This window comes from Brienomyrus brachyistius, chromosome 16, assembly GCF_023856365.1.
Source record: "Brienomyrus brachyistius isolate T26 chromosome 16, BBRACH_0.4, whole genome shotgun sequence".
NCBI lineage: Eukaryota > Metazoa > Chordata > Actinopteri > Osteoglossiformes > Mormyridae > Brienomyrus > Brienomyrus brachyistius.
In genome coordinates this window covers 18,856,615-19,000,793 of record NC_064548.1, presented here as the reverse complement: position 1 = coordinate 19,000,793, position 144,179 = coordinate 18,856,615, and the positions used below count along the sequence as shown (strand labels likewise).

General features: G+C 42.2%; 1 protein-coding gene and 1 long non-coding RNA gene across 8 annotated transcripts; one reads left to right on the top strand and one right to left on the bottom strand.

Moving 5' to 3' along the window:
- Positions 1-27,403: 27,403 nt before the first annotated feature.
- On the bottom strand, positions 27,404-136,047 carry LOC125709692 (fibroblast growth factor 14-like). Of its 7 annotated transcripts, none has more exons than XM_048978372.1 (5): positions 135,263-136,047; positions 51,701-51,811; positions 50,324-50,427; positions 31,649-31,847; positions 27,404-30,791 (listed from the first exon to the last, which is right to left on the bottom strand). In XM_048978372.1, the coding sequence occupies exons 1-5, from the start codon at positions 135,471-135,473 to the stop codon at positions 30,652-30,654; spliced, it is 765 nt and encodes a 254-aa protein (XP_048834329.1). In that variant the 5' UTR covers positions 135,474-136,047; the 3' UTR covers positions 27,404-30,651. The 7 variants fall into 7 exon arrangements, with proteins under 7 accessions (XP_048834329.1, XP_048834333.1, XP_048834332.1 ...); XM_048978376.1 differs by lacking the exon at positions 135,263-136,047 and adding an exon at positions 114,573-114,696; XM_048978375.1 differs by lacking the exon at positions 135,263-136,047 and adding an exon at positions 112,376-114,566.
- Positions 136,048-136,221: 174 nt separating this feature from the next.
- On the top strand, positions 136,222-138,775 carry LOC125709694 (uncharacterized). The gene is made up of 4 exons (XR_007382812.1): positions 136,222-136,375; positions 136,615-136,672; positions 136,897-136,982; positions 137,082-138,775. It is a non-coding gene; the product is annotated as an uncharacterized LOC125709694 (long non-coding RNA).
- Positions 138,776-144,179: the final 5,404 nt, after the last annotated feature.

Sequence of the window (144,179 nt, the reverse complement as noted above, 5' to 3'; positions counted from 1 at the left end):
CAAGATGTAAGATACGATTTCTAATTCCTCAAGCCAAAAAATAGTCCTCTTTGATGTTTCAGTAAGACCAAAGTGATAAATGGGTATTACAGCACCAGTAGCGCAGTGTTCACTGAAGTGTGGAGGTCTCAGATCGATGGGCGATGGCAGGACTGATACATGTTTTTGTTTAATTACATTTGATTTAGCAATTTGCTTTTTACCAGAAGTCTGCAGTTTCATTATGCCTGATCGTAAAATATGGTTTGAATATATACTGAACAAAAATATAAACGCAACACTCTTGTTTCTGCTCCCATTTTTCATGAGATGGACTTAAAGACCTACAATTCATTCCAGATACACAATATTACCATTTCTCTCAAACATTTCTCACAAATCAGTCTAAATGTGTGATAGTGAGCACTTCTGCTTTGCTGAGATAATCCATCCCACCTCACAGGTGTGCCACATCAAGATGCTGATCTGACATCATGGGTAGTGCACAGGTGTACCTTATACTGCCCACAATAAAAGGCCACCCTGGAATGTGCAGTTTTTTGCTTTATTGGGGGTCTGGGGACTCAGAACCGGTCAGTATCTGGTGTGACCACCATTTGCCTCATGCAATGCAACACATCTTCTTCGCATAGAGTTTATCAGATTGTCAATTGTGGCCTGTGGAATGTTGGTCCACTCCTCTTCAATGGCTGTGCGAAGTTGTTGGATATTAGTGGGAACTGGTACACGCTGTCGTATACGCCGGTCAAGCACATCCCAAACATGCTCAACGGGTGACATGTCCGGTGAGTATGCTGGCCATGCAAGAACTGGGACATTTTCAGCTTCCAAGAACTGTGTACAGATCCTTGCAACATGGGGCCGTGCATTATCTGTCTGAGTGGCTGGTCTCAGACGATCTTGGAGGTGAACCTGCTGGATGTGGAGGTCCTGGGCTGGTGTGGTTACACGTGGTCTGCGGTTGTGAGGCCGGTTGGATGTACTGCCATATTCTCTGAAACGCCTTTGGAGACGGCTTATGGTTGAGAAATGAACATTCAATGCACGAGCAACAGATCTGGTTGACATTCCTGCTGTCAGCATGCCAATTGCACGCTCCCTCAATGCTTGTGGCATCTGTGGCATTTTGCTGTGAGACAAAACTGCACATTCCAGGGTGGCCTTTTATTGTGGGCAGTATAAGGTACACCTGTGCACTACCCATGATGTCAGATCAGCATCTTGATGTGGCACACCTGTGAGGTGGGATGGATTATCTCAGCAAAGCAGAAGTGCTCACTATCACACATTTAGACTGATTTGTGAGAAATGTTTGAGAGAAATGGTAATATTGTGTATCTGGAATGAATTGTAGATCTTTAAGTCCATCTCATGAAAAATGGGAGCAAAAACAAAAGTGTTGCGTTTATATTTTTGTTCAGTGTATGATGAAATAGCAGGGTGAAAATCTGTTTCTGTTGAAAACCATTTTTTGTCATATTTAGAAATTAAGTGCAATACAACAAATGCATAGAATTTGCAGAAATATTGATTGGAAAGAAATGTATGTGATTTGAAAATAGTTTCTATTATCTTTTTGGAGCCACTCAGGAATGACTCTGAGCCTTAATAGTTTTGAGCAGGCAGTTTAATTTATACACAAGAATTGATCCTAAACTGTACAATAATCAATGCCAACAACTCAACTGTACCCAATCTGGATTTTCTGGCAACGGTTACATGGTTGATGGAAATCCCTGGACTCAGACAGCTCGTTGGCATTATATGTTTTGCCTCAGTGGAGGGATATACATCTACTCTCGCAGGGCTCTAGAGGTTATCATGAAATACCAGCACTGCAGTATTTATTGTACTGTATGCTGGGCCCACAGTATAGAACTTGGCAGAGTTTTTAAAATATATTGTAGTGGGTTTTCTAAAACAATGCACTCCCCCACCGAGCTTCTTTGGATTTTTGCTGTGAATCTCACTATATAATTTAAACGACAATGCAAAACAGTTCTACAGAAAATATGATCTTCTTCCTGTTTTCCTGTTATATAAAGTTTACATGTATAGTCCTGCGAGTTTCTGGACAAACCTGATTTCTATCAATCCTGGGTCTTTATTCAGGATGAGAGATACAACCACTTACTAGGAAGCTGCAGGACCCAAAACCAAGATAAGAAAATACTAAGATGAATAGCAAATCCTGGCAATGACTGGACTGTGGAGCTGGACCGAAGCACAGGACTAAACAAACAATGAAATAAAGTAGTGTGCATGGCAGACAAAATCAGACAAATGGTCACTGTAGGTGAATGACACAGAGCTATTGAAATGTTAAGAAAGATTTGGGGTCATCATTGACTGTTATAGACTTCATGAACATGAAAAGGCAGCGTGTGTCAGGTCTTGGGAAGGGCTGTAAGGGGGTCTGGGCAGATGGGGCATCTGAGCGGCCAGGGTCATACCTGAATTTAATCATATATGATCAGTAGCGTGGCACAGGTGAGATAAACAAATAAGCCAATACACCCCTTCCCCCACAAATAATCATATTGCCATGATGAATGGGTGGGGGCTTCAACCACCCCCAAAAATCCATACAAAGTTACACCCTTAGGTGCATCAATTAGTTTCAGTAAAGGAAATGATTCAACATTCAACCGCTAAGTCATAAATCCTGCAAAATATTACGAAATGTTCAACCTGCTAATATTCCAGTTTCATTGCCAATAAATTAAGCTGGACTCATACAGTGTTATAAAGTTACGGGACAAATGATGTGAAGTTTTCAACTGGGATGTGAGCCATCTGTCAATCAGATCCTCTAATGGCTTATCATGGTCTGGGTGACGGGAACTGGAGTACCGCAGGGTATAAAGCAGAGTCTGTCTGTAGGATCTTTCAGGGCTTCAGCTTCACAGGCTACCAAGAGATCAAAAAACACGGTAAACCATTCAGAGTAGTAGGAGAGAACATTCAACACACGCGGGGGGGGGGGGGGGGGGGGGGGCATGTGATCGTGGATCAAAGAGAAGCCCTGTAATCTGTAAACAAATTAAAGGGGAGAGGTAGTAGCACAGCCTGACCTAATGAGAGCTTTTCTTTGCAGCATAAAGGGAAATTTTTTTAACATACTGGTAAACAAAGACAGATTGATACTCAGTGAACCGTAAAGCTCCTCATTTAGTGTGCCAGCAGTATGACAATTACTCCATAACCCCAAACCCCACAACAATATATAAGCGGATGAGAGTGCCGAAGTCCTGTTTGCATGAAAGCATTAGGTATTTCCCCGAGCTGTTCAGTGGGGACTGAATACACGGCACTTCAATACGAGAGGAGAGCAACCCATTTTCTCAGATCCCACATTCTGCTAAAATAAAACTAAGATTCATAACTTTCAGAGAAAGAACAGCAAAGCGCTGGGGTAGAACTCTGTGTCCCACTGTGTCGCGTGGCAATAATAGAACCTAATACTGGGTGGAAAAAAGGAATAAAAATTATTTGCATGTCATCTTTTTCAATAGTTGCTGGCACTGCTATTGTAGTCACTGCAGATTCTGTGGGGACGATTCACTATAGCGAAAGCTGGGAGACACGTCGAAATCAGTTAGGCATCTCAGGATTGGCCTACATCCGTCTCAGGACTGAAAGGCAGGTGCCAGAGGTGCTGCTACCGATAACTTGCATAGGGGATGCATTTTGTGTTTTATTGTTTTATTTTTTTTTCACTTTGGCCCCAACCTTGACAACCTAAGAATGCCGACTGGTTTATTCATCCCAGCGCACTTTACATTAACTGCACCTCCATAATGCCTTTATAATGCATCCGTAGAACATTCAGTGCACCTACATAATGCATTCATAGAACATTCATACTTATGTGCTGCTTATGAATGTTGCATGAATGTCTAATGAACGCATTATGAAGGTGTAGGTAATGTAAAGCGTTACCCACTTTTCTTTTTTTATCTTCCATTGTGTTGTTTGGACTCCTTACCTTTCTCATGACCATTATTTTTGAGAAGGAACCTACAATATCCCTTTACTCCCCTGGCCATTAGCCGTGTCTGGAGGTACCTTTCGCCGTCCCCTACAGAGTGCACCTCAAGCCCTTAAAGAGTGCCATGAAAATGAGGAAATCTCACTGTGTTTACGCCAGAGTGCCCTTGCAAACAGTAGCAGACAGATCGGACTGCTGAGACGATCACTGCTGCAGCACAGATCCTATTAGCACTGTGTTTCAGGCTGGCTTCCAAAACATATGTCTAGGCGACTTCCTTAAAATGACTGGTATCAAAACAAGCAACTTGCATGGCGTTACAGCATCTCTAGTGACAAGGCCACCACACTGGACCACTGACATTATCAATTTGCACAAGAAACAGTGACAAATTGTCCATTGTTATACAAACATTATGTGTAAAAAAAAAAAAAAAGGTGATGTCTGTATTTTTTCATGGTGGTAGGCGGAACTCTATGCAAAGCTTTATGTTCCATTGCGATGTAAATTTAGTCTGCTCCGAAGTCTTCTTACTTCAGCATTTTTAGGGATAGCAGTCCCCAAGTCTGTAGTCAAGCCGTTGGTCATCGTTTGGTATGGAAGCTATCAGACCTTAGCTCTGTTAGCAAGTGACGGCCAATACACTGTCAAGGATTATAACAGCTGTGTGGAGGAATCCATATAGCAGCTGACAGCTGCTGCAGCACCCAGGACAGAATGACGGGGTACATGAGCTACACTAAGTAAGAGTGGTCCTTGTGGTTTTTTTGTGCTCCAGACTTAACCAAGGCTTTCCAAAACTCAGTGGGAGTGTTTAAACACTGGAAGCAGCTCTTTGACCTGGAGATGATGCCCACATCAGAAATATCTGTAACAGAGGCAATTCATGAGAATACTGGCAGAAGAAAACTTAAAAGCATACAGTAATAACTAAATCAGGGGTCTCTAACTCCGGTGCTGGAAAGCTACTATCCAGTAGGTTTTCTATCTTACCTGGCTCCTGATGACCCACATCTATTTCTGGTATTTACCTGAGAACAGGTGTGGCTCATCTGAAGCCGGGTAGGATAGAAAATCTACTGGACAGTAGCTCTCCAGGACCGGAGCTGGAGACCCTCTGGACTAAAAAAAAATATTAATCCAGTGGGAACAAGGAGAAAAAAACCATACAGGATGGGAGACATTGCATATAGATAAGATTCAATGAGGATTATGTCCAGTTATAGGAGGACAGACTGCTGATGCACCAGCAAGAAAACTGTGAGACTTAGAGCAGTAAAAATGATGCCATGGATCATGGACACAATAGCATGTCCACAAAGAAGATAACAGTATGGAACAGAAATGGAAGATAAATACCCCACAGAAGATCAGTAACAATTTAACCATCAGATTCCAGTATGCAACTGAGGTAAACACTTAATAAATATCTCCTTTATTTACGCAAAATTGTTTGTGCGTGTGTGTGTTTTCACGCATTATACACTGCAATGCATGTTACATTTTTTTGCTGGACATTATTCAGTGTTTTTGTTATGATGATATGAGAAGATACATTTGCAGTACCCAGGTTTAAGGCCATTTGTAAAGAAGGAATGAGTGATGTACATGAAATCTGAATCTACAATCCAAACTCAGGCAGAAGGTCAAGACAATAAGAGAGACACAGGGTATTATCAAATACAAAGCAAAGAATGCGGCACAATAAAGCTAAATGAACAAATAGAAATCATAAAGACACTCAACTCAGAATGTCACTTAAAACAATGGGCAGAGAGAGACCTGACTAGCAATGGCCCACTGGTCTGTTGGTGTGATGTGAGCATGGAACTTTCCCCTTCACTGGTGACTCTAAACTGGCCATATACAGTACTTCAAATGACATCCAGACAAAACAAAATTGAACATGCTGGCAAGAATAATCTGTCACATACGTAAAACAATGCCACCATCACCTTGTTCTTTCTATGTCACAACCATAGTGGCTGCAGAATGTTCATGCATTGTGGCAAGTGTGTGAGTCATTTTAATAAAGCAAACGACAGGTCATTTAAAATGGAAGTTGTACTTTTTTTACTGGCCACTATTGGTTTAAAACTAGAAGCGGCGCAGACAAGGAAACCCAACAATTTAAATAACACTGTTACACACTAATGAAACACACATGATTTTGACGTTTACTGTTAATAGAAAGATGCGAATACACATGGTAATGTACTCTATTTAAAGTGCAGTGCGGTGCAAAGCATGCTGGTAACTGCATAATTAGTCCTGCTGACCAATCCCCTGTGATCACATTTATGCCAGCCAATTGTGGCCAGTGGGTGGGATCAGGGGACTCTGCACAGGTGGTGCATGGAAATGGTGATCACTGCGATGATTATGCGTCATGTAATGTCATTGCAAAATGACATCGATTCCATCGATTTTGCCTGAAGTATACAGCCAGCTTCAGACCACCTACCAGGCAGGCAACCTTGGGGGCACAGAGTGGGACAATCAGAGTGAAAGAGGTGGAACTCCTCAATTAGTTAGGGGCCCATGGGAGTGGACCCATAATTGCTCCTCAAGGCCACAGCCCTCCCGGTCTTCTAGGTCTTTCAAATGGCCCCCCAGTGCCTGGTGCCCAACAGGACCTGGATGCAGATGTATCTGGAACACTGATTCCCCACCAACATCTAAAGGAGGGGAGTGTATCAGGCACAGACGGCAGGTTCATCATGCTGTAGAAAGCTCACTTTAACAACGAGACACAGAGCATAGGAGAAATCTGATAGTGGGGTATTAACTGTAAAAGATGGGTAACAGGATTAATATGATCTTGTAAGGACCAATATACTGGGGGCTCAGCTTCTTCATGGGGATATGCAGTTCAATATCCTGAGGAGACACCAAACCCATTGTCGAGGGTGGAACCAGAGAGTTGGGTGGCGGTCAGTGAATCACTTCTGTGTTTAAAAGCCTTCCGGAGCTGCACATGGGACTTCCTAAAATTGGCGACTCCTGGTAAACCATTCATCAATAGCTGGAACATCACTGACCTCCATCTCTCATGGGAATAGAGGGGGCTGGTATCCTAGAACACATTGAAAAGAGGTTAGGTGTACAAAAGTATGAACCAATGAATTGTGAACATATTCTGCCCAAGAGAGATACCAGCTCCAACTCATATGGATGGAGGAGTACCGTTGCCGTTGATTCAGTCGGCTGTTTGTCAGTAATACCTGGAAGATTAATGTTGACCACAAATGGGCACAGAATGCTTTTCACGCCCAAGATGTAAATTGTGGGGTTTGTTTGGGGACAGTGTTCTCTGCTATTCTGAAAGTCATAAAAATATGGTGAATAAATTCAGTTAAATAAATTCAGTCTTAGGTAGACTAGGGGAAGGTATCAACTTATCAAATGGCACATTCAAAAAAATAATCTATCTATAGCAATCAGGATAGTAGTAATTCCATGTGAGAAGGGAAGATCCCTGATAAAGTCTATCGCCATATGCAACCACGGTCTTTGGGGAATAGATAGAGCCTCGAGCAAATATGTGTAATGAACGTGGAGTTTTGGTTTAGGCACAGAAGAGAGATGAGAGTACAAAAATCACCGAGATCAGTATGAGAGGACTACAACAACGTATGAGTTAGCAGCTCTGTGGTTCATGATATTCCAGCTTGCCAGAGCCTCAGCAACGTGTGCTCCTGTTAAAGCTGGAGGATGAGGTTCAGGATGGTTTCAGTGATGGCAGTTTCAAACCGACAAGAGAGAGCTTCAACCTTGGTGTTCCTTGTTCCCCAGTGACATGGAACTGTAAAATTGAACCAAGTGAAGAACAGGGAATACTAAGTCTAACAGGGGTACAATCTTTCAGCATCTCAGATGTATTCCAGGTTCTGCTGGTCTAATAACCACAGAATGATGAGCTTCCCCTACCAAATAGTGCCTCAAATCCTTCAGTAACAACTTCACACCCAACAGTTCACCATACCCAACAGAAAGCTTATATAAATAGAAAGCACAGAGGAAGAGCGTAGAGGGGGTACGATAGCATAGCAAAGAATCATCCCAACACTTCTAAGGAATCCACCTGATTGGCAAGTGGAAGAGTTGGATCAGGTTGCATAAGCACAGGTCTGGAGCTGATAAGTTTCATGAAAATGTTTATACATGAGGAACTGAGGAAGCACTGCAGATTGTTGGCAGTTTTGGTGTCAGGCCAGTGGAACACTGCAGAAACCTTATTGTCCTCCATGTGACCTCCATCTGGTCCTGATCTATAGCCCTAGAAGGACACGGTGGCTCTGTAAAAGCCACAGTTCCCAGTCCTAAAATATCAGTAATGTTCATGTAGTCTTCAAAATGTTCTTAGTCTTCTAAGAACATAGCTTATGAAGTCCCAGTGGATGGCCATACTGGGAGAGTACTGTAAGTGAACTGGTCATCGATCTACACAATCTGAAATTTACCACACCTCATTTTTTAAAGACTGCAAAACAAAAGGGGGCATTAACTAACCCATATAGCATAATCAGGATTAGCAGTGCCTTCTAGTAGTAATAAACATTTTCTATTAATCTCCCTGTCATAATTGATATTTTTGATTTTGATATATGCACTATGATGGCAGACGCACATGCAGAAATGAAGAGACTGGTGGGGGAGGGGGGGGGGGGGTCAGGAATAACACACACGGAGGAGGGGAATCAAGCACTCAGGGTAATGCTCAGTAACTGGACACAAGTCAACAATCCCTCAAACTTAGGAAACCTGTTACATGGCCAGAGCGATTAGCAATTAGTCAAACCAAAAATGAGATACAAGAGCTTAGAGAGGGTACCAGAGCTGTGGGAATTCAAGTGAGAAATCAGGTGGAAAGATGTGGCTGTAGCAAAGAGGTCGGGATCCATCCTTACAGGACGAGCCTCATCTTTGGTCTTGCTGAAGATGTATTTCTGTTCTTGGTATTCTGGACGAATTGGTCACATTTGTTAATGTAGCAGGTTACAGTCAAGCTCCCTTCATGGCATCTGGATCCCCATGCTAGTAGCTCCCCTAGCCTCCTGGATACCCTTCCCTACTCCCAGTATTATCGGTCCACCCATATTCTAAGACTGAGAATTATGATCTTTCAAAATCATAGTAACTGGATCTACAGTACTCACCCAGTTTCTTTTTCCTGAAGCCTCTATCTCCCCTGGTTCCATAATATTGCAGAGTATTCTGTAAAGACGAAACAAAAGAGCACCACCCCTTTGCCAAAACCATTGTCCAAAACATACAGAAGGTCAGGAGGCGAATCCAGGTAACCAAAGTGAACCAAATCTGCCATCCAAGCTCATGTCAAAGATCACAAAGTCAATATGAGCAATGAAGGAAAATCACCCAATACAAACAATGAAATGAACAGCAAGAAATCCAGAAGAACAAACAGAAGTCATATGCATAAACAGGGTGCTGGCAGTAACAAACAAACAAACAAACAAACAAACAAACAAACAAACAAACAAACAAACAAACAAACAAATGCTCAGTATGATGAAACACTCAATACTTGACAAGGAAGTAACTGAAGACCAGGTGGTTTTATACCCTGCTAATTAAATCAGGCTGATAATTTACAGGTGTGCCTTATGTTCGGGCAGAGCAGGAAGTGACTGGGCGTATATGGCTGGTCTCTTGGTGTGATATGCATGTGACAGTATTAAATAATAAGTAGAGATAACTCACATCTGCTGTACGGTACGTGCATAGACATCAATGTTTGCCAAAAATAGCAGTATTTCCAGCAGCAATATTTAACAGATTGTTGCAGCATAAATTTATGTTATTAAGAATTGTTTGCGCAAAGGAACCATTACATTTCCTGGAGCAAGTGCAAATTTAATGCATTTTTATAATTTAAAGTTGCAAACAAACAAAACAAAAAGTTTTTAATATTTCTCTGTATGACATTACTCTGGCTATTAGGGAAGGATGCACACTTCTCTGAGCTGTGCAGTTCAGACGACCACTCACTTAACTACTGGTAAAAAAATATATATATGGATTAATATAATTTGTATTTACATAACCTGATGTATGATAAAAATCTTTAGTTCAAGCAAATGTACATTTTAACACAAACATATTATAATACATATACAATGCCAGCCTATGAAGTCATTATTTCCTGTTACTTACTGTAGATATTCTGTTATTTACACTTGTGTGCCTCCTAAATGCTGCTTTACATTCGTACTTCACGTTCTGTCATTTTGATGCATCCCTTAATAAGTGGGATAATGAAATGCTTTCCTGCCAAACTTGTTTCAACCCAGAAGAAAGACCTCTGTCCAATATAATTCCTGCCTAGATGTGTGCTACTTGGCTCAAGACACTCAGCTGCTCTCGTTGCTCTCCTAGCCAGGAAGTGCGAGAATCCGCGCTAATTGACACCTGGAGCTGAAATCCACACAGAATATCCTCTGGGAAGCAGCGACATGCTCGCCGTGGTGATAAGACAAGTTTTGATTTAAAATCAATAATATGCAATGTGTGAATTTAAGACCGTATTGGAATCATTTTCATTCTTATGTATATATAGAGTAAAAGACAACTGTGTGATAACATATGAAGTCAGAAACATTTGGCAAAGCTGGGAAATTCTCAACTGGAATGGCATCAGTAGAGAATTATTTAAAGCAAGAACACCTGACTGGAAAAATGTTCATGCGTATTTACGTTCAGTGACACTTTATGTCACGGTTGCATGAAGGCACAGACCACGGAAGCAGAGGCAGGACTCAGGGAATAGGGGAAAACGCAGGATTTAATTCCAGGCAAACACAGAACAACGTTAATGACAGAACTGGGGAAACATACTCAAACTCAGACTTAAATACATCGGACTAATTAACAACGAGAAACAGCTAACACAGGTAACACAGGGATTACACACGAGGAAGCGAGGGGGGAGTGGCACATGGGAGGATCGGACGAGCAGGTCATGACACTTTATTAGATACACCTAGCCAGTACCAGTACCAGTACCAGGACCCACTACTGCCTCCAAAATACATCAAGGGTAGATGCACTGTGTACTCAGAGGAGCCTTTCTGCACACCTCAGTCGTACTGAGATATTTTTTCCTTGTGGCTTTAGTAAGTCTGGTCATTGTCCTCTTACCATTAACATTAATACTTTCTTTCCAGCCACAGCAATGTCATGCACTGGATGTTTTTTCCTCTTCACACTATTCTCTATAACTGTATAGGACTGATGACCAACCTTATTTAATTTTACAAAGAAAATAATCTGGCGAGCAATACCAGGTCCCAAAAGTTGAAGCGGGAACTACTATTCTGGCCACTGAGTGTAGGTGCAGTTTAAAAAATTTGATTTAATTTAGTAATGGTTTTGTTATAAAAGATTAATTAGGACTATATATTATTTTAGTAATTTATCAACAAGGCACAATACCCAGAAAATGTTTATTAATTAGTCTGAGCACCCATCCTTAGGAATAAATCAGCTTTTGAGGCATCTGAGAAAAGGACAAACTGGCCCCAATTTGCCTTGCAGATGCAGACAGGCATATTAAACATCGCCATTGTCGCCTAGGGTGATAAGAGATGCATTAAAATATATTACTGCTGATTTCAGCTTATGTACTCACATGGCCCCTTCCCACAAAGGGTACACTCACTGATAACCAACCGAATGCTGCACATGCTCAACAAAGCCTGTTCATGTCAATCGACTGCCATTTATGTTGCCAATGGAAACAACAGCAATAAAGCCAATTTATTAATCGGATACATTCCCGAGAAGCTCTGTTGAGCAGGCTTTTCTGTTTTCTTTCATTTTCTTTTTTTTTCCCCCTGTTTTCTGTCGTTAACATCCCACGCTCTAGGGCGACTTACAAGTGGAAGTGTCCTAAACTGCTATCTCAACAAACATGACTCATTTCCCACTGCTGACCTTTCATCTCCGGCGATGATTGAAGGGTTGAGCTGTACGCTGTGGTTCAGAAAGGCCACAACCAAAACGACGGCATTTCTAAGTCAGTCTTCTGGGCTGGGAAAATCAGGAAAGCTGTCTGCCTGTCAATAGCAGCTGGCACAATGAACAGAGAAAGCCTATTATTTTGCCCATGAAAGCCAGATGAACAAGATAGACAGGAATTAATATGCAGACTATGATGAATCGCGGGTGATGCAATGGTTAGCACTTTCGCTTCACACCTCTGGGATCAGGGTTCAAATCGCTGGCATGTTCTCCCTGTGTTTCTGTGGGCTTTCTTCTGGGTACTCTGGTTTTCTCCCCTAAATTGTCCATATGACAAATATGACTCATATGGGTCGGTGCCCCATCCGAGGTTATACCTTTCCTTGTGCCCGTAGCTTCTGGGATAGGCTCCAGACCGTCCCGACACAGCAAAGGACAAGCTGGTATAGAAAACGAATGGATTGAATATGATGAATTATGCTTTATAGGCGAGAACAGAAATTCAGCAATTATCAGTAAGGACTGCAGTTTAGCTCAGAAGGTTGGGAACCTATGCCCATGTATGGAAGGTTGTGGGCTCCAACCTTATCACCAGTGGACCTTTGAGTATTGCACTGAACTCCAGCTACTCTGAGATCACTGGCTGCCCCCTCTTTCTGCTTCTCAGCTTTCTTTATACATCATTTTGGGCAAAGAGCACGCACTGATTACAGCACCCACCACTCAACAAACCACCTCAGGGATGAGAACCTGAGTGCAGCCATTTGGCGGGTGATACCTCAACACCACACTAGTCCAAATGGACCAATGTGAGTTTTCTTCCTGCCACCAACCCCCAAGCTGTTCCCTGGAAGTTGGAGGACCTCCTTATAGGGCTGGATGCCCAGGATGAAGCAAATGTTAAAGGCCTTGCTCAAGGGCCCCAAGAGTAGGATCACTCTGGGCATTCGGGATTTGAACCAGCAACCTTCCGATTACTGGCACAGATCCCTAGCCTCAGAGCCACCACTCCGTCTTCAGGCAAATGTGTCGGCTAAATAAGTAAATGTTTTCCTAAATGTAATGCAGCCTGCTCAAAGGAACTAGAAATCAGGGTTTAAATATAATCACACTTCAGTGTCGGAATGAAACAGCCCTGCTCTCATGTGTCAGCTATTCCCATTAATGGAAAATACTGATCATTTATGGCATGAACAGGAAGCTCTAGAGTTTAGATAGGAATGTTGAATGCTATGAGATTAAGAACCTCAGTTTGTAAACAGGACATGTATTTCAGTACAGGGGCAAATAACTGAAACTAATCAGGTTTTATAATGCAATTTGCCAACTGAGTGGCTAAAGATTATAGTGGTTTTTGGTCACATGTCACTTAAGGTGATTGTTAATATCTAACGTGGCTTTCTTTTATTACCTTGGAGCACCATCTAGGGAATTTCGCTGTAATGGTAAGAGAACAATCCGGGGAACTGATTAGTTAACTATAATTAATTATATTGACTGGAGGAAGCTGTCATTTGAGTCATCTGAGGAAATTAAAATTTCATTAGATCAATTACTTTCTACAGCCTTTATTTATCAACACAAGGAAGGCATGGTTACAATAAAATGGGTTATTTAGATACAAAATAATTCAAGAGCAATGCCAACCTCCACTGAATACCCCTAATGAACTATCAGTTACCATTCATGGTGAGTTCTATAAAGGAATAAGGTATGATGCTACAACAAGAATAATTTAGCAGGAAAAGGGTAAGTGAATGCAGCAAAATGAAATGAATAAAATCAATACAGGGACAGATAAACTCACAAGCCACATTCACACTTTACGTATTCAGCTAATGCTTGTCCAAAGTGACATGCAAGTGAGGCAAATAGCACATTGATAACATACGCAAATAATAGCTAACAGGAGTGTTGCAAAGATAAGACCCAGGGGTGGTGCTAGGTAGTGGATGTATTAATTGCAGGGTTCCCTTTAATTCTAGGGGGAAACAAAGATTGGCATCTCTTTTGAACAAGAACAGCTAAAGAGCTTTTAAATAATGTAAAAAATAATGGAAATGAATAGTGTCTAAAAGGTTCAACCTGTTCATTCTATGCTGGGAAAACCCCCTTCGAAATAACCCTGAATTATCCTGAGTCCAAACATGCAAATTGGCCTACATAAATAGTTGAGGGCAATCAATAATAAATAAGCATGCATATGTGTCTTCATCTGCGATGTGTTAGTGCCCCATCCTGGGTTGTTCCCTACCTTGTGCCGATAGCCTCCAGGTTAGGTTCCAGACCCCCCCCCCATAAAGATGAAGTAACTATGTTATGATTTTATGTCCATTATGAGGAGAATGTAATATGTCCTTGAAGTTTGCTTTCCCATGGTTTCCTCTTTGTGGAGCTCAGGTTTGCCATATGGCTGGGAAGACCATTTGTCCCACTGATGGGTACGAAAGACTCCTAGGGAGCTGTGGTCTCCAGTTGAGGGATGGCATGGTCAGTAGGGCAAGGGGGGGTTGAGTGATTGGGATCAGTGCCCGTAGACTAAGGAAAACATTCCCTGCCAAATGAGGTCAAGTGTCAGTGTTTCAATTGCCAGCTTTCATGGAGGCCTCTGACTTTGCTTCATCATCCTTATCTGATGGTAGTGGACATCTGCATGTGCTGGTCCATGAAAACTCCAATCTAACTGTAATGAACTCCACCGAATTGCAATACATCCCCCTCAGGGGGCTCTGCCACTGAGAGGTTGCCTATTAAAATTATGATTGCTAAACCCACAATTATAATTATTCATATCAGAGATTAAAATGCAGTGGTGATTTCTTAACTGAGTCCCCCAAAAAAAACAACAGGTATAAAATGAAATCCAAGAAACATAGTTAAGGGACAGGCACAGGTCAGCGATGATCCAGTGTGATGCACATACCAAAAACCAAACTGAAATCCGTGAAGATCTGAAAACAGGCAAGAAAGCCAGTAATCATCATTCAGAGATACAAAGATGATACCCAGAGGAGACTTTGATGGTGCCCCCCCAGTCCCTCGTAGAATGCCTTTGACAACACCAAGGTGAACTGTGGTCCACAGTCCAAGACAAGTCCCCTGTTATTATGAGAAATCTAAAAACATGGTTGAAGAGACACAGTTCCATGGCCTTAGGGAAACCTGGCAGGGGAGTCAAGCAGCACATCTTGGAAAACAATAATCATAAGTATGATGAAACAGGCTTTGGAGCTGATCCAGGTAGGTCAAAATCCTTAGACAGAACGTCAGTCTTTCTGTTCTTTGGGTTTAGACGGTACATAACCATAAACCTGCTTACGCGTAAGCAGTTAACCCTCATGGAGGTATTGCATATTTCAGTTGTTAGTGAGAACCACAGACTTTAAACCCGTGCCTTCACTCTTCCGATGTTCGTTTTATTGAGAGACGTTTATGGTTGTCTACATCATACTAAGGTGGAGATAACTTGTTGAAAAGAAATCTTCAGGGGATGAGTTATGAGGTAGTCTGTGCCATTGGGGAAGATTCATCATGCCTCCACTACAAAAATGGATGTACGAAATGGATCTGGTTGCCTCAATATTGATTTCGGAATCACCTGTAGAAATCAGAAAAGTCTAGAAAATGGTATCACTACTTAGAGACCTTGGGTTCATGAATTATAGAGATTTGGAAGAATCCCTGTATTCATCCTACAATTCAGGGATAATGACCTACAATTCAGGGATAGATGTGCAAATTAATTAAAACATATATGCAGACAGACTGACCACAGTTCAGACAGACATCACAGTCATATTAATTAATACTTATCGCCATTGGTCCAGATTAAAAACCTAGAGGATTAATAAAAATTGTACAGGAATAACCCAAGATGGGGCGCCAATCCATGGCAGGGCACACATACCATTCATGCCTACGGGCACTTTGGCAACTCCAATTGATCTTAGCATGGTTTTGCACTGTGGGGGGAAACCAGAGGACCTGGAGGAAACCCCACGACAACACGGGCAGGCACCCTAACCCCAGGGTATTCACTTGAAAATTACATGAATGGCTGAAGCACAGTCATACCACCCAGCCCTAACCCCACCCGAGCAGGCCTGCCAGTCTGTGGGTTAAAGAGCCTCCTCCCTCCATCCACCCAGCCCTAACCTCACCCGAGCAGGCCTGCCAGTCTGTGGGTTAAAGAGCCTCCTCCCTCCATCCACCCAGCCCTAACCCCACCCGAGCAGGCCTGCCAGTCTGTGGGTTAAAGAGCCTCCTCCCTCCATCCACCCAGCCCTAACCCCACCCGAGCAGGCCTGCCAGTCTTTGGGTTAAAGAGCCTCCTCCCTCCATCCACCCAGCCCTAACCCCACCCGAGCAGGCCTGCCAGTCTGTGGGTTAAAGAGCCTCCTCCCTCCATCCACCCAGCCCTAACCCCACCCGAGCAGGCCTGCCAGTCTTTGGGTTAAAGAGCCTCCTCCCTCCATCCACCCAGCCCTAACCCCACCCGAGCAGGCCTGCCAGTCTGTGGGTTAAAGAGCCTCCTCTCTCCATCCACTCAGCGAACTCTCTCTCCTGTTGGCTGCGCTAACCAGCAGGTCCCAGGCCACTGCATGCATGTCTGTGTGCCAACATATTTCAACTAATATGCACAAGCATCTATGTTTCTGTGGTCCCTAGCAGCAAGTCGATGATCCCAGTTACAATGCAGTGGCAGTGTGGTGGCCTCGATCTTCTGAATACTTCCAGGAGATCCCAGTATTCCACGAGCATAATTGCTGTGGTGTTTTCCTGAGAACTCTTTATAGAAGTGGAACAACAAGGCAGAGTCACACATTTAAAAAGACAAGATTTCTTTGCAGGAAATATTCCTTCTGTCCATGATACTATAGGATCATGCTGTTGTAGCCAGGGGTGACCTAACACCAAAGGATCTTAATACAAGAATCAATATGTTTTCAAAATGCTAGTCTAGGGATTCAGTATGTTGAGTAATACAACCTTCTCCCATGGGATACCAATCAGAGGCCTCACATGAATAGAGCGGTTGATGGCTTAACATGACACTCTTAATTGGTGCACAGACTTGTTGTCAATGAGGTTCCCCTCCACACGACCAACTATCAGAAGCCACGAGTGACCTGGTAACGAGTCCATAGGGGATCAAGACAGGAATGGTAAACTGCCTTTGGGTTATACTAACTAGGGCTGATATTCCCACCTGCCTCTTGGCTGGTCCTCTCATCTCATAGAGTAGACAACTTCCCCACACATGTCCGGCTTCTCCAAAATACAGACACAGGTGGGGGTATATTAAACAGTAACAGTCCTCTAGAGACATAGGGGGTCAGAGAATATGTGGGGTGAGGAATCAAGAGAAGAAACTGCCATGTAATGGAACCCACCCAAGAGCAAACTCTGACTATTTTTTCTTTGCTCTTGGACCATCTTAGATTACACATAGATGGACATCTGGTCATACTGGTCTGGAGTGGAGATATCTCCCCAAGATGCCAGGATATTTTGTGGAATTTCCTGTGACTCAGTACTGGTCAAACCATTAGGCAACACAGGTGGGTGCCAACTTAATAATCTAACAGGGCTCTGAGATCTCAAGAGCACTCTGAGAACGTGCACGACCAATGGCACTTTGCACTTACGTCCTGTGCAAGCTCACAAGTAAAACTGGCCAGTAAAGCTTGCCTTGGATGCCACTTTGGCTTTGATGCCCATTGCTGTAGCCTAAATGAATGCGTGGTGAATAAAGCAGGCTCATTCCAACCACTCCCTGCCACTATAGTTTGGAATTCCAGGGTGTAATTTGCTCCTTCCCGATCTCCCTGTTGGAATTTACATAAGCGATTACCCATATCTCTTCCCACAGCTAGATGGTTAAAGACCTGTTAGAAAAATACATGGAAATCCTTTGCTGTGACCCACTTTAGGACTCAGGCAAGCAGAGAGAAAATATTGTGAATCTGGTCCATATTAGACTGAAATCGCTCTGGGTGGCGGGTCATATACAATGAGCATTTCACCACAAAACACTCGCACATTTCTGAGTGCCTGTCATACTTCCCAAGCATTGCAACTAAGATCAGAGTGGTTGAAATGGCAGGAGTGGAAGATTGCAATGAACATTTAACATTCATTCCTTCCAATACCACATCTTATCTGGATGAGAAGTACAGAAGTTTATCCAATTTCACACTGTAGTTCTGTCGTAAATGGTCTGTCAACAACTTCTCTTCCAATGTCAGGGGCCAATGTCCTCTCATGCCCAGGGACCTGTGTGTTTTATTAAAAGAAACCTCTATTTCAGGACAGATCAAAGTGCTGGCAAAATCAATGTAAAGGGCAGAGCGGAGACTAGGCAGCACATGCTCTCCCGACCAGGCTGCATGGAGGTGAGAGCTGATCAATAAGCCAAGCATGATGTGTCATCGTCCATTGCCATGGCCGTCAGGCCAAAATGCTGGCCGGCGACCTGCATGCGGCCCCTAGAGCAGGACGGATGGCCCAACTTCAGACAACATGTCCCCCTGTGGTTGACTCCTCGGGGAACATGAGTCAGGTCACGCGGTAGTTATTCACTGTTAATCATGCAACATTAAGATTGGTGAAAAGCACATATGCATATATTTAACATTTCTGTTGCTAAATCTGTCATGCAGCTGACATTTCAATGAATGAATGATGTGAATCAGCAGTTTGGTGAAAAAAAATGTACCCAGTGTCACCATCAGGATATGTAACCACCAAATACTGAGAAGACTCCTATGTCGCCCTGATAATGAAACCAGATGAGAAACATTCTAGTACGATTTTAATACCTCCAACTTATTATGTCAGAACCTTTGATGCTGGCATTGTAGCGAGAGTTCACACAAACACATAAGGAACATTAAGATTGAATAATTTTCAGTGTTAATAATTAATGTTAGAGTGAATCTGAATCAGCTCTTTCATAAATATCCCATCCCTGAATTGTGAGTTTACCATTACGGTGATAGCAGTCAAGCATGCTATTCTGATATATTCATTCCTTCTCTGTGAGTACAAGCCTCGAAACCCCAGCGGCATCACAATGATGTGTAGGTAATCCCCTACCATGGATCTTACTATAGCTCTTGTCATTAGTGTTAAAGTTGTTCTTCTCAATAAGCAAAGGCTGAGGCAGCAAAAGTTACTATGGTGACCACGGTGGGCAAGAAAGCGATTTGGGCATAGCTGTGGAATTTCTCCTTGACTCCTGTAAAGAGCTTCATTACCATCAGAAGTGCTATACTGCTCTGCCACTGAGAGGCTGAGCACTTTGAATATAAGGAACTGAGGAGTCTCACAACTACCGGCTCAGTGTTGCCTCATCAGTGAACAATGACACTCAGACTGACTGAATTATTTAAGGAAAAAAAGATCTTATGTGACAGAACATTGCTTTGGGTTTTTGAAGTAACTACTAATGATTTTCAAATGAACACATGAAATCAGCAACCTATGAGAATTAATAATATGACGCAAAATTATTTTAGATTAGATTCTTTGTAACAGGCTGGTTTCTGGCAAGTCACACATTTGCAGCATAATGCAATTTCAGGCTTGGAAGATGCTTTTAATATAATCGCAAGTGTGGCCTCTTTCATACACCTGGAATTATAAAATGCTCTGAGCCATTAAGATCTTTGCATAGCTTTTTAAATGCTGGTTTTGATGCTATAGCATCTGACTCACTGAGTTACCTGTGTCATGTTGCAATCAAGCAATTGAACAAGATCTATATGTTATGTTGCGGTATGTTAGACGTAGCTCTCTCTGAATCTTATTTAAAGTGAGCAGCGAGGGTTGCTCAGGAATCAGTCATCGTTGCTCTAGCTGCTAGATTTGTGGGTCTGAGTTAGTTTGCTTGTGTTTTATTTTTGGGTTTTGGTTCGGGTTGTCAGAATTGTCACCGGCTTGTGATTCAATGTGCTGTTGTGTTGTTTACAGAATTGTGGTTCTGGGTTGGCCGGCATCATATTTCAAAGTTCCTGGTTCTGATTAGCCGCCATCTTGTTTCTGCATCTGTGGTGTTGATTAGCCGCAGTTCCGCAGCTGGTGAGCCAAGAAAATCACATCTTGTTTTTAGGCTCGAGGTGGCCATCCTGTTTTTCTGCTTCAGCCCAGTGGTTTCAGGTACTATTGGCCAGAAAACCTGACATTGTGCATGAGTGGGCTGGTTCAGGATGCCCTGGTTCTGATAAAGACATTTACCAAGCGTTCTGATTCCATGTCGTGACACTAACACCAATGGATACTGTGCTAGTTCTGTTTTTACTAACAAAATCATGGACCATCTGCAGGTCCCTGAGGGCTGGACTGGGAAACACTGCCTTAAACAGTCTAAATATCAGTAATGTTGCATTGTGGGAGATATGTATGTGGCCCTGCAAAGTACAAAGACAATACTGCAGATTACCATGGCTATTTATAAATTACTTAAAATTACCATTAAATGGAAAACCATCTGTTCTATGCATGAGGAATATTACATATATCTTAAATTTGAATTAATGTTGTAGAATCTGGGTTTTAAAATAAAACTAAACAATCGTATTTTTAAATAAATATCTTTCTTTCAGTAGTAACTCACTGTTCATTAGCATACACTTGCAATATCTCTTAGACAGGCTTTTTCAGCAGGGTAGTTACTAGTTCATGCAGGTCAGTGAGTGAGTGCCAGCGACTGTGTTTGGGGCACCTCCAGCAAGCAGCATCAGTGCATGTCGGAACTGCATCCCGGGCTCATGCTGCCTGTATAATGGAACCCGCAGGTGCAGTTTAATTGCGACGTCGCTCTCCTAAAGCAATCTGAATGCTGTGAGATTCTGGCTGATTGAGTCAGCCGTGCATATGGCTCTTTAGGCTGCATCACCCATCTGCAAAACCCAGGACGCAACGATGTCCGCCTGCATGCTAAACACCGCCGGCTAGCCTCGTGCTACTGACCGGGGCGTAGCATGCTATCTGTAGCACTGTTGGTCCTTTCCATTATCTACCCACTGTGCAGGAGTACACTGATATCCAGATGGCTTTACCTTAAAGGCATTCATCAGGTTTGCATCCTCCCACAACTCAGAATACACTTTCACATGACAAATGTCACCACATGTAGCACATAATTACCAACAGAGCACAGAAAAAAAAAACTGAAATCAACTAGCTGACACCTAAATGATGCAAAAGGGAGAGAATGAAGTAGAAGGTTACCAGAGAAAGGCAGCTCATGTTGAGACCTTTTTAAGGGCAATGGATTTTGAAAAGCTTAATTAGTGCATAGCTTCAAGTTACCCTTTAGCACTGCGTGGTAACCTTTGTTTGCAATGCAAACCTCCTGCTGTTAAATCAAGAGTAAAAAAACATCACACTGAAAATTCCTTCTTTCTTGCTGCTGTCTAATGACAAAAAGCCTCCGTCTGGATTAATACGGCCCATCTCATCATCATATTTTCTGTATTAGCCAAAGATAATAATTAATTTGTATTTTTAAAAGAAATTGGATTTTTTTTTTCTTTTTAGATTTCATTCCTCAAATTAACTTGCAAGAATATTAATCCCGACCAAATGAAAATTATCTGCTATAATTTGTATATCAATATTTCATGGGACCTTATTTCCACCACCAGACCTGTCTAAATAGAAAAGGATGCCACATCTAAAATTAATAAGCCACCCTGTTGAACAGACATATTCAAGGTGTTTTCAACTGTCAATTTCTGTTTGTCCCATTAAACCTGCTGCTTTATGATGCAGAAAAGGGCTTCCATGGATCTTATTGTTTGCTACCAAATATGCAAGATTAATATTCTGATGCAATTGCAAGGGACACAAACATTATCGGTTTCTGTAAGTGCTGGCACAATACTTATTTACAACCTAAAACCCTCACACTCCCTTTCATTTCCCCTTTTCTACAGTAACGTATTATCGTATATTTTTTATTGTACATGATGTTCCTCCCCTCCCCCGAAAAAAAATAGAAATAGCAGTTATAAATATTTTTGTAATAAATATCACCGAAAAAGTAAGTAAAACGAATACAATTTGTCTGTAAATGAGCTGTTATGTGCAAATGAGCTGTTAAAAATACTGAGAATTTATGGTACATCCGATCGGCGTTATGTACTGTTAAAATATGAATTCAGTGAAATGGTACATTCCATTAAACTGCAGTGAGCAGTTGGCCAAGGCAGAAGGAGAGGGGCAGGGTCTTCGTTTATGAGAGCGATGGCCTGAGGAGAGAAACTGCACAGGTAGCAATTGGACCCAGTCTTTGGGGCTTTTCTTCTCAGCCTAGTAATTTGAAAGACCCTGCCCTGTTATTTGTGTGTGTGTGTGTGTGTGTCTTCCTTGTGATGTATACTGTTTGAGGTAGGATCCAGGTGCACGATGGATAGATGATGGATGGATGGATGGATGGATAATATATGCGTGTGTCTACATTTTGATTGCGGATCGGAGGATTGGTAATATTACAGTCTTTTCCAAGGGCCATAAACTCATCTCCAAGTATGTCCACGTGTTTGCCCGTCTAAAATTATGATTCCTCACTTAAAGGTTTCGATTCAAGTAGAATGTTTAAAAGAGAGAACTGTATCCACAATTTTGTAGTTTCTCCATGGAACAACACTCAGGGTATCTGAGTACTTCGACACGGCCGACGCATGTACAGCATACGATCAGTAACGAGGGTTAACATAAGCTTTGCTAGAGGAATCACAGGTTGCCGCCGCATCCTTCCCAGCATTTAGTGATTCAGGCAAATGCCATCAGGAAGAATCAACATATGGCACATTTGCCAAGATTTAAATTCCAATGAACCTTGAATGCCTTTAATTAGGCAGGATTGAAAGGACGCCGTCAGTGATAAAGGGATCGTCAACATGGCACTGATGACGGTATCACAGGGCCGCTCTTCCTGTGTGTCAAAGCTTGCTCATCTACCGTACTTGTTTTTTTTCCCACCACACCTTTTGAAAAGCTCGCGAAAATGATCCGGATGCTGATTCCAGAGCAATCTGCCTAAATCAGCCTCCATTTTCTTTGTGTCTTCTTTATGAATGCAGTCTCCTAACCTCTCCTTTTCTACCGGACATCTCCCGAGTTCCTGAGCTTGCCGAGTGTGTCGTGATGGACGTTTCGCAAACTCTGCCAGTGTCCATCTTTAGTCATTCTCATAATGCGATGTACATTCAGAAAGAGATATCGTTTGTTGACAACAGAAATGTATAGTTCTAAAGGAAGCCATTTGTCAGAAATAAAGTTGCTCAAAGTGCCAGCATCACATAATTATTTTTGCACTGCAAAAGGCAATACGAAATGCATTTTGACAAAGGCTCCATGTAGCTCCCATCACTACAGGATTCGCGTTTGTGGCCAGGGGAGTGCTGTGTGTACAAATAGTGTTGAAAATTCATTTCAACACACACACACAGACGCACACAAACGCACGTTTCAAACACCTGGCATTCAGCAATTTACCACGCTTGGCCTCAAGATGAAAACCGCTTCCTTTATTACCTGCTAAATCAGATCTAAGTGTTACAATCCATGGAAGAAACTAAAGTCTAAACAAAGAAAATCACTAACCAGTCTTAGGTTTCCTACATTGTGGAGGGAGAATGATAAAGCACTCAACGGGCGAAGGTACTTTGTCAGACACTTGGGGCTCCCTTGTTTAACAGCCTAGCTGAGTGTCAAAATGTGGACGGACAGCACCTCCATAGAAAGGGAGGGTTTCACAGTATACCCTCGAACCCCAGCCAGAATTTCCAAAACTGATTCAATATTTTGACAAGTTTTACAGTTGTTTTGTTTTACCTTTATGGATGTTAGCTTTCATATAACATTTGTATCTTTAAATTAAAAATGACTAAAAACTTTAAATTATATATCACTGATTACCATATTAATAATCTGACAAAATAACCACACACATGGATGTCATTAAAATTGCGTTTCAGATGCATGACAGGCAGCACAGCTGTGGCTAAAGACTCCAACCTGCAAATGGAATAACACAAACTCATCCAAGCCAAATTGCCAGTAATGGTCGAAATACAGTATGTTACTCCTCTATATCATTTTTTGTTTTTTTTTTCTCTGCAATCAAAATATTTGTCAGTCGAGTTGCAATGTAAATATTTTGCACTTGGGAATTTCACTGGTTTGCCAAAGCATGCAGTTCCCATTACATGTCCCACTGATGAGTGATGTGGATAATTGAATGTATTAGGAATGGTTAGTGGTTCATTTCATGCTCCAAAGACTGTCATTTGAGTTATTTAAACAGTAAAAAATTGGTGTATATGTAACATCTCCGCAGGTATATCTCAGTTCCTGATTCCCTGTATCAGGGCTCACTATTTTGGTTATGCTTCAATAATAAATCTTAAAATATACATTACCCTCCACGCTGAGATATAACCCTGTTTTCCGCATTTAAAAGAAAATGCATCGTAAATGACAGACTGGTCACATAACTGTTCTTTGTGTTAGCCATCTGAGTCATGTCTAAAGCTGCATGCTAATTTAGTGAGGTTAAGGGAAGATTTGAAAACAGCAGGTCATTGTTGGGAAGGGCAGGGGCAGAGTGTGAACCCTCCACGGTGGAAAAAAAGCTGCTCCCCCATGACTGGAAACAGTGGGGTGATAACAGACTCAACAACATAATAGCCTGTGGTTCTTAGAAAGGACAGACGTGAGAGAAACCGATTGGCTGAGAACCAGTAAACAAATCCTGCCTTCATCTTTCTCAAGGTATGGTAACTGCATAATTCATCTCAGAGACATATGCAGGATTAGACATGGACTTGCATGCAGAATACCTAATGCAGAATGCATTCGCCCCCTTGACCTCATAGCATGTAGGTTTGACACACGAATCATGCTTCCCCATTGATAATCTTCAGCACAATGCAGAAAATCAATTGGCATTGGATCTGCATTCCATTCTCAGTGCTACAGATATATGTTTCCATATTAATGCAAAAAAATTCTGATGAGAGGGGCTGTGAGGATCTGTGTAAATCTTCCTGGAGAATTTATCTTAGCCACAATCACAATACACGGTCTTATTCGATTTGCGTCATCTTTCAGTTCACAAAATGATGAGTTGTGAGCGTCCCATCACTTACTGGGCTTATGGTAGAACATTTTCTGGGCCACTGGAGACCGTCTGAGTTCTGCATTGATCAGTTTTAACTCTAACCACTGGCAGGTGACAGGTGAATAACATTGATTATCTCATTACAATGGCACTTGTCAAGGGTGCCATTATATTTTAGGCTAGTGAACAGTCAGTTCTTGAAGTTGGTACAGTATGGATCTGGGCAACTTTAACAAGGACCAGATTGTGATGACTATAAGACTGGGTCAAAGCATTTCCAAAATGGTAGGACTTGTGGGGTGTTCCTGTTATGCAGTGGTCAGTACCCAGCAAAGGTGCTCCAAGGAAGGTCAACCGGTGAACCAGCAATGGGGCCGTGGGCACCCAAGGCTCACTGATGCACGTGGTGAGCAAATGCGACTCTATCTGTCATTCATCTGGGGAAGAGATGGCACCAGGATGCACTATGGGAAGAAGGTCAGCCGATAGAGGCAGTACGGTAGTCTGGGCAATGTTCTCCTGAGAAACCTTGGGTCCTGGCATTCATGTGGATATCATTCTGATGCATACCACCTACGAAAACATTGTTGCAGATCAAGTATACCCCTTCATTAGGTATTCCCCAATGGCAGTACAGTGGACTGTTTCAACAGAACAGTCCGCCTTAACAGTGTAAAAATTGTTCAGTAATTGTTTTATGAACATGTATCTCGCAAACAGAATACCATGGAAAAAAAAATCAATGCAGATTTATTCCAGAGACTCTACAGAATCCAACGATACCCAAATGGGTAAGTCCTAAGTTTCCCTTGGGAATCACTCTAGTCCATCAAATGGGACTTCAGTGCTAAATAGTCATTGACTGTAGCGCCCTTCTTCCTGCATTGTGAGGTGACCATAGTGGATAGTAACATGCGATCACCATTATCCATATTCCTTCAGGTTTCCTTTCATTCTTTATGGGGAATTGCTTGGGGAAGACACATAATGTGAATAATGTTGGTGTGCAGGGAACGTTTTGTTATTTGAGCACAAACCCTTGCATATTGTCCATTCTGCTGCAATAACTCCTCTGATGGGACTGTCACAGAGATGCATGGAAAAGTGTCTGTCCAGGCAACTACTGGACTGTGCAGTGGAGAGAAGAGGATTTTGATATGCTTTCTTTATTTTCAAAAAAATGCAGGAAAATTTAAAAATGCATTTTGATAAGTATCATAAGAAACATTTACATATGTTTCTTATGATACAAGCATATGCAGTGAATGTACAGAGAGGCTTTAATATTAACTATCTATATATGTAACTGAATAAGGTTTCTGTACATATATACTATAAATATATAAGCATATGTTACATAAAGTAAACATATGACATGTACAGTAATGTATACTTGTTTTTATCTGAGAATAGTCAATGCTTCTAACTGTTAATCCATATAGGGGACTGCGTTTCATCACTACAGGATTAAAAAAAAAAACCCAAGAGGTCAGACTCTTACCACTCATTGGTTCCACCCTCAGCACAAGAAAAGCATGTGTAACTGTGGCAACTGTGACTGCCGAGAAGGGCGGAGAGGCACAGCTTGTGAAATGTGGATGAGTGCAGAATTCTAATACCGAAGGACCCTGCAGTCCTTTATGACAGTGTTTACTAATCCGGTCCTCGGGGACCCGCAGACAGTCCACGTTTTTGCTCCCTCCCATCTCCCACTAGGGAGGTGAGAGGGAGCAAAACTGTAGACTTTATGGCACGGAAAATGCGAGGGAGCAAAAATGTAGACCATTCGTGGGTCCCCGAGGACTGGATTTGGAAATACTGCTTCACGAGACCCGGATGCGTTACAAAACATGGCTGACACAAGTAAAATGGCACCTCACAGGGGAACTGAAAAGGCGATACTGAAGCTGCCAGACATCGATCTTCATTCTCATGTCTTAACTTTAATTCCATTTCTTTTATAAGTAATGGGATAGCAAAATCCTAAAAACAAATTTTGCAATTATATGGTATTTTTAGGTAGGAATGTGTAACACATTGATGCTCATACTGTGAAAACCTCTACACAGTGATACAATGTGCTGCTTTGCGGTTTTATTTAATACTTCAGTCTTTGTTGATTTTATGAAGACTTAGAAAGCCTAGATCTGTACTTAAATAGAGTGCTACATTTTACGATTGCTTTTTAACAGTAGCAACACATGTAACATGACAGAACATGACAAGCACGCACTAAATATGATGAGATCATCCGATACAAAAAGTCTGTTCATAAGCATCAATTGGTAAGTAGACCATTGAGTTTTCGCCTTTTTATTAGACTTAAAAAAAACAAACATTCTAACCTGCAGTAACAACTGGACAAGTGAAGTCCACACACACAAAACACTTTGATGAACATTTTGACTCGATCATATTAACCTGCGGCATTCTTCCATTGCACCTGGCAACAAAAGGTGACACATGAATTAAAAAAAAAAACCTACTCAGATCAATAAACAAGACTGGAAACCAAGGTTTTGCCAGATATACGCCAATATAGGTGCAGACGGACACAAATTTGGATAGTATGTGGATGTTTGGGTATTTCTATCCTCGACCACATTCATAACGATAAATATTAAAGATTCTGTTGGGCCTTCAATGGTTCTAGGCTGTGTCACCCTCCGTTTATTGATTACTCAAAGAAGCAGAGCAATAATGTACCACACTTTGTATGCAATTCCATTTGTTTTTGATATAACAGCTTTATATAAATATTTTATTCAATATGTTGTATCAGTGTATACAATGAACACAAACTGTACAGTGCAGACAAACTGTTTGCATATATGTATGTAAAGTTAGCGGTACATACCAACAGTTCTTGATACATATATCCTACCACATGCATCAGTGCCATCCTCTTTCCATGCAACAGGTGAGACAAGACTGATTTTGAAAGAAAACCCGAAGAACACATAACAAGGACCCTTTTTTGCGATGTTCGATTATGCTGGAAAAAAAAGGTAATATTATGCATTAAAAGACCTTCACGCGGTTAAACCCCATTACAGAAGACACTACCTAGACGCACGATTAGGCAACAAATATTACAAAAATAAATAACCCTTCTTTCACCTGTCCGCTGGTCTGCAGGGCAAGTATAGCCCAGCATGTAGAGTTCAATGTTTAAAATAATCACTTGAAACATGTAGACAGTGCACACCAGCCCTAGATAAAATTAAAACATTAAACCCCTTTATCAATCGTACTGCATTGTATAATAGCATTAAAGTAGCTTTGTACAGACATATTGAATTATACATAATGTGCTTAACTGGCTCCTAGCTTAATGTTCTAATAAGGTCCAAAAATTAAAAATATTCAAATTAATCCCTTAATATATTTGCAGTTTAGCTGTTTTCCTTCAGTCTACTTTTATAACAACATCCTAACTCTTATTTAATAAAACTATTATGGAAACCATCAAAGCAACACATGTTTTATGTTAATTTGCTGACTCATTCAGATAATTCTCGATAAACTGTGAAAAGGCGTTCAAATGATAACCAAGAACGCGTGCGCAATGAACGAGTTTACGCTTGTGCAGCGACAAGGTGATTTAATTTGGAACTAAATGCCAATATAACAGAACAACGCTCTGCCCTCAACCCTCGCTTACTTTGGTCATTTTAGCACTAGCATGCATCTGGTTATTTTTATTTTGTAATATATTGTTTAGGCTATTAAAATGATTGGTAACTAAACTCGGTATACGCTATAGTGCCGATACGTTCACATAAAGGCCAAAATGCAGGTTATCTGGTTGGTTATCTTTTATATATGTCTTATAGGTTGCTAATGTGTCGTCACAGTGAAAACGAAGAACAAAGAAAGATGCAAGTTATGGATGTTGTTGCTGTGTATATGATTACTGTCATTAATTTATTTAACGTCAAGGTCAAACACTTTGGTAATTTAAGGTTCAATTTCTGCAAAGTGGATTGAAAGAAAAGGAACTATACTAAAGTGAAAATGCTACTAGTTTCCTGCTAAACATGAACGAATGATGAAGCACCTTTAACCCAGCAATGGCTGGGTACATGTTTTTGCATGCTGGGTTAGAGGCCTGCACAGGCACATGACAGGTCAATATGGGCAGTATGGACTCTGCATGCTGAGCTAGGAATCTCACCTCACACACATAATCATTTCCGGTTAGTAAAAAAAAAAGAAAAGAAAAAAACAAAAGCAAAATCACATTTCTCTTGCTTCATACAGTGAACACATTGTAATCGTAACGTAACTCCTGCACTGCTGCTGCTAGGAGGAAACACAGCGCTAAGCCCTAATGTATCGCCAAACAGAAAGGGTAAGCGGCCGGTGACAGCATCTGCTTATATTCAGCTGTTTTCCATTTGAAGAAGGCATTCCATAATGACTGCCGATCACATGACATGTCAGGTCTCTCCCCCCCCCCCCCCCCCCCCCCCAGTCCACGGTTCAGAGGAACTATTGTAAGAGGCATCGAACCTCTGCAGAAGGCCTACAAGGCCTATAGGTATTCCTAGAGCCACGCTCTAAAGTAAAACTAAACGGAAAATAGAAACCAGGTTCCTATTTACCAAACGAGGCAAACGTCACCGCAGGTGGAGTCAGTGTGATATGTGTACTTCGCGCGTGAAGGACCCCTCTTTCGCTGACAGCCGTGCTCACAATCAGTGCTCTGCTATTTCCAGTCACTGGAGGGATCTGCTGGCCCTCAGTGTGTGTGTATATATGTGTATTTTTCTTTTTTACCAGGAAATAAAGGTTCACACTGAGGTTACTGCTCTGCTTCTATTCCCTTGGTGTAGCAGCCAATGAGACTTTTCCATCCCAGAATTTTAGGACCGCCCTCCTAAAAGCTCCTACAGACCCAGGCCACCTGTGGTGTATTATCTCTAATGGAATATCAGTGTTTGTGCATGCGTGCACGTGTGTGTGTGTGTATGTGCGTGTGTGTGCGTGTGTGTGAGTGTGTGCATCTGTGTATTAGAAAATCGCACGTAGCCCCTGCAAAATTCTCAAAGTATTTGACAAAGAGAAAGATTGATAGAAGAGAGATAGAAAGAGAAAGAGGAGGGAACATATTTGTAAAAAATAGATGACAGTCCATTTTAAGTATATCTGTACAGCATCTATCCAGAACACAGCTGGTGTACTGTGGTATAGAAAATAGATCTGAATTCAATGGAATCCGCTGGGACAGGGTTCGAAAGGGGACTCAGGAGTGACCACCAGCAGGCAAGGTACTGTGTGAGGCTGTGAATTATATCATTTTCATGGATTGTCACAGTTACAGAAAAGATTAAAAAGGCATTCCATATCTGGTAGGATAATCCACGGCGGAGTGTGGCCGACTGTCCAGTCGTCTCCTCCTGGAGCCCTGGCCAAACCTCCAGGCGAATCCACTAGTGACGAGACTACGGAGAAAGGGCGAGGAGGTCGAGTCGCCTGAGCCTGACCCGCAGATGAGCATGCTGGAGCCTAGCAGGGAGAGAGTCCGGCCCCATAGATCCGGCTATGTCGTCTTGGTCGGCTTGCTGACTGGTTTCCCGCCATTCATTACCACCGGCTCAGTTGTGCTTTTACTGCGCCGTAGTGCAGCCTTTGGGACGGTCTCTCCGACATCATGCAAAGATGGTTCCCTGTACATGGCAACTGAAGAGAGAGGACAGGGCAAGCGCGTTAGCCCCACATGGGGAACTGACTACACTGACGTTATAAGTGACCTAAAAAATTGCCTGTTCTGATCAAATAAATACTTTTACATTACACATTTCTTCATTTGTAATATGTATAAATGGCTTTGCGTTATTTATTAATAAGGGTCATCTATCCCATATAAAATAACATAATATATGTCCATTTATCCACATTATAAACAACAGTTAAAATGATATAAAGGTATTAAAAAGGTATTCTATCAGGACATATTCAACATAAAATCAATTTCCCTTCATTCAAGTTATCTATAATAGTGCGTGAGAATATAAAATGAGATATTGATATAATGTATCTTAGTAGGTACATTGTACGTTGAAACATTGAGAAACTGATATGAGGGTCGTCTGTTGAAGATTTACAGAGCCTTGTGTAAAATGTAAGTCTAAATGCCGATAAATCAACCCGGGCAAGACTAAAATGGCTAAAAGACTAACGTGTTCGTAATGTTAACACTGCTGTCCTGTTAATAGTTTTTGAGTGTACTTCACTGCAGGAGCACAGCCAGACCTTGTACAATGGGGTGGCCAATCTAGACCCAGTCATTTTACTGAGGTTGACAATCCACTAGGCAACGTGCCGCTATTGACTGATAGATGAGTTGGGCAGCTCTGGTTTGCAGAACTAAATGCTCCAGATTTCATTTTTTTTTTTTTTGCTAAATGGAGGCAATATATTTCCTATGGGGGGGGGGGGGGATCTGCCCCTACTTCACTGGTATATCCTTAGCAGGCACTTATTTGCTGAAATTCCCTGTCTTCTGTGTCACATGGGCTCAGATATATGGGCGTTACCTTCTAATGGCTTAGGCAGGAAGTGAGCAGCTGGTTTGGTTTTCTTCACCCGATTTCCCTTCATTGCTTGGCCTTCCTTATTAAGGCCCAGGAACCAAGCTCTGCCAGACTCCTGTTGTCTGTACAACATGGAGGAGTAGATCACATAGTAGTTTTCAAATACCGACTCTTTGAACTTGCACTCTGCTGTAAAGAGTTCCTGCAAGAGAAAGTTAAAAAGCGGAGGAGGGGGTCAGTTTTAAGCTGCATCCGATAGTCACTACACTGATGATGACTGTAAGTGTGATTTTGTCTCCAACAAGAGAGCAGTACACTCTAAATAGGCAGATGTATGAACCCCACTTAACATATTTGTGATAGCAAGCTTCACTCCACAGATACATGGGTATAGGTGAAGACAGCACTAAAGATCATGGTTAAGAGCCAAAGGTTAAAGGTCCAAAAGGCTACAGAGAGCATGCAGTGTTACAGAGAGAACTGACACTGAAGGTTACAGAGAGCACCAAATGTTAAGGACAGTACTGACACTGAAGGTTACAGGGAGCACCAAATGTTAAGGACAGTACTGACACTGAAGGTTACAGAGAGCACCAAATGTTAAGGGCAGTACTGACACTGAAGGTTACAGACAGCACCTAATGTTAAGGGCAGTACTGACACTGAAGGTTACAAAGAGCACCAAATGTTAAGGGCAGTACTGACACTGAAGGTTACAGACAGCACCAAATGTTAAGGGCAGTACTGACACTGAAGGTTACAGACAGCACCAAATGTTAAGGGCAGTACTGATACTGAGGGTTACAGAGAGCACCGAATGCTAAGGACAGTACTGACACTGACGGTTACAGACAGCACCAAATGTTAAGGGCAGTACTGACACTGAGGGTTACAGAGAGCACCAAATGTTAAGGGCAGTACTGACACTGAAGGTTACAGTGACACCAAATCTTAAGTACAGTACTGATACTGAAGGTTAATGTCCAGCGGTTAAGGGAATCCCACAGGTAGACAGGCTCATTTAAAAAGCCGGATGATGGCTCATTAAACATGATGATAACATAATCATTTTACATTGTGATCTGTAAGACTCTCTCATTGTCAGTTGGCCTCAGCCTGGACTATGGGCATCAAGAAGGTGTCCAATATCAAAGTCGATATTGTCGTGTTTAGGAACTGTAGCATCATTCAGAACTTTGGCCGCTTTCAGAATAAGACCGTGATCACCCCATGAGGTGACTAGCTAACATGAGCCACTAATAAAAACAGCATGAATGCAGCTTTTTCCCATGTTACCAAAGCAACAAGCATTTCAAATACTGAACACGTTCCATTTGAAAGCAAATTGCCTGTACATTTCAGAAAAATGGGAAAAGGACATGCATGTTTACATGTGAATGACACATTCGCTTTCGCATTAATGTCTGCCTGGCACTGAATGACCTTATCACTGGTGGCGCCTGTAGATATACAGTAACGATAGAACTAAACCAGACATACTCGCTACTTTCTGAAATACCGAAAAGATTCACCATTTGCCTTCATCTTATACCTTATTATGATTCTGACAGCTTATGTGTTGTGCATTATGTGACTAATGCCACAATAAAGTGCTTCGTTGTCACATATTGCGTGTTTCAGAATACTTATTAGCCCCCCCCCCCCCCCCCCCTAGATCTTGGTTAAAACACAGCACATTTCCAAATGATAGCCATCATTAGTCTTAGTTAAATCACTTTTGTCCGATCCTGACAACCACTCAGGGTTTGGCTGATGAAACAAAGACAGGAACCTAAGTGACACTTTGGGAATTATAATTGGAATTTAAACGAGATGAGATTGCTTCGCGTGCGCTGTGGGCAGCTGCATGCGGGTGTTTTAGAAAGCCCCCCCAGTACCCTTTATTAAACATTCAGACTCTGATTAACTCCTGAGAGATCAGCAAAGCTGGACAAAAGGTCTCCTGCAGAAGTGGTGATGTCCACCAAGTGTCATTCCAACAATTAAGCACTATTAGTGAGTTGCTCCTTCGCTTTTTAATGGCACTTACACCCCAGATTTGAAATGCGGTGCGCTGACTTCAACAGTGATATTTCACTATACCTGCCATGTATCGCAAAGCTTGGGTCTATATTCAATGTTACTATTCATTCTCCATTTGCCAGTCTAGACCATTCAAAGCATAACAGAAAACCTGCTTAAACAGTGACATAATGACTCTGTAATCACTACCGTGCAGGATAGAGTGAAAACTGGCAGAGGCCTTGAAGAACTGGAGCTGCCCCCTGAACCCAGGTCCCCTCCTCCTGTTAATTGCACTTACTCTTATTAACATCTTGCCAAATTGGTCACTGAAGGACATTTCATAGCAGACCCAGTTTAAAGAACCAGCAGTGGACAAGTGTGTCTAAAAGCAAATCTTTTCCAGCTCTTTAAGACTGTACCCTTGTTAATTGATTAAACCTGTTTTTTTTTCTTTCTCTAGTCTGTAATGATCTAATGCCTTCTGGTCATATTCTACTTAATGGAAGCCATTTTCCTGCAACATTGATGAAATACAATAGAGACTGTGCTCAAATGGAACCAATCCATTTTCTAAGTGTATTATGGCAATGCACTGTTTTGCCTTCATGGTTGCCTGAATGACCTCGGTTAGGTAATTGTTTGGAGCTCTATGCTGTCAGGTGAAGGATCTTGCTGGTTGACTGGTGAGAGTAATTAGATCATTTTGTACAATGCTGGATGGAAAACCTCTGCCAGTATTTTCAGATTTCCCCCAGTTCATTTCAGCAGCATGCATTCAGGTAAAAATACATTAATTATGAACAGTTATAGCACCTTTAATGCAACACAAAGAAATTTCCTTTTTTAATCTGATTATCAGTGCAATAAAATAAGAATGGCGGTTGAGGTTTGCACTGTAGAGCACATCAGTATGCAAGGGGGGAATGTTTTTTAAGCAAATTGTAATGAGGGCAAAAGAATAATATGAAAATTAATTTTATACTTTGTCAAGTCCAAAAAATTACGAGAAGAAGGGGGAAAGAACATTGAGCTGATACCACAAATAACAAATAGGATTTTGTGTTTATACTGTATTTTATAAAAAATCCCTCTTTGGTGGGATAACCGGATGCGCGAATTTTGCGGTATGCAGGTCGCCGTCGACCGCAACTGGTTCCGCCAATGGTTATAAGTCAATTTGGTCATAAATTGGCCCTTTATTTTATATGCAAAAAGTATAATTTCTATAATATACTGTAATAAAATAATATCATCTTTAAGTAATATTGTTGGGCATATTTTCACGGTTTTATCACCATTTTCTTAATTCACGCGGGGGCAGCACTCACACTGCCAGATGTACCGCAGTTGTGGTCACATATGTGTGGTCTGTGAAAGGTTGCAAAGCTGGTCAGTCGTAAGTCGCATCGGTCGTACGTCGACGGCGAACAGTAAATTTGACATTATCCAAAGGCGTAAGAAATGGACTGACGTGATGGAAGGGAGAGACACTTGATTGGGCTTCAAACTGAGAAAGTGTGGGGGTGGCAGGCGGTGGGAAGGCGAGGCCAAAGCAGAGGATAACGGCCAGACAAAAGCTTTCATACCAACACCTCACTTCCTGTCCCACTAATTAATGAAATGCATCGGGTGGCTTCTGCTTGCACGCATTATTTATTATACACGTCTGCACTTATCACTCCGGAATGACAATCTTCCTTAAACCTGTCTTTCTTATCAGGTGAACCCACAGCAAGTACATGCACGTACATTCCTTTTGCGCTGGGTTGCCATAGTAACATAAGAGAGCTGCTGGAGTTGGCAATTATGCATTTTGTGAGCTGTATGAAGACAAATGTTTCACTTGTCTAGCCACAAAACCTATTTGAACAACTGACATGCTGCATTTTCTGAGGGACCAAAGAAAAATTGATGTAATAAAATGGCACATGTCAGAAAGAATTATATTTACTTCAATAAAACCTAATTAATTTGAATTTTGCAGGATGAGGTATTGCGCTATTTCAGAAGAAATGCTCCTGATAATAGTGTTTTTAAACCACGCATATTCTGAATAAACCATAAGGATGTTTTAGAAGAAGATGGAGCTACTGTAGCAACTATTTATGAACATCTGCGAACTTTTAGGTTACCACATGGCTAGTTTTTTTGCAATAGGAATTAAATTAAGTGTGTACTTTAACAGACCTTTTCAGCCGCAACATTTTTTGCTGTTATGAAATGAGCCATAACCACAAAGATAACCGAATGTGTGCAACTGACACACCAATTATATTCAAAATCCCTAGCAGTACAGAACCTAATCACATTTAACCTTCAATGCAAAACTGCTGGCCAAACACATGACTGAGTATAGGAACATGCAGAAAGTCCCTGCCAATGTATTTTCTTTCTTATAATTACCAGTATTGATCATAACCACTGACAGCAATATATAGCCAAAGATTCCATGTTCTGAGTATGCCAGGGAAAATAGACCCAGTCTAGCTCCAGTGGCTCATGTCAAAGTTATTTCTCCTGTTTTGCGAATAGCGCAGCAAAACAGTCCAAGAGTCTGCATTCTTTTAACAGGCCATAATATTGGCTATGGATCCACTCAGATGCAAGAATGAGTGTTAACTCTCTATAAAGACAGATGCCAGCCCTGTAAAAATCATCTTCTGGCAAAAAAAAAGACACATCTGATGTCAAGATTAGAGGAGGTCAAAATTTCATTGGTAAAAAAATGTATGGAAAAGTCTGTTTGTGTTAATTTGACAAGATTACTGTGTTTGTATTTTATGGCTACGCTTCATCATAAATTATTTCACTTATCAGTGCATTAGTAGGTGTGTGTCACTTAGAGACAGGTTAGAGGGGTCCGTAAAACATTTTTGCATATTTTAGATAAATTGCTTAGAAAAAAAACCTGCCACACTTGAACACGTTTAATTAAAGTCAGTGCTTCAAACCTTTAATGTGTTCTAGAGAAATTAAACGGCAAAGAACTAGTTTTCTTTTCATTATTAGTTTGTTGTTGAAGAACGAGCCATTATTTTATCCTCTTTTTGAAGACATATCGATTACAGTGCAGTCTATAAATATTTGGACGGTGACTTTAAAAAAATAAATAAAATTGTTAATTGTCTCTATATTGCTCTCCTGCAGATTCTTCTTAAAATCAGACAATGACTAAAACTGAGTGCCAAATTTCAGCTTTACTTTGAAGGATTTTACATTCATGATGGGTGACGAGTGTGGGCACTGGGTCTCTTTTCATGCAGTCTCCCAAATGAAGGGGGCCAAAAGAAATTTGAAAAAATGAATGCCTGCTAAAATTATATTAAATCACCATGTTTAATATTTGTTCAGAAATCCTTTGCAGTCGATGGCTGCATGGAGTCCATGGTCCATAGACGTCAACCAGATGCTTAGATCTTTGATGGTGATGGTCTCTCTTTTGTTGCTCTGACTTAATGCTCGTCTCATTGCCCTTCCACATGATGGGGTTTTATCGTGTGACTTTTGATGCGTTCCCTTTAATAAACAGACAAGATGTGTCTGTACATTGTTTCTGTGCGATTGCTGCCATTAGCAGTGACATCAACACTGACAACAAGTGAGCCAGGTCAACTGACAACTGCACACGTTCATCATGAGCTGATCTTTTATTTCACCATATTTTCCGGAAGGATAGACGTCTGATCAGTACATAACACTTTGTTCTAGCTTTTTAATGTACTGTTTTCTACAATTTTGTACAACTGTTTTCTACTTATCATCTTATTCTTAATGCTTGCTAGCGGTTTGCATCTTGTGGTGAACCCTCTAATAATGTGTTGGTTTAATCTCTCTTGGTGGTAATCTTTGATACATCTACTTTTATATCCGGAAGACAATGTTTCATCGGTTTAACAATTGTACGAGGTTTTTTCGTCACCATACACTATTCTTCTCTCATCTACTGCACTGGTCTTCCATGGTATGCCAGGTTGTTTGTAAATGCTGAGCTCACCAGTGTGCTCTCCCTTCTTAACAACGTGACAGACATACAGTGCCTTTTTCATTGATTCGCCCCACTTGTGAAGATCCGTAAAAAGGGTTAGAAAAAAAATCTTTCCTGCAGTAGCTTCATCTCACACTGAAAAAATGAGAAAAATCCAACCTTTCATTAAAATAAACTGACTCAAAGAAAACCAAATTCTTCATCAAGAAATAATTATTTTTAACAAAAACACATGTGCCATGATTATTGGCATCTCTGGAAATTATAGTGAACATGTAACTGAAACATGTTTCCCCTAAAACTTGCATATCTTTGAGTCGATTGGAGTGAATTGGGACCTTCAAGTTGTAATCCATGATTAACTGGGGTACAAATATGAGGAGACATAGAGCCCAGATTCCCTTAGTCATCCATCAATATGGGAAAGATAAGAGAACATACAAACCAAATGAGGGAGAAGTGTGTTGACATTCATAAATCAGGGAATGGGTATTAAAAAATAGCTGCTTGGCTTAAAATGCCCATGTCTGCTGTTGGGGCAATAATACAAAAGTGAACAATAACTGGAGCTGTTGCAAACCTGCCTGGAAGAGGACCTGAGTTTATCTTCCCCCCACGTACAGTGAGGAAGATCCCCAAAAAAATCCCCATTATTAGACACAATGGACATGGGAAAATGTAGGTAAACACCATACAATATGTTGTGAAAAACTGTAAGAGAAGCTTACACTGCATGAGAGATGTGAAGCCCACTTGGGTGGATGCTGCCATCGGCCAGCATCAGTAGACAGTATTGTAGAACATATCGCTAGACCAAGAACAGATCAAAATTCAAAGTTTTATGACCACTGAATGTGCAGTGCTATCATACGATCAAAAAATTCAAACCACTGTAAAGCATCTGATCAGGACTACAGAGCCGAAATAACAGAAAAGTGTTTCATTCCGAATAGTCTTGAACTGCACTGTAGACGATAAGCTTTACAGGACAGTATCTGACAGTTTAAAATTATGCGATGTTTAACGACGATTTTATTTTCATATAAACAAAGTCACCAGAAAGCATCAAGTGTGCTTTATAACAAAGCCTGGGTGTATGTGTGTTTTAATCATATATGTACTGCAGGTTGGTAGCTTGTACTAATTCAATATACTATCTGAGTGCTTAAATTTAAAGTATGAGGAGATCTCTCTAAATTGTGAGTCGATACCTATGAATATTTCAGATATGGTTGCTTTAAGGAAGGCAACTTTTATATAGCTTAGAGGCAGTTGCGTGTTTTTTTCTTTTGCTTAAAAATATGTCAAGCGTGGTCCTCTGACTGCATCCCCACTCTGTACCTCACGTGTCACAACAAACAATTCACTAGAAATCCAAATTAGAAGGCGATTCAAAGTCAGCAGCCTCTCACCATAATCTTATAATCGTATGCATGACCTGCACTTTTTGGAAGTTAGAGCAAGGATAGCAACCAAAAGCAAGGGCCCGTCGATATGCTAAAGGGCTTATCAGCGTAAGACAAAAGGGAAAAACTCAATAAGTTAAATCTATGACCAAGGGAAGAAAAAAAATCGATTGAGTTTGGAATCTTTACTTGTGACATCAAATGCACACCTTTGATAAATGCCACAGAGGAGGTTCCATCTAAATCAGCTGAGTTACGATCTTTCCTGCTCTCATTTCCAAGGTTACCTTATATTAAAAAAGAAGAGTAATATGTCTTTATCCACCAGGATTTATCCCCTTGCTATTTGTCTTTATCACTGCATCAGTAAATATGTCTGCCTTTTAGCCTAGCAATCTGAACGCAACACCAGTAAATAGAGAATGTGATGAAAGACAGAAACAATTTAAACAACATTTGAAGAATCATTCTGCTAAAAGGATATCTTTTTTATGTTAGACTTCTGTATGGCTGGAATTGCACAGGAGAAGCCCGGTTGGATGAGTCTTCAGTAGTGTCTCCAGTGCACTAAAGATTGAACCTTTTTCGGAAATTTGCAGCTGATTGGCTGTGGAACTCAAGGACACCTCATTTCAAAGGCATCTGAGGTGCCAGTTTGTTGCTAATGCACTGGAACAGTCACATGGTCTCCTCTGTGCTCAAGAGATGGAAAAGCTCTAGGATCCAGTTTACATCCATGACTGGAATGAATCCTATGCCAACACCCACTTCTGTGTTTTCAGTCTCGGTGCGTGCCGGTTTCCCAGAATTCATCACAAAAATATGCTTTAAAACCATGTTTGTAACTGACATGCAGTAGAACGATGGTGAGGTTATATATGCTTTCCTGCGACGCATTTTGCGATGTGTCACCGATGAACTACATATTATCGGCTTGGGCAGTACTACTCGAATGCATGATACTGAAGCACTGTACATAATCAATGCCCCTGCCGCCTGAAAGAGAAGACAACACTGGCCCCACCTTGCTAAGACACATGGTACACATGGGGGGAAAATTGTTGAGCAGTGAGTCTCACGGTGCAGAACATTGCTTTGTCGGGTAAAGGATTTGATAAACACATCATGCACTGAATGTGCCTTGGAGAGGGCAGGGATGCTCTGAACCTAGGGCTGCTGGCGAATGCCTACAGCAATCCGCCAGCTCAAAAGAACAAAGAGGTCGCACGCTTGGCTCCTCCGACACTAGCCACGCCGTACTCGGCCATATTCACGGTCGCCTGGCCCAGACACCGTGGTTCGGGTTGATCTCTAATTTGGGGCTAGATGGGTGTTTAAGGACGTGGGCCCCTTGCAATACAGCTGTCGCTTTCAATCTTAGAGAAGTCTCCCTAACAAGCTGACAAACTCGTCGTAAATAGGACTGCAGGCCGCGGAGACCACATATCGCAAACTCTGACAGCCTGTCTGCTTCCCAAATGCGGGGATCTTAAGAATTTGCCGTCCAATTATGGAACAATCTGATGAGACTAATGAGTTTATTATGATAATCTTTCCCTCTTGCCCTTACAATCCCTCTGATTCATTAATATAAAAAAATCAAATCAGAACTCTCGATTAATAAAAAATGGATATAGGCAAATCAGCAGCTGTTGTCAAAAAAAAAACACACACAATTTATTTCGTACCAAACAAGATGGTATGAGCTTCAGTGTATTTATCTCCAAATTATTAAATGAAACACGCAAACACTATCAGGCTTCTACTGCTCAAACACGCAGCTTGTTGCCGGAACTTCCTGTTGTCACAGAGTCTGACGGCAGGTTTATTGCATCTGGCTGAACTGTCAATATGGATATAAGACTCAACACACACAGAATTTAATGATAAAGCCACTCTATTGATGAGCTGTGGGGTTGATTTAAGGGTGCAGCCTTGTCTGACTCATGTATGAAGCAAGCAATCTTCCATGAAGAAATACTGACAAAGCAAGCTATATATCTTGATTTATCCCTAAACAGAGAGAATATGATGTATTGCAGGCTATGCTGTGTTAAGCAGGATTTATACACCTCAATATAACAGACAGCACTCACACAAGCATATGTTTTTATTTGTGCCAGGTGACTGATATATAACCCAGAATCTCCCTTCAGATGGACTGTCTATTCATTTGTAAAGAACAATATTTGAAAACACTTCACATGAATGGCACCTTCATAATGCCTTCATTCTGCATTCATAGAACATTCAGTGCACCTTCATAATGCATTTATAGAACATTTATAAGCAGCATGTAAGTATACCGTAACATCTTAACATACCTTAACAGCTTTAATACACATTAATAACAAGCATTATATAACAGACACAATCACATTATGTTTGTTATTAATGTATATTAAAGCTGTTAAGGTATGTTAAGATGTCACGGTATACATGCTGCTTATGAATGTACTATGAATGCATTATGAAGGTGCAGTTTATGCAAAGGGTTAACCAATATTCACACAAGATATTGCTAGAAATGTCCTGAAAAAATTGCTATTGGTTAAATGCACATACATCTATAAGGTATTTTCAGAAGTGACTAACTGGACCAAATAACCCTTTTTTTCTTTTTAAGCCTTTTTACTTTTCATTGCATTGTTTCCATATCGTCTTCTTCTCAGTGTTTGCTCAAAATCACTGCGTAACAGCCACATTTTTTGATCAATGTGACTAGCGACATACAGCTCAGTTAAACGAGGCATGTACTTGTTGTGTGTGTGAAAACAGGAAAAGGCAGAACGAAAAAAGGGCCTGTTTGTTTCCTGTATCATGCTACAGTACTATTTTTCTTTTTCACCCCCCCACACAGTTCTTTCATCTTAAAATGCTCCCCACAGGATCTTTGCTGTGAACTGCATCAGAGACTCAGTCAATTCGAGAGACTTGGTGACTCTAGATGACTCAGTGAGTCCTGGAGCTGAAAGGTCGCTGTGAGCAATGCTTGCTTGTAATGATCAAACACTGCAAATATGATGATGTGGTTTCATTTCATCTGAGGAAAAAAAAGAAAAGCCACGCTGGTCCTCTGTGATCCTCAGACCCAGTTTTGAAGAGATGCTGTACATGCACTGACAGTACTGTGTGTGGCAGTGGGTACTGTACCACACCGCTTCCCTTTAACACAGTGTTTCCCAGCCCCACCCCCGGGAACCCCACACAATCCTCGTTTTATGTGGATTGTCTAGGCTGGGAGCTGGGAAGGAACATTTTTCACTGCCTGGCAGGAATCAGAGAGACACCAGAAATGTGGACTGTCTGGGGGTCCCCGGAGGCCCGAGCTGGGAATCCCTGCTTTAGCATCCCCTGGTTACCTGCACATATTTTAGCAGAGGTGGAAAGTTCCGGTTCAGAAAGTAGAATTTAGTGATCAGTGGTCATTGTTGACACACCACAGCACACAACAACGAAATGCATCCTCTGCATTTAACCAATATGAGCCTTTTCGTGACATAGCAGGGGGCAGCTAATTCAGCGCCCGGGGAGCAGTGCTTGGGTACCTCGCTCAGGGTACCTCAGTGGTGCCTTGTTGGTCGGGGATTCAAACCTGCAATCTTTCAATTACAAGTGCACTTCACTAACCATCAAGCCACCACTGCCCACTCAGGCCACCACTGCCCACTGCCACAGTAGCAAATTATTCTGAACTGTGGGTTGGGAATAAAATTCTTCCAAGGATAAGTACAAATCCAGACTAAGATTAAGTTTCAACCGGCCAATTGAGTTCTCTGCGAACGTGATTCTTTATGCTCAGCTGGCTGGTTGAAACAAAATATTGGTCTGGATTTGTACTTTCTGAACCTGAACTTTCCACCTCTGCATTTTAGTGCCATTAATGCAATTTTGGGGAGATGGGGTATAGTGGATCAATAGTTAGCACCACTGCCTCACACCTCCAGGTTTGCGGGTTTAAATCCCACCCATCCTCCGTGTTTGCATGTTCTCCTTGTGTTATGTGGGTTTCCTCTAGGTACTCTGCCTTCCTCCTACGGTCCAAAGACAGTTTTGCAATTTCTGTGCACTCGTACCTCTAAACTGTCCACAGTGTGAGTGGGTGCCAAGTGAGGAGCTGGCTTCCAGCTCAGGATGTTTGCCTGCCTTGTTGCCTGTGCGGCTGGAAATAGGTTCTAACAGAAGGCTACGTGCCCCGTTAACACACCCCAGTACAGGATAACCGACTGAAGGATGAATGAAATAACTCAATACTCGTTTCGCTTCAGTCATTCTCACAAAATCAAACAAGATCTTGCTAACTTCCATTATAATTTTAAACACTTAGCTGTATGTTCTCCGGTCAATATAGTGAGACCCACAAAAGACTGGGATGGGAGAGGAATAGGTATTTTATGAAGGACACTGGTGCATCAGGGGTAATGAAGATATGGGGGAGTCATTTTGGCATGAGAAATCTGAAACATAGCTGGGGCACTGAGACGAGGACAACTTTCTGGGTCTGAGGACATTAATGGTGGTGAAAGAGTGGAAGGAAACAGCCAAAACGGATACAATTCTCCCAACCATCTGATCCCTTTCAGAAACAGCCACACCCTCCTGTATTTTTTACGTAATATAATTACCCAAGAATTTCCTACATGTTTCATTTCAATTTTGGATGCAGCGATCTGTCCCACAGTAATTTCTCTATAAATGCTATGTAATTATGCAAAAAAGCGACAATATCAGGGAGCAAACAGTTAATGCAGGATAAAATGTAGGGTAAAGGAACAAAAAACATTCTCTAGCAGATCCAAAGGCTTTGCAGCGATTGCTATTTGCAATTTGAGCAGAGATGAAAGCGATTTCACTGGCAACTAAAGTACTCCCAGGTTGAACAGTAGCAAATTATTCTGAACTGTAGGTTGGGAATAAAATTCTTCCAAGGATAATTTGACTAAGAGCGAGCCTTGATGTCTTCTCTTTTGGCCCCTTCCTCCCTAAATGAGAATTCTACAGTTCATGGAAAACATACTTTAAAAGGAAGCGAATAAACACTTTTTTTCTTTCAAGGTTTTTAACATATTTTAAGTCTAAATCTAACTTAAAAAAATGTGACAGTGATGTTGCACTTTTAATTTTTTATTCCATCCATCAAATCCGCGTGGAAAAAAACTTGTAATCTACACTGCACATGAACATCTGGGCATGTACCAAGTCCAGTGCCATCGTACCACAATTATGCTTAGTAACCACGTGACATACAGCTGTGAACATCACTCCGGTGAAGTTTGGTCACACTGCATTTTACTGTCAGATAAATACCAGTAATGTTAAAATGTTCCAGAGCCAGCACTGGAGTAGGACAAAGGCAGACACAATGGAAGATACAATGTTCAGAGCAACTCATTTACATAGATGCCGTCAGTCTCCTGCAGTAGTTCAAGCTGGGTCACACATATAAAAACAAGAGTAACTTCCATCAACGTACAAAAAAAGAACAGAAAGACTCCTGTCTAAAACCTGACATGCTAAAGTAAACAAAACAGCGGATGCTTAACTTCTGCGTCTCTCTAAACTTATAAGACAAGAAAAAAACTACTGAAATACCTAATGACATATTGAAATGTTTATTGACAAATATACTCGGAGATCATGCAGACTAGTATATTTTTGTGGTTAAACGCTATCACCATTGAACCAGTAAATCAGTTAGAGGTTAGTTTTATTTTTATATGATATCATTTTTATATATTTTATGTCATTTTTAGATATAACACAAGAGAAGAAATCGATAATTGTGGGTACTGCCATGTCTGAGATCAAGGACAAGTAAATCATTACGGATTAAGGAGAAGCAGTTACTGAAAATATATGACATTCTAACCAGTCAGGCCAATAGAGGCTAATTGGCATCTGACAGGGTACCTGAACTTTCCCCACTTTGGGATTCTAATAATTAGGAAGGGTAAGCCCTGCACTTTCTTCTCAAGTAGAACTGTGAAATTACACCTCAGCATTGTCCAAGTAGCGCGTTCCATGGAGCCTAACGGTCTGCTGCATGTTCCATTCATTCAGGGATGCTTAGTTTGAGACGAAACAATCCTCATGCAATGGAACATACATACAAACTGTGTGTGAGGTACACTCTCAGACAAAAAGGGCTGCACCCTTGTGATTGTGCCTTTTACAGTACAGAAACGGACTCTGAGGAACATCCCAAAGATACAAACAGCATAAATGTGCCATCAATGAACAGAAATGAACCAGTACAAATTATTACCCTTTTTTTCCTAAGAGCCTAGGACTGACAAATGATGGCCGTAAACTTTCCGGTGAATTCCTTCACCTGGAAACTGGCAGAGTTCGACTGACACAAAACATACCTATGAAGTAGACTCTATTATACAACTTCATTCTAATGCCACCAGTTTCCTGACTGGCTGGTTAGAAGATGGATGGAATGTTGGATGGATGGATGGACGGATGGACGGACAGACTGATTCTTTCCCAAGTGCATTGTAGAAACATCTCAGCAGGTCATCACTTTGAACACATGAAGAATAATCATCAACATGACCCCAGCCATACAATCAGAGGGGTTCCTCATGCAGCAGGACTTCCAATATATATCTTGCTCTAATAAACCTCTGGCTTCTGGGCAGAAGACAAACCTGGTTATACAAACACTGGCGCACACTGTGTGAAAAAAGGATTCCCTGCGTGTAAACTAGAAAATACAGAGGGAGGCAAATGCCTGCTGCTATCTTTGGGCAGAATGTGGTATATTTGTAAACATATTCACATACAATCAGTATATTAAATTCAACAAACAGTCGAAATCCAAAGTGACTGATTTTAGACGTTAACATGGCTTTCCACCTAGAGGTCCAGATGAATCTGTTCCGCTGTGTACAGGAGCTTCTTCTTCACTGTCACTGAGCACTGCATGGTGTGTATCCATGAGAGAAACAGTTAAAAGGACGGGAAGACCATTGATTACATTTTAACCTACAAGGTGGAGCTTTTTAAAGACATTGCATTGTGTCGATATTAAACTGCACCCTACGTACAAGCCTCAAAGTGCTGATGATGATTAAACTGCGGTAATTCAGTTAAGGGTAAATGTCTATTTTTACTCTGCGTGGCCTCTGGTTAGCCCTGATAGTTACCTTTAACCTTTTTGTTCATTAATGCACAAAACTGGCCTCCAGTTCACAGCCCATAATCACAGAGCTTCCTGACACCTGCACTACATTACGGAAAGGAATGGAACACTTCAGAAGTAACGTTCCCTTTACCAAAACCAAGAGTGTTAAGAACTGAATACCTGAAAATCACATAATGGTAGAACTAGGGCTTCAAAACTACAATTTAGGTCCCATTTTGCAGCTTGCAGTAATGGGTGACCTAGATATGTACATCTAAAAACATATCAACAAGTAAATATGTTTGTATCTGATAAGAATTCACAATTATAGTTCAACAAATCATAAAAAAAATATATAGAATGGCAAATCTTCACTGCTATAACACTACAGTATGTCTAGAAATTTACATTGTGAATTTGAAGATTTATTGACATATTATTTATGCTATGGTTTTGCTGGCTAATTAGTCACCCCTGACCCATAAAATCAGAAAAACCACACACGCAGGATTCAGTATCCATTCTCCATTGTACATTCTTTTAATGTTTTATGTTTGAAAGATTTGCTGTGGTTTTAATGGGCAGAAAATCATGTTAAAATGATATGCTATAAAACACTCGCTTCTCTTTGAATACTGATTTCCATATTGAAATTCATGTTCACTATGCAAGACATAAGGGCGATAAATTTGAATTTCAGTTTTTCATAATTTTAATTTAAAATGAATAGGTGAGGTACAGCCTTCAAAGGGAGCTAAGGAGAACTGGATTAAGCGTCTCAGCAATAAGAAAGGGGTCCGTTCTTTCAATTTTTAAATTTTAACGAAGATAAAATCCCCAGTAAGTGTTACGGTCATGGGTTCAGATATATATTAGCTTTGAGCCTTTTGGAATGTTTGGGATTGTGCAATTAGTTTCACTGACAATCAGGAATGGCACAATGTCCTGCAGAATAACACAAACTACACAGGAAGGCTTCTAATCCCCGGAGCAAGCTAAGAGGCTCCTTGGCCCCTTGGCACTGATGCAGGCTCCATCTCCGTGGGAGGCGGCGCTAACCGGGTGAAGGATTACGTACATAGATTTACATGCATTTCCTCTGAGAGCCTAAAGAGCTGCTCACCGCGCCTAGCGATGCTCTTCAGATGGGCTGGATTGAATTTATGAACTTTGCAAAAGATGAAGAATTTGTAGACTCCTGGCTACAAAATGAGAGCAATTTAGTCACTGCCAAGTCAGATTATTCTAAATGCAATATGAAATAAAACTAAGTGTACATATAACAATATATGCACTTCACTTTCAGTAATAATGTACATACACACACACACACACACACACACACACACACACACACACAGGAAGATGGATGGATGGATATACAGAATACACATTTCACTGAGATGACTCACCCAGAAAATGTGTTAAAATCTAAGGCCCTGAATAGGAATTGTACAGTCAAAGGGAAGAAGTTCTCAAGGTGTGAAAACCTTCCACCAGAAGAGCCACAAGCACCGGCAACATGTCCAGAGCATCTGACCGCGCTGCCTTATCGAACTGCCACTTTGTTCCACAGAATCAAAGAGCGACATAGCAGCTCAAATTCCCTTTCAAGGCACGTCAGAAATTTCTGCCTGACCATGATCATTATAATTCTGCCAGGCTTTAAGAAACATTTACTAAAATAGTGTACTGAGCTTCGGATAAGGTACGACAATCAAAAGTAGCAGTAGAAGTTCAGTACGTATATCCCAAAAAACAACACTGCTGTGCGGTTGTATTGCAGAACACACCATGTTTTGAATTTAGTTTGATGTTTCATTGGCTGAATCTGTTTAACTAATAATACAAGAAGAAATGTGAAGACTCATAATTATATATTTAAAATTATTTTTTGCATTTGCTTCTTTTTGAAATAGATGCACAGACTCTCTTCACTGACAGTATATCTACTGTAGCATTTTCTTTACGTTTGCAATGATATGGCATGCATAGTTTCGACAAAAGGACCCGCGGTGTCAATCTTAGCTACACTTGGAAAGAGGTAGAGCCTTGAATACAGAGTTCAGATTTTGATTTCTTTTTTTCTTTTTGTAATGTGATTCATTTACAGATTTATCAGACTGAACCTGTCGTTTATGACCTGAGGCAGAGGCCAACCAACTGCATCCCTTCGATACACGTTTCTAATTTTTACCCTTCATGTGAACACGAGTCATGGAACATACAGAGCGAAGAGAGCAGACCCCTCAAAGACCTTCATCTATTTTACCAGGTCATTCCGTGTCTTCAATAAGTAAAATTTGACAATTGTGAATAGCGGCACCAACAATGGTGGGCACGAGATAAAGGAAGTCCGTCCATCTGCCAATCAGGTGAACTGAAGTGGAAACCTTTCAAGAAAACCAACAGGGCATAAAATGCCAATTCTTTTTTATTGTACCGGGAGATTTAATGAAACGGCATAGGCCAAAGTGAAGGGGGGGGGGGGTGGGGGGGGCACTCTTTGCTGTCTTCAAGTATAGGTGAAATGCAATTTAATAAGAAAAAAATAGAAAAGAAACACACAAGCAAGTTCTTTGCCTAGCCTTTGGGTCGCAGTCTAATTCCATGCCATGTGAAAATTGCGAACTGGCTCCTTCTCTCAGACAAGCTAGAAAAAATGCTGTATTCAGCCTTTGCAAAAAAAAAAAAACATGGTACTGTTTGCCTACAGTCCTGAACAATGAGGGGCGGCTGCGGAAATTGCAGGTTAGATCTTAAAAGGCTATATTTTCATTTTGGGCGTGTTTTAACTGCTGTTAAATTCAGCTGAAAGTAGATCAGCATTAGCAGTTGAATTCAAGGTGGGATACTGCTGTATTCAAATGGCACATGCTGAAAACAATGCACAGCAAAGTGAATAATATAAACTATACCAATCTGCAGAGACAGCTGTATATCTGCACAAATATAACGATATTTCTATTCATTTCCAGTCTTTAAATGTATTTTTGAATCAATTTGGCTAAAAATATGTCAGATTCAAAATAGTTATTAAAAGGCACTCAACTGCATCTGTACCGCAACCATCATGGAATGAAAAGGACTGAATGCGTTTGTCCATCACTGTTCATTAAGACAATATTATTTAGTCTCATGGAGGAGAGAGAATCCGGGGGCTGCAGTGGCAGGAATGCTAAAGGCTCTGAAGATCCTTTTGGGGGGGGGGACAGTTGCCACCCTGGTCCTTGCCACAGTCCGCCAAATTCTCTGCATCTCCGTCGACGCTTTGTGTCCCCAGGACCCGGCACCGTGCCCCAGCCGGCTGCCCTGGGAGACGGCCCTTTCAGCGGGCACCCCCGTGTCTGTTCTGAAAACGCCGGCGAGCTGTTCCAGATTGAGGCCCCGATCGCGGGCATTGATAAGCGGGAAGCCGGTTTGATTTGGGTTATTTATTCAAGGACTTGCCCCTTATCTTCAGAAAGGCTGACTGCTGTAGAAATGGGCGATGAATCCCCAGAATGGGAGTGAATCTTAACCCAGACGGACAGCGTTCGGACGGGGCTCTTCCCACAGCGGCTCTTCCCACAGCGGGTCCTCTAGCCAAAGGCAGGCCCCTGACCCAGGAGTCCACAGCCATGTGCACGTTTAAGAGGAAAACTCAAGCAAGCACCGCAAGAAATGTCATGCAGGCCATGTGCTCTGCATGCACAACAGCCAGATGTCAATGTTAACATCATCTAAGATAACATCTAAGATATCAGTGAAGTGCTCATAACCAGACATGACATAACACCAATGACAGAAAATCATCTTCCAGATGTAGTATTTGGTACCTTAGGGAAACAAATAACTGAGGAAATTTACACAATGGCCATTTGCATACACCCAAAGTACTGTACATCCTTGAATTGCATTAAAATTCAATTAAAACAGCCAGCACGAATAAATAATGAAAACAATAAAATGTATAAACCCACATACAGAATAAAATCCGGGGCTGAACACATGAAGAATTTTGTGACATTTTGTTAAAGTTTATTTCCTTTGGAAGTAGAGTAATGGAATGCAAAATAAACCTGGCGCAGAGCCAAACCGAGCCGATCAGATAGCCACACCCTCAGGCCCTTCGTCAACGGGGAACTCACCGACGTGTAGAGATGACCTTCTCCATTCATGGCAATGTATAACCCTGTCTTCACAGACTGTATGGCGACAACTCGAAGGCCAACAGGGATGAGGTTGAACAAAGCTATAGGAGGACACAAAGTGATGGTCAGAAAGACAGACTGACTGCATGTCTCAGAGACACTTAAGCATATTTCAGGGCAATCGGTGAGGGCAATGTAAAATTCACGCATGCGGGCGAATACCGCGAGGTAATGTTTTCCGCTAAGATTGGCTGGCAGCTTTAATGGACCTTTCCTTGGTCCGCAGTGTGCTCTTTGCTTCCCGTTACGTAACGACAATTATTTGCTCCAGTGAGGAAATTACAGCCCTAGCAGCGACGTGAAGTGTGTCCACGCTGCTCATTTAAGCCTGACGACAGGGTAACCCCCCCCCCTCCGTGGTGCACGCAGTGCCCGAGCCACGTCGCAAGAACAGGGCTTGCGATCACGGCGAGCGCCCGAGTCCGTGACCAGACAGGGCGATGGGGGGCGACCGCGCCGCGGCCACTGAACGGAGAGCAGGACTGGCACTGGGCGCCAGGCTTTTCGTCTGCGCGGCGCAGCGAAATCAAATTAACGAGCTCACCCATAACACTTTGAAAGTGTAGCGGCTCTGGCTAATGACAGGCTTCCCCGCCCACACAGCAGCATGACGTGCCATTCTCACAGTCTCAAAGGGTTTTCCTTCCTCTGCACCTGTTCTCTTGTCACATACGGTGGCACCTAGCAGTGCTGCCTGTCTCTCAAAGCTATCGCACTTTCTTGAGGAATTGTGGGCGTGTGGGAGAAAAAAAAACAAGATTTGTAGTGGCATAGATATAAAAAAAAATTAGAAGTCTTTTCTACCATCTATGGTTTGTTTGTCACATTGCAGTGCAGTGTTTGCCGCTCATAACTTCAATATTCAATACGGGAATATTTAAATATAGCCTTGCTCTTACCAACAAATAGGAAGGGGGTATTTAAAAGCGTGCCAGCTCTTTTTTTCCTAATTGCATGTTAAATCATTTGTAATTGTACGGTCTACGTGTGCTTACTATATTTGGATCAGGGCTTATCAGCCCCAAATGCAGATGCAATTCCCCTAGTCAGTCCCAAATACTAAAAAGAAAACATTCGTTTAAAATGATAGTACAGCAAAATAATTCTCCATGTCTTATCAAACATGCTGCCTCTCGGTATTTCTTTTCATTTAGATCATGAAGAAAACATATGGTGTGGTGACTCTCACGTAATCAAATCAGCCAACTAAAGACCCAATTAACCCAATGATCCTGTGCTAGAATTCTATTTATTTCTTTTTTACGTCGTGCCACATTGTCCAAACCGAAAGTGGGGAAAAAAACACAAACTCACAAGAATTAGTGCTGTCATCCTTGGTCCCGTCCAGAGATCCATCTGGATTCATTTGCAAGTAGTATCCCTGTCTGCAGTATAACCTAGTCACTATTCCCTTGAGCTGGGGATCTGAGAGAGAAAGGGGGGGGGGGGTGGGGGGGGGGTGGGGGATGGAGTAAGAGGGGATCATAGTCTGGTCAGAAAGAAACTATCACAGTCCTACAAAAAAAGGAAAATTTGTTTTTTAAGGATGTTCACCTACTTGCATATTGTATAAATAAAAGAAACAAACTTCATTAGTGACGCAATTTAACACGAGCACACTAGTAGTTTAAAAGTTTATTGTAAATGTAAAAGCTTCAGAAATTTGACTTCCATTCTTTTTGCATATTTCACACCCGAGATACATCCAGACAGTGAATTTAAAGGAATATTACCAAATAGCATACCAAACCTATATGCAGTGCCACTTCAAAGTATATCAAGTGTGCAGCTACTCTGCCCGCTTTGGGCTCAGCAGTGCCCTCTTCAGGTTCATGGGAAAATAATCGGAAATGTTCATCTTCAATCCACCCATTTTCCACAACCAATTATCTAAAGACGGGTCATTATTAGCCTAGAGACTATCCTAGGAAGCAAAGGGAACAGGAGATAGATGCACGTTCCAGTCCATCACAGAGGGGACAGGCGCACGAGCGCTCACACACACACACACACACACACACACACACGCTCACACACACACACACAGTTTTGTAATTATATCTATGTGGGGACTCTCCATTCATGATGATGGGGAAAACTCTAATCCCAAAGATGATTACATTAACCCCTACCCAGCCATAACCTTAACCATATGTAACCAAACTAAATACAAGATTCCTAGTATTTTTCTTTTTTTTTTATTGTATTCACTGATTTTTACAAAGGCGACATGGTGGTGCAGTGGTTAGCACTGTTGTCTCACACCTCTGGCACCCGGGTTCAAGACTCCGCCTGGGTCACATGTGTGTGGAGTTTGCATGTTCTCCCATGTCGTTGTGGGGTTTCCTCCGGGTACTCCGGTTTCCCCCCACAGTCCAAAAACATGCTGAGGCTAATTGGAGTTGCTAAATTGCCCATAGGAGTGCATGTGTGAGTGAATGGTGTGTGAGTGTGCCCTGCGATGGGCTGGCCCCCCATCCTGGGTTGTTCCCTGCCTCATGCCCATTGCTTCCGGGATAGGCTCCGGACCTCCCGCGACCCAGTAGGATAAGCGGTTTGGAAAATGGATGGATGGATGGATGGATGGATGGATGGATTTTTACAAAACTGACATTCCTCTTGTGGAGACTGAAGAAAATTTGGTCTCCATAACAGCAAAAGAACAGGTTATCATCACACTGGGGAACATTTGGTCCCCACAATGTAATATATACATAATATATACAGCAGTATTTACAGTAATACACAAACATACAGATTTGTAATATCTTTGAGGGGACTCTCCATTCATTTTCAAGGGGGAGGAAATCTAATCCAGATATGACAACCTTAACCCCTACTGAGCTCTAACCTTAAGTAACCAAACTAAATACGGGACCTTTGGCATTTTTAGTTTTTTGTTTTTATTCACAGATCTTTGTGGGGACTTGAAAAATGGTCTTCACAATGTTAAAAAAAAAAACAGATTTCTTTTTACATTGTGAAGAACATTTGGTCCCCACAATGTAACATAATCCACACACACACACACACCTGTAATTATATCTTTGTGGGGACCGCTCATTCATTTCTAAGGGAAAAAAGCTAATGCTAACTATGACAACCTTAACCCCTACCCAGCCCTAACCATGACTATTAGTAACCAAACAAAATTTTTAATTTTCTGATTGCAGTCATGGATAAGCGGTTTGGAAAATGGATGGATGGATGGATTGCAGTCATGGATTTTTAGAAAACTGAGTTTCCCTTTATGGGGACCAGGACACTGGGTGGATTCATCACGTTGTGGTGATATTTGGTCCCCACAAGGTATATCTGGAACACACGCACGCACAGACACACACACACACACACACACACACACAGATATACAATTAGAGAGATCAAAGTAGAAAAAAACACCAAATCTTATTTGGATAATGGCAGTACACACCAACATGGGAAGAACATGCAAATTTCATACACAGACAGTGAGAGTGAGAAAAAAGGTTTGAGGTCATGTTTGTCTTTGATTATCCTTTAAAATTATGCAAAAACACATATTGGGCAATTGAACATCACTTTGGCGGATTAAAAACACCCAATCAGCAATCAACCCAATCTTAAATCTTGAATGCAGCAGCTGAGCTTTTACAGACTGCAAAGAATGTGTGTTTTTATTTGTCGGTATATTTACTTTGCATCGCTGCATCAGCATGGAGACCCTTATTAATGGGAAGGCAAGCATGACAAATATGTGCATGACATTGATAAAGATTTATTAAACATCACTTATATTGGGCAACTATTTTTTTCTGCTGCCATAAAGCAGTGGAAGCAGTCTAAACAATGGCTTGTAAAACAGATTACAAGTTATAAAAGTCTCAGGAGCTCTCATCCAAGTCATTTATGCCAGAATCAGCTGGCTGTGTATCGAGGCATCCTGGTGTTTATAAGGACCTGTGGTTTTGAGTGAATGATAAAGAACCACGGTCCTCTGTTCCTCATAACACGCCTGGCATGGCAAATCCAGGTAAAAGACTTCCCCCGAATGTGGCAGAATGGTTTTTTTACAGCTCTGTTTCCACCGAGGATGTCACCCTGACTTGTGAAAAAAACACAAGTACGTTTGCATCATGTTGCCGCAGCAACGTCCAAACATAAGAGCAGCATCGAGTCGGCATGACTGAACATACAACACTGACCAATACAGAATATAAATGCACTGTAAATGTTAAATGTTTAATGCACCGTTTTATCTTTTTGATACTGTTACTCATTACAAAAAAATCTAGAAGTTAAGCATTTAAATTATACATTTCACTGAGGGTGGCTGTACGTAGCTAATAACATTTTATTTGTATTTACTGTTAAAAGTCTAGATTGCTCACTATTCTTCACAAATGCCTTGAGGTCATAATGATGATGGAACATACTCATAGAGAAAAGACATTGGCTTACAAGAACATCACAATGTTTCCTACTGGGTATCTTGCATTGTTCCTCATTGTGCTTAATAGTACCCTGATCTTCCTGTTTCTGATTCCCCGAATGTGTGCAATCACAGCAGTAACAACAATATTTTCAGCTCTCCTTTAAGAGGCCAACGCCCTTCAGTCTGCCAGCTCACCTTCCCATCGCTGACATTTGTCGTTATCTCTGCCACAGCTGAGACACAGCAGACATTCTGGGTTCTGGACAAGATGGCCATCGGCGGCATGGTTCTGATGCTGCCGTTCTAAGAAAAACAGAGACGCGGTACACGGCAGCAGAGCGGCCGTACGTCTGTCTCCCCTGTGTTTACCGAAATTGCGATAACCGTGCCTGACTTTATGGTGCTGGATCCAGTCGAGGTCATTCTGCTGAAAGCTTTTTTATTGATTCAGACAGATTTTCATGTTTAAGACGGCCATCCCACATAAAAGACCAGTGAGAATCCTGCAACAAGGCTTCAAAGATGACAAGCAAAGCTTTTTTCCTGACTGAGAACAGACTAACCGCCCACTGGCATGGAGGTGGCTGGGAGGTGTTTTTCCCTTAATCTCCCAAAAACACACACACACACATGTCGGGTAAACATATCTTTATGGGGACCGCTCATTCATTTCAATGGGAAAAAATGCTAACGCTAGCTATGACAGCCTTAACCCCTACCCATAACCATAACCATGAGTAACCAAGCAAAATTGAAGAGTTTTTGCATTTTCAGTTTTTTCATTGCAGTCACAGACTCATATTAAATTGAGTTTTCCCTCATGGGGACCAGGAAAAAAAAATGCGTATTCATCACATTGTGGGGACATTGTGTTGAAGGTATACCCGCTCATGTATATGTATGTATATACCTTAACAAATCAGTTCATGTCATTTTATCAATAATACAGTATATTGTATGATTCTGTTTGAAAAACAATATATGCAATATGCCATCAGCAATATCCATCATTTTCAAAATCCAATCAGCTTAACTGCCTACATTTTTTACAAAAAATACCACAAATACTAATCCATTTATCAACAGCGCAGTATTTCAAATAGGCAGGTTTCACTTCAAGCGACACCCCAGTTTTGACCTGAAAGGAGCCAACCCAAGATTAAAAAGCTCGACACTTCAGCTTCAAACTCATTATTAAGGCTTATGCTGGACTTGGACACATATCATGCTAAAGCATAAATGTATAGTTCATGTCCAAAACGGTAAAATCCAGGCCAAGATGTGGTTTCAACCAACCAGTTGAGTCCTCTGTGACTGTGACACTTTATGCTCAACTGGTTGGTTGAAACAAAATCTTGGTCTGGATTTTTACTTTCTGGATCCAAATTATCCAGCTGTGCTATGGTAATCATTTACAGTATTGCATCCGGAACGAATCTCGACTATTTAACGTGTATGCATTTATAAGACAACATTTGCTGATTTCCCATTTACTTAGGCAGGAAAAAACAGGCATTTCACAGATTCTTATCATTTGTTGTGTAACTGACTATAACACACCATATGTACACTTAGTTTACAATACAATAGGTTTAGAGCAACAAGATAAATACTGCAAAGTGTGGTATTTGTGCTCCGGACTGACACAAAAAGATTAAACTGAATTCAGTTGTTACAAAACAATATAAGATGAGTGCCTGCAGTTAATTTGATGTCTGAATTTACTCACTGTTTTTATCTGTGAAGAAATGACGCAAATGGTGCCCGAGAAAGTGGTCAGAGTAGCTACATGTGTCTGTGTATGTCTGAGAGAGGAAGGAGAAATTGCAGGGAACGCTGTAAGGCTAGAGCAAACACAGGGAGGACAGGATCCAACAACAGCTCATAAAATGTTAGTAAGTGCCCTTGGTCATGAATCACCCTTCACCAGGTCTCTAAGTTTTCTTGTTGCCTTTCAATGCAGCATCAAAGAATGTCCTTCAGACTGAGGGAGAGGCTGAGGCAGGGACATAAATGCATCTGACAACCAGTGTGAAGGCAAACCGCACCTAATACGGAATGTACAACAGCCACAAATGGAAAACACCAGACGGGGGTAATCGGCAGTTTACAAAGTTCCCACTCAGGAGCATCTGAATGTGTTACTTTGAGAAAAAGGCAAAGGGGGTGAAAAACACAGATTGCATTTCATCTAAGCTGAAAACGTACTTATGTCAGTGATGAAGATGACCCTCTGAAGCAGTGGTAGGTAATCTCATTCCAACCCGACAGTCAGTACTAGCTAATCAACATTGTAAATGCAAATAACAAATGATAATTTTGTATTATTCAAGGAGATCTGTCAAAATAGTGCACATAAATGCATTCTATTTAGTTCATTTTAGTTACAATTAAACAATGCACACTAAACATTTCATACAGAAGGGAAACACTGTAACAAAAGCTAAATATTGTTCAACAGCACGCATCCTACACTAGAGCTTTGCAATCTTGGTCCTAGTGCCAGGCTGTGAATATTGGCTTTTGTTCCAAACTGCGCTCTTAATTAGTTTTGTTAGAGTTGTTGATTAAATGAATTACCCAATCCAAACGCCTTTAAACTGAACACATTTGGCAATGTGCTGATGACTTAGTCAAAGAATGAGTGAAATGGAAAAATTCCCCATAAAATAAATCTTATCCGCCTACATTATTTCTGATTCAATTAGTATTTAACAGCAAAATATGAAAACAAACGAGTGTACTAATTGCTTGTGCTCCCTTTATTTGAACATTTATTTACCCACAAAAAAACTGGATACATCTGCATTGACCTAAGGTAATAGTTAATAAAAATCTGCCCAATTAACTGACATATTCTGTTTACAATAATTTAATCCATTCCACCAATAATGATGTATTACGAAGAATACCAAGCACACTGGTTTGTCTGTATGATACCATGTTGATCAAGTTGCTAATCAGTAAGACATGGCACCAAAGTTCCGTATACGTTAAGTACAAAGTCTTAAATAACAAAGAATAATGCAATATGTTGGCGATACATCACTGTAGTTTAAAAACGAATCATAAGTGAACAATGACGCATAATATTTAAATACTTCTGCTAACACGTATGATACGGTGCTGGTGTTATATCTATGTTGATTTTTTTTTTTGTTGTTTTGTTTTTGGTGTCTTTGAAGGTATTTTGTTTGAAAATTATGCAACAGTGTTATGCAAAGCCATAAACTGTAACCTGCACAGCCACTGTCACAGCGCAGTGCAGAGTGATCTGTTTCAAACAGGTACGTTTCCCAGAAGCATACAGTAGTAAAAGGGTTAACTTACATAGTTGGAAATGTGCATCTCAATGGTTCCAACTATATGAGCCTCTAACAGGAGCTTTTGGGAAACGTGCGACACAGTAGGTGTATAAGTAAAGAGGAAGACTAAAGAAAAGGCTATTTAAAATAGACAAGTAACCAGAAAGAACCATACGTGCAGTTTTGGTCAGTCACGTAACATTCCTTCAATTGAATTTTGAGCATAAAATTACAATTATTTTGACACGAGAAAATCTACCCTCCTCACGTAAATGGCGTGCTCCATGTGACCCGCATGTGCGCACAAAGGCAATAGCTAGCAAGCAGCATCGGGGGGGGGGGGGGGGGGGGGGTTATTAAACGTTTATGCAATTTTAAAGAGGTCAGTTTTGTGGCTGCACAAAAATGACACACAGAAAATGTAATCTAGCCCCGATACAGACGCGTATCTGGGAAATGCTGCTCTGTTTGCTTCTCTCTGGACCAGCGTAAGTCGAGACATCATCCCTCAGAAGAGCACTTTCATTAACAGCTGTATATTAAGATTGAATGCTCCCTGAGGTTCAATTTTACACAAAATCAATTTTCTCATACTATTGCTCACTGCCTATGGGCAGTGTCAGTCATCTGTAATGGCTACCTTTGGCTCAGACTCACGCGGGAGTGGTCACCGTCTAGCCTGACGCTAAAGGAAAGTATGATGCGTAATTCAAGGCGTTCGTTGTGTTGGCTGTCATTATGGAGAAACTGGCAGGTCTAGAGGTAGGTGCAGAAACGTGGATGTGGAACACTTATCTCGGGAGCAGAGTGATTATAACAGCCGTGGGGTGACTGTTTAGCACGGGTACCACAGTCAAGTCACCAATTAAATGAAGAGGGCACTCTGCATCTAAAACAGCTTTCCAGTTCTCTTGCGTCTTTAGGCAACTCTCCCTTAGTTGGGGATTCAACTTCTTGAAAAGGACTGAGGTGTACTCTAGAAAGTTACATGCTCAACATACATGCTTTGTTCTTAGCTTGTGAGATAATCTGCAGCAAAATAATAATGATAATAATAACAATAATAACAAGAGAAATATGGATGCTGCATCTGGTTGTGCTGATCAGAGCTGTGATTGAATTTAAAAATTTATGTCTGACCGCAATCGCAAATCTCCACTGAGGCCAGAACTGTTTTTTATGCTGTTCCAGACCTAAACGTACTAAAGCAATACTTGCAACAAAACTGTTTAATCACAGAGCCAAATGATATGCATTTATTTCATGCTAATGTTTAACCACACTTTTCTTAGAGACTGACTGGTTTGCCATAGTTTGTATTTTCATATAAATGCAAATCATGTTGTTTTGTAAACAATTTTATAATAATTTCATGTATGCATTTTGACTATGAATATCCTAATTATAATATACATTATAAAATGTGTATTTTATATATTTCATCTCATAGCATGTCAGAACAGAGAAACTGTGCGTTATCTTATATATTCTAAACATATTGTAAATGAACAGTACATTAACATGAGCTGACGATCAAACTAAAGCTCGGTTGTCATCTTAAAGAGGACAGAGCCCATGTACAGGTTCCACTGATGCCAGGGTTCACCATGACACGTCTGCTATCCCTGCACACAGGAAAGGTCCATCCTTAATAATAAATGTGGTCCTCTTTTCCCCGTCTCTTTTCCAGGCGAAGGGATCTGCTTCGGGGGGAAACCTTTCCAAACCGTCAGGCGGACGGGTCGTGCTGCGCTGCATGTGCCAGCGGCAGGCGTCAAGGTAACATGTGTCTGACCCACTTTCCATGCTTGTGGAATGTGAGAAGGGGCTTTTCCAGCCTTCGGAGGTTATTCCCATTCATTCCACATTACCATACTGTGTCTGGCAGTACTCAGTCACAGAACTCAGCTACTGCATCTATCATTTTACAATTTTAATGTAAAGTACTCTGGGGTAATCCCCTTTACAGAAATATAAACGCCATATAGTTCAATTCAGAAATGCTTTTTAATTTTTACAAGCGATTCTGGAAACCTTAGGGCCAGCATGGCATGCCACTAATCATTTGCTAATCTGAAAATAATCTTAAAAATAGTTAAATAAAATTTGCACTTGTTCTACCACACAGATGCAAATCATTCTGCTACCTCTGCATCGATTTTTTTAAATAGCTTTATAACTTTTTATAGCTTTCCATGTGTTAAAACCAGTTTTCTATGGATTGGTTTTGCAGACAAGAGAATAAGAAAACAGCAAATGTTCATACTTCATATAGTGCACAAGTGTAAAAGATACTTAGTGGATCTGATGGATCCAATTTTCCTAAATGTTCTCCTATAGGAGGGTGGTGGAAGTCCTGGTTTAATGTATTCACCATTTAAAAATGTCGTCTGAGTAAACACCACAGTGAAATAACAAAGAAATGTTGCTTATATAATACAGAAATGAAACTTGGTCAAATTAAAACAGGAAATAAATGCTTATAGGACTGAATCAAGACTGATTACAAAAAAATGTGACAAGCGACGATCAGTGGTACCATTCTAATAATGAACCGAACATGACATTTAAATGCCTGTTAGCTTGTAGTAATTTTCCGCTAATGGTTTTTCGAAGTTTTTCTATAGCAGTCTTCCAAGATTCCCATCATACCTGCAGCCACCTCTGGGAAGACATGCAGAGGTGAGCACAAACATCCATCCATCCATTTTCCAAACCGCTTATCCTACTGGGTTGCGGGGGGTCCGGAGCCTATCCCAGAAGCAATGGGCACAAGGGAGGGAATGGGATGGGGGGCCAGCCCATCGCAGGGCACACTCACACACCATTCACTCACACATACACACCTAAGGGCAATTTAGCAAGTCCAATTAGCCTCAGCATGTTTTTGGACTGTCGGGGGAAACTGGAGTGAGCACATACATATTCCATGAAATTGAACTGTGCATATGGACGACGACCAGGTGAACTGAAAGGGCACGTCTACTATGTGCCTCGGCTTGGGCCTAAAGACGGTACCTTACAAAGTCCGCCCTTCAATATCTGTCACCATCCTTTTAAACCTAGATGTTCTGAGTCATTGGAAAACAATAGGTTATAGACTCAGAGGCTTCATAATTTCCTCGGACCAGTCTCCCTCTCACCAGGCAACACTGCCGGTCATCTGAATTTTCTTGGAAACCCGGGTCATTGGACGTCCTCTTATTTGTCCTTCAGAAACAGTTAATTCAAGGGAATGGCTGAATATCAAATGGAACACAGCAAGAAGCCTGATCATGTGGTCTGAGGACTGCCTCGAAACTCATGGAGCTGGAGATGTGATTAAAAAACGCCGGGCTCCTTTACTGAAAGGTTATTAATAAGGCTGGTGGGATTTGCTGAAATGGGCCACACTAGGGGCTGTATCAGAGAAAGACATTGTTCCGTAAGACAAGTTCATCCTTGGCAGTCTTTAAAGGGGGGGGGGGGGGTCCTCAGTCATTTTCATTTTGTAGTCGTGACAGATTTAAGCACCGATTCCAACCAATGATCTTCTTCATTCTGTTGAGCTAGAGAGCGAGGTATACACCTTTAATGTGTGTAGCTCTCTGATGAACACTCTCGGCGAGAACAGTCAGCAAGTGCTGTCAGAGACACAGAGCGCAACCTCGCCTTCCACAAAATAATGGAAATACCATGTTGGATTATGAACAATCACAGTGCAATAGCGGATAAAACGCTTAACTGTTTCCTCCACTTCTGAAGTCTGAAAACAAGGGTTGCACGGCCATTGAAGTGGGAATGATATCAATGCGCTGTGTTCATTTTTTGACAATAACGCCAGTGATACATTTCTAACAAAGGCTGATTGGATCGCATGTCATGAGTCCTTCAGAAACAGAGGCAAATAGGTAAAGTTACGGTAAAGCTGCCTAATCAGGGACAATGTGCCCTTGGGGGTCACAGTGACTTCCATCAAAAGATGTTCTCTTTCTATATCGGCATGAATCCCTAACAATAATTACTGTCATACCACATTCCTTTCAGATAACAAAAAACAAGTCACCTTCTGGGGACTCACACAGAAAAAAATTCTTCCGTACAGCCTATTACTTTTCGTACGTTAAAACTGACAAAAGCACATAAGAAGCTTTTAGAACAATAGATCTTTCGCTAGCCGAAGATTTTCTGAATCTCAGGAGGATAAAAAAAAACAATGATAGGGTATTAACCCCCAGGGGAGCCACAAACTAAAGCCAGTGTTCTTCTATTAGTTTGCCTTGTGGCATGATTAGCCCACAATCATCTGTGAAACCAGGACAAATAATCCATATTTCTATATACTCTACCAAATATTTTCATTGTCTCTTTGAAACAAGGTCATAGGAGATAAGGACCAATGTGTCAGCAGTACCCCTCGAGCCATAATCACTGCAAATCTAATTCTAGACGGCCCAGTGGCTCTGTTGAACCAGCTGACACACATAAGCATGTCAACGTTTTCCAGAGGTAAATAATGACTCCATGTCCTCTTGACAGGCTTCTGTTTTACCTAACATGTGCATTCTTTGGAAACGTGCTTTGCTCTTACTCTTTTAACGGTCCACCTATTTATTGACTAGACAGGCATGAACAGTTTTCCAACGACATTTCCTGCCGTGGGCAAAAAAAAAAAAAAAAAAAACGATTTGCTTTTTATATTGCCCGATTTTTTTCAAAACACATGAACACACTGAGATAAAAAAGAATGCGAATCGCAATAAAATGTTCCCAAGTTTTTCTCTAATCTAGTTTTTCCTTAAATCACTAATAGACCCATCATCTTACAGTAATACTGACACAATGCATCACACGGGAAAGTCCTTAATATCCTAATATAATCATAATATGTAATGCAGTCATTAAAAAACTGTATTACATTGTGTTTCGTTTTTGTTGGTCACCATGCATAGTGATTAACGCAAAGATGTTCTACGTCACTTTTTGTACATAGATGTTTTCACTGCAATATGCACTAGAAACCTTCAAAAGGTCAAATTTAACTATAAACAAATGTGTAAGACAGCAGCACAGTTCTCACCACTGTTATGCACTGAATTATTATTGGTGTGCAAATTATTGTCAGTCTGTTGTTTTATTATTATAAAGGCAAGTTAATTATTAATATACTTCCTGCTGATCCTCTTTGATACTGTGTGGTTACTGCCTGCAAAACAACCAATTCAATAGTAGTAGAAATAATAATAATAATAATAATAATAACAACAACATCATCATATGGTGAATATGCTAAGGTGTGTTTTCCTGATTACAGATGTTCAAACAGTAGCATACACCCTGCAACAAGTTGGAAACCTGCTGAAGGTGGGTTAACTGCATTCACGAGTCACTGGACATGCTTTTATAATAGCTGAGATTTTCATTAATCGATAAATGTTAGTTTCAATGTGCCATTGAATACCAGTGACAGATGCTGAGCAATCATCACAACGTGCCTGGACAAACAAACACACACAGATATATATATATATATATATATATATATATATATATATATATATATATATATATATATATATATATATATATATATAATCAATGAATGAATAAATAAATAAATTATTGGTTGACGTTTACCTGTAACGCATGTCACGCATAGACTTTTCCAGAAAAGGACACTAAGTCATCGAAAATAAGTGACAGAGATGTTGTGACCAAAAGCGGTTTGGAACATGAATGCATGAACGGATGGACGACTGAACTGACTAATCTATTATTTTTAAAGAAAGGTAAACACTCTTCGAAAGCAATGCAATTCATTCAAGACACAAAATCTTTCGCTTTCTCTGTTAAAAGCGGATAAAGGTTCAGATCTTCTGGATTCAACCGTAGAGACTCGACAGTTACACCTCTGAAAAAACCACAAGGTCAGTTAACTTCAATAACAGACGCAACAGGGCGAACCTCGCGGGTACCAACTAACTAACCCATATTCTGCTAAGCAGCATCCTCATTAAACCTAGTAAGATTACTATCTCTAACATTATTTGCATAAGCTTCGCATGATTCAAATTCACAGTTATAAAATCCAGTAGTCGTTATTTGACTCAACTCATTTGACCACGTTTCTGGAAATTGGAGACTGTAAATGAATACGCATTATATTGAGAATAGAGACCATTATAGCCAAATGCTCTACTTTATTTAATGAATTATTAACGTGTGATTTTGGCGACTTGAACACGAAAACCGCTCGGTTTGTAGTTAAAAGTGTGTGATATATTGTAATTATTGTGAAGTACGTGATTTCCACACCTTGTCTCCGTAGTCTTCTCTTCCTGAGGCCGAAGATTCTCACTTTGGAGAAGATGTCGACTAGGTTCCCGTTGCAGAGACCCTTGTTTTTACTGGGGCTTTTCCTCCTCCTATGGGTGGAGGGCCGGTTAATATTCTGCTCCCGAGCTTGTCTCTTTTGCCGGATTAAACCGCTGGCGATAGCTGCTGCCATGTCTCAAAAACACTGAACTGTTGAAAGCAGACAGCAGCGTACACACACCCAGCCTCGTCTGTACTCGGACCCGTGCACTAGCGTCCCATAGCCCCGCACGGAAAGCCCCTTGATCTACGAAAAACACAAATTTATATTTCTCGGCGAAGTCCACAGCCTACAGTTTAAAGGAGCTGCCAAGCGGCGTGTTTTCATCGTTTAAACATCCGTGCACACAAATGCAGTCTATGGTATTCAGGATATTACAGCCTTTTTTTTTATTATCGATTTTTTAACAGGCAAAATCATCCCGTGTCAACAAGCGTCGCTCAAACTTCAAAAAAATGCAGATTGCAGACAAGTGTCCATTCCGTATCTGCACGTTGCTTTCATTCGCAGCTTATAACGTTTAATAAAAAGCACCGACTCCCACAGACACGTCAGGTAACCACACAGTCTAGTTCACGTAAAAAATGTACTTCTTTACTTTTTCCGCTATATTTTCTTTCTTTTTTTGGACGATGAACAGAAATGGCCACCGCCTGAGACAGTAATCAGGCACTAAAACAAAATATAAAAAACAGAAGATCTTCGTGTGTGTTTCTGCCTTGAAGGACGACGGGTCGTCTCCCAGGTATGGATTTGCTATTGCGATGTTTCAGTTTCCACAATCGTCTGCTTTAAAGGCAATCGGAGACTTTCCTTAACGCTGACAAAAGGATTTCCATTTACCTTGACGCTGTCCATCATTCTGAGGAGTGGTTAGTACGATCGACTAGCACTAGCGATTTTAATAATAACTTTCCAATAGACGCTCATATTTACCAACCAAAAACTTCTACAAAATTAACCTGCTGTTAATTCGAAATATATTCCGATTATATTCCACTTTGTCCGGACCGACAGCGTTGTCATTGATCCTCGTTTCCAGTATAAAAATATGAATCGTACAATTGGTGGGGGAAAAAACTAAAGCTGCCCCAGGTCTTGAGGAGATGACGTCTGCCCTATGACAGCACCGCACGAATAAATAAAGTTAAAGAAATCCCTAGCAATATTATTCAACAACAGTGTGCGAATCGCAGTCTCCTACCAGCCATCACTGAAATAATCGCAATATATTCTGCAAAACGGGAAAGGCGGCAGCTACAGCAAACATAGTTGTCAGAGCATGGTCACAATTTTGCATTCAATTCCCGGCTCATTTCGCGCAACGTTAAAGAAGCACCGGCGTTTGGTTTCCATCGATAAATTAACGCACGCTGAACATCAACAAGTCAGGTCAACTTCTACCTCTTTTTACCATCTACCTCGGAGGAGGAAAAAGCCCATCCTTCGGGGAGTCCAAGGAAATCACTCTGCTGTTTGGCTGTTTGCTGTGAGCCTGTAGTAAATTGCACACTTCTCCAGGACACTTCGGCTGTACAAGGACTGACGCCCCCGCTCAAACACGGACATGGAAACGGGGGCGCAGGATATGTTTAATTCTGCTGTTAAAGATGCAAGCGGCTCATTAAAACAGCCACTACATGCTGTCAGGAAGGTTTCTCATAAAATCCAGCTAACAGACTGTCATTAATTCTGCCACTAACCCTAATATCTCTCTCTCTCTCTCTCTCTCTCTCTCTTTATGAAGTACTACATGCTTTTGTTTACCAAGCTTTATTAGTAAATACACAGAATTGTATTAAGTGTAACATGCAATATCCTAAATAAAATTCTAAATGGAGCAGGGTTTTAGAATTACTGTTATTATGTTCTCAAAGCAGGAGGGAGGGGGGTGAAAGGGAAAACAAACCGAAAATGTTCATACTCTGGTGGATCATTTACTGAATCACATGCCTGAGCGTTATATTCAGTACAGCGGTCAGCGCCCACCCTTTGCTGAAGCCCCGTGCAACATTCCAGGCCATTTCGACGCTTTTTACCTTTGACGTCTAAATTAGGGGTCAATCCAATTAAAGCAGGTAAAATATAAATGATATAGCAATCAAATGTGGATCTAAACCAGTATCTGGCACTGCTCTATAATAACTAGACCCGTGTGTGTGTGTGTCGAAAGCAGTGAAATAAGGAAGGGGTGGGTGATCCGTCCGTTTACAGTTCAATAAGGCGACATCGCCTGCGATGTTTCGCGTACAGACGAATTGCTATGTGCCGGAGGCCCAACAAATCCGAGGCGCAAAGGAAAAACTCACGGGAGCCACCTGCCGTCTGCGGCCGCAATGCAGCGCGTCCCTCCCTGTCCGCGGCGCGGAGCGAAACAGGCGTCGGGTTCAGGGAAATACATTTTCAGACATATTCGATTTGCGGAACATGTCATACCTGACACTGTTTGGACTAGGATTCAAGTTTTTCCTATTTTCCGTCACTGACAATAGACATTAAATATCAATTGTAAAAATACGTTTAATGTAGACAAAACGTTGAGTCTGTGATATAAACTTATACTGACAATATCCTATTTTTGCACTATCTTTAACTTTAACGATTTGCCTGTATTTGTTATTTATTTATTTTCTATTTCCATTCAAACAAACAGACTAACAACTGACACAACTGCCCATCATACATAATATTGAAACGTATCACACAAAAAATGACTCTGCTTTGTTTTTTATGAAACTATTCATCGGCCAAAATACCAGCAAATTGGTTTTTTTTCGGCGCCCCGTAGTCGTTGGCTGTTGGAAGGAGAAGAGAAAAGGGGAGGGACGCTATACGGGCTCCGGCGTTTACAGGTGCCGTCTGTAGCGGGCGCTAGCCCCTAAAACAGCGGTCACTATGTGACAGCTAAAGCCGAAGGGCTTTAGTTGGGTTGTTGATGTCGCGGGTGTTGCCACTGTCATCCATGACATATACCCGCAATGTATGCATATCATTATCGCCACGCTTGCTTTTAAAAAAATCTGCAATACGTTAAAGCATATGGAAATTTTTATGCAGTTAAATGACTGAACCCCGTTATTTGAAAACTATATTCATCAAATAATATCGTGTAAACGTAAATCGATCGCTTTGACTATACAATAGCCTACATTACAATATTCAAAATTAAAAGGATTTACATGTATCGCAATGGTCTTAAGTAGACCGTCTCTCTTTTAGCATCAAACTAGGAAACTCATTAAGGGGATTTGTCTGGGTTCATTAATATGTATCCCATACCCGAGGTTTAAAAAGATACAAACACTATGGTCTAAATATGACTCATTAAATAATAGCAACGGTTTAGGTATTTTGCAACGTACTATATAATTTGACAGTTTCAAATTATATTGAGAACCAACGATAAAGGTAATATGGGAGTGAATCATGACGGAAGATTATTATCCGTTAAGTTCATTATCGGCGCTGATTAGCATTTATTGGAAATTCAGCTCCAACAAACCACCAAGAAAACCTGTATGCGGCGTATAATTGCTCATCCTGGTCTTGGGCACCAAGGGGTGGGGGCGGGGGTTTCTAGAGCTAATCTCAAGCAGCATACAGCGCGAGGCTGAAGTGTACCTTGGACAGGATCCCAGTGCATCGCAGGTCTCGTGCACACACACATCACACAATTGCCTAATTGACTGTGGGACTAAGACCACGTGACACAGAGACCCCACACACGCGGGAGGGAGGTGGGATGAAAAGTCCCTAACCACAGAGGTGCGAGGCAATAACGCTAATCAGGGAGACAGTGCCACCCCTAGGAAACATGCATGTCCCATAAAAATGAGCACACTGCCACAATTTTTAGAACTGACATCAAAGTATTTGGCCACATTGATGGTATTACAAGGTACAATGAAGAAGAAAAAGAAAAGTACAGTATGTTATTCCCCCACTTTGAACTTCACTCAGGATTTTACTAATGGCTTAAGTTATTCAACTGGATTCAGCACCTATTCAGATTTTGAAAGTACATGTATTCTTTTATTATATAAATGTATGTCACCCTGTGTGGGATAACAGTTAAGCTGAATTAGATCTCATTTGTAGTGATAGGAGGGCAAATGCTTTGAAGCCCTCTGTCATTGGATTACTGTGCAGTACACTCACTAGATGCTTTTAACTCACCCGTCAGTGGGTAAAAACAGCTGGTAACAGACTGTGCATGGTCATTTCCCCTACAGTCTATTTCAAAGCCCTCTTTCCTCTCTCACCACAGGTAAGAGCTACTCCAGCTCAGAAACAAAACTTGTCCCCAAGTAATATCCGAGAAAGAAATCAGTATTTTTATAGCTAAGTGTGCATGTAACAAAAATATCCAAGCATAATACATCTGTGGTACTTAAGTGTGTATTTTTACAGTTAGGATAAATTCCGGGGTGTGTAATAACATAACGTCAAACTTTGATTTCTTCCAGACATTAATGAACAGTGCATGTACACTATGCAGCAAGGGTAATAAAATTTTTATATATATATATATGGTGGTGCAATGGTTAGCACTGTCGATTCACACCTTTGGGACCTGGGTTCCATGTGTGTGGAGTCTGCATGTTCTCCCCATGTCGTCGTGGGGTTTCCGCCAGGTACTCCGGTTTCCCCCCCACAGTTCTAAAACATACTGAGGCTAAATGGAGTTGCTAAATTGCCGATAGGTGTGAATGATGTGCGAACGTGCCCTGCAATGGGTTGCACTTTGACTCCGAAAAAGGACAGAGATACACACAGACGTCGACGCACAGACGTCCTTTTAGAACCGCCACTCGGTTGGGTGCTTATGGTCTTTATTCACAAGTCAACCAAAGTCACTAATAAGATTCATTACATGTTCATTTGATTCCTTGATAATAATGCTTTGTATGGCTTGAAACTCTGTAGTCATACATCTCTAAATGGAGTAAGGAAATCTAGCACTGTATAAATGGGACAGAGAACGTCGAAGTGAAAAAGCATCATCATTCAGCTGTAATAATGTCATCCTTAGAGAGGAAAGTCTATATATTACATCACAAAGGTTACGTGGCTCCCAGAACCTAACATGCAACTTCCTCAGGAGGGTTACACAATTCTCACACACCACCATAGCTGACTGAGAACTTCTGGGTGAAAAAAATCTGCTACTCCTTTACAGTGTTAGACTTCTATTCTGCTAAAATAATCCATATAATGAAATAAGGAAGAATATCTATGCAGGGAAATGAATTGGGGGACTTCCCTGCAATATTTTACAGAAGCTGTGGTTTCAAAAATTCACTGCACTGACAATTTCTAAATACACCCAGTGACGAAAAAAGTTAAGCACCCAGAAGTAATGGTCCGATTTGGATGTAATTTGGTGCACGTGCAGACCAGCGATGGGTGTGTAAATGATTCGATTTGCAAGGAGCTGGCACATCTAGTCACCAGACACAGAAGATGCCTCGTAGATGCATTAGACAGCATTACTGTACCAGCACTTTGATAGGGGTCACATTGTGGGTTTGCATGAGGCTGGTGGGTCGTATCGTGCAGTTGCTCGGCATGTGGGTCATGCAGATGTCACAGTTGCCCAATGTTGGAACCAAGGGGCACGTGAGGCACCCACACGTCGGGAAGGTTCCGGTCACCCAAGACAGACCAGACCAAGAAAGGACCATCATATTGTGCGATAAGCATTTACAGAACCCCATGACATCTGCACTTGCCATCCAGACACAGGTATTGGACTCTACAACACCCTCTCACGTCTCAATAACTGGCATCAGACAGACTACAGGTTCACTGTCCCGTGTGTAGGCTGCCGTTACCACCAGCACAGAGACTTTTGAATGGCGCCGTAACCCAGAGGCATGGACTGATGACGAGTGACATCACACCATACTCAGTGATGAATCTCATTCTGCATTACCACGGATGACCGTCATGTGCGCGTATGGTGGAGCCGAGGGGAGAGGACCAATCCTGCCAATGTTGTGGAGAGACAGACCAGCGTTACTTCTGGAATCATGGTGTGGGGAGCCATAGGGTATGACATCATGGTGTGGGGAGCCATAGGGTATGACATCATGGTGTGGGGAGCCATAGGGTATGACATCATGGTGTGGGGAGCCATAGGGTATGACATCATGGTGTGGGAGCTATAGGGTATGACATCATGGTGTGGGAGCCATAGGGTATGACATGGTGTGGGGAGCCATAGGGTATGACATCATGGTGTGGGGAGCCATAGGGTATGAGATCATGGTGTGGGGAGCCATAGGGTATGAGATCATGGTGTGGGGAGCCATAGGGTATGACATCATGGTGTGGGGAGCCATAGGGTATGACATCATGGTGTGGGAGCCATAGGGTATGACATCATGGTGTGGGGAGCCATAGGGTATGACATCATGGTGTGGGGAGTCATAGGGTATGAGATCATGGTGTGGGGAGCCATAGGGTATGAGATCATGGTGTGGGGAGCCATAGGCTATGACATCATGGTGTGGGGAGTCATAGGGTATGAGATCATGGTGTGGGGAGCCATAGGGTATGACTTCAGATACTTTCTGGCAGTGATTCGGGAGACTCTCATGGCACAGCGCTACGTCAGTGACATCTCCACATGTCTTACCCCTCCTGAGACAGCACCCTGGTACAGTCTTTCAACAAGACAGTGCCCGTCCACGCACGGCACATGTGTCTATGGACTGCCTGTGTCATGTTGAGGTAATCCCCTGACCAGTCAGGTCCTCCGATCTTTCCCCAATCAAACATGTGTTGGATCGGTTCAGATGTCAACTCAGACCCAGTGCCAATCTGTAGGATCTTGAGGACCACTTACAACAGCTGTGGGCTGATGTGATGCAGGAAAGGATACAACGGCTGTATGACTCCCATGTATCCAGGCCCAATGAGGGGGCAGCCACACCCTACTGACATGGGACCAGCAGTCTGCCCAGGCTGCCAACTCTGTTGTCCGTTTGATCTGATATCGTAATCATTGCTATACAGTCACATGACCTTTCATCATATGCAGATTCATTTCATTTTCACCACTCTATCTGGGTGCTTTACTTTTTTTGTAAAAAAAAAAGTGTATATTGCTTCAGTATTATAATAGGAACTTTTATTCATAACAATGTAACACTTCCTCTAGCTTTTTAAGGATTTAAGGATGATCAGGTAGTAAATAAGCTTCATATCACAGCTATATCATATATATTCACAGTTCACTTCTCACACTGTTACAAAACCTTCCATAAAACTGAACCTGCCTGCCACAGCATACTGTGCGGCAGATGCTAACAGGGTGCAGTAAAATACACAATGAAAGGGCAGATATATATGTTACTAATATCACTTTTCCATGATTTCCTGCTGGGGACGGTCCAAGCCATGGTACATCAATCATCAGAATGATCTAGTGCATGTTATGTACAGTTAAAAGGTGCCTCTGTGTCGTGCTGATTGATGTGTACCTTGCTTCTAAAGGCACAACCAGGGATATTAATCTCTACGTACGTATGTCACATGAGACAGTGAGCAGACAGTCAAGTCTCTTTTCCGTGCTCTAAATATGAAAATTATTGGCGGAATATTAAACGCCACTAATGAGCTGCCTGCCTGATTATAAACTTGTGAAAAGGGGCATGTAAGCACTTCAGATGCGAGCAGCCGGGATGGTTAACATGCAAGAGGGGTTTTTGCATGTGAGAGAGCAAAATGCATTGGCCGGGAGAAGAGAGGGAGCCTGCAGACGGCTTGAACACATCGCTCCCTCTTTGATCCATCTCTAAGTATGCACATTCTCAAAGTGTTCTGTCAGCACAAGCACAATGACACTCCTCTGAAGTCCAGGAACAGGCTTGAGGACCTTCTGAATATCAATTAGCCACAAATCCTGCTAACAGACACTTTTTCGTGCAGCCAGTAGTTAGACGATGTGTGGGGGGCAGAAGGAGGGGCTTGCACAGGCAATCTCATTTCCTACTAAACCGAAATTAGTACTCAGTGTTTCACAGAATCACCAGAGGATGTTTCATAATCGCATTTGCTCCCGTAAAGCAGTTTAGGCTGAAAGGATGGAGGCTTCAAATGCATCCAAGGTCGTTTCTTTGTCATGTATAGTGTCACAGACATGTCTGTGTTTCAGGTCAGTAATAGGATGAGATGCTTCAGGTGTCCTCAGAAGAGATGCGTCTTGAGATGCAAGAAGATTTCTTGAATATTGTGAGAAATTCCGTAGAGAGGAAATTCCTGCTGAATCGCTGATAATGTTTCTGAACTGTCTTGAGCATATGTCACAGCAAAAGAAAAATCTTGACTCAGATGGAACTTCCAAATAGCCTAGAATCATAATTAAAACATGACATCATAACCCACCTAGACTCAAAACTAAGCATCTTTCCCTAAAACTCTTCATTCCACAGTCTTTAAGCTGCACACACTGTGAGCCCACAGTCCTATGCACGACAAGTCTATAATGCCCCTTTATTAACAAACACAAAACCTGCTCCTTTTCAGTACATAATGATGGATAATTTAAAAACGATTGGTGAACCACTTTCATACTGTGGGCGTCACTGTAGCTGAGAGCAATCAAAGACAGTTGTTATTAAATGCTGGGAGGTTGAAATGCTGCCCTCTGCTGGGAGCTTTTAAGTCATAGCTCTCACGGGGAAATCCAAGGGGAGCCTTGCCTTGGAACAGGGTGGCATGCAATCAGACACGAAATGCTGCTAGCAGCACCGGGGGCGGAAAAATGAAGACGCAACCGCTAGCCAATAACGAGCACGGGTTCAGGGTGAGCACCAATCAGGATGAGCGGAGTGTACCCGTCTCAGCACTGTACAATCTGAGCGGTAAAGGTGCGTGTTGGACGTCACACCGGTTATCACAGAGGCTGCATGGAAGTTAGAACAGCTCGCCATCGGGGAGAGCAGAAGTAAATCCACGCAAAACCTGATGTGACACAAAACCACCACACATAAGCAAACAAAACAAAGCGGGTGCTGTGCTAAATCGCTTAGAAAACAAAACTTTCCAAACAGCAAAAAAAAAAAAACACACAGGAAAGAACACTCTTCTGTCTGATTATTTTTTGTTATTTCATAACACACCAAGAGTTATGCTACTTCAAAGCCTGTTTAGGATAAAAGAAAAAAACACTTCTTTCAGATGAACTGAGTCCATAACTGTGGGCAGACACAGCGTGATGTTTGTATTATTTCTGGACATACAAAACGCAGGAGATAAAACGTGGAGTCCTCCGCGACAATAAAAATAAAGCACACAGCTCCGCATGTGTCTGTCAGGGATTATTTTGCCATGCTCCAGTCACTGAAATAGGGGCGTTCAGTCATCACGCGTCCAAGTTAATTTTACACAATATGCTGTAGTTTGAGTTTTAAAATGATGGCGACGCTGATCCATATACAAATAAACTGACCGCACGTCCAGCTAAATGATTTTATTTTCTACATGGCAACAAGCCATCCTGTTTTCTGTAAACTAAAACATCCTGGCCGGAGCGATGGAGGGATGTCCGGTTTAACTTCGGTTTATAAATAAAAAGGCAGCTTCGGCAGCAATCGAGGCGGGCTCTCCTCTAGGAAAGGGAAGCCGAGACCGGAGGCACCGGTGGCTTGGCGGCACTGGCGATGGCAGGGGCAGGAGCTGGCACCGGGCGCCGCGTTCAGATGTGACTCCTTCACACCGTAGCTGTGAGACGTTGGCCGCAGCCAAAGCATCCCATTCCAGCCCCGGTGACTGTTCTGCTTTCATAAAGACAGAATCCTGTCCACCATCTGCGGTCTAAGTGGGAGCACTTTGGCTCGGATAAAGGACAGAAATTACGTAAAGGGCTACTTTACTAAATATAAAGATAAAGGGAACTTATCTCAGGGCATTATTAGAAATTATTAGATCCTCACTTTTCACCAGCGACACGACGTCTGATTTTTATCAATCCAGCATTGTTTTAAAATACTTTAACTGTTACTCATAGCAGTGCTTCTGTACTCCGCTATATTCAATGGATGAGTGGCAAGGGAAACAGCATTGAAATGCACTGGGTGATTAAAATGCAACAAGCGTGGTATGTTTAATAGATGTTTCAAGGTTGATGCCCTGAGACAGATGTCTAAGATTAAAGGCATTTATTATAATCAGAAATAGTTAAAAAGAAAAAAAATTACACATAATATAAATCTTATCACTGTTCTGAATACAGAATAATGAAAAAATAATCTTTACTACTAAACATACAAAATGTTGTAGTAAAGGTTTTAAATGGGCCGCAGAGAATAACAAGGATTTAAAAACGTGTTCTGCTTTTTTTCTTCAGGACAACTCAGATGCCCCCAAGTGGCCTCAGGAGGCTACTACATGTTCGATGGGTGGCGATAACCATTCAGGCCAACAGCGGGATTTCGGTTTGTTCCCGTATAATGACCGTATAATAACCCTACAGACACGTCAGAGGGGCTGCTCTTCCCCGCGATGCTTGACGGGTCTGACCTCCAGATCTGCTTACATTCTGCGTATACAGTCATTTTCTAAAAAAAAGTTATTAACTGAACAGTCTCTGACAATTTCATCAGAATGACTAACGACTGACGACTACCCTGGATGCGCACTTTGGTACCAGGTTTTCCATAAAAGAGAGTAATGTTTCCAGCATCTAGTTTCCTCTAGTCAAAACATGAGCTATTGGCTCATTAAGCTACAACGCGAAACATCTTTTTTTTTTTCCTGTACTTTCGCATTACCAAAAAAAAGATACTTTCACAGTGAAAAGTTTTACTGTTTCACTCATGTTCACAGCAGAAGCCCGAGGTGGGATTTAAATAAGAAGAAAAAAAAACGGATTCAAATCTACACCTAAGAATATCACAAATATCTCAAGAACCACAAGTTCACTCCACTAAGCATCCAATCTGCCTTCACTTCTCCCATCTCTGGTTCTGCCATCACCCAATGACCAATCCCAGTGGAGGGACTGCCAGCCAATGATGAACACCGAAATATTACAAAATGTTCACTCACAGCCAACCAGACCATAAGTCCAGATGGAAATGTACCGATTTGTGAGCATAAATACATGCACTGTTTGATTGCTTTTTAAACTACACAGCATACATACAAACAGTCCACAATTCCAATATTTATTTTTATGAAAAGTGACCGCCAATATTATACCCGTAAATGTATGACGCTCAGCTGTCCATGGCCAGCCAAAATGATTTACAGTGCCAGTGTGGCACTTATTTTTCTTTTTCTTTCAGTTTTACAGGTTTTTACTTCGGTTTCTATTGGTCTTTGGTTCCCTCAATTTGTCTGATTAACCCCAGCTGTCCATCACCTGCTGCATCTCTCACCTGCTATAAAATCAAACATAAAAGCAAAAAAGCCCTAAAGTCACCCAGTAACCCACCAATATACCCACTTATTTGTATGTTAATTAAGTGAGCTGGTGGTGAAATTTAGCTAGTAAGTGGGAAGGCCTGGGGGCCCCTGAGAGGTCTGGGGACTGAAGCCATGTTCTTCTGGTCGTCCAAGATAATTGTAGGAACTTTTTGGAGACCGGAAGAAATGTTTTCTTCCAGGCTGAAAATAAATTGTCCATGTTATTGCAGTTTATTGTTCTCAGTTCACTGAAGACGACAGGAGGGAGAGACATACATTACAGAGAAGTTAATATTTCGGAAAAGAAGACGCATAAACGATTGTGCTTTACGATTGGCTCGTTTTACCCTGCAGGGGCTATATAAACGATACACTTTAAATAAGTTATTATAAGATAATATTTTATTAATCTCAGGAGGAAATCTTTTACAGTTAAGTATTGCACTAGAGCCAAAATAAAAAGAAATAGAGAAAAGAAATAGTAATTTGCAGATTTGACTCAACGCTGATAATCTATTCCAGCCAGTTCTTTCATTTGCATCTGTTGTGCTATAGGTGCAAGGTAAATGGATGACTGATTTGCCTCATAGAGGCCATATGTAATACTACAGATACTCAGAGATTAAGGAAGTACCAAACGCAGGACTTTTCTCTTTTTTAAGAGGAGTATTCTTGTATCATCATTTCTATTAAAATTATAGGTCAGAATGTCTTTCAAGAATGAAATGTGACCTTTCATCATTGAAATGGATGTTTAAAAATACATTAAAAACCTTTCAGAATATATAGAACACATGCATAAATGTCCATAAGTGATGTGTGCCTTGATAAAAATTAAAATGTCATCTTGGAGCAAAGCGGATGTTTTGACGTTAAGGAGCAGATGCCGACAGCCTTACAAAGGAAACTCTGCAGCTGTATTTCTGGGTTACAACGGTAGGTGGCGATAGAGAGGGAGAAAAGGATACAGATCAAAGGAACCGCATGACAGAGACGCAAAAACGAGACTCATCTGCAGTCATGCGCATGTGGAAGTTTCCCTCATTCTGTACCCATCCCAAAACACCTACCCCCCCCCCCAAAAAAAAAGTGATCGTCTGATTGTAGCACAATATTTACAGTAAACAGCTGTGCAAGAATGTTACATAGTCACTACTGCTTGCTAGACTGTAACACTTAAAAGGCACTTGCCTCAAACTATTCTAAAAAAACGTTCAATAATGTTTAAAAAACGTTACTTTTATGTAACTTTTATGTCGTTTTTTTTTTTTTTTTTTTTTTTACAATACTGCTGTATTTTTCAATCGTATTTTTAAACCAAATACCCACATAAGACAATGGCAGACACTTAAAGGGGAATTCTACCTAAAAATACAAGTTTGTTTTGTTGATCGATATTTTCCTTGTTAATCGGTGTCATTAATTCAATGTTTGGAAAACCAATTCCTTGTTTTTACTGAATCCTTGAAGCAAAGAGAAAGGCACAAAATGGGAATATACCCACTGGAATAGCAGATAATAGCCCAAAAGGTTTTTAAAAAACTCACACATGTTTGTATTCATATCTTTCAACCATAACCCTACCCAGACCAACCATAATCATAAAGAACTAATATAAGACTTTTAACTCTTTTAGTCTTTTTTGCAGTCAGAGATTTGTAAAGAGAAATGGACCCCACTATGTCAAAACAAGTTTTTATCACTTGATAGGGATATTTGGCACCCACAATATTTTATATATATATATATATATACACACACACACACACAATATATTTATTATCCCCCCCTCCCCCCCCCCCCACACACAGGGGCTAATAGTATCAGTTACAAACATAAGGATTTTGTATACAGAAATAATTACATTTTTTCCACACACCACAGCATCCCGGCCATGTTTTCATGCTTGTGACTTAGATAGAAGTATAAAATACTCAAGAGTTTAGCTGAGTAAATCATGGTGAAGGACAAACCGTAAATTAAGCAGAACGGAATGCATGAGTAAATCTGCAGGGATTCTCCAATGGAAGTAATGCATTACGAGGCTCAGCCAGCGAGCTTCTGCGTCCAAAGAGTGACACAGGGGCAGCATTTTTCCATTCCAACAGGTCTGGCAACCCAACACTGAAACCTGGGGTATCCATCTATCAGGAAGGGGGATTTTCCTATCGCCAGGCAGATCTGCTGAGTCATAAGCAGCCGCCCACGCCCCCTCCCACTCCCTGCACACTCCCCAGCTCTGCCTTAATTGATAAAGCTGACCGAACATATCCAGCGTTGCTAGGTAACAGGCTGGCATGTTCCTTGAAGGAATCTCCAGGCGTCACACTGGGGCGGCTGCCACAGGTGCGTGACAGACACCTACGGACGTCCGGCCGCGGCACTGGACATGGTCACATCCCTGCTTTCCCAGTCCAGCGGCATCAGACTGACACTCGGAGGCGGCTGCCATAATCCTTTGGCATGCTTTGGTGCTGAGCCCAGCCCATATAGGATTATGGGTAATATTAAAGTTGCAGCCTCCTAATGTCATAAAATCCACAGCCACATTTTACATGCATATGAGGAACAGGAATTGCTTCAGCTTAATATATGACGCAGTGTTGAAACTATAGTTTATATATATTTTTTTTATAGTTTCTTCATAGTTTTGAGGTAAACGTTAAAGTTGCTGAGTGTAGCAGAGTTCTAACTCTTTATCATGTATGTATGTTTACGTGGTTGCTTTATAGCCATCCATCCATCCATCCATCTTCTAAACCACTCCCAGACGGTCCGTGTTTTTGCATTTCCAACTTCATGTGCTGTGTAATGGGGAAAGCATCTTCACATATAGATATAATGATATTAAGTATTTAACTTAAACTAAGTAAATATTAATATTAACATTTGTTTTTTAGAATTTGTATATTATCAGTGTTCTTTTATATATTGTATTTTGTTTAATATTGATTTGCAGGTTGAAAAATGTTCATTAATGCTGTGATGTCAACAGTTGCTAATATTGTGTGAGCTAATAGAGTAATAGAATTAATAGAGTAATAATTAACTATAGAAATAACCAAACACTGGGAATGAGCCGTACTGGAAGGTCTTGCCCATTACTTTAGAGAGCACACCTGTGGTGAAGACTTGTTTGCTAAGTAGTACAAATGCTTTTCCCAAATGCATAAACAGCCACTTGAAGTGTTTTTGAGAACATAAAAGGTCATTTAGTTAGGTACTCAAATAAAATTCATTGACTTAGGTACTTATGCAATTCACAGCAAGAGGGAGTTTGTGTTTCACAGGGCCTTCAGAAGCCCCGATTATAGGCTCCAGTTCCTATTTCTAGGGATCTACCTGTTTCTCCTGATCCAGCCAATCAAGGAGACCGATTATGTGGATCAGATGTGTTGAGCTGGAACTGAACTCCTCAGGAAGACACCTTTCCCGAAACAAGGTATCTGTAAACACTGGTGCAATGCCACCATAATACACTGCATCTCATAATACATCTTTCAAACTGTTCTTTTTCATACAGTAGCCTGAAACATTGTACAATGTATCACTGTAGGTATGTAAAATGTCACAGGATTGCGGACAGCGTAATTGCTATCTATTTAGCTAGCATTTAACATTTCGTGTTTAGGTGGCTAATTTAGCTTCTGCAGTAAATTACTATCTACTTAACCAGGTAATTCTCTTTATTCTCAGAGCCAATCACTGACTGTCTGCATCCTGTGTCCTAAATGCCACGCCCACAAACTTTGACAGATTTCCTGTTTCTTTCTTTGTTTTTTTTTTTTTAAAGGAAACGGTTTGTTGGGACATCTCAAGAAAATATGATGCAGATGATGCAGATTCATCTACATGACAGTGTATAGCTTGAGGGCACGATGAACGTTCTTGATGGGTTTACCACTGCTTTGGGGGGGGGGGGGGGGCATCCGAAAGAATGGAAGTACGTGCTAAAAGGAACCCCGGCGATGAGGACTAGTTGACTTTTGCAGAAGTTTGGTAATAAGACAGTTCTAAACCTGAGTTCAGTATCAGTTTTCAGGCTGCCTTTTTACAGGCTTTTACACCTCAAAGAAGCTTTACGTTCTTGGAATTTTACCTTTGGCAAGTTGTATGAGTGAATGTTGTGTTTAGGAGGCCTGCTTTTTCTACTTTCAAGGCCTTTCTACCTCTGAGAGTAGTTCTTCATTTGAACATTTGAAATCATTTATGTCAAGAGCTTTTCGTTTAGGGCATTTTAAATCAGAGTTTATGCTGAAATAAATATAATGACCGTGTAAAGATAGTAAAGACTATGATGTGAACGTATCAATACCACTGACTAAAAGGTATTGCTGAAGTTAACACACCGTTAAGGAATTGATATTTATGACTTAAATGCTTTAGTATCTATGATGTAAAGACATTAATGTTTATGAGGTAAATATTAGCAGACTAGCAAACACCTGTCAAACATGAAGCATAAGCAGAGACCTGCACACTGCTCCACGATTTATGTTTTGCTTTGAATTCTTTATGCATACATTTTGCAAGGCCTTCCCTTGCCTTCATGAGTTACCACTCTGATCAGAGATTTTTTTTTCTTTGGGCACCGACCTCAGAAGATGCTGATACAATCACTTAATTTGACACGGCTGTAATCACGCAGACAGCAATAAACTCTGTATATCGGACACCAATTTGAATTTCTCCTGTGTAACTCGTCTAACCCACATTCATAAAATATGCATCGTTGAGAGTAGTGGGCAATTAGGAGGAGTATCGCAGGCCCTTCGGCTCAGCTCAAATCAAGGCTAGCATGTAAAACACCGCATGCAATTGCACCATAAGCACGAGGGCTGAAGGCCAGGCAGCTCTGGGGAGCTGTTCCATCCAGCTGTCGTAGAAGCAGCTAAAGATGACAAACAGCTTCAAGATAACAGCTTCAAGATACGTTGGGAGATGGGGGGCCTTTTATACATGACTGGAAACCCCCAACACTACCACTTATTCACCTAAAAGTCAGAAGGGAACAAAAGGGAAAGGAATTTCACTTAAAGCACCGAGTTCTTGCTGTGTGCTGATTGGTCAGTCTCTAATTATGCATGTGTCACTAATGTTAATATGAAACAGCCGTATGAGTCTTTCAGTCAATGAAACAATCCAGTCATAGTGGAAGAAGACGTGAACTATTTAGCCAATCACAGGATTCTTTCAGTCGAAAGGTAGTTAAACCAAAAGTAGCTCAAAATGTCCTTCCTGACATAGATTATCTGGTCATAACCTCGTAACCGTCCATGACTGTATATACTATGGTCAGGGATGGAAAGGCTGCTAATTCTTAAAGTAAAAAAAAAAATGCTTTACTGCAATATAAATAAACGTAGCAAATGGATTAACTGTGCAGCTATCCCTGTCAGTGCCAATCAGAGCACGGAAAAAAGCACATTCTGTCCCACACAGCAGCCCATGTCCGGCCTGCACTGCGCTCGCTTCAGAGCGAGCGTGTCAGACAGAGGGCGGCCCACTCCACACCTCACAGGCTCATTGGAGGCCTGAACGGCATCCAGGGCACGGTGCTGCAGACCGTACTTCCCGCTATGCCCCATTAATTGGGATCCCCACACCGACTGAGCCACGCGTGGGTCAGAGTGGTCAGCTGCTTCCTCCACTCCAGCTCGCACCGGGCCTGCAGCAAGCCCACCCCCCCCCCATTTAGAATGGCCTCTCTTTCATTCCGGCGTGATACACTTTGATACACCCGGTAACGATTTATAGGTACGAAAGCTTCTTCTGCCAATCACCTCTGTTTTCTGTTCGTTGCAGGGCTGAGAATACAGTTCACTTTCTCCTTGGGTCATGCTGCATCGACTCGGGGAGAGACAAGTTAGCATGAAGTTTCTCAGTGTTTTTGGGGGGGTTTCTCTCTGACTGGCCAGGATGCCCTGTCAATCTGGTACAGGATGCCTCAGACCCCCTGAACAGTTATTATCCTAAATCCACTTAGCGATTTCACCCCCTGTTTCTTGGGGGTTAAGCATCCCTAAGGGCTGGGGGTGATGTAAGAATCTACTGCATATGCAAAGGATATTTTTGGGGCACATGGACGTACACATATACATGGATTTACGTAGAAGGAGCAGCGAAAGACTGACGTAGAGAAATTATAAGAGATGGGACAGTGGGGGGGGGGGGGGGGGGGGCGAGCAGTGACGGTTTACAGATGGGGCAGAAGGAAAAGGAAAACAGTAGAGAGTTTGAGAAGAGACTGGCAATGTGAGGAGGCAATTGTGGTGGAGTAGAGATGGAGCACAGATATGGAAGATACAAAGTGGGGAAGGATCAGATCCAGGAATAGAGGTGGAGATGGACAAAGATGTAGTATAGATATAGTAAAGCATGTGCTGATTACAGTACACTGCCACCCGCACCCACCACCCTACAAACCACCTCAGGGATGAGAACCTGAGTGCAGCCTTGCAGTGGGTGATACCTCAGCACCACACTACTCTAGATGGAAGAGTGTGAGTTTTTTCCAGTGGCTGGAGTGCCAATCCTGCCACAAGCCCAAAATTCCCCCTGTAAGTTGGAGGACCTCCTTGCAGGGCTGACTGTAGATTAACATCATACTCAGGACGAAACAATTGCAGATTAAGGGCCTTGCTCAAGGGCCCAACAGAGTGGGATCACTCCCGGCATTCACTGGATTTGAACCAACAACATTCCGATTGCTGGCACAAATCCCTAGTGAAAAGACAGAGAACAAATGCTACAAACTGGAACAAAGGCACAGTATAAATGGAGTATAGTTAGGAAGAGTACAGAGATGTGTATGTGCCCTGGGATGTTTACTCAGTTTGGTTTACTCAGCTACACAATGTCTGCGGTTTCATCAAAGTGAACGTCGGCATTAATAAAGGTCAGCAAGCGGCAGGATAATACGCATGTGAGCTCTGAAAGCACATACTTACATTTAAAATGATTTCCAGCATAATATTACAATTCCTCATGCAGACAGCAAATTAGGACTGAAAGAAATACGGCATTAGTTAAAAATTATTGAGCTGTTTTCCATCAATGCTTACCCTATGCAGGGTTGTGTTTGAGCTTTGAGCATCCCTATGGCACTGGGCAAGGGAAACTATGGATGGGATGCCAGTCCATCCCACAGCCGGACACTGAGACTGAGATAATCTAACACTATGGACACATTTAGACAATCAACTCCACCTAAACTGTGTCTTTTAATTGTGGAGAAACTGTAGCAAATCCATGACACTAATTCCAGGCCTATTCCTCATAAATAGATCGACATGTCGACCATACATGCTAACCGCAGTCGTCTATTTGCAGTTACATTGACGAAGCGGCGAAACAAAATCTGCTGTGCAAATATTTGGCCGACCAAGTGTTGTCACAGCCTTCCTGATTTGCACAGCTGGAATTTGCCGCTATTCAAGAGCGATTCTCAATAAATGCTTTGGTCTCTCGTCTCCTGATCTCATTTTCATGCCTCTGGTTCAATTTCGGTAGCAAAGTTATTTGCTAAATAGATTCAGCCTGGCCAAAATCATGATGTATAATTTATCAGAAGCTGATAGCCACACCATTAATACTTAGCATATTATAATTAAGAAAACTTTTTATGATGCAATTTATGGTTTCTACTTATTAACATATTCATTGGTTTTCTCTTTATTGATACTAATCAATTTGGAATCACTGCTCCACAAGGTGGCATAAATTAAACAAACTGTACAATTAATCTGAAAATTTGATAGTCACTGAAAGCAGAACTTTCTAGAAGGCATTGTTTTCTTTAAAATGACAAATACACCATAACAGCAATTATCCTGTATCATTTATATACTGAGAAAACAAATAAAAGATAGAAATAATTTGTGGGGGGAAAGTCTTAGCAAAAATAATTTTCAAATATATATGAATTTATTTAAAACTATAAATAAAAGTATTTAATTTCATTAATATAACTCCCTCAACGTTAAAAAAAAAGAATGGAATAAAATTTCGACATTAAATCCAATGTCGTTTAAATGATAATGCTTTACATTCACTGCACCTTCATTATGGCATTATAATGCATTCGTAGAACATTCAGTGCACCATCATTATGCATTGCATATATCATTCATAAGCAGCATGTAATTATACCTTAACATCCTAACATACATTAACAGCTTTAATATACATAAATAACAAACATTATATGACGATAAACATTGTAATTATATAATCATATAATCACACAATGTTTGTTATCTATATATATTAAAGATGTTAGGGTATGTTAGTTCCACGCTGCTTATGAATGTTCTATGAATGCATTATGAAGGTGCAATGAATGTTCTATGAATGAATAATGAAGGCATTATAAAGGTACAGTTAATGTAAAGTGTTGCCAAATGATTATATGAGTTCATGACCCTTACAGGGAGGACTGGTGGCCCCATAGCACTGTAATCTGCCACCTCCAGACTGGAGAGTCTGAATCCTACCTTGGGCTCTGTGTTCTCCCAGTGTTTCCTCCTGCAGTCCAAAAACATGCAGCTTGGCAGACTGGCGACTGAATTGCCTGTAGTGTGTGTGCCCTGAAATCCAATTCAGGCTGTTCCCCTGTTTTATGTGATAGACGGTGTCCAGGCTCCCCCTCCCCACAGGGTGACATGTGGTTATCAGTAATGAAGAGGTGAGCACCACATACATTTGTCATGCAAAGGGTTCTCTTGAAACACAGTGTGCAAAAGCTTAAAAAAATATCACTTATTAAAGAAAGGAAGTTAATGGTCAAAGTTTCAGCAGGGAAAATGCAAGAAGTAACTAATAAAACTGAAAAAAAAAAAACATCATTCTCTCAGGCAAGCAGACGCAGACTCCACCTTTCATGAACAGCAGCAACAGACAACTCTCAGAGTCTCACAATCAGCTAATGGCAGAGAAGGACATGGGCAAGGTGTGTGAGAGACCTCGACACAAGCAGGGCAGCGTGGATTTTCACCGGTTCTCATTTATGTCACACACATGCTTTCCGTGATGCGTTTTAGTCTGAAACTTGCCATAATGTTTTTTTGCTCTTACGACAAACATACTACATTATTAATGTTAGGTATTGAGATTAGGTCTAATTAACCTTAGTTTTATGTCCCTATAGTTCTATCCAATCCTCTTTATATCCACGTCAATTTCCTGAAACAGAATTTGACTCGAATGCATATTTATTAGCATGAGCTCTATGAATACTGATCATTATTTCTGGAAAACCCTGATTCACCCACACATTGCGAATGATTCATTTTCAATAATTATTTCTGAGGTATTAAGCGGTTTTCATCTGACAGTAAACACAGTTCCCAGTAAAGAATCTGCTAACTCTGAGCATTCTGACAAAGTAGAGTCGAAACTTGGAACAGAACTGAATACTGGCCTCTTTCCAGTCCCCTTATCTTGGCGCTTACTGGTGCTGGCCATGAACAGATCACTTCTTGTGGGTTTTGCTACCAGTAATCTTCCATGAGTCCATCTGAATGGGTACATGGGACAGGCTCCAGACGCACTGTCACCCTCTGCTGGATCAGTGCTTATAAAAGGTAGCTGGATGGAGATCCAGAGCAATAAGCAAACACACACCGATAAGCCATAACATGCAAACCAATATTGTGTAGGTCTCCCTCATGCCCCCAACCCAGCCCTCCCGTTGAGACATGGACTCCACATGACCTCCGAAGGCGTCCTGTGGTATCTGGCACCAAGATGTTAGCAGCAGATCCTTTAAGATTGTGAGGTAGAGCCTCCATGGAACAGACTTGTTAGTCCAGCACACCCTACAGATGCTTGATCAGATTGAGATCTGGGGAATTTGGAAGCCAGCTCAACACCATGAAGTCTTCCCCAGGTGAATGACACACATAGACCTGGCTGTCCAGATGATCATGTCAAAGAAAACATGACTCATCAGACCAGGCCTCCTTCATCCATTGCTCCATGGTCTAGTTCTGATGCTCACGTGTCCGTCGTAGGCGCTTTTGGCAGTGGACAGGGGTCAGTATGGGCTCTCTGACTGGCCTGTGGCCACACAGCCCCACACGCAACAAGCTGTGATGCACTGTGTGTTTCTATCATAGCCAGTATTAACTTTTCCAGCAATTTGTGCTACAGTAGCCCTCCTGTGGAACCAGACGAGACAGGCTAGCCTTCGCTCCCCATGCCCATTAATGAGGGCAGGCAAAGGGCCGGTGTGTGCGCAGGTTTTTGGGGTAATCTTTAAGTCAGCTGTTCAAACTCAGGTGTGAGGACTTTTCAGCCAATCAGTCACCTAATTCTTAATCAAAGTAGGGAGTTGCCGTGAAAATCCGCATACACACCGGCCCTTTGCGGACAATATTGCCCACCTCTGGTACAAAGAGTCACTGTCACAGAGTACTCAAACGGATGGGTGTATATAATTTTCTATTTGCACATCTGAGTGTTTAATATGCTCCTCACTGTGTATAGTATAGTGTTTAATCCCTACCTGTGTATAATGCAGTGTATAGTATGCTTTGCACAACATAATATAGTTCATAATACTGTATACTGGCACTTTTCATGTTGTTGGCACAAGGAGCATATCATCGACAGCAACAATTAAGGACACATACCTGTCAAGTTTTATTTTCAGCTACAAATTGGGTAATTTACTACACTTATTGGATAATTGTTTTTTATTGTTTTTTTTTTCTTATTGTTTATTGTAATATTCTTATGCTACTACTTGTACTGTACTTACTTTTTACTTTGCATGTTTTCCCCTTTTCTCCCTTAGCTGGTTGTTGAGCAACTGCATCGAAATAGTTTCCCTCATGGGATCAATGAAGTTTTTCTGATTCTGAAACAAAATCTTGATCCGTATTTTTACTTTCTGGACCTGAAATGTCCACTTTTGGTTGCAGGGTAACAGCTCAGCACTCACAGTCATACTGGCAATCTAGAAATGCCAATTAGCTTAATTGCATGTCTTTGGACTAAGGGGAGGAACATAGCCCATATTACACAGGGAAAACAGGCAAACGTCACGCACAGAGTCCTGGCGGGATTGGAAGGTATGAGCTAACAGTGCTAGACAGTATTCTAGATTTATACAATTTACATTCAATAAACTGCTGTATTTAATAAATAATCTCATATATTACGTTTGAAATCCAGCAGTTTAACATCCCATTTATTAACTGAAATATCTACAGTGATCTGTCTGTTTATCTTATTACTGTTCATGCCTGTTTTCGAAAAGCCTGGACCTAAGCAGGACCTGAGCAGGACCTGGGCAGGACCTGGGCAGGACCTGGGCAGAACCTGGTAGCTGATTCATGCATTAAACACAAATCGTTTTTGGTTATCAGATATGCCGATGCGTGTTACCTGGCGCGTAAAGCTTACCTTCGTTTCCTGTCACAGTTTAAATATGAGACTAAATGTCTTGAAAAGTGAATGTGTGCTTGTAGTGCTAAACATATAGCATTAAACTATAACTTTAATGCTAAGTGTAAAAACACAGAGGACATCAAATGCTGATTAAGGTGAACCTGTTTAATATCCTCTGCAACACTACAGTTTCAGGATGGAAAATAATCCCCATCACCATCAGCTGGAAATGCGTGCTGTATTCCATTGGAAGCGTGGACTTAAAATCATGCTTCATGGAACCTGTGAAGAAATATATCATGTTTGCAAAGACAAATAAATCACGGAGTACCCAAGAAGTTAAAGCAGACCGCTAAGCTGACACAGCAGGGTGAATCAGACAGGTGGAGGGGGGCCTTTGTTGGCTATCACGTCCAGATTGAAACAGTCTGCTCCAAAATATCACACTGATCCTAATTTAAACCAGCCAATTAGAGGCAACCTACTTTAGGAAGCGCAGAGGTAAAGGCAGCCCACTTTGTCAATGCCTTTCAGCGTTGCCAGTAAAATCTGCGCTGTTTAACACGTTTCGGAGCAGACGCTGGAAATGCTGATACGAGGCGAAGAAGGAAGCGGTTTAGTGGATATTCAGCCCCATTGTGCTATGGTCACCAAAAAGGTGACTCAGCAAGTTCACAAGCGATATCATGCGTGCAGGGCCCCACATCTGACCCGGTCCGCTGGCATGTGACCCCCGCCTCAGCATCATTCTACCAAACAGCCCATCGGCTTCTGCTCAGGAACCTGACCTCACGCAGTAATACTGACGAGTCGCATTCAGCATGACTCACCGGCATGTGAAAAGGTACGTCCCCAGGAAATCACGGCCATTCCCATACGTAAATATGTGGAAATATGTGCTGATCCTCACCTCAACAATGTGAAAGTTAAACTCATCATTATGTTTTTCTTTGTGTTCCAGTCCTGGAAGGCCGGAAGCAGGTAGAACGTCCTGCACACTGTGCCTGCAACGAAACTTGGAACTTTCTATACTTGACAAACACCGGGCGACAGAGAAACAGACGCGTGCGGAACGTCCCAGATCCGCTTCACCATTCACCATGGTTATTCACCTGGTTTGCCCACAAGACGCAAACCATATTCAGAAATTCAAAAAAGGAAACAGTAAATTTACACTTAAATGAGAAAAGACGGAACAAGGTTTCTTAAGGCAAGATTGTCCAATGTTTTACAAATATCCAGAGTTTAACAGGCTGAGCTGTGTAGTACCCAGACAGTGGTGTGTTTGCACGCTACAGTCAGTACGTTTTGTTACGTGCTGCTCGGGTGTGTGAGGCAGGGGTGATTCCCCAGGGAATGCCCTGGGCTTCCCCGGATTCTAGGCTCCACTTTTAACAGCAGCCCGGAAGACAGGACAGAACCAGAGCCTCTCTTTGCCCCCTCCGATGTTGCACCGAAACCCAAAAGGAGCTGAGAGACCACGCATTCCTACAGGTGGAAAGTTCCGCTCCAGAAAGCACAAATCCAGACCAAGATTTTGTTTCAACCAACCAGTTGAGTATAAAGAGTAGACAGCTGGTTGGTTGAAACAAAATCTTAGTCTGGATTTGTAGTTTTTGGACCTGAATTTTCCACCTCTGCCAATTCCTTTCAGGCAGTATACAGGAGTTAGTCAAGACATGGTCTGGAGTTTCAGGAGATCTAACCAAAAAGCCCCTGATCAAACACTCAAACAACAGAGGAACATTTCTCGGCCACTTCACCTGGCCTCAGTTCCCCATGCAGTTCACCCTGCCCCACTTCCACCTCCATTGGCTCCTGTGGTGGATGGTGTGTTCCATCTGAGCGAGCCGTGTGGATCTCCCAGAAAATGGACCTATCACAGCTCACCCAGCCCTCTTCCCAGCTGCTCAGCAGCCAATCCATGAAGAGAAGTGCTTTTCCCCTCCACTGCCCTAACACCAGAAAGATTAGCCATGGCCGATCACCTTTGAAAAACAAAAGGCAGGTGTTGAGTGTGCCCATTCAGCACGACCATCTCCGTTACAGTTCTGATGGGTTCCACTTGATGAGGCTGTACTAGTGATTTTCCCTACAATTCACCAGGGCAATTGTGTTCAACCTACCATGTGTGAAGCACAACTGGTTCTCCTTCTCATTACAGCTTTCAAAATACGGAATAATACTCATGGTAAAATGATTAAAACGCAAAAACGTGCTTGTGAAAAGGTCAACCTCATTCTTTCAGCCCACTAATCTAAGCTGCCCACCTTCTGTCCTGTTTCCTGTCCTCTTCGTTGTCTGAAGGCATGTACCAGTGCGTCCACGCAGCTCTCTGTCACAGGGGCCGGCCTCCCTTCTCACACCAGGCCTCTGGCCGCCGAGGGACGACTTATCTTGCCTCTCCGACAGCGTCCAGGCCAGAGCAGCAGGGTAGGAGGAGTCAATGCTGGGATGGCCAAACCAGGCAGTGACTCATACCCCAGGACAAACTTCCCGCTCCAGTTTGTATTAAAACAAAAAAAACAAAAAAAAAATGGCTTTTCGCACGAGCCAATCAGTATTAATGTACAACATTAAAAGAAGACAAGCACAAACTTTTTTGCACTATCGATCATATCTGCACTGTGCTCAAACTCAAATCTATTTTAGTCTATAATTTTATGATTCTTTTTTCTAATTAATGTTTTTGTTGCTTGTGAAGTATGCACCAATACTGCCAAGATAAATTTCCAGGACGTGCAGATGCACCTAGCCAATAAAAGTGAATTCTGATTCTGCAGACTCACACAGTCAGATGACATTCATCAGAGACAAGGTGCAAATCTGAGTCAATGCAATCAGCATTAAGGAACTCTCTGGAATGAGGCACTGCATTTTAAGCCAATAAAAATTTGAAGCAGAAAAAAAAGTATTACAGTGTCCAGTATGTTACACATGGCATTCAGGCAGAAAGCCGCATCGCTGTCTAAGCTACCCTGTTACACCAGGTTTTAAGAGCCGTGCTGAGACTGCAGGAAGTGTGCAGACCACGCTACAGGCAGATGGGAACGAGATGGAAAAGAAGCTCATTGGAGGTCAAATTTATTACATTACAGACACAACCCACACACTGCGGTACACGCACACTGTGCACATTGCCATACAGGATTTAAACCCCCTTTTAATCATTCTTACAATGCCACACTGCATTCCAGGGCACATGATTGCGGCAGTGGCAAGAGAGCAAGTGAGGGAAAATGCTATTTAATGCATCGCTCTTCAATCCCACGTTCAGTGGAAGCCGCTACCTGCACGCCTGCACCTCAAACTCCCCCTGACTGCCTCGGAGAGAAACAGACTCTCCATTTCCCTGAGACTAGGCCAACACCTGGGGGAAAGAGAGCTTTGTTTGGACAGGCAAAGCAGGCCACGAAAACCCAGCGGAGCCGGAGATGGGATGGCATGGCCCAGTCCCCACACTGCAGCCGCCAACCACTCTGCCCTTGTGTAAACCGGCGCTCCAAGACGAGGTGGAGGGGACCGAGGGACAGCGTGGCAGCCTTGGACGCTGGCTGTGACACTCTCACCGGGTTCAGACACAGAGTAAACAGAGGCAGCCTCAGAAATTTGATGAGTTCATACACACAAAATTCCTCCTGAAACAAGCCCATGCTGTTTCCTGGCATCAAAGCCCAGCCCCTGCTAGACTATACCGTTCCATGCTCCCAGAAGGCCTCAAAGCCCAGCCTCTGCTAGATTATACCGTTCCATGCTCCCAGAAGGCCTCAAAGCCCAGCCCCTGCTAGACTATACTGTTCCACGTTCCCGGAAGGCCTCAAAGCCCAGCCCCTGCTAGACTATACCGTTCCACGCTCCCAGAAGGCCTCAAAGCCCAGCCTCTGCTAGACTATACCGTTCCACGCTCCCAGAAGGCCTCAAAGCCCAGCCCCTGCTAGACTATACTGTTCCACGCTCCCGGAAGGCCTCAAAGCCCAGCCTCTGCTAGACTATACCGTTCCACGCTCCCAGAAGGCCTCAAAGCCCAGCCCCTGCTAGACTATACTGTTCCACGCTCCCGGAAGGCCTCAAAGCCCAGCCTCTGCTAGACTATACTGTTCCACGCTCCCAGAAGGCCTCAAAGTCCAGCCCTTGCTAGACTATACCATTGTAGAATGCTCTGAATGTCTGCTTATTTTAGTAGTTTTTTCATTAGGTTCTTGTGTTATTTGGAAGATGGCTTGTAGCTCCTGCTCCAATACTGCTGACACTTGTACTGGCCATTCACTGGAAGCTCCGCCTAGCTGCGTTTATGTGTAGTCGACTCCTGATGCAGGGCCTCCCTTTAAGCACTGACGTACAGCCTTCACATGCAGAGGACGGCGGTGACGGTGAGGTGGGATCGAGTGAAGTGGGCACGCGAGCGTCTCAGAGTTTCACATCCCAGATCACGGGCCCCAGTGTGAAGTGGGCCAGCACTCGGCGGAGCCTGGCTGATCTGCGCCTTCTCCCGGGTCTCTCTGAGGCCCACCGCAGGGGCTCCTCCGTGGGAGGGCGAAACAAGGAGGGAGGTCAGGAAGGGACGAGCAAAGTAAGACTTCGGGGAGGGGGGCCAGGAGCATGGCACACGCCCGCCTAAGGACAGGCAGGGGTCTGCAGGGTAGGGCCTCACTAACAGAGGCCTGAGGACAGGCTCGACGTGTCACTCACAGCGCTTTCACTCTCCATACCAAAAGCAGGGAAATGAGCTCACGCGCGGGACTGCTGTCTCACAGATACAGTCTACAAAACACTAACTCCCGTTTCCCGAGCGAAAGCAGTTGTTTTCTCCTTGGCAACAAAAATAAGCGATGATCAGCCTAAGTAGTAACCCACAGCTACTACCATGATTAGGGGAAGTTTAACCTTGGTTAACTGAAAAAAAATAAATAAAATAGTGCTTTATTTGCCATTTGCACAAGTATGAGAACAGGTACATCGGAATGTGTCTTTTGGTATTTCCAATAATACTCTCCTTTGAGACAGATATATACACACAGTTGAGAGCAAAGCCTGGGATTTGTGACTCTGGGGCATTCAGAGGTATAGCAAAGGATGAATGCTTGTATCATTGGATTTATAATTCAATAATTCACTTATATATAATCAAACATGCCTCATGTTGCTTAAATTACCATGGTATGGATACAGTATGCTGTTCACTAAAGAAGGCAATTACACTTGTGTTGAATGCGTGAGAAAATGCTTATGATAGAGTATAAAATGTTATATACATACATTGTTATGCAGTGAATGAAACTGCTGCTTTCACAGACTCAAGGTCAAATATTAGTAAAACTCTGCCAGGGGCATTACCGCATCATCTGAAAGTGTGACTCGAGCAGCAGAGGCAACACTCACAGCACAAAAACTTTAAGGTGCATGCTGACCGTAGTAATTAGTAGAGACAGGCCACGGGACAGGCTGCAAGTAATGTTGGAGAAGTAAGCTTTTCAGAAGAACTTCTTGTAGGTGTATATTAAGTCAAGTGTTGTCAGTGTAGTGCATAGACGTTGTGATCTTGTGAGAAGACCTTGCGAGTATGGAAAATAGAGAGTGCAGATTGTATGATAGTTTATAAGTAGGCCTTATAGAGTATGGAAGAGTACAGATTCTGTGATTGTGTGGAGCACATGAGTACAGCCTATGAGTAGTGACCATTTGTTAAAAGGGCTTACCAGTACAACGAGTGTGAGAGTGTGTCTTGTGAGTATAGCTTTAAGAAGAGCTTCACGGCAAAGCTTTGGGAGGAGTACAGCTCGAGAGTAAAGTTTAGCAGCAACACTTTTGTTGAGTCTCCTGGATTAGCTTGGAAAATGCAGCTTCCCAGTAGAGTCTGTGTGAGTATAGAATTTCTGCAGGGTTTCAGAAAATGTGAGTGGGGCTGCAAGGACGTCTTACGTGGGAGCTTCTGAGCAGCGTGCGCTTCATAGAATTGAAGAGCAAATTTCCATATCTCACTCTGTTCACGGGATATGGTTTCAAGGAAATATCTGTGGAGTTCCGGGATTTTAATGAAAGTTCTGTGTTGGATTACATGAGGAGTGAGTGAGTTTCGGTTCCCAGGCCTGTAACATATGATGAGGAAGCCTGACTCCAGGCCACCAGACATCTCATCTGTCTCATGTCAAAAACAAGAAGGAGGAAAAAACGGATGAGCGAGTTCTGCAAATTTGCTATTCTGAGTGAGTAAAACTCGGAAGGCTTGTAAGCAGACCCCCCCCCCCCCCCCACCTCCCTTGCTCCATGACTCAAGCACAATGGGATATCTGGTTCACTGGATTGCAACATTGAGGATTGATGGAGGTCAGCAGATCAGACATCAATCAGCAGACTTGCCAGCAAAGTGTGGAGCTGTAGGGCCAGGGACACATAACAGCAGCACTCAAAAGTTTGTGCCCGGGTGGGCAACACAAACAAGCACAAGCAGAGTGGCGTGCATTTAAAATGAACTAATAATGCTTTGGGGGTGGATATTTGAAGCCTGTTCCTCCACATTTTTCATTGAATGCCGTTAAACAAAAGAGAGTGCAAATCACTTCATGGGCACATAAAAAATACACACTGTAAAAGAATTAATCACTCTATAACTCATACATATATACATTTTTCAAAGCATCGGGTGTTTCTCGGGTGAGGAATTATGACTCTTGAATCCAAACACAGGAATAAAACTGGATTGCAGTTCAAACGCAAAGGAAATCCACTGGTGACCCTCTAAATGATCCAGAAGTGATGATAATTCTAATTCTAGAATTCTAATTCTAATAATAACATAAGCCATAGCCTCATTCACGGAGTGGAATTTAGAGGTAATTATGAAACCTAGCATCTGCAAACCTTTAAAAAGCATAAAGCACGATGTGCCTGCATCTCAGAACCGTGGTTATTATTGTTAATGACAGTCGAGGTCAACAATATCTACAGACTAAATATGACAGTTTGTGAAAAGAACAAAGGCTACATGGCTGTATTGGCTGGTGCAGCACGAACAAAAACAAAACTGAAATATAGAGGAAAAAATCTTTACTTCTGGGACTGTCAGTATGCCCTTTAAAGAGTGGATCTCTTCCATGTTGTTAAACCCAGTGCCCAGAAGTTGTCCAAAGTTAGGGTTATAGGCTAGCTTTCTGAAGCTACACCGGCTGAAACACTGCTGTAAATGGCAAAAGCAAATCAGCAGGCACTGACAGAGTCCAATTTGGGATCACTTTCAAAAAGATATGAATAAAATTTAATAAAAAAATTTCCGAAAATTACTCATGCACTCTTAAAACTAAAACTGAAAAACAAACAAAAAAAAAGTAAAAATTAAAACTAATTAAAATTTCACAAAACTAGCCTCTTTCAGGACTGAATAATCATGTGCCAGAGATGTTTAACTGGGGACAGGCGGGTTCTGCAGTTGCTGCCCGTGAGTCATGACTGCGAGATGGGACCACAGCACCAGTGCAGGAGGACTGCAGCTCAGCGCAGCCACTGCTGATGCAGGGCCTCCTGCCCAACACATGTGGAGGAAGGAAACGTGCGTGTGTGCATCTCTATGTTTGTGTTTCTGTGTGGGTTAAGTATATATTACATTGTGAGGACCTAAGGTTCCCCACAATGTAATAATAATCTGTTATTCTGATCCTGTGAGGACCATTTTTCAGGTCCCTACAAAGATCTGTGAATGCAATCAAAAAATTTGAAATGCTAAAAGTCTTTTTAAAGTATTTTGTTTGGTTACTTATGGGTAAGGTTAGGGTTGGGTAGGGGGTAGGGTTGTCATGTTGAGATTAGGGTTTTTCCCATAGAAATGAATGGAGAGTCCCTACAAAGATATAATTACAAACCTGTGTGTGTGTGTGTGTGTGTGTGTGTGTGTGTGTGTGTGGGAGGGAGACTCAGCCTCATGTATTACTCTACTATTGCAACAGATAATCAGTCTTTTAAAAAAACATAAAGCATAAAGTTATTTTTATAAATTTCTCCCCCCCCCCCAAACAATAATAATTGGGTCAGAATTCTAATGGTTTACATTCTTTTTTCAGTACGACGTAGCAGCCAAAACTTCTGTGTTGAACCCATAGTGGAGCCGCAAGTAAAAAGAACGAAGGGACATAAATCGCCAAAGTTGCGAACTGATCGTCATAATTTTGTCTGCATTGCACTGTATGTGCACCGGCAGCGTGGATCATCTGAGTAGAGAGAGGAGAGTCTCCGATTCTTCCTGTATCAATACAACCAATGAAACTATAAAAACCAATCTATGTCTAAAATGCCGCAGTACGATAAGATGAGACGTCAACATTTTTAAGAAAGGCAGCTGAATTGTCCCTAATGAGTCCAGACCCTTAAAGACACTTGCTTGTTTCTAGGTGGGAAACACTCATTCGCACCTGCAGTGGGGAGACATAAGACGGGGGCAGCGGCTAACGCTCCTCCACTGCCGAGCTCGAGGGCACCTCTAATCTCCATCGCTCCACCCCTGCAGCCCTCGGTGGGCATGCGAGACCTGCAGCTCCCACACCCCCATGCCAGCTCGCGGACAGTGAGTAATTACTCGCCAGCGCCTACGCTACGGCGTCCCATTAAAGGCGAGTCATGCGGTTCAAACCCGGGACACTCAGCGCTTTGTCACTGAAACGGCACAAGCAGCATCCTTTAAAGTAGGGTTTTGTAAAGCATGAAGCTAACAAGAACTTCCAGGTCCAACCGATGCCTGTAAAGCACTAACTTGCCATTAGGCTGCTGTCCACTAACTGGGTGCTGAAATTAGTATTCAACACAGACTCGTACACAACATACATCTCTATCACATACCCCAAATCAAAACAGCATTAGCACATACAGATATCTCACCATTTAAGTGTTTTCAATGCCATCTGTTACACTCCAGTAAAATGTCTCCAAAGGGGTTAACGGGCTGATTATGCGCTGCTTTTTTCGGACGAATGACAGAAGCTTTGGACAAACCCGAACAAAACCGAGTAAGCACCATTATTGCTGTTTTGTGAGTGAAACACAGGTGTGTGGCAACACTAAACAAAAGTCCCACTTCTAGGAGTCTGCAAACGGTGCAACAGTAACGAATCAGATGAAAAACATAAAAAGTAAACATCCCTGCAGCTTCTGGTAGTAATGTCAGGCTGCAGCAGTCCAACAGATGTGATTTAGACAGCACACAGCATTAACATTACAATATATAATCATATATATATATACACACACACACACACACACACACACACATATATACATATATGTATGAGCGTGTGTGTGTTTATACCACAGAGCATTAACCAACAGAAGTACACTTATGGAAAAAGGCAGAAGGAGACAGCAGCAGTGGTGTGTTGTGTAGGAAGGTACAAACCTGAAGACAAGGGACAAGGACAGACTTTGAGAAAAATATGAGCCGCACTGGGGAAGTAATCAGATGGCCACAGCCTGGGCTGACTTACATTTGCAGTTTTTATAGCCTGCTTCTAGGGGAAAGTATATTTCTGTCCACAAGAAAAAAAGACCAGGAATCTCTCGCTTCCTGGAGACTACACAGATATACCGCAAGCCATTCATAAAATGGATTCCACCCCAGCCGCGAGAGCGCACCTTAAATATAAGATTTAATATTCCCCGTAATACCAGTGTTTTCCCCAGAGACCAGCTGAGACGGGGAATTAAACACCGCAAGCCCAAATCATCGCACCTACGGGACTAAACAAAGGACTTCTCATATTACGGCCTTTTCTATTCTGAATCCACCAATGCCACTGCATCTACTGCGACCAAACCAGGTTATCAATAGCGGAAAGAGAAAAAAACATATTGCTGCTTTCATTGTTCCTAAAACACAAGAAACGATCCGAAGTCACAAATGTTCCCTGTCTTTCTGAGTGAAGCCTCATGTAGGTATAAGCCCAGAATCAGCAGAGGGAGAAGCCCAGTCCACTATGGCTGAGAGTCGTATACACAGAGTGATAAAAATAGTGACCGCCGGCAGCAATTTTAGAGCCAAGGTGCACATTAGTGACCTGCTCTGTGGGTTCAGAACTGAAACACAGTTATAGAAAGAACACTATAGGGGCCATCTTGGGAGGGATCGTCCATATCGATTACTTCTGCCTGCCCCTCACTGCCATCATCCGACGTGTGCATGTGCTCAGTTCAGGCCCAGTGTTAATGTCGGCACAAATACAGCCACCACAACTGTAATCTCCAGCAGTTACCTTTTATCCGGAAGCATCCAGCTCTGGCTTGTTCTGGCTTCTGCTCCTTCAGTCTTCACATTTGTGTTGTGTTTTCCTGTCTCCCAGTTTCCTAACAAACTCTAATGGGGCTGCTGGTCACCACATTCAGGGGTGACTGTAGGATATTTTTGGATGTTCTTCAGGTGAGTGGGAGGTGGGCCAGAAGAGGGGCCATAATTTATACCTTGGGGCTGATTTAATCATCAGCCAATGACGTTTCAAAATCTGTGACTGACAGCAGAGGGAATACCCCTGTTGGCCAATAAACTTTCAGCCGCCCCATTATACGGCCCCGTGCGAAGGACCATCCCATGTTACGCTGCCAGGGAATACAAACCTCGCCGTTTCCACAGCCCGACTCTCACTGCCTCACCCTGAAGAACACCAGTTCCATGAGTCAGCTAGTTAGAGTGGGATGTGGTGGGACCGCAGTGTACCGCTCTGCCTCAGGGTACAGGTCCCAGTTCATGGTGCTCCGAAAACCCATGTATTCCAGTGAATGGCTTATTATGTGAATGGTTCCGCTGAAAGCTGAAAAGCCCAAAAGGGGAGCATAAGTCCGAAGCTGGGGACTGCGAGGGAAAACCTGCAGCCCAGTTATACCTCTCAGTTACGTCCACTGAGTGACCATGGCACCTTAACATCCATAACTAATCACTGAATTTTTTTTTATGGAGAACAAAACATGAGTGAGAAGTGGGAGAAAAAATAAAAGATAAGCGAAAGATTCTGGGGATTGTATTACGAATCAGGACGACCAAACAATCGGCAGGTTGAAACGCAGCACAGACATTTCTGCATTTCCAAAAACACCGTTTCAGTTTCGTTTCATACGCATTTTACTGCCAGAAGAGAAGCTGGTTGCCTGACATCCATCCTAAAAGAGGCATTAACAGGAAGGCGTAAGGTCTCCTGTACTTTCACCTTTTCACAGTCTGTAGCTGAAAACATCAGCAGTCCCTGCATTCTCCACACAGACCATACTACCAAACCAGCCCAGGATTCATAAACATTACCATAAATAAATGCTATCAAAAATTATAAAACTTTTCAGAGGTGAAGCTCTGGACATAAAGAAAAATTATATACTGCATCAACTCCAATTTCTGCCAAAATCCCTCCTAAAAACCTCAGGACAGTGAAATGTTCTTGTAAATATAACTAGTGTATAAATAATGCAAATACTGTAATGTATTTAATTATCCATTCAGATTAAGGAGAGGTATGGGCTGGCCCCCCATCCTGGGTTGTTCCCTGCCTCGTGCCCATTGCTTCCAGGATAGGCTCCGGACCCCCCGCGACCCAGTAGGATAAGCGGTTTGGAAAATGGATGGATGGATGGATTAAGGAGAGGTTATAACATCACAAGCCATATAAAGTCAGTTTTAAGTGCTCACTTATCAATCGATGAATGACATTACGAATTATCGATAAAGCATAGTATGATTAGAACTGGGAGACTGTGGCGGTCCATCGTTACTTTCAGAGAAGTAGGGGATGAGAGTACAGGCTGTGACTGCGAAATATGGCAGAGTGCAATCAAAATTCGCCCACGTCTCTGTGCTATCATGGGGTCACTGCAGTCAGTCCTACAGGATCAGCACCTGAAGAATCCAACAGATATATAACACAGAAGTTCATAGTGTCAAACCATTTTTAAATCCATTGGTACCATTTGCTACAGTAGGAAAAATGAGGGTTTGAAACCCACAGTTGATAGGCCTCTTTTTCTGTCAATCATTGATTTAGCCAAAACAGAAACCAATGGGAAGTGGGATGACAACAGGAAGCTGTAACCCCACCCACCACTTATTTTAACTTAACATTTTCTACATTACTATTTTTTTTTCATTCCTAATTCAAGAGGGCTTTAAATATTCATAATCTTCTCAAATCCTCAGTACAGGCTGTAACAATTACATTTTGTAATATTAAACTTAAGTTCCCAATCACACACTTAACTGATGCTAAATTTTGGCCCGATGTTCTGTGGCATTGCAGCTTGGAGTTCAGATGGCCGCAAACCAGCACACATGTTAGTCAGACACCCATTAACTCGGGCCCTTACTGAGGTGATGATCACAACTGCACACAGTGGAGTACTAGAGTTACACAGAATAGGTACATGGTAAACTCCAGGTCCTAATATGGCATCTTTTGTATTTTCTGCAGAGCACTGAGTATAGTTCAGAAAGCAAGATATACCCACAGAATTGGAAACAACGGCTTTGGAAATGATCCTCTGTATTTTAATCACTTTATCTATGTATGTAGCATCGTCAGATACCTTTCAGCTGAGAGCAGCAGGGCATTCTGGGTGCCCCAACAGCACCGGGTCTCACACATCTGCTATTACGTCACTCAGCCCCGTTGGGTGACACGTTTACTCCTGGAGTTTCCTTCCATCCATCCATCCATCCATCCATCCATCCATCCATCCATCCATCATTACAGCGCTTCACGTTACACCATGGAAAGACTAGCGAGCTGCCTGCTTGTGTCACCAGTGCAGTGCACAGACTTTTCCGGGGGCAGGTACTAGAACGGGGGCTGACTTTGGGCACATTTTACCAACGGGGGAAGAGGGGGTTCTATTAAGTGAATTTTCCGTGATCGTCAGTTGTCAAGAAGCCGAACTTAGAACCTCAGAAGAGGGGGAAGCACATTCAATCATTCGAGCAAAAGGGTCAGGTGCTCAGGGGCCCTCCACCCATGTCTGGGTGTCATCATCTCTTTATGGGTGACCGGTCACCATGGAGATAACAGCGCTTGTTGCAACTCCCTTCTCCCAAAACAGCAGGTCACCTGGGGGCTGACTCACCACCGCTCCCCTTTTCAAATTCACTTCCCAGCATTACCTGAAGGACCAGCTCTGAGAAAACCCTCACTTTGCTGGTAGCTATCTCCCAGCATCCTTCTGTGGCACAACTTTGCCAGTGCATCTTCCAGCAATAAATACCACACTCAGGCGTCATCTTTTAATAAAGCACAGCGCTTTCATTTATTTGCAGGTGCCGAGTGTTTATGAGAGTCACCAAAAGCCTTCCTTCATTGTGTCTCGGTAACCATTCTCACAAAGAGTGCTACCATTAAAAGTGTCCGCAGAGGAACATTTCCACTCATAGGAAAGTTCCGCTTCGCTCCCAAAGCGGTCTTAAGAGAGGGTATCTTCTCAGAGTCACCGCTATTCAACCTCAGCTTTGGGAAATATCTTAGACATGTGATCAAATTTTGTCAGCATAAGCAAATGTAATAAAGTCAATGTTACAAGGGTTAGAAAATAGGGGACCTCAGACCCCAGAGAGAGTGGATCAGCGTGTCAGGAAAGACGACTGCCTTCTGCTTGCAGTCAGGAGGGACCACACTATGCATATTCATGGCGACAGCAAAGCCTTGCTGGAAATGTTCCACCGAAATCAGATGTAAGTGCTCTCCTACTGTCACCATTCATCAGCGTGCATCGTATCGCCCCTGCATGTAGAGTGTGTTGGGTGCTGGGGAGCCGGGGCTGCTGCAGTGTGACCGGCTCACCCCGAAGGGGTGCAACATCCCAAAAAAAAAAAAGCAAAAAAAAATCTCCTCTTCAACTGGTTAGTGGCGATCCGCTTATCCCAAATTACGCAAGCGAATACAGCCGGTGAAATTGTATCCGATGGAAAGAAACTTGAAAAAGCAGGAAGTGGGAACAGCGGTGGATTTTAGGAAAACACTCCACTGACGCCCTCTGGGTGTAAACCGCCTCGCTACACATTTCCACTTTACTACAGAAAGAGACTCCGGCTTAAACCAAACGCCCCCCCCTCATTAGCACTCCAAATCTTTCCTTATTAGAACACGAAATCAATTTACCTGCCACTAATTACTTACTGTCAGATTAAATAAAAACGAAATTAGCAGGATGTCTTCAAACCAGAATCTTCATCAAAGGCTTAACCGGGTCAAAGTTTGCCATCTTCTCTAAATCAGCCTGCCTGCTTCACGTTCAGTCACACGTGTGCTGAACATGGACACCTCCCATGAAACGTGCCCCGAACCCTTAACCCCCCCGCCACTAGGGTGCCGAATCCCGTGACTCCGCCTGTCACACACACGCTTAACTCCACACACCCTCTCGTCACACGCCGGGCGAGTTCCGCGGTCCATCACGTTTACCCTCCTTTCAGACCAACCTTTGTGTTTCCGCCGAGAATCCTACATCTCCGCCCTGGTTAATTACTTAACGAGCTTGATAAAAAAAAAACTGAGCGGCATAGCAGGTGCAGGACCGTGCTCATAGCCCTCGAAATGTTATCCCCTCACACTGGCAAAGCACTGAGCCTGAGACTGAAACACAGGCATAGAAAGAAACAGGCAGATTTATGTGTGTTTATGTGGGACGTCATTCACAGCCAAAGGCCTCTCAAGTCAGCATTCCCTGCCCTCCACCAACCACACACACACACAAAAACACTTGCACATGCGCATATTTCACACACAAAGGTTCTTTTGCGGCAGCATATGGAAATGAGCCAATGTGTGTCTCCTTTTAGCTACACGCTGAGTATCTTGAGCGAGTGACATCACCTTTTTCCTCAATAATCGTCCCGGCACTGACTACTCATAAACGGCCCTTTAGCTGAAGGCGACATGTGACCCACTGTTCCTGGAGAAGTAATAACGGCGACCCAAATCGCGACTGAACCCAACCTAGGCATGTCCTTCGTGTACGAACACATCTGGGTCTCCTGCAAGGATGGTGAGCATGTACCTACTGAAGTATAACATCAAACCATACACTCATTTCAGTATGCTGGGGTCAACTGCATTTAACCCGCACTAACAAAAGAAACAAAGGAAAGGCAGATCAGCTTTTGTAAGTCTCAGACTCTCAGTTACTACATGAAACAGGGAAACAATGACTTAAGTAGCTGTCACATCAGCAAAGACAACAACCATCATCTGCAGGGTTCATAATATTCCTGTGCGAAGATTATGTTCTTTTTTTGTACGCTGATAGAGGTGGAGAGTTCAAGTCCAGAAAGTAAAAATCCAGATGAAGATTTTGTTTCAACCAACCAGCTGAGTACTCTGTGAATGTGTCACTTTATACTCAACTGATTGATTGAAATCAAATCTTACAATAAAATAAAATAAAAACACATAATTAGCTCCTGTAACATCCATCTCGAGGCTTTGTTCATTGTAAATGTGTAAAACGTTCCTCCCAGATCATAGAATCACACAGGGATGCATATATTCCTCTTGACTTTTGGCTAATATCCCTGTAATAAAGTTTACCTTATGTCCCCAGAACCTATGTCCTCTTAACATATGGTTCTAAGAAAAAGCTCTACGGTTCCAAGGCCCTAACTTTTGGAATGAGTTTATATTTTCTAGACTTAAGGTTAGGGGTTAGGGTTAGACCACATGACCATAACTGTGACCCTAACAGACGCTGTCATAAGTCTCCTAAACAAATCACACTAAGAGAACATCAGGGAACATAGACTCCCTCACATAACATTCGCTGATCACAAGTTTGACACATTTGGACGGGACGAACGCTGCCGTTTTCGCACAAGTATGTCATCTTTGCTCCAGAGACATCTGGCCCTACTTTGCCGACGGAGAACCGAGCACAAAGGAAACAGACGGCTTTCCAAAGTAACAATTACGAGAGACTTTGTTGTCATGCCACTTTGAGGGGCGTGTCAAACAGATGCTGCGGCAGAACCGTCATGCAAATGTTTGTTATAGATACATTTCTGATATTTTGGAGATCAGAGGTTATAAAACTCAGCTGTGAAAGCAGAATGACTAGGAAATGCCCCAAGTCAGTCAACGCCCTAACACAACACACACTTACTCACTCACTCTACGTGCTCACTACGTTCATTCCTGACTCATTAACTCATTAACCCCTGGTCAAAAACACTCCTTACACTGACCATACAAATCTATAATGTTATATACTTCTCAACAAATATAAACTATGAAACAACAATGTTTATTTACACAGAAACTTGGTTTGAATGTTTTTCGGTTAGTAGCTAAATGCCTTGCATCAGGTATTTATTTAAAAAAAAAAATACTATCTAAGAAAAAAGGGATCAGCAAATGCATAGTGTTACCATGGTTAGCACTGTCGCCTCACACTTCTGGGACCCGGGTTCGAGTCTCTGCCGTGCCTCCGCGTGTGGAGTTTGCAGGTTCTCCCCATGTCGTCGTGGGGATTCCTTTGCGTATTCTAGTTTCTCCCCACAGTCCAAAAACATGCTGCAGTTAACTGGAGTTACCAAATTTCCCATAAGTGTGTCTGTGTGAGTGTGTCCTGTCATGGGTTGGCGCCCCATCCTGGGGTGTTCCCGCTCTTACGTCCGTAGGCTCCGGACCCCCCCGCAACCCTGAATAGGATAAGCGATTACAGAAAATAGATGGGATCAGTGAATCTTACGAGTTGCGAAATCGATGTACATCCTCACAGTTACTTCAATGAATATGTATTAACATAACACATGAATTGTAAAAAAAAAAAAAAAAAAAAAAAAAAAAGTCACATTAACTCACAGTCTATTTCACACTGCTGGTTCTGAAAGGTTATAGAACACAGAACAAGCTGTTGTTCAGTAACAAAGCAGGAGCGGTGTCATCTAACACCTTGAAAGAAGCAAAAAAAAAACAAGATTTTTAGAACACGTTAGGCAGCTGTAAAATGAAACACTTTCAGTGACAGAACAGCAAATGGATGCTTCTGGCCACTGGTACATTGGGCATAGAGATTCGGTATGAAAATGTTACAGTACGATGCTTGTCGCATCCACACGCAACCATTTCCTTCCTCTGCACCGCGTCCGCTCACGGTTTCCTCCACCGCAGGTGACATCACGAAAAATTCACAGACAACCAAGTGATGTCATTTTGAACAAGCAGAGTGCGGGAAGGGGGGGGGGGGGGGGGGGGGGCAGAGAAACGATTTCAACACAGCCTTCCATGAACCTAGCTGGATGCTTAGCCCAGAAGCTGAGATTTAGCCTGGAGAAGGTGGAAGTGTCTATAGTGATTTTTATTATACAGCAGTACGTTAGTTTTTACCAGGGTCATTTTCAAGTCATTTTTTTTTTTCGCTGCATAAAAGGTACTGAATCTAACAGTAAGAATCTCTTTAAGCATGACGGTCCAATAAAGGTAGAGAGCAACATGTTTTATGGATTAAAAATAAGACTGACAGCAGTCACACAATGTATACAGTATATGCATCTCTCCAGTCTACTCAAAATTCTGATTTCCGACATTCATAGTTTATTTTTAAAATGACCCAGACACTGCAGACACTGACGATAATTGTTGAAAACGCAGCATCTCCAGTTCAACGCCTTGAGTTTTTTTGGGTCACCCAGACTGCGGGTTATTTTGAAAGGCCAACAAACGATTTCTTCCTAATGAACGATCTGCCGGTCTTTATTTATCTATGAATGGCATTTCCGCGGGATATGAGTAACACTGCCGTGCCAAAAGGTGTCACAGGAGATTACTTTTATGAGGTATTATACACACAAACACCCACACACCAGTACCTAGAGATGATTTTAAAATAATATCGTTTTATGCTCAGTACATTTGAATTAAATGGAAACACCAGTGAGTATAAAGGGTGACAATGACCTCGTCTGGCCACTGCGCACTGGTGTCAGTCGGCTGGCAGTGCGACTGTGACCTCACTCTTGCTGCCTCAGCCTGATTTCCTTTTACCTCATTCTCCGATCACCCAGGGTTACAGCAACACACTGCAGGTACCTGTCACAGAGACCCAGCCCTGCCCGTCTGGAGAACAACAGAGACTTTCAAATATGCTACCAATACATGAAACACATGTTCAGATCTACAAGTGCAGATGTGCCGATTCCAGAAGGTATATTAAACAAGTACATTCTCCTTGGAACACATTACAAGACCGAAACAATAATTCTGCCACATTGACATTTGTTTCTGTCTTTATCTAAGGAGTCTTTTTTTCCCCAGATACTGCCTCCCTTAGTGTAGCAGCTGAGGTTTCAGGCTTGCTGTCAGCACTTGTTTTATTGCCACAGTGTCGCATTGGTGAACTGCAGCCCAAGAGCTATCGATCGACTACGCAAGTTGGAACCTTAACCCTATTAGCATGAGCTTAGATCCGCATTCTCCACACTGGCAGCAGGGTGCAACACTTCCCGCACGTCTTAAGTTCTGCTGATCGGCCTGGATTTTTCAAAAAACTACGCGGGAGGTGTTGTGCTGAGAGGGCACCCAGTGGTCATTCGGACCGACCAACAAAGGTTTGGATCACAACACGACGGACCTGCAATGCTGCGGAAGATCGAGTTTTCCTGACCGGTTACTTCTTGAGCCCTCCTAAAGGAGGACGACCTGCCTTCGCAGCAGAAATTGATACACGTATAGACTGAAAAGTTAGGGAAGTCTGGCACTGCAAAGGGAAACTTGACTTCTGTGAATAAATTGTCTTTAAGCAAAAGAAAAAACCTGCTTGGCAAACAGATGCCTGATCAGGTGCTTCTCTTTTAAGCTTTCGTTAACTTTAAAAAATGTGCCTCATCCTCCCTTCTGCCTTCCTCCATAACAGATTTCAATTTCACATTCATGAGCTCTGTAATAAATACAGCAGGAAGTACATTTACTTAGCAGATACCTCCATCCAAAGGGTCGCACAACTGAGAAAGCTGAAGCAGAGGCCCTGGAGCACATGGAGGTTAAGGGTGAAATCACTGCACCAGCCCTGGGGATGTGAACCAACAACCTCCCAATCGCATGCACAGCATCCTGACCCACTGAGCTACATCCCACATGTACATTTTGATTTATATTTCTGGGTGAGTATTAAGTCTTCATAGCTATACAAACACCCAGCGGGGTGGCCCATAGTGGATGGAGGGGCTCTGTGAGGTAGTGCCTCATCGCCGGCCCCGGATAGACGCACGGCCATCAGCGGCACCACCAAAAAAAAAAAAGAGTTAATGCGGGAGGCAGATCCACCAGAACGGAACGACACCTCGGCACCTGCTGCTTCACAGGCAAACGAGCACACTGCGACCAGGAAAAGTACATGGGGACACAACACACCTCGCAGAGCTGGACGCAGCTATACGGGAATTCAGAAACAAAAGATTTACAGCGCACTAAATCCACGAGAGGATCGGGAGTGCCAGCTGGGATATTTTAATGCAACAAAAAGCGCAGTTACATAAAAGAGAATTGTAAAGAATAGATAATGCAAGAGGGGAAAATCGTACCATCCACAACATAGACAAGCTTGTCTGTTGAAGTTGCCTTTATAGAAAGCCTCTTTTGGCCAAACTTTAATATCAGGAGAAAGGCAAAGGTATCAATGCCCATTCTCTTCCATCAAATCTCCCAGGCTCTCAAAATCTGTAAGGCTCTCAGAAAAGTAAAAAAAGGTGAATATTTGAGGTGTTTGTCAGACCGCAAGTTACCAAAAACTGAAAAATGTTACCTTGAATTACAGGAGCATACACTGTCTGGATGCATTGTCATTAACATGAACCTACATGATCACTGCATTGACAGTTAGACTCACACACACACACTATAAACTTGCAGATATGACCCCCCCTGACCTGTGAACTTATTCAGGGTAAAAATTTGCACTCTGGTTTATTGATCAGAACCTTCCAGAAAGTCTCAATGCTGTATCAGTGAATGAAGAGATTAACTATCGGTTTAATTTGCTTTAAAGCATCAGCTCTCTCCCAGACAAACCTAAACGTAATCGGAAATTCAGCTGATTACTCTTTACCGAACATTAACAGTTATAGAACACACTAGGCTCTCTGACGTTCGGCTGTGCATCATTCCACATCGCTGGAGCTTCCAGGTTGGCAAATGAAATTTCATCTTCCCTTGTTCGTAAAATTAGATCATCTGAGCAGTAAATAAAGCCTGGCGCCAATCGCAATACTGACAAGCGGGTGTCCAGCCTGACAAAAGATCAGGGGCTGGACAAAACAGGTCAATGCCACAAAACACGTTCACCCATTTACTTCAGCAGCCCAAAAGCACATCTAAGCTACAATGAGACATGACCAGTAAGTGCGAGTCAATTACCAGCTTCCAAGGGAAAAATCAGACTGACTCTGCTCTAGGCTGTCATGACCAAGACTCAAAGTGCACAGGTAAAATACAGCAATCAGTCCAGAAGAGGAGACCCCCCCCAGACCGGACCATCTGTCCACAAGTCAAAATCTGCTGCTAGATGATTCCTATGGACTTCTGGACAGTTCACCAAAAGAAACCAAAACTGAAAACCCAAAGATCCGACACCAGTGCACAGAACTGCGAGGTCAGCAAGGAGAAGCTGGAAAAGCCTCACCAAAACCTGGAGATATAACACCGACCGGATAAAACCACAAACTAGACTCCCAACGGAACAAAGTCTTACGCTGAAAAAGCCACAATGACGAGAATGAGCGACACTGGTCAGCCTAAATAACATTTGCTGCCAGCTCCTTTGAAGCCTGGTCAGTCACAAAACATGGACCTCAATGTAACATGGCCCTCAATCCAAATTAGCGTCCATCACAGTAGTCATTGTGATGGAGATTTAAGAATGTTCCAGAACATAATGTAGTACACAGCAGTAGCCAGCCACCTTATCATTGTTGACTTTCAAATTTATTATCTGTCTCAAAACTTTCCACACATCATACAAGATAAAAGAGTGTTTGTTTTCCATTGTGTTTGTCGACATTAATATACTGAACTGTAGTGAATTCCGGAGAGGCGTGGCGTCTTAGTGAGCAGCCATGCTAGCATGCACCTTTGTGACTAGGGGTCTGATTCCTGCACGTTAAAGCTAACAGGCACTTCTAAACACCCATACAATGTGAGTGTGTATGTGTGGACTGGCAGCCTACCTGGGGTAGACCCCAGCCCTGTGTCCTACGCTGCCTGGGATAGGCTCCAGGCCCCCTGACCAGAATGAGGGGTTAGAAAATGAACAGATGTATTAAAACTCCCCAAGAACAGACACTCACCCAAAGAATAAGGTCAGATTTTGTCAACATGCTGAATAATGCAGAGGTTGCAGCAGAAACATTAAAAATTTTATGCCAGCTCAATCTCCTCATAAACAAACATCGCAGTGTCCTCCCCTGACCCCCACCCCCCCCCCACCACCAGCGACACACAGGCTCACACGCTGAAGCCACTGCACCAGGACTGGAAAGAGCAGAGATCAACTAGAGATTAGAATGATTTACTCCAAATGTCACAAGTCAAAACAAATGATGTTAGAGTCCACCGACAGTCACTGCGAATCTTCCTCGCAAAAAGTCATTTACGAAAAAGTTACAACTTATACAGTAATAAGGAACAAGCCAGACCTGTGAAGCATACAGTGCAGCCCCCAGTAAGTGAACTACCCAGGGACGGATTACGGACCAGGCCAGCGGGGCCGCTGCCCAGGGGCCCTTGGGGTGCAGGGGGCCCGTGGGGCCCCTAGCCCAAAACAATTTGCAACGCTTATCAACAATGTATTTTCGTTTGTCTATTTTAGAGGGCCTACATTCTTTGATCCTCTGCCTACAAGGGCCCCTGACCCTATAGGGAGGGCGTTTGGCTGCCAAGGGCCCTTGAATTGTGGTGGTGGTGGTGGTGGTGGTGGTGGTGGTGGTGGTGGTGGTGGGGGGGGGGGGCCCTCGTGAACATTTTGCCCAGGGGCCCACACAACCCATAATCCGTCCCTGGAACTACCTGACAGAAAACACACACACACACACACACACACACACACACACACAGACCTGTACTCATATCTTTGTGGGGATCGTCCATGCACTTCTATAGGCAAAACCCTAATCCCAGCAATGACAACCTTAACCCAAACCATTTCTAACCTTAACCATAAGTACCCAAACAAAATCCCAAAGCCTTTTGGCTAATTTAGTTTTTATTTATTGCAGTCACAGATTTTTATAAAGCTGAATTTCCCAACAACATCAAAATAACAGGTTGTCTCATTGTGAGTACTAAGTTTATCTGAATCACACACACACACACACACACACACACACACACACATGTGGGTGAGTGTCCAGACAAAGGATCTGTTTTTCTAATTAAACATTAACAGCACTTATAGCTAGAGGCCAATTCACCAGAGGTTTGCAGATGATTACATTTCCCTGACCTTTTTTTTCCTTCTTCTCATTCTACTTCAGCATAAGCCTAGGAGGCTGCTGTGGAGGTAAAGATAACAACGGGAGCAGTGACTCAGTGCGTTAGCCGCAGCTGGTAAACCAGCAGAAGCTGCACTCGCGGGAGGCAGAGCGCGTGTTCAGCAGGACACCGATGCTCAGCAGACCGCTGGCTGCGCGAACTGCTTGCTGCAGGCGAAGGGCCAGTGAAACCGCCCCAGCGGCTGCAGGGCAAGCGTGTGGCACATGGCCTTTGGTAAGGTACTCCTTGTAAGAAAACCAACCGCATGGGCGTAGCAACGTAAGTAGGGATTAGCGTCTTGGAAATACCGTAATATCATAATGCAAAAAAATACAAGAATAATTGCGCAGCTGGGCCACAGAAACGCAAGTGTGGTGTCGCCGCTCGCTGGAGCGCTGCCACATACCGTAGATACGCTGCAGTCGACGGTGATGCTCTTCCCGTGACGGCAGCCTGCGTTTACCGCAGCCGGTGTTTCACGCTGAAGCTGGGGTCGGTTACTCTTCGGCTTTATTGTCATTTTACGGAGAAGAGGAGCACGAGGAAGGGGGTGTCACATGACTTAGCGCCCCAGACTTGCATGGCGACGGCAAGCAGGAATTCGGTTTTTATTACGCCGCCTCGCTCAAACTGTTTTTCTTTTCTTTTCCCTTCCACAGATGTTTTATTCTGCCTGGGAAAAAAAAGAGTTAAAAATGGAAGCTCGTGCGGGAGGCAAAATTCCCTCCATTCAAAAGAATTTAAAAGGCAATTATGCACTTAAACTTCATCTCCTAAACATCCTTTTGTTGCTATGGCAGCTTTGTGTAAGGCGGCTATATTTAGCTGTCGATCATTACGAAGCTTTTCACACATCACAACAAAGATAAAGGGCAGAAGTGCAGCAGAAACGTATCTGATGTCTATTGTTCTGTCAGCAAGCTGCTCAGCGGGGACGTGTTGGGCCGACGGCTGGAATCTGGGACTGGTGTCACAGAACCATGCTGTTCCAGACCAGATCATACCCTCATTACTGCACTCATTATCCAAAGGATTCCAGCTCTGAATCCGACTCTATTCTGAACTTGAGCTCAGAAGAACGACGATGTTAGAAGAGGTTAGCTATTAAGGGTGACGTTTTGCCCTCAATCATGTAACAGGGAAACTGTGTTGGCCTTCATTTTGGTGAACGGAAGGCTATTCATTTATTCATTATTGTCCTTTGTGACACAGATCCATTCAGGAATGAATGCCATGGGCAAGTGCTGGGCTCATGATTATGACATCAGAGCGTAAACACGGCGACTTCCACTTCAGACCACTCACGGATGCAGCAGATAAACCCACCAGTCCCCCCTCCCCCCTGAGAACGCGCACCTCGTAGTACTTTACACAGTGTCCGGAGAAGCAGAGAGCCAATAACTATACGCTCTCTATCGCTCCCGGAGCATGTGAAGATGACTCACATGACACTGAAAAGCACAGCGTGTGAGACAAAGACAGCCCATTCCGTTTAGTGCATTACTGCCTCCGGCAGGGGTGTTGCAGGCAGGGAATCCGGGGCTGGACTGTACCACCCCAGATCAGGGTAATAGACACATTTCGTTCAACCCTATTATCACACACCGCACTCAGACAGATACAGAATTACACGTGAGATCCAGTGTATTGCAGGCTGGAATGCTGGGTCAGCTAGCATACAGCACACCTGGACAGTTGGGGTTAGGTGCCCAAGAGGAAAAAAATCGTTTCATTGGACACAGGATTCAAACCTACAACCTTCAGAACATGAGCACAGGTCCCAAACCTGCTGAGCCAATACACCAACTCAAATGACAAACGTCACAAGGCCCCCAGATGCATGTAGGACAGCACGCGAAAGAAGATCTCACACACTAGCGCAGTGATAATTACCGCATTTATTTGCTTTTAGCAGACAATTTGCTTTTTTTTCCCAGCAGCAGCCCAGTAACACAAACAATTAGGTTGGACTTTCAGTAAATCCAGGCAGTACTGAAGAGTATGGTCCTACTACTAGGAAACACGTCAAAACATGCCAAAATATCATTCATTTCTCAACTCATTAAAAGATAAATGAGAGAATTAACTTCGTTTGGGTTTTCTGTATTTGCATTGTTTTGTTGTTTTTTTTTTTTTCGAAAACAATGAGGGCACTTAAACAGAAGTAACACTTTGCTTCCAGCAAACAGCTATGATAACAAACAGCTCTGAAAATCCACCACTCTCATCTCTAGAGACACTAGAGACATTCATACTCCTATTCGAGTGAAAGACAGAGTGCTAGCAGAACACTGACCGATGGTAATGAAGAGCAAAATGATAAAGCAGAAACAACATGTGATTTAACATGCCATTGGGCATGAACAGTCGGTTAGCTTATACACTAAAGCAGACAGTAATTCAGATACCGCAAGCTAACAATCCTTTCAAAAGAATTCGAAGAGTTAATGGCTCATCCTGTCACAGTTCACGACTAGTGTGGATGGCCCACTGGAGAAAACAGCCAGAGATGGAATGACTCGGGTTCTAATCCCAGCACGCGGAAGATCTGAGCTCTGCTTCTGTACGACAGTATAGAGCTCAGTGGGGCATGTGATGCAGAGAGCCAGCAGATAAGCAAGTGGTAGTCTGAAGCACCTATCAGCTTACCACTGCAGTGCCTGTCAGGAGGTTCGGCCCTGGGGCCGTGTGCATTCCGAGGGGCCGTGCCGGGGTGCCTGGGCAGGAGCTGGGCCAACAGCATGAGGCTTTGCCATGGTTTGGTCCAAGATGCCGAGCAAGAGACCAGCTGAACCGCTAAAGGTTCAGTAAGAGAATCCGTCTGATCACACCTAGACAAGCAGACTCCCTGACCAACAGCTTGTGACGGAGAACAAAATAACAAACAGCAAATTAATGTAATAAAACTAACACTTTACTTGAGGGGACACAAGTAACAAATATAACAAATCATGAACAAATATAGCAATTGCATGAAATACATGAACCATCATTATTGATTAATAATCAGTATGGAACAAACACTTAGATTAATACATTAAGTAAGAGTGTACTACTACATCATTTGCATCCACACCACCACCCTATACAGGGTTGTGGGGGTCCAGAGCATATCCTGAAGGCCATGACTGCAAGGCAGGGAACAACACAGAATGGGGTGCCAACCTACTGCCGGGAAAACTCACACACCATTCATACACACAGACAATTTGGTAACAACAATTAACCTCACCACTGTGTTACCTCTCTTCAAGATAAAATTTTACCAATAAAACATAAATAATGGGTATACCATATAAGAATATACATAGGCTTATATAATTAAATAAAAGAGTTGAAATCGAATCTTACAGACAATGACAAACCCTGTTTTCCAGCTTACATTATATTTAATACACTCTTAACATTCACACATGAGCAAACATCTGTGGCATTTGTCTGCACCAGAGTCGCTGGCTTCGTGGAGAAGCACATCTTCCAGGTAGAGAGCGCCTTCTTATTTAAAGTAATATCAATGTGTCATTAGCAGAGCTTCTTCTCTGTCGGGTTTCGAAGCGGCAGTTGTCGTTCTTCCCAAGAACGATATTATTATACTAAATGACTCCCGGTATCCAGAATTATTCTCTGGCATCCGAGATTGAGTTGGTATGCCTTCAGTCTGGCCCAACATACAGACCCGGGGATGGGGGTGTAATGTCATTAGCCACCGGCAACCTGCGGATCCTCAGCCCCCTGCTCCCTGCCATGTGTATCCTGTGGGGGCGGGTAAGGGGCACTGCGATCCACCCAGCTTTAACAGATCGAGATACTCGCGATGCTGGGAAAATCAGAGATGGGGTTTTCGGGGAGCCCAGGTATCTGCCTACTCTGTGTCTACATGTATACGCTCGGTCACTTCCTGTGCTATCCAGCCACTTCGGTACCTGACCAATCACCAGTCAGTAAACGTCAAAGTATTTAGGCACTCTTGCATGCTCTTGGAAATATAACAATTTGTAATTATAAATGTCAAAATGAGAAGAGAAAATGAGAAACATTTCTTGTCCTATTTATAACAAAAGCAAGGTTTTCGGGCACATTGCATGTGAGATTTACAATACATGAATCATTTTAGGGAACTTCATATCTACAAGGGACCTTAACAATTAACCGTGTGCTGATTTAATAGCAATAACCAGCACTAGCTCTCCTGCGGCAACTAATGACTTATTCATACAGCTAGAACAATGTGGTCGGATTCGTAAGTTTTAAACACATGGTATAATAAACAAATTAGCTGCCATACAAACTTTTGCATGGTGCACAACCAGTGAACATGCTGACACATATCAAACAGGGCAGGCCATGCAAGGGCCAATCAATGCAACAAGCTCAGCATCTGTGTGACCACTGCAACAAGCTCAGCAAATTTATTACGAGCAAAATGAGTCAGGTCAATACACGCAAGGTATCGAACGAAATGCCTCAACAGTGACATCAAAGCCTAATTAGATTTTCCTCCCCTCAACGAAGGATCTGTGCAGTATCAGTTATGACAAATAAAAACATGATTAAATTAAGGAATTGACATTCTTGCTGGAATTTACAAATTAATCACTATAGACAACTGTACGTATACTGTAAGTATGCTCTATGTATCCTTGTTCTTGAAGAGATATTTAATATGTATAAAATGTTATAAAACAAGAATGATTTTGTATCAAGGCAACGCCATTTATGGAAATTAGAAGTATATTGTTATTCAACTCTGTTACTGTAATTTTGTTATAGGACACTGTCATCGTAACCAGGATACAGAGTCATTAAACGTTGTGTGTATCACAGGTCAGATCAATACTCCACTCACCCCTATCTTCAATTTTCAAGACGCCACGCATTCGCCGTTCCATAATACTCGCTAAGCTCTTTGTGTCCATTTTCTGTTTAACAGAACCTCACTCTGACTATGACACTGCACTTGTTCTTTAAAATACCACATAGCTGGGAGACCCCACCTTCCATCCACAAGTGGATCATTCTATAAATACATAGGAAAACACGATGTCATTAAAGTCCCTAAAATGTCTCTCACGCTGACTGACATACCAGGCCCTACCACGCCAAGGTTGTGCTAAAGTAGGTGTGAAGTACATGCCTGAAGCTACCCTCACTGTTCACAGCATTCTGCAAACAGTGAAACCAATAATAATGCATTTACAGCCAATGCAGGCTACAGGTTTTTATGAATAATATCTTGAGGTGAAGTGCTGGTTATTCCAGACACAACGATTGGTTACAGTTCCAGGCCCAGAAGTCCACTGAACACCTCTTTGGAATTACATTAAATGTGAAAATATAGATAGAAAAAAAGACCCTCCCCCCCCCCCCCCCACCAATTACCTTTCTCCGAAATACCCAGTGTGCCGTTAATCGCCACACAGCCATTATGTTGAAGAGAATGGATTTTGTACTGGAGCGAGGATATGTGGACAGGGCAAGCTGTACATCCGACGTGAGAGGAAAGGAGAAGGGAAGTGAAGTGAGATCTCCGAAGGTCAGCAGAAAGTGTTGACAAAGCTGCGTGCGTTTGGGACAAAAAAAACGGAACGCTACCAACAAAAAGAAGTCGTCAGCGTTAATAGATGAATGGGGGACTGCGGAGCTAATCATTTTCGCTTTAATCACAATAAGCCACTATTGTTCCACTATCTGGGAACGTTGACCAGCATATTGTCACCGAGAACGAGGACGCCGTGGCAATGCTTTACTGCACTGCACCAAAAATGTATATGCTATCGCATTCCAGTGCAACCGGCAGCCAGCACTGCGAGCTGAAAGCCACACAGGATGTGAATCCACATGCCATATAAGCCAGGCACGCCCCCCCCCCCCCCAGCTCCAGCTGTAAGGTCTCCATCTCCACCTTTCCATAAAAGCTGTTACAGGATGTTCCTATAACATAGCCATGCTGTTCGTCATCTTGTGTGCCACACTGCAGTCTGCACACAGCTCATGGATACAGCCAAACGACCAGTCCAGTGATCTCCGTCAGTGCACAGAGACCTCCAGTGAACTCCCTCTGGCTCTCCGAAGTCGCCAAGGGCCGTGGAACAGAGAGGACGCCAGTGGGCCGCTAATGTCATAACCGGGCTGCATATCTTCCTGTGCCATGCCGTTATCGTGAAATATTAAGGACCCTTCTGCAGGCAGCCCATCTCCTAATGGCACCTAACAGGACCATCATAAGGAAATTCAAAGGAATTCAATTTCCTGGTGGGTCCAGATCTTTGAACACAGGCAGTTACTTGAAGGTTAAGATGTATCCATCCAGTAGCTCTTCTTTGGCTTACTTTTCAATGTAGATGTCAATAATAATCAGGAACTTCATGAAACTCATTACATCAACAGGAAAAATGGGCTTTCCATCCGTTCATCTTCACTAAATGCTTAAGGTTGGTTTTGATCAGTACAAGGCATAAACAGGTACATCCTGGACTGGTCACCGGTCCGTTATAGGATAATCATACAATAAGAGTGATTTAGGGTCTCCAGAGTAACATGGCACTTTGGACTGTGAGAGAAACGTCGGGAGAACATTCAGTCTTCTGCCTGAAACCCATAGATCTGCAGGTATAAGCTACGGCTACCTGCTAAGCCACCTTTCCATTTATCCATCCATTCTCTAATTTTCCAGACTGCTTACAAAAACAGAGCACACTGTTCGTTAACAGAAATTCAGTACATCTATCCATCTTCTAACTGCAAGTCCTGGTGAGGGTCTCAGTGGGCTTTAACCCTATCCCATGCGGCACAAGGCTGACATACAACCCAGATGAGATGCCAATTCATTGCAGGGCACTCACGAACTATGGGACAGTAGGAAGACAGCCACACATACATGGGAAGAACATTCATGTCACACACACACACACACAGACCTGTAAGCAAATCTTTGTGGGGACCGCTCATTCACTTCTATGGGGAAAATGCTAATGCTAATTATGACACCCTTAACCCCTACCCGGCCCTAACCATACCCAGAAGTAACAAAATAAAATACAAGAGTTCTTGCATTTTTAGTTTTTTGATTGCAGTCACAGATTTTTAGAAAATAAGAGTTTTCCCTTATGGGGACCAGGAAACCGATCCCCTTAAGGTAAAAAAAACAGGGATTCATCACGTTGTGATGAAAAGAAAGGTATATCTGGACCAAACACACACACACACACACACACACACACCCAGAAAGTGTGAGGCCACAGAGCAGCCCACTAAGTCACTGTTGTGATACAGTACATCCATCCATCCATTTTCCAAACCGCTTATCCTACTGGGTCGCGGGGGGTCCGGAGCCTATCCCGGAAGCAATGGGCGCAAGGCAGGGAACAACCCAGGATGGGGGGGGCAGCCCATCGTAGGGCACACTCACACACCATTCACTCTCACACGTACTGTACGGGCAATTTAGCAACTCCAATTAGCCTCAGCATGTTTTTGGACTGTAGGGGGAAACCGGAGTACCCGGAGGAAACCCCACAACGACATGGGGAGAACATGCAAACTCCACACGCATGTGACCCAGGCGGAGACTCGAACCTGGGTCCCAGAGATGTGAGGCAACAGTGCTAACCACTGCACCACCATGCCGCCCCCTGATACAGTACAGTTTTAGTTAAATATAACAAATATTCCATCACATCTTCGAAAGCTAACACTAAATATCAGTCTACAGATTGAAAATCATAACGGTGCACTGAAACACTGACATGAAAACGCATCACAATGGACTGTTAACCTTTGGCTTTGCTAAAACACTTCCAAGGACATTCACAGTCCCATACAATCAGTGGCACCTGCATTCACAGACACCATATCCAATGTGTACACGCTGCGTCAGGATCAGCTTCAGCAGATCAAACTGAACTCAGACCTGAGACATTAAACCTCTACATGGCGTAACCTTGATCAGTTACATATTATTCCTGGGTATGTTAACATACTGCTTGGTATGATACAAAAAGGCTTTCGGAACACAAGTGTATCCCTTTAAGATACCCTCCCTTCTGCAGTTGGGCTTAAATTGACTATGCAGCAAAAGGGAACAAAGAAAAGGCGTATATAATATACCTGTCCCTATAAAATGTTTTCCTTGTATAGATACAGGGACTGGAAACATTGCTATTGGCTCTTTAATGTATAATAGTGAGTATGAAAAACATTGTAACCCATCAGTAACATGAAAGACTTTACTGACTGTTATTCTGTCTGTTGGGTCTGTATTGTTATGTCATGTTTTCATGTCGGTTACATATTAACCTGCTATTGAATCAACTAGTCTGAAGATTATATTTGAAATGCTGATTAACAATAACTGTGAAAACTATCCCTTAATTCGGTTTTTTGAGTGCAAGTGCTTTCTGGCTGCAGCGCACGCCGCTGCTCAGTCATGCTGAAGCTGCGAATGCAGCGCGATCCACAAGAGTTGAACTCTGTGGATTTTAATAGCAAGGAGAAATGTGTTTATTTTCTTCGCAGGAGCTGCCGGCACTCACTGCCACAAGGAGGCCAAGTCTCCCCGGAGCCGAAGCCCTCGGAGCGTCCAGACAGGAGTCTCTCCTCTTCTGCTGTAAGTTCGCCGGCGTAGTCTGTTCAGCTGAGGGCCGCTCTGGGTTCTGCAGAATCTCCCTTAATTGCCTGTGATTTGACTTACACCAGCACTTCCTACTGTTTGATACAAAACAAAAACACCTCAACAGTGAAACTATTTGCGCTCGCTGTGTCAGCTAGCAGCCCCTGTCAGACTGAAATTAGAAGGTCTGTGTGATTTTTTTCTATTTTTTACCTGCACTTTATCCTGCAACTCTTACATGCTCTCGATTGGTATTTGTATCGCATTTTGAACATGCTGAGGTGTCATTGTTTCACTTTTGCCTGCACTGTCGCCCCAAAGCCGATTAAACAATAGATATCTGTATGTGGGATATAAAATTCCCCAACTCCTTTGCCGTATAATTAAATACTGTATGTTTTGTTTCACTATTAAACTAAAAAGAACAAAATGACTAAACACCCAACTGTACTCTGGCGTCCGCGGTTCGAAGTCACAACAAAGGAGGATCAACTCAAGGATCAGTTATGACAAGCCTCTATATACTTCGAGCAGCTTGATAATTGCGTCAGAATAAAAAAAAAAAAAAAACACAGATCTCCAAAGCAGATATTACACTGCGCATAATCAACGCTTGATTTTAATTTAGGTGCCACAAATAATTAAGAGCTGTCTCAGTAATTACAATGCCTACAGAACACAGGTTCAGGAGTCGATTAAAGACATGTCAGTTTCACATTGGAATGCCAGCCTTTCATGAAAAGGTAAAAAAGATTTCACAAGGACCTTAATGATGTACGATTAAGTCATTAGAACAGAAGGTAATTATTTACCCTGACTGATTCGTAACATTACTGATTCCTGAGTTCAATAAAAAAAAAAATGAAACACAGTCAAAGATAGGTCACGGTGCAGGGAATTCACGGGCAAGAGAAAGGTTACTCCTGGTTACTCCAGATCTAAATATTCATGTGAGTAACTCAGAGTAGTATCAGTAGCTCAAGCTTCGAAACACAGTGTAGCGCAACACACAACTGCTCATTTTCTATACCGGACAGGTGTCAATATTTTAAGATGCACATGAGCACAGCCACAGAAGTAAGGACAAACACAGAGGTACACTCTGCATTGATCAAAGACACACCACGGTACTGACATTAATGCCGACAAACAGACATTTCTCACTCTTGGTTTGATAAGAGGATACTTATTATGGATGGTGCAGCCGGAATAGCACATTTATGCAGAACATGAATTGTATGTATTTATTTATTTTCCCAATGAATTCGCTGCCACAGTACAGAGAGAGCCTGGGTTCAGGTGAGAAAAAATTCATAATTCATTCCCACAGTTTGGCAATTCCTGCATGCGGTTTTACAGTCCATACCCACGGTTCAGCGATCTGTGCACAATTTTGCAATCAGTTCCCTACTCGTTGTGCTACTAGCATTAGTGCTACAACATAAAGTAATCGTAAAGCCCTGCAATGTTAAACTGTGACTCTGATGGAGACTACAGACACATGTGCATGAAACATACATGGCACCTATTATTCCGATTTTTAGCTTTGAGATCTGCTCACCTGGAAACTCAAAATTGTCTTCACTTTATTTGAGGCTTTATAACTGGACTTGGAAGTCCCAAAGGATACAAGGCTTGTCCAACAGCCCGGGAAGCCAACGTTAACCTGGTGGGTACGGACTGTGTAACGTTAACCTGGTGGGTACGGATTGTGAAACAAGGCATTCTCCGTAGGCCGCAGTCCAACAGGTCACACAGCATCAAGCCGCCCCAACGAGAAACTGGCAGCAATCTACAGCATTATAAGGAGTTCGCACGGTAAAGTTTGAAAAGTACAGCAGATGGCATTTTGCTCAATTTGGCTAGGATTTCCTCCACATATTTTCATACTTTTTGTAATTTAATACGACTTAGGGTTTTTACTTGAAAATAAGATCAGTTTCACGGCAGTCGTCTGTTTCGGATTAGAAATATAAACATTGCAATTGTTATTGCTGTAAGCTAAACCACCTATAGTGCTGCCTTTGCAACTACATATGCAGCTGCAGAAATAGCACGTTTCAGCTGTACTGCCCTCCTCTGTTGACATCAGTCGCCTTGTTCAACGACCATCATCTCTTCTCACATGAACAAAATGTTCCATGTATTTAAGCAAAGAAAATCTTCACATCTTTACATTAAAGAAAAGCTCACAGGTAGCTACGAAAGAGCAGTTCTAAAGGAGTTCAGGGTGAACACAACACTGAAATGAAATGGACATAAGTATCTGAAAAGCAATATTATGTCAATTTTGGCGACATCAGCGAAATGAATCACAGGGTTGCTGGGATCCCTCTGAAACTGAGCAGGACCGAGCGCGGAAAGCCCATAGCAAACTTCCGACAAGCCTTCATTTAATTTTAATCCATCAGCTACAGGTGAACAGGTGCTGAAGTTGTAGGGTCGGCGTCCCACCTACAACCTCCTTAGTCTGTTTTATATCTCACTGAATCCCCTGCGAAAGCCAGTGGTGGATGGACAGAATCTGCTAGACACTAAGTCAGGAATACAACCACGGAGTCAATGAGTGAGTTATAATTGTATTATTATAATATCGAAATACTAAAACAGTAAGAGAGCAACGTATTTAGCTGTAAAAGCCAATTACGAAATACTCCATAACTTTCGCGGCCATGCAGCAATAAATATTGGCAGTAGAATGATTGATCACCGAGAGGTTGATGCCTTTCTACTTGGCACCATCGGAGGAAATCTCTCCAAGTCACTTTCTCAAATTTCTGCCCTACGCGAGCTGCCCTGGTCAACTGCAAGCAAAGCGACTGTGAAGTGGAAGCATCAAGTGCAGTTGGCAAGTAGGGGGGGCCACACGATTTCTCAGAAAGGCACCTGATGACCCAACATCAATACCCAACCCGAATGGCAGTAAATCCCACCAGCAATGGTCCAACATCTGACAGAAAACCATGCTAGAAGAGCAGAGGCTACGCGAGCACCAAAGTGCAGGACCAACTTCATGTCAGTACTAGAGATGGCACCGATCCACCATTGGGCCGATACCGGCAAAAAAATCAGGACCATATATCAGGGTGGCGGGGGAGTATGAAACCGATCCGATTTTCCGTCAGATGTCTAGCCTGAAAAAGGCGACAGTTTTTGTAGCCTTAGCATGTCATTCCGTAAACATAAGTGAATGTCAATGACAGCTAGTTCTTCAGCAATGCATGTGCGTCGGAGCTGTGACATTGGAATTACAGGACTTTACGCTGAAGGAAGAAAAAAGCAAAACCGCAGAGTGAAATGTGTGTGAGGCTGATGCGGATTTGAACAGTAAAATTTATGTCTTCAGACTTGTATTCTTTCTAAAGTTTAATAACAGACTGCACAATTTTCACTTTAGGAAGTATTTCTGTTCAGTTGTGTTGAAGTTGCCACTGATTAAAACATAGAATCAGACCTGTGTAGATCCTACTGGCTGTTTATTTCATCTTGTACAAGATCATTGTATTTTCCTATCCTTATCGTGCTCAAACACTAAATGCAGACAGTTTGCCAGGTTAATTGAAATATATTAATACAAATATCTCATTTAATGCTCAGTAGTTGATAAAAGGGGGCGACATGGTGGTGCAGTAGTTAGCACTGTAGCCTCACACCTCTGGGACCCGGGTTCGAGACTCCGCCTGGGTCACAGGTGTGTGGAGTTTGCATGTTCTCCCCATGTCGTCGTGGGGTTTCCTCCGGGTACTCCGGTTTCCCCCCACAGTCCAAAGACATGCTGAGGCTAATTGGAGTTGCTAAATGGCCCGTAGAAGTGCATGTGTGTGTGAATGGTGTGTGAGTGTGCCCTGCAATGGGCTGGCCCCCCATCCTGGGTTATTCCCTGCCTCGTGCCTATTGCTTCCGGGATAGGCTCCAGACCCCCCGCAACCCAATAGGATAAGCAGTTGGGAAAATGGATGGATGGATGGATAGTTGATAAAGGCTAAAATATTTTGGATTGGTATTGGTATCTGCAAATAATAAAAATTTTAATATCGTTATTGGGATCAAACCAGAAAAAAAAATATTAAATCCCTCTCTAATTAATACCTTTGATTGCCCAATGAGATGTTGGGCAAGCTGTTATGCACATACTTTTGGCCATATAGCATATTATGTAAAGCAGCTCTTTAGCCAAGACAGATCCTCATCTCCAGTTCATATGTGTTGGAATATGCTGTCATTTAGCGCCGTTTGCAATAAAATTTTATAACTAAGACCTTTGGCTGAAAAAGTACAGAAAAAATTACATATACCTATACAAGTCTATTCTAGACAAAACAGACAGTAACCCAAAGCTTGATCCCTGCCCCAGCTCTGTGTGCGTGGACTTTGCATGTTCATCCTGTGTTTGTATGGCTTTCCACATGCTACTTTCTGTCCCCAGTCTATAAACATATAGTTAGGCGATTCGGTGTCTCCGAATCGCCCATAGCGTGTGACTAGGTGCGAACGTGTCCGCTGACGGATGGCATCCAGTCCAGGCTGCTCCCCAGCCTTGTAGCCTGCACTTCCGGGCATAGGCACCAGGCTCAATGCCAATCTTGTGCTGAATAAAGCATTTAATGTACAATGGAAGGATGGATGGGTGGCATGATTTAAAAGCTAACCGCATAATTTAAACATAATCAAAAGTTAAGGATTGAAAGCCTAATTCAAACATTTACAGAAAGGGACATTAACTGATCGTTTATCAAAAACAGCATCTGTGTATATACTCAAGCGATTTCAGTCCAGGCACTACAGACGCCCTGTTCCACTCTATTCCTGTCCCTCTCATTATTACATCCTCGCTTGATTACACATACTACAGCTGAATACTCTGCACTGGCAATAAATTAAGTAAATTACAATCATTTTCAAACCTGTGCATTTTGTACAGGCGGGATTTTCACAGTGGTGCTTCTAAGATGTATTACTTCGGCAACAGCCCTGACATTTACTCAGAGGTCAGAGCCACATAAAGAAGCTCTTTTATCTGCAGGAGGTAGCCGCTAAGAGTGTCAGCTATTTCATAAACCGCATCCGAAATACCAGGCGAGCCAAAAACGCAAACGTTCGTCTTTCCTTTTTTTCCACGATGGCAATCTGCTGTTTTATTCCGGTGGATCCTCACAAGAAAATAAATAAAGAATTAAACGGAACGATGTTAAAGAGAATGTTTCAGTTGTTAGGTATATGGTGCTTTTCGACAGAGATACTAAGGGAACAGAGCCGTCGTCGTCAGTCACAAGCCATCTGAAAATGCCCCGGGGGAATAAGAGCAGAACAAATGGTGGCAGATTAGTCACCTTTCATTTCAGCCAGTGAAGCTTGATTGATCTCACGGGACAGTGTAGTGAAGAGACAGGGAAACAGGAAGCTATTTCACGAGACCTGGGGCCTTCATTACAATCTACACTCTCAGACCTACGCATCGAGTTTGTTTCAGCTGTTTGCATATTCCTGACCAAACACATACCTCCTATTGTGTTAATTATTGACAATGCTATTATGCATGTTAAAAAATAAGCATTTGAGGATGGATGGATGGATGGAACATTTCCTGCACACCCAGACACGCATGTTTTAATGACACCTGTCAAATCCACACTCCACAAAAGCCCCTTCAAGGTACGGCATCCGTTTGACAAGTAGATGTAATTTTCACCCACACAGGTGTAATTTTAACCCCGCGGCCTGGTCCCTATCTCTGCAAACAACAGTCATTCACTCCTGACCTCTATTTCCAAATAAGTTCCGAAAATGCCTTAGGCCAAACTCTGCACTGTTAGCATTTACAAAACACAGCATTCGTTACCGCTATCTTAAATCCAACTGACATTCAGTACAGTCTAAACCGAGTAGAACTGATTTTCAATTCATCATAAAACAGGGAGCAGAGACTCACAAGTTAGCTTATCATTTACAGTAGATGCATATACAAACGTGGGAGTTCGTCCTTGGGACAGAAGGTTTTATTTATTAATAACGTAAGGGTCCCTCCAATAGGCTCAAACCTTCACCTGGTCAACCTGCCTAATTTTTTGGCGGTTGTAAAAAGGATATTATTTACCGAAACATTTTAGTTTAAATTTCATTTCAGGGTACATCCAGTGTAGCAAAAGTAACAATTCAACCCAATTTTAAGCGCAGTCGTAGACAAAATTGAAAATGGAGGTTGAACTAATGCAATGTTTTCTAATGCTACTCTTTTTGTAGCAAAGCCTCTTCATTTGTATGTTATACCTAGCAATTAAACTTTCGGGTTAAAATAACAACTCACACTTGAGAAATTACAAAACCACAGCTGGCTTCAGCAACACTGATTATATGTTACACTTATGCTATAGTTAAAAATTATCCAACAAGTACACCAGTACATCTCAATTCACAGTGTAATTTACCTTTAATTTGGTTATACACAGTTTTTTGTTTGTAAGGGACTGGGGAAAAATGTTTCTCCATAAAATTTACATTGTGTATTAAGTAAGTATTAAATAGCTTAACAGCACTATCAGGTGCATAGCAGGTTTTTAAAACATGCCATCATCCCAAACTTTCATATTACCATTGAGAAACCTTCGACAAGTCCAGTGTGTATCAGAAGACAGGCGTTTCTAACAAGCTGGACAGGCACATTTTATTTGATTCAGCTTAGAGTTGCTTCTTGATGCTAAGCCCAGAGACTAAAATTTATTATTTTTTTAAAAACCAGAGACATCCCATTACTCCCGCGAATCGACGGCAGCTCCGCGATACCCACGAATGATGCGCAATGTCCCAGAAATCTGTCGTTCTTCCATTTTAATGTCCAGACATTATATATGGCATATAATTTTCTGGATGGTATGTCGAACTGCTATTACCAGATAAAATTTGCCGAGCAAGGGATGAGGGGTAATTTCGAACCTGTACACTCCTAGCCGCCGCCCATCCCTCAGCTGTCCCGGAAATCAGGTGTGATGTCTGAAACTGTACTTAAGTCTTAGCCAGTTGAATGTGTTAATAAATAATTCTTAACTAGGTGCTTCTAAAATAAAAAATAAAAATATTTTTTAGGATCAAGATATATACTACTAGGGGCGGCATGGTGGTGCAGTGGTTAGCACTGTCGCCTCACACCTCTGGGACCCGGGTTCGAGTCTCCGCCTGGGTCACATGTGTGCGGAGTTTGCATGTTCTCCCCGTGTCGTCGTGGGGTTTCCTCCGGGTACTCCGGTTTCCCCCCACAGTCCAAAAACATGCTGAGGCTAATTGGAGTTGCTGAATTGCCCGTAGGTGTGCATGTGTGAGTGAATGGTGTGTGAGTGTGCCCTGCGATGGGCTGGCCCCCCATCCTGGGTTGTTCCCTGCCTCGTGCCCATTGATTCCGGGATAGGCTCCGGACCCCCCGCGACCCAATAGGATAAGCGGTTTGGAAAATGGATGGATGGATGGATATATACTACTGTATGGTTGCAGAAAATTATTATTTTGGTAAGTGATTAATAATGTGATCGTGTGATCAACTAATAGATGAGCTGGGCCAAAACACAGTATTTAAAGAAAACTGCAAATGCTTTATTTTACAAAAATATGAAGAGTTTTTATTACAAACTGGCTTGAATAAACATTACAGAGTGTAGAACAACTCTGTTCAAAGTGAAAAAGTGGCATAGAAACAACTCAGACTCACATTCTCCGCCATATTTAACTTGCTAACAATTGTACCTTATACAGTATTTTGACGTAACAGTATTTTCAAAATTAATGCTACTCCAGCATTTTGAAATCTTGGTGATAAAATTCACCAAATGGGGCTGAAGCATGGGGGCGTGGTGGGGTCCCAACTTTCAATATACTGAGGTCCCAAGATCTCAAAATACCACGATATACCATATTACCGTGATATAGCCAAACCTAGTAACAACTTTAACATTCTTCATAAAACTTTACCCATTTCAGCTTTTTGGACACTGCTTGTCTGCAATGCATCTGTCCTCTGCTGATCTACTGGGTAATCATTGCTGTACATCAGCATGACTGTCTGCAGCCATGGACAAATGTAGCACGTATGCACACAAGAGTCTGCATATCGCTTTTATTGTCACATCACCAGAACGAGTGAACTAGTGAGTGAAAGTTTTGGGTCATGACTTTCCTGTCAGCCGTGCAGTACATTTTATAAACGCAAACTATACATAAATCAATTGTACAATATTATGCATTCTACATATGCACAAAAATTATTGACAATGTTATCGATTAGTTGTTTCAGGCCTAACCAATGTCAATTTGTACTGGTTCATTTAGGGTTAAAAATCTACAAAATTAAAATGAAACAACTTTCATCCACCTGCCCACCTTAAAAAAACCCACTTACCCAGTACAGTTCGCTACAAGCCTGGAGCTAAATCCAGAAGCACAGAGAACAAGGCAGGGACCCTCAGCTAGGTGTAGATATCTTTTATGAATTAGCCTAAATTAACGTCTCTCTATACTGTACCTTTCCATCTTTAGTAGTTCTGCCATTTAAGTCGGTATTTCATGACATTAATTAATGTCGGGGTTCAAACACAATCGACCATAACCAGTGGGACCAGGATTAAGAAAGTCTGATACTGACCATTCAGCCCGCCGGGCGATAGCCCAGCAAGAGCTGACTAAAGCCTACGTTAATTCGTGGGTTTGCATCCTACAGAAATAAACCTCAGCATGTATGGCTGACCCTCATTCTCACTGCAGTTACCCTTGTAGGAGAGCAGTCCTGAGTGCTGGGATCTCTGTTTTTCTGTTTGTACAGCATTCTCCCAGTAGGAAGCATTACACTGCCAGACACAACATTAACTTTCACTTCTAAATACACATATTTACTGGACAATCCCAGCTGCAAGGTTCCAGCCTTTAAATGAGACGCAGAACTTCATAAGGCACAACCACGTTAAAATCTTCATGAACGACTTCTTTCCAACACTTGAATTTCAACAAATTGAAAAGTATCAAAATGTATTGCAGAGATCCAAGTTATTTTTAGTAGACCTGCAATTTCAAATACTTTTCTTTTTCTTCAACGGAAACATTTGAATGTATTATTTTTGAAAAGATCCACATATCAGAATTCATGCATTTACCCCAAGCAGTGTTACAGTGTAACAAGCTAATTGTAACAAGCTGCACAAAGGCAAGCCAATCGGGGTCCAAATTATCTGTGATCCAAATAATCCATAAATGGAAATACAGGATAACAACCTGAGCTAATAAAGTATAAAGCCTCATATTTCTGTCACTGACTGCTGATAAAACGTATATATACTTATATACCTTATAAATACTATTTATACACATCTGTGTGTATATATACGCACATACATACACACACACACACACATACTTCAAAGTACTCCAAAATATGCAGTCCAAACAAAGGATAGTAGGCACCCTAGATCTCCCACAATTTAATAAAATTACTGGATGCACGATTTTTCGCCACTCAGCCCTCAAAATTGTGAAACCCACTACTGACCAAAGCAAGGGGTGTCACATTAGCCCCCTTCGATGAAAGCTTACTTTCAGAATGGCTTAAGTATAGCTCTTCTCAAAAAGAACCATGAGTGTGTGTTAACTCTCCTGCACACTGTAGTTTTGAATGTGTTTTCCTAACTAGAAGCAGCAGTGTTATGGTGGAGATGATCAGGGAAGTAACACAGTGTTTACGTTGACTCGCTCCTGTTCCCGGCACCTTGCTCTATTTACTGTTGGAACAGTATGTAAAAATGGCCGGGTTCTCCCAAGCTAAATGACAGGGCCATTTCAGGCACAAAGGGAACTGCCGCAGAGCCTGTTCTGACTGTGGAATCGAAGCTGCACCGAAAGATTGAGGAGTTTTCCTTGCTTAATATTTGTACCGCTAATAAATAAGAGTAACACAGACAGGGTCAAGAGGTTTCCAGCCAATTAGCATTAAAGCTGTCTGACCTGAGTGAGTCTGAAAGAGCGATCGTTGGTCTTTCATGGTGGTTCCAGTATCTGAGATACAGCCCCACTCCTGGGATTTTCAAGCACTACAGTGTCTAAGGTTACAGAGAACAGGATGATGAACAAAAAAAAACATGCAATCAAATGAGGGAGGTCAGAGGTCAATGGGCAAACCTGTTAATAGGAAAGTCACAAGTGGGAAAATAACAGCTCAGGACCTAAGTGGTGTGCAGTATGAACTCTCTGCATGCACAACTCCTCAAAACTTAGTAGGCAAGAGTGGTCCTGGATGGAACTAGCGAGGTGCCCCTGGTAAAGCTATAGTAACTACAGTTGTTGTTGAAAGCAGCATTTGAATTTTTACTATAATGTTCCTTTTTACAGTAATATTAGCTTTGTTGATAATATTGAGAACATCTATACTCATGAATAATACTGTAAAGCAGAATAAAAATATTGCACAATATAAACTGTGGGTATTTTTAATGAGTTGTGCATTGAGACTATGAAAGTCAGGTACTTTATAGATATTTAAGTGGATATTTAACTTATCTTGGACAAGAAAACAACTTTCAGTTTCACTTTCGATGGCATTAATTTAGCCAGTGTCTGTCATATGCCAAGCATGTCACAATTATGGAAGCCATTACGGTTATCTGTGATGCGAACCTCATGCATTCCCAATATTTAATTCAGTTTCTGCCTGCTGGTTAATGTACTGTGATAGTGTGTCGAAAAGGGTAATTGATACATGTAAACAACATTTATCAATCATAATGCAGGTCAATAAAAATGACAGAATAATATTCTCAGACGTTATCGGCATAATGTAATGTCTATGGTGTGCCCTTGGATCCAGAAAATGAGTTAAATGGCATATTGCTGTATAACAATGTACCTTTAAATACTCTGCATTTGGGTTTTAAATGTGTTTACAATGCAGGTCCACATAGAAATGTTGTCAGCGCCCAAGCTCTTCAGCAAAAAACCATTTTAAATGTCAGTTACGCATAGACGCCCTACCCAGAATGTAGGACTGAGGCACAGAAAACATGGATTCTCATTGTTCTTGTACATTAATTGTTATTGCAGAGACACGCAACAAATTTACACACATCTGTGCTTCACGTCGCTCATGTCTCACATCCATTAACAGCATTGAGCACATTTTTCAGAGAAACAACTATTTTTGGCACCTGCCATTTCTGAAGTTTATTACTTTTGCATTATTTTTGGTGTTTAACTACTGCAGTTAATATTTTTTATGATTTATACTTCTGGGATTTTGCTGGAAAGATTCTGGATAGATACCATCTATATTGCTGGATAACTGTCTAGGAAAAATATGAGGTTAAGTGCGACTCGTGCATCTGAATATTTTAACAGAATAATTCAGGTTAAGTACCTGCAGCTCAAGGGTATGAAGGGTACAAGGCTGGTCCTGGTTGGGAATCTATTCCAGGAAAGACAGGGAACAAAGCAGGGAAACACCCTCCACTGAAATACACACTTCATTCATCCACTCAACAAATTTCCATAACCAAATGTCCATCACTACATTTATGCTTAAATTATTCAGCTCATAAATAAGTGCCCAAAAGTACTATGAAAAGAATTGTACTTTCAGCTATACTGTATGACTGGAGATCTCTTTCTGAGTCCTGAGTCCACCTTTTTACACACATAAATACAACGTACACGCCTCAAAAGGGAGAAGCGGAACATAGAAAATAAGCGTGATACGGCATGTAAGAAAAATAACAATGTATTTGTCAAAAACAGTCACGGTGGTGATAGCTGGCAGAAGACACCTATGACTCAGTGTGTGCACAGTTCCCCCTGGTTCGGTACTAAATGTATCATCACAAGAACTACCTCTCTGCCATTTGGACACTCATCGGCATTGGAAGCAATCTTTGTGTTACAGTCAAGAATGTCTTCTATCATTCTGAGCAGAGGCTTCACTTTTTCAAGCCCACGTTAAGGAGAGTTAATTCCTGCCCGTCTATTACTTCCTCGGCGTGGGGTTTTGCATGTTGCTGTGACTTTGCCATGCAGAAGGAGCACAAAAATAGACTGATCATCGGCCATGAATGCTGTCATTAGTTTGACACTGGTGAAGATGTACAGCGTTGTCTACACACATTATTGATCCCTACTTTTACCAATACTCAGGTCAAAGCACTGAGGAATATCAGCTAAAACTCTATATCGAACATGCAATCATAGTTGGAGTACTTTGTAACAACCGCACCAAAATATCCAGCACAGGAACCCATTTATACAGAAAAACCATCAATAAGCGAGTAATTCCTCACTGTGAGAATCCTTCTTACTACACATGTCATGCAAGCCACTAGGCCACAGAGATTGGCTCCATCGTCCACCTCCGAAGTTTCAGGAGATACGTTTAGAGGCTACATTTGGGCAAGATTCTGAATTGCCTTAATATAATGCCATCATTTAATGAACACATCTGAGAGTCTGACAATCATCTTACTGTAAGTGCATAACATTTCAAATTATTCACAAAAAAAGGTAAAAAAAAATAATAATAATAACTATCAGGCATCAAAGTAGGTTAGCCAAGATATCAAAAGTGGGATACATTCGTGTTAAAAGCACACAGTGGATTATGTTTGGATCACTTAGACTGTAATTCGCTCCCTGTGGACGGTGATTTAAATTCACCCGGTTTATGAAAGTGTTGGCGCGCTAGTGCTAACTACTTCTGTCGTAGCTGAATTTAACAACTGCCCATCTGCCGGCGTGGAGCGGCCTCCTTCCGCACTGTCACTGGGAAGAACACAAACACGCTTTGTAGTCTAATGGACTGCTGGCATTGTTGTTAAAGCAAGACTGGCCAATTCTCAGCAGATGACGTCTAATTATTCAGCTGCATCACCATAATGGGTGAGACAAAACAGTGATGGGACAACAGTCAATAGCATGTTAGCTATTTACAAATACTGCATAAGAACATTTTATCCATTCACACGATTATACTTTATGACTCCTGCAGCTTAGATAAGAAGAAAATATATAGAGTTACATATGTATGCCTAAGGTTACTATCAGTTAAATACTGGGATTAATTTGCATATATAAATAAATATTTAAAAATATAAAACACAGGGAAAGTAGATCACGTCTAGCCAAAAATGCATTTAAAGTTTTGAGGTAGCCTACTGCTGTAAAAAGGCCAAATAATTCCCCTTGTATCTCTTTTAGTACAGCCCTGTGCAACATCACAAGGCATCAACCATCTGGACAGTGTCCTTGCGCACAGAAACACTTGCTTATATACTTCTATGTTTCACATATATTTACATACATCTCCAAACATTAAGCTGCTGCTTGCAGACATCCCAGTGATCTTTCCAAATTTGGAAAAAAAAATTAGAAGCTACGAGACAACCGATTGGCAGCTGCTGAACCTTCGCATGGCAGCGCATAAATTCCCACAATGCACGTGGGCTTAAAAAAACATGAAACTCCCACGAACTCAAAGAGGTTTGCATTCAGCACCTGCCGTGCTTTTGGAGAGGTTTTCGAGATGAACTCCAAATCTCATACCTTCCTTTATTTAATGATCGAAGGTCTTAAAAATATAACGATAAAAGCATTTAAAGCCTTATGCTGACAGTCAGCACAGATTCCTAGGTCATGCATGGCAGTTAACTAAAAACAAAGAAAAACAAAGTCAAAATAGATTAATAATGCAACACATTTTGTATCAGTGGGGGGTTTTATTCAGGCGAAAACTGCCCTCCCAAACCACAGAAGCCATTTAAAGGTGTTAACAGCAGAAACATCTTCACGGCATAGTTTGTACCAACAAAGCAACACTTGCATCAAAATTTCAAGCAACACGCCATGTTCTCCTACAACTTATTATAGTTGTTTAGGTATAATATATGGGAAGAATATGCAAAGAGATATCTGATTTACACAGCAAACAGAACCACAAGAGCTGGAGATGCGAGAGAAATAAATTAACAAAAATTCTATTTTCAGTGTCGGTCTCAGAGAGGGTACAGCTGGATTAATACCACAGAAAGGTGAAGAATGTGCTGGCCTCTTTGATGGGGAGACAGAGAGAAAAACAAGGGGAAGGACAGAGATAAACAAAGGGAGAGCAGGGTAATGCCCCGGGGGGCAGGAAGTGAGAGGTCTGGGGAATGGTGTAAACGGTATCTGGGTTAGGGGAACAAAGTAAAACGGTATGATGGAGGTTTATACATATGGAGTGAACGATAGGAATCAACCTGGTCACCTGACTCTCCATTCTAAGATAACCTGGGACACACCTCCTCCTGGGGGCCAGGTATGCCTATGATAAGTGTACAAAAATACAAGGGACCGAAATCTCACTTACAAAACTGCAATATGCAGAAAAGTCAGACAGACCCTACCAGACTGGATGAGAGAGAGAGAGAGAGAGAGAGAGAGAGAGAGAGATGGCTCTAAACGTAAACCAAGCAAAGGGAGCAAACCGTCATGAAATGACAGAGGCACTGTCACCCGTGTTTAATCGAAAAGTGGGGTGTAAATATGATTTTAGCGTCCAAATCCCAGTGTGAACCAGCACCCACCAGCAAAACTCTTTTTGACAAATGGAAGAAACATACAGGTACCATTCAACGCACTTCATCACAGTCACAAGCAGACATGCTTCAAAAGATTAACCATTTGTGAATCAAAACTTAACACTCTTCTTGCATCATTACTGTACGCTCAGGATAAAGGAGAATAACTAAATGAAATAATCTTCAGCATTGATAGTATTGATCTCCTGTTATCCAGCATGCTGCTCCTTTAAACCCTCAGAGGTAACCATCATTTAGCAGCACAGAGTATTATTTGCAAGCAGAAGAGTATTGAAATTTGTGACGCTCCCTTACACTGGTTATCATCTCTGCTGACCGGAAGCACCTCATACACGGGCCATACTCATGCCGTTTCACCAAGGCACCCTTAACTGCCGACTACATGAATGTACCCCTGCCAGACAAAATGTTAGGCAACAAATCAGAAACTGCCATCTGCTGGAGCAGAAGGTACTTCCTCAACTATGGAAGATGATAATTCAGGAAGAAAAAAGTTATTGACAGAGGCTATGCACGTCAGATCTTACTGGGGGAAATGGCGTAGATGGGACAGAGGACGTCACCTACAGATCTTCATTTTTAGTAAACATTTATGTTGTAAATTAAATAATTAATAACAGTTCCCAAATAATCCTAACCTAACTTTTTTTTCAGTTATTCGCTGTAATTGCTGTACTTCCCAATTAAGAATTCCACTTCTGCAAAATATATATTCAGTACAGCTGTAGAGGCTTTATTCACAGAACAGGTCATAAATGCCACAAGTGAAGAAAGGTAAATATTTACGTTAAAGCTTGTCATTTTCTTTGGAAAAGGCCGTGCAGACTCAAGGTCTTGGGTGCATTGATAACTTTATAGACGTCTAGTGTGGCTAAGAAATCCTCCGTTTGAAGGGAAATGTATTACCGTATTTTTTTTCATAGAAACGTGACTGTGATCACGCTAATTATACTTCAAAGGCCGGTCAATGGTGTGTTTTAATAACGCGCCTACCAACTGTAAAAGTAAAGGCAGTTTCCACTCAACACACCACCGCATCCATAGCGCAGATTTCCTCAACCGCAGGATCTTGCAAATCTGGCACAGGCTATATTGCATGTGATGTTAAGACACTACCTGGTAATGTCCTAAAGTCAAGAGTGTGAGCGGTCTGCAGTAACAGCAGCGGTGTCTTTATACATTGCATATAACTAGTTTGGGGGTCCCCCGAGTGCTACTTCTTGAAGTTGTTTTGCTGCAGCACATTTCTTGTAAGGGGAGGTCCTAGACATCCACACCGTAGCCCTCAATCGGCACGTCGCCCCCCTCTCCCCATCCATCCGACCATTATTTCTCCAAATGCGGAATTTTGTATGTTGTCGCTTTCTCTACGCAAACTTGTGGTGTAACTTGTAGCGGGATGGCCAGCTAAAACAAGCTAAATGACTTGTCAATCGTGTGGTGTCAGTGCAGTAAAGAAAAAAAAACCTGTGATGTACTACACTGCAGTGCCAGCGCCGGAGCGGGGCTCTTTTACCCCCACGATCGCTGGCAAACACGTTAACTTAAGGTTCTCGAAACCAGAATTAAATCAATTATCCAAAACCTGATACATCCCCATTCGCAACAGCGACCTGTTCAGAAGAAACGGCGAAAAATCGTGGAGGTGGATTGTGCTGTAAAAGATTATAAATCTTCAGTTTGTACGCATTCCGACGAGCCCGGCTTTGATTGCAGATGTAAGATGTAAATTAAAGACACAATGACGCCGTAGTTCTATGCACTGCGAAATAAATATAGATGCTTACAAAGTGAATTTAATGGTATCTGGAAGATTTGTGCACAGATTTTTTGGGATGTCTGAACGAAACCAATTAGAAAAACGCATTAAAACTTGCCTCGTATTTGCAAGAACCCCCCATTAATATGGGCAAAAAACATGAATGCATGTCTCAAAAACGAGAATTGATGAAAATGATGGGTGTTGCAGGGGAAACGGTGCTGCAGCAACGCGGGGTTAAAATCTGTTTAGTGAGAACGACACAAAACACGGTGCAATAAGAGGCTCCGCTGCACAACATCTTAATTACGATAAAAAGTGATATACTAATGCCGAGGTTCCTCAAACTTTTCTGATAAGTCTCAGTACTTCTATCACCCCGCTTGTAGTGCCGCGGGGCTTTTTTCCAGTCGGCTTCAGGCTTGCAAGCTGCCCGACTCGCCACGTCGGTTCAACAGGGTAACTTGTTCGCCGTCCCCCTGCATTCACTTGCTGCACAAATATCACCGCAGATCTCAAAACCATCACTATAAACAATCCACACGAGTGCAGACTCACATACAAACCAACGCACAATGGCTTACCACTTGGGTTCTTGTTTTTCTTGAGACTCTTGCCACAAAGACACTGCAGCATATGCGATCCTTTGCTGAAAATTCTCCACAGAAACCACATTGATTTGGACGAAGAGCAATCCAGCAGCTTAGGCACCGTGATAAAGAAGAGATCCTTGCGGTTGCATAATAATAATACAATTGAATCAGTTCTCCAGGACAGGGCTACCAATTGAACCATAGAAAAAATAGCTAATATCCCAGTCTTCGGCGTTTTCGTTCACGTGGTAAAATATTTCGTGAGACTTCTGAATTAAGGTTATTCTGCCAGCTATATATGTATAAATAATGACACAACCCGGGTTGTCAGTATTAAAAAATATACTATATAAATTGTCCGTATAGCACAAGAGGAAGCATAGGCATCAGGCGAACAGAACTAATGTAAGAACGGTAGAACACGGCGCATTTCCGAAGAAAAGAACATTGCCTGTTAGTTCACCACTCTGAAGAAGGGTGGATCTGCAAACCATCAAAAGCCAAGAGAGGATGTATAGCAGGCAAAGACCGTAACGGTGGCCCTAACAAAACAAAACACGGGCTACCCGAATCTACTGTGGTCACATTAAACCTCACAGCCGAGCTCAATTTCCAAATAAACTCTCTTCATTGTTAAGCAACACTCGCTAGTTCAGTGCTTAGTATCCCCCTTTGAACGTGTGTGGATTTATCCTGCGTTATCCATTCGGTTGGCTTTATGTCTGTATTTTAAAAAAAGGATGCAGGGCGGACATCGCTGCCTCTTTCTAAAGTGTGGTGCCTTCGCGAAGGGGGGGGGGGGGGGATTGCATGGATTTGGCTTCGCATTGAATGTGATAGAAAGTAGATGGAGAGGAGGAGGGGTTGCACTGAAAGATTGACTGTCTATTACGTAAATACGCCGTCTCAGCACCGTCACACACCGCTTTATCCCCCCCTCCTGCATTCCAGGAAAGAAATGCTAAGTCTTCAGCCACAGATCGAATGAATGAATGAATCAATGAATGAATGAATGTGGGGAACTGGCAAGACGCGTGCTCTTCTTCCTCTGCGATTATGCACCGTGCTTGCTGAAAGGCAACAGCGAACTAGTCATCTACTAAGGTAAAATAATAATAAAAAATATAAGCTATCACAAAAATAATCAAGTTCAGCCACTCGATTTTTTTTATACTTTACTTAGTAAATATTCTGTCAATGCAGCATTATTCGATCAATTCATTTGTTAACTGGCCCATTACTCACCTGTCATGCATGCATGCGCCTATTTCGCCAGTGAATTGGTTTTTAATGTCTTTGTATATAAGTAAACTGAACATTAAAAACTGTAAACTGGGACTTAGCATACAGGTGTCGATTAATTCAAGTTGTGGACGTTTCAGCATCATCGTTCTCCACTAGGTAAGCTAACTACCATGTCTTCTGTTTAAGGTCGTTTTCATCCAGGAATTGATCGTTGTCATATTCGATGTGGGAGGTTTTGATATTAATTTCACACGCAGCATTACTAACACACTAACCGGTGCTGTCATCTGCGGTCATAAATAATAATAACCGTCATCGTAAAACATTGCCATATCTGTCCTGACCTTGATGGGAATGTTCTGTTGTGTTGGGTTGAGTAGCTGCATTCCGCTGTTTAGAGTGAAGCCGCAGATTGTAAGCCACTGAACTGAAAAGCGGAAGTAGCACTGAAAACTGTACCTTGCGGGTAAGAAGAAAGTTTGTTTGCTTAGCATATAATGATAAATATTTATTTTGTCCAGAAACACATACATAGTTACAATCGATCGTTTTTTTTTTTTTAAAGGTCCCCCTCCCTCCCCCAGGGGTGGAACGGTGGTGCAGTGGTTGGCACTGTTGCCTCACACTTCTGAGATCAGGGTTCATGTTTCCACCAATGGCTCCACATGTGCAGAGTTTGCATGTTCTCCCCATGTTGTCATGGGGATTCCTCCAGATACTACAGTTACACCCCGCCCCTTCTACCACCACAGTCTAAAATCATGCTGAGGCTAATTGGAGCTGCCATAGGTGTGTGTGTGTGTGTGTGTGTGTGTGTGTGTGTGTGTGTGTGTGTGTGTGTGTGTGTGTGTGTGTGCGTGTGCTCTGCAATGGGTTGGCGCCCCATCCTGTGTTGTTCCCTTGTGCCCATAAGCTCCAGACCCCCCATGACCCTGAACAGGAAGGATATGCCATTACTGAAACTGAATGGAGAGATGGATGGACTTGCTTGCCTGCTCCCCCCACCACCACCACCCATCTTCAGCCAGTCATACTGAGGGAGACCCAGCACCTGTCTCCATGTTTCCTATACATACAAGTTTGGTCTAAAATTAACTTAAATTCGTATTAAATCAGACTACAGGCAGCTGTTCCATTTTTTTGTCAATTAAAAGGATACCTGTATATATCTCTGCATAAGAAAACAGATGTTTTTATCATTTATTTTTTGGCAAAGATTTGAAAAGTGGGAATGAAAAAGCTTATTGATGCAAATCCAATTAAAGAATCACCTGAAATAACCTGACAGATATACTGTAGTACATTGTCACTTTTTTGATATGTGAAAAGTGTGGCGATGCACCACAAACAATTCTATCTGGTCACTGAAATATACAGTAGAAATATTAATCTGTCCAGTTTTTCAGTATGATCAGTGCACTGGCACTGGTGACTGTGTGCGCTGCGTGCCGAAATGTACACAGAGCAGTGAAACACGTGCCCCGTGAACTACCAGCTTATCTTGGCGTAAAGGTGACACCGTTTGGTGTCACTTAAAATGAAATCTCTGGATTTCATCACTCAGTTAATAACAGTGAAGCAGTCTGCAGTGTCGAGTCTCAAAAATGTATAAAAATGTGGGCAGGGAAAGACGCTTTAGCTGTTCTACGTCGAGACAAAACTATGCCAGGATTTGAATGATACAATTCAATAAGTACTCACCAAAGTGCCCCAAAGCAAACAGAACCCATCATGAATGTGTATAAGTAGATGTTTACTAGCTTTCCTGGAGACCTATTGTATGGGCTGTCAGTGAAACCACAGCATCTGCAGTTGTTCTCAAGTTCAGCAGATCAGTTATCTTTAATATGTATGAGAATGATTAATGGCATTTTATGTCTGTGCATCTGTTAAGAAGGTTGCATAAACCAAATTACACATAAAGTATATCATAAATGCCTCTATGTGAATTGATTCATGCAAAGCCCCCCGGTCCTTTTCACAGTCATGATATTTTTTCTTGACTGGTGGCAGCCTGGCTTGAAACTGGATGTGTTTCATGTCTGTCACTATAGTGAGTCTTTGTTCAGTCTTTTATATATCAGACCCACACCGGAATCGTGAATTCAGGCCCTCTGTAGAGTTTGAACTTCAAAGTGGTCAGTAAGCTAATAAAAGTCAAGCCTGGTACACTCAGCCGTCAAATATAGCACTGCTGAAGTGGAAAGCAAACGTAACGGATGATATCAGTATTGAAAATGAATTTGTGGAGGAATTTCAAAAAGTTTGATTGGAAGCTCGTGTAATATTTATGGTTTATTATTAAGATTTTAGCATGAAATAGAGCTGTCAACCGTTTTATTACAGACACTGCGGTCCCCGGCAGATCCCCGGTTTAGGACACAGGGCGTCCTGCCGTGACTCACGCTGGGAGATCCAGCAGCACCCTCTCCCCTGTTTTTCAGATCTGCCTCCCAGAAGGCAGCTGGGTGCGATCACGTTGCTCATGACTACTCTGTTTATCGCGTACATTTTCACATATCCCAGGGCATCATTTTCCACCCAGAGCCAAAGGGGAGAGCTTGTTTGCTGTTTTGGAGATCTACAGTCAGCCTTCAGAGCTAAATGGTTACCCTGCGTTTGACCAGAGAAACTTCCTGCAGAACAGCGACTGCTTAATATTACACTTTCCTTCTGACTTAGCTGAAGTCTGTACCAGCAAGGGGCTTGGTGCATGGCTCTGTGGGTTAAACCTCTGTGCCTGTGACTGGAAAGTCACTGCTTCTCATGGTCTCCATGATGGTTTTAACATTGGTCCCCTGAGTACGATTCTTAACTCCGGTTGCTCCGGGGACAGGCTGACCCCACTCTCTCAATTGTTTGTCACTTTAGTTAAGAGCATCTGCAAAGTAAATGTGCTTTAAACTAGATGTATTGCTTAAAATACTATTAAATACTTTTAATTATGATGCATTTTGTCTTCGTACCGTCAGTCCCTGAGTGCAATAACCCCTTATAAACAGATCACGGTGCAGGGGGATCTTGTTTGTCTTAAGGACAATAATAATACAATATTACACCAAAACATTCTGTGGTGAGAAAATGCGTAAGTGAAACACATACGTCATACACTGCAGGCCAGGAATATGTAGCCAAAGCAGAAAGATGAGGGTCAAGACATGTTCATTTTAGCAAACAATGTATAACTAAAGGCCTTTAATGCATCAGAGATGACATTCTCCCACTCTGGAAGAGATTCCATTTAATCACTGCTGGAAGGTCAGCACCACAAGTGCCGCTTTGTTATATAAAATTACTGTCAGAATGCTTTTTAAATAAGGTAATTGCTTGTGATTTCAGCTGTGTTAAGTAATCATAATGTGCGTGGTATGCACAGGACAGCAGATGACAATGTTGTGTTTATTAGAAATTCATTTCAATGATCGCTCATTCACCAGCCCACATCTATGTCTGTTTTACAGTGAAATAGTGTGTGTATTGAATTTCACTTCAACATGAGGAGCCAAGCAGGTATCCGTACTGGAAGCCTACATCTTTCTATCGGAATAAGGTATGTGAATGTCTGCTTATGAACAACAGCTGTGTTTGTCAGGTAGAAATGATTTTCACATAAAGAAAGGTCTTTTCAAATGGCAGTTGAACACATCACCACGTAGATCAAGGACTAACAAGTCAAGTAGAGTAATGGGCTCATGGAAAGAAAACACCATTCATTATTTCCCATATTTCCCTTGGAGACTTATCACAGAAAGAGCAAAAAGAGTGAATCTGTAGGTTAGGGGTCCCCAATCGTGTGATGTTTACATTATACAAGAATGTCATGGACTGGTAAGGGGGGGGGGGGGTGATTAATCTGTTTTCTCATTTTTCCTTAAAAAAAGTTGTCAAAATGTGCAAATGTATAATTTGGAAATTTGCCCTGTCGCAAAACCCCCAGTGGTCCTCGGCCCGGTACATCGGCGATGGGAATCCCTGGTATTGATCAGTTATTCGATCCATTCACCATTCTCACAGGCATATAAACAAACAGAACAGAACAAAGCAGCGGGGAGGGGAGGAGCTGAACCGCTGGTTTCACAGCATGGTTCACTGCAACGGGATCCCATCCCTACTGGTCTTAATGGGAGCGGAGAAATGAGGAGCGTAAATAACACGGAACAATAAGGATGGATCAGGTGGCAGAAAATAAGTTACAGAAGCAACGTAATTACAACACCAAAGTAAATTGTTTAATTAACCTTTGGTCACTGGGATCTGAATTTCAGTTGGATGAGGTGAAAAGCAGTGATCTGCTGTTTGTGTATCAGCAGAGCTAGTGTACCCTCATATGCTGGTAATGTGGCAATATTTTTGCCAAAAGTTATTCCAAAGCTTAATTAAAGACTAGGATGATCAGTATTTGGTATTGGGGGAATGATCACATGGTCAACAATATTTTTTACAATTGTAGTATTTCACTACAGTTAAGGGCATTGTTTTTGTACATCACCATGTTATATTATTACAATATATGAAACGATGTTTACAGGCAGCAGAATCAGTAGATTACATGCTGTTAAAAACGAGATATTCAGCTGAATTGCGTTAGCCTGCTGATTACTTCTGTCTAAAATCTCCCAATGAGATTAACAAAATAACTTAGTCATCTTTTATCTGCCTAAATAAAAATATCGTAATGAAAGCGGGGATGAGAGTACACGTATTTCTATGGTTTTTAAAATATTTTAAGCTAGTTTTAATTATTCTTGTGCCTTCGTAAGCTCATCAATAATTGTACTAGTATATTTATAGGCATTACACTTGAACATCCTATAATATTGCAACGTTATTCCCAAAGTATTTATGAACGCTTTATTAAAATTGAAATGCCAGCAGAATCTATTCCAGTTTTTAAAATCCATAAAAATCGTGATGAATTCAAAACACAGAAGGAAGATAAAAACAATAAAAATGCTTAATTTTCATTTCCTCCACGGACACTCACACAATCACACATGCAAACTGCAGACAAAATACACACTGCACTATTTTTAAACAGTAATAAAACACGAAGCCTCAGTTTCTTTTTAAATTAATTTCTTTCTTTAATATCGTCATAGTTTACCTTGCATGGGTTGGTTGCAAATTGTTGGTTAATCAACCACATTAAAATGGTAGTACACCTAGACTAATGGAAATATTTATATATTAAAATGTATTTAAAAGCCTCCATATTAGAGTTGGCATGCAGTGTTTTAACAGCTGCACAGCTGAATAAATGAAATTTATGGTGGATTTTCTGTTTTAATTATATCTGGTCATTAAATGGATGCTGACTAGCTGATATATGACCCCAATCCAATTACAAGCACTAAACCCAACCTCACTAATGAATCTCTATCCAAACTGGTCAATATGTAAAACTGTAGATGCAGCCGGGATGCATCTTTTACTTTGCATTGAATTGCTGATGCCTGCATACATTACCATCAAATAGGTAATAGATCTATTGCACCCTTAGGTGCTAATCATTAGTATGCATGCAGATCTGCCTCCTTGGTTTTAATTTACACAGCTGACCCATATTATACTTTTCTTGTAATATCTATCCATCCCTCTCTTCCACAACCATTTATCCAAAACAGGGTTGATGCGAGCTTGGATGTTGTGCCAGATATCACAGTGCATGACAGGACACACCCTGGACAGGATTGTGTTCAAAGACATTGCAGTTCTTGTGAGTTGGTGTCTCTGAATTCTTAGTGTTTGCCTGTGTGTGAATATTGTAATTGTACAGGTATGAATTGGCCCAGATTACAGTTTGTATAACCACAGAGTTAGAACAACACAAGTCTTAGCCTACGCTTAAAGCTTGTGGGAGTTTTACTTACACAAATATGCTCTGGGACCAAGAGGTGGGACCAAGACATCTGACTGGTTCAGAGAGATAGCCAGTCATTTTTTGTTCTGCACTTACACAAAAATGTTCTAAGTAAGACTCTCATCAGCACTTTTAAACTAGACAAAAGGAGACAAATCTACATGCTTAGCTTCTGTAATTGTCAGCAGCCTCGCTTTGTGAAGAAGGTTTACATATCTAAGGCATATGGGCAATAAAGGATACTTAATCCGAGAGGACAACTCTCTCTCTTCAGGGTCCATGTGCACCAGCTGTTTGATTCTGGAAATGCGCCTGATGTGACCTTGTGTTGGCGATATATAAAGCAGGCTTGTGTGGTCTCTTCTCATTTGTCCCTGTTTAAATACCGTGTCCTGGTTTTGATATCCACACATCCACATACGCTTTGAAATTCTACATTACTGCTCTGCATCGCTTTGTCATATTGTCACCATCCAAGATCATTAAACTATTTTGATGTGACCTTCACTCATGGGGGGGAAGGTCTCTGACATTGTCATGCCTTGGCAGGTGACATAAACTGTGATTCGTGTCTGCTGGCTTCACCCAACTGAAGTAAAAGAACTTAATTCTTGTGCCAACTTAGACACAACTGGCCTTTGATACGATCTGATGTCCCTCAATAACTGAAGCTGCCTGCTTCTCATAGCAGGGCAGTGAGCTGTGTATGACCCCCCCGTGTTCCCGACCGCAGACAATTACACACCTGATAGGAGATGTTTATTGCCATTAAGCAGCCACATTACCAAGTGGCACATAACTACCTAAGATCTGCTGCCAGAGCACCACGTTACAGTGCTTCCAGCGAACGCTATATGTTTTCTCGATTAGTCCACTGCTTTCCTTGTCAGCTCCATAGGTCAGTTTTTTTTTCCCAACTGTCCTCAGGGACCTCCGGACAATCCACATTTTTGCTCCCTCACAGCCCCCAGCCAATCAAGAGCACCGAATACCTGGTACGGATGTTTTAGAAGCTCGGAGGGAGCAAAATGTGCAGAAACACTGGTATAGACAGATGAGATCTGGGGATGTAAGAGTCATCATGTTAATAGAAACAATTCAGTGAATGAACTTACAACCTCATTTCTTTGGGTTATTGTCTTCCAGTAGGACTTGGCTGCTTGCTAACTATCCTGTGACATATGGTATAAACTTCAGAAGCTGATCCAGATTAGGGAAACACAACAGTCTGCTGTGTGGGTCCCCTCCCTGCTAAAGAAAACAGCATTTGCTGGTAGTTGGTTTTAGCTGGTCTTAGATGGTAGCTGGATTTGGTCATATCCCAGCTCTTACTGGTCCTTGATAGTTTAGTTGGGTAGGTCACCAGCTGGACAAGCTGGTGTGCTCAGATAAACCAGCTACAATGACCATCATAAGCTGGAATGACCAGCCAAACCATCAAAGATCATGCAATAACACACTAAACGGTGGTCAAGGCGTTTCTTTTTTCCAGCAGGACTGTCTATGTGTTGCTGTACCTCATCGCACCATGAAAGGCTGTTGCTGACCCTTTGTTTCTGTTGTCCATGATGGTGGATGCATCCGTCACCCAAATTAAGTGAGTAATCAATGTTTATACAGATAGTCATCTTCTATTGCAGAAAGCAATTGTAATAATGTATGCTACAGACTTACCTGGAAGGTACAGCGTTTGTGTTGCTAAGGGATACCAAATGATACTGGGATGATTTATGTGTCAGATGACATGGGATTCATGTGCTGAGATGGTGGAGGGAGTGTCTCTCAGATCCAACCCTCCTGCTA

Excerpts from the sequence above, each read along its gene's own strand:
- LOC125709692 (XM_048978372.1), bottom strand. The coding sequence starts at position 135,473 with ATGGTTCAATTGGTAGCCCTGTCCTGGAGAACTGATTCAATTGTATTA. Across the intron at positions 51,812-135,262 it reads GAAAAACAAGAACCCAAGTG|ATCCCCAGCTCAAGGGAATA; the intron begins GTAAGCCATTGT and ends TTTCTCTCTCAG. Across the intron at positions 31,848-50,323 it reads AAGGTCATCTCTACACGTCG|GAACTCTTTACAGCAGAGTG; the intron begins GTGAGTTCCCCG and ends TTTCTCTTGCAG.